The sequence below is a fragment of the Onychostoma macrolepis genome, chromosome 04 (assembly GCF_012432095.1).
Source record: "Onychostoma macrolepis isolate SWU-2019 chromosome 04, ASM1243209v1, whole genome shotgun sequence".
In the NCBI taxonomy this organism is placed as follows: Eukaryota; Metazoa; Chordata; class Actinopteri; order Cypriniformes; family Cyprinidae; genus Onychostoma; species Onychostoma macrolepis.
This window is the reverse complement of record NC_081158.1, coordinates 6,794,136-6,938,314: the sequence shown is the minus strand read 5'-3', so window position 1 is coordinate 6,938,314 and position 144,179 is coordinate 6,794,136. Positions and strand designations below refer to the sequence as shown.

The 144,179-nt window shown below is 37.8% G+C and overlaps 4 protein-coding genes, 2 long non-coding RNA genes and 1 pseudogene across 8 annotated transcripts; 1 reads left to right on the top strand and 6 right to left on the bottom strand.

Annotated features, from left to right (window-relative positions):
* Nucleotides 1-1,000: 1,000 nt before the first annotated feature.
* On the bottom strand, nt 1,001-15,620 carry LOC131538592 (neoverrucotoxin subunit alpha-like). Its single transcript, XM_058772509.1, has 3 exons — nt 15,509-15,620; nt 14,514-14,613; nt 1,001-2,518 (listed from the first exon to the last, which is right to left on the bottom strand). Exons 2-3 carry the CDS (start codon nt 14,611-14,613, stop codon nt 1,008-1,010), a joined length of 1,611 nt encoding a protein of 536 aa, XP_058628492.1. The 5' UTR covers nt 15,509-15,620; the 3' UTR covers nt 1,001-1,007.
* An 8,455-nt stretch (nt 15,621-24,075) lies between these two features.
* On the top strand, nt 24,076-25,848 carry LOC131538460 (uncharacterized; annotated as a pseudogene).
* An 8,850-nt stretch (nt 25,849-34,698) lies between these two features.
* Nucleotides 34,699-39,518, bottom strand: LOC131538629 (uncharacterized). Its single transcript, XR_009270619.1, has 3 exons — nt 38,592-39,518; nt 38,286-38,382; nt 34,699-38,095 (listed from the first exon to the last, which is right to left on the bottom strand). It is a non-coding gene; the product is annotated as an uncharacterized LOC131538629 (long non-coding RNA).
* A 14,297-nt stretch (nt 39,519-53,815) lies between these two features.
* Nucleotides 53,816-79,071, bottom strand: LOC131538609 (membrane-spanning 4-domains subfamily A member 4A-like). 3 transcript variants are annotated; one of them, XM_058772545.1, is made up of 8 exons: nt 69,532-69,694; nt 66,349-66,548; nt 65,774-65,884; nt 65,602-65,676; nt 64,734-64,883; nt 55,087-55,203; nt 54,648-54,716; nt 53,816-54,541 (listed from the first exon to the last, which is right to left on the bottom strand). In XM_058772545.1, the coding sequence occupies exons 2-8, from the start codon at nt 66,532-66,534 to the stop codon at nt 54,464-54,466; spliced, it is 786 nt and encodes a 261-aa protein (XP_058628528.1). In that variant the 5' UTR covers nt 66,535-66,548; nt 69,532-69,694; the 3' UTR covers nt 53,816-54,463. The 3 variants fall into 3 exon arrangements, 2 of the variants coding, with proteins under 2 accessions (XP_058628528.1, XP_058628526.1); XM_058772543.1 differs by lacking the exon at nt 69,532-69,694 and adding an exon at nt 78,978-79,071 and having other exon boundaries at nt 53,818-54,541; XR_009270603.1 differs by lacking the exons at nt 53,816-54,541; nt 54,648-54,716; nt 55,087-55,203; nt 69,532-69,694 and adding exons at nt 59,974-61,052; nt 61,280-64,405; nt 78,978-79,071.
* A 1,719-nt stretch (nt 79,072-80,790) lies between these two features.
* Nucleotides 80,791-93,853, bottom strand: LOC131538610 (membrane-spanning 4-domains subfamily A member 4A-like). The gene is made up of 8 exons (XM_058772546.1): nt 93,680-93,853; nt 91,608-91,818; nt 89,927-90,037; nt 89,761-89,829; nt 85,357-85,494; nt 84,644-84,760; nt 81,358-81,435; nt 80,791-81,217 (listed from the first exon to the last, which is right to left on the bottom strand). The coding sequence occupies exons 2-8, from the start codon at nt 91,791-91,793 to the stop codon at nt 81,134-81,136; spliced, it is 783 nt and encodes a 260-aa protein (XP_058628529.1). The 5' UTR covers nt 91,794-91,818; nt 93,680-93,853; the 3' UTR covers nt 80,791-81,133.
* Nucleotides 93,854-101,390: 7,537 nt separating this feature from the next.
* LOC131538459 (membrane-spanning 4-domains subfamily A member 4A-like) lies at nt 101,391-133,302 on the bottom strand. The gene is made up of 9 exons (XM_058772336.1): nt 133,215-133,302; nt 115,787-115,997; nt 115,196-115,306; nt 115,025-115,093; nt 114,056-114,195; nt 112,481-112,490; nt 112,218-112,334; nt 106,077-106,157; nt 101,391-103,848 (listed from the first exon to the last, which is right to left on the bottom strand). Exons 2-9 carry the CDS (start codon nt 115,970-115,972, stop codon nt 103,768-103,770), a joined length of 795 nt encoding a protein of 264 aa, XP_058628319.1. The 5' UTR covers nt 115,973-115,997; nt 133,215-133,302; the 3' UTR covers nt 101,391-103,767.
* Nucleotides 133,303-140,972: 7,670 nt separating this feature from the next.
* On the bottom strand, nt 140,973-142,939 carry LOC131538631 (uncharacterized). The gene is made up of 3 exons (XR_009270620.1): nt 142,908-142,939; nt 141,494-141,584; nt 140,973-141,404 (listed from the first exon to the last, which is right to left on the bottom strand). It is a non-coding gene; the product is annotated as an uncharacterized LOC131538631 (long non-coding RNA).
* Between the last annotated feature and the right edge of the window lie 1,240 nt (nt 142,940-144,179).

The following is a 144,179-nucleotide window of genomic DNA, read 5'->3' as shown; positions in this document are numbered from 1 at the left end:
TGTGTTTGATTCTTTCTCTTTCTCTCTCATCCACTCCGTTAGATCCTGTGGGTTAAATGGAGACTCGTCATGAGCTTGTAGAAGACTGGTCAAAGCACAAGTGTCTTCTTCACAGGCTTGAACTAACGGGATCAGCGACTGAATTTTTCCATTTAAATTTTGTCTGTAGATTTGGCAGAATCGCTTCATGTCTTTAATTTTCTTCCGAAATGCACTAAACATGGTTGTTCTGGTGTCTTTCAAAAGTTCACTGCATTTGTTTTCAGTAAAGCGCAGATTTTCGATGACAGAATTCGATGCCGTGATGAGCTTCTCAGTGACCCTCAAATGGATCACATCACTGTCTACGGAGTAGTTGAGTTTCCCCACCGCGGCGCACTTGATCTCATACTCTGTTTCTTCTTCCAGATCAGTCAGAGTAACTGTGTGTTGATCCTTCAGCACAGGTTCAGATGTCCAGACTGTGTCCTGCTTCACTTTATACAGTAATCTGAGCTCCACTGTAGCAGGACATGATGGAGGAACCACCTTCAGAACCACCTTCTGACCTTTGACCTCCTCAGTGATTGGACAGGCTGGTTTGGATGGAGGAGTAAAGCAAACAGCTTCATCACATCCACTTTCATACAGGAGAATGCAGGAACCTGGATGATTGTTGTGGTCTTTTGAGGAAACAATAAATTTAGTGGACTGAGTGTCATGTGACTTCATCAGCTCTTTAAATATGATTACATTTTCTCTCATTTTTTCCCTGATGTTTCCAGAGAGCCACATCAATACTCGAGGAGTCGATCCTGGATTCTTCCCTGTTGTTTGAGCCTTTAAGTAATTTTCTTGTTCAGAAATCAGCTCGTCTCGCCAATCAAGGGAACTAAATGTGTAGCAAATCACATTCTCCACATTAATATCTGACAAAACTGTATCTAAGCTCATTTGCACTTCAGCTCCAGAGTCCAGTAATTGTTGAAGAAACTCCCCAACTGTGTTTGATTCTTTCTCTTTCTCTCTCATCCACTCGTCCATGATGGAGGAACCACCGTCAGAACCACCTTCTGACCTTTGACCTCCTCAGTGATTGGACAGGCTGGTTTGGATGGAGGAGTAAAGCAAACAGCTTCATCACATTCACTTCCGTACACGAGAATAGAGGAACCAGGATGGTTCTTCATTTCCTTTGAAGACACAATGAACTTGGCTGTTTTACAGTCTTTTAAATCAATCAAGTTCTTAAATACCTTCAAGTTTCTCTTCATGCTCTTTTTGATCTCAGAAGTTAGCCAAGACTTTTGCTTTGAATCAGGGATCTTCTGATCACTTTCTTCTATTGTCGAAGGACTCAGATAGTAAGCTTGTTGAGAAAGAAGCACATCTAAGCAGTCCAATGATGTGAACGTGTAACACACCAGGTTTCCAACTTCCAGGCCCATCCAGATGGCATCTATGTTGTCTTGTATCTGTGCACCATAAGCCTTCAGACGTCCAAGGACTGATTTAATGATCTCAGACTCTCTTTCTCTCTCTTTCAGCCATTCTGCAAGATCACTTCCTCTGAATGGAGATTTATCATTTTCTTGTAGAAGTTCATTCAGTGCAGTTACCTTCATCATGTCTCCACGAATGTTTGGCAGCAGAGAGCCGAGTTCCTTAATGAGTCTCAACTTGTATGTCTCACAGTTGTTCTTCATTTGCAGAATTTTATCATGAAATGCAGCAAATGTCTGAGCGGGAGAGTCTTCCAGAAAGTCACTGCATTTCATCTCAGCTGTGTTTAAACTCTCAACCACTAATTCAATCCTCATGATTAGATCCATGCTGATGTCTTTATGAAGTTTTGAAGCTCTTGAGTGAAGTTTGTCCAGAGGATAAAGCCAGACTCTCAGAGGAACCGCCAGATCTTTATTTTCTCCCAGCAGCTTTGGAAGATCAGCGAAAACCTTCATCGCATCTTCAAAAGAGGTCGGGTTAGATTGTAGCTGGAAGTCACCATAGAATTTACATGTGAACTTGTTGAATGCTTTTTTCTGATTGTCATTCATGTTCAGATTGACATTTCCATCTACTGAAATGGCACCCTTTAGTTTCTCAAGGGCCACTTTTAATTCTCCGTCTACTGTGGTTTTGTCCTCATCTACTGAAATTTTTCTGTCAAAAATGAAACAGGCATCTGCTCCATACAGTATTCCTATCACTACATGTGTGGCTATATCATTTTCATCATCAGGAATATTTTGTATGCTGGGCAGTTGGTTAATGATCAATTCCTCAAACCTGCTGCTTGAATGATAGAGTAGAGTCAGTCTCTCCTGTTTGAACGATGTCTTGGTGTCATTGAGATACTTTGCTGCTCCACTAACACTGATAAGTCCACTTAAAAGACTCAGTTTCAATTCACCACCAACATTTAGTAAATTAGATTTGTCCTTAATGGAGTCTGAAGCTGTGATATCAAAACTTGTGTTAATTTGGTTACGAGAGGAAAAATTCTTCTCCAGGTCTTCATTATTCCAAAGTCTAATCCCTGAAAATGGAAGAAAAAAAATGCATCTGCAGTGAATTTATTAGAATCACATTTTATATCTAAAAATTATTTAATGTCTTATTAATTTTGATTTTTTTTTTCAGAAGCAGGTCAGACACATTTGTGATCTGATCACCAAAAGCACACACAGAGGTAATCAAAAATGCATGTGACCACGTTCTGGCATGAAACTCTAGATGTCGCCGGCTGATAAATCCTTAAAGGGATAGTTCACCCCAAAATGTAAAATCAGTCATTAATTACTCACCCTCATGTCGTTACAAATCCCTAAGACATAGGCGTAAATCATGGGCGGACAGGACCCCCCATTATAATATAATATAAGCTCAAAAAAGTGTTTTAAGTTCAGAAATGTTTTGAGTCCCCCCTCCTTAGCCTCACAGTGGTTTGGTCCACTGCCTGCTTTTCCCCTTTATACCGATATACACACAAGTCTGGTGGGAGAGAGAAAAGTTCTTCAGTAGTTGTGTGTATGTAACTTAGGCTGTCAAGGCTATTTTATTCACTTTAAACATCGGATGAAGTGATTCTTTCTCTTTAATACAGATCATTAAAAAATTAGTCTTGACAAAAAATGATGATATCCAGTGTATTTTTCTATGAGCGATTATAAGGTTACCAAGTTTAGCTTGTTTAATACCGTAGCTTGTCACCCACTACAACTAACACGACGATAAGCCTGTGTGTCAACTGATATTGGACTAATATTGACCTAACGATGTGTTGGGTTTTGCTCAATATGATGTTAAGTGACAGATCAGTGGGCTTGCTGTGGTTGAATATCTAAATAAGAGACGTCCTGAGATCGCCCTGGCTCATCGGCTCTCCGTCTCCACCTCGGGCTCCTCCGCCACTTGCTCTGCCGCTGTTGGTCGGGCCCCTGGAGTCGTCAGCCCTTCCTCCACCATGGCTCCTCCCTCTTTCGGCTCCACCGTAGGTCGACATTTTGGTTGTGGCCTGGGTCCCACCTGGCACCGCCTGCTCTAAGCCCCTCCTGTCTCTGTCTGGTCCACCCTGGCTCCACCTGTCTCTTTCCTGGTTCCTCCGTCCTTCGTCACCTCCCTGGAGTCTGTCTGCCGGCCCCCTCCCGGCTGTCTGTCGTCCTCCTGAGCCTCCTCCCAAGTTCCCACCCTTCCCTCCCTATGTTGTGTCTACGGCGTGAGGACGCGCCATCCGGGAGGGGAGTGACATGTCACGGCTATGGATTGTTTGTGTTTTGTTTTTGCTCCCCGTGACCCAGTTTCTCCCATGTGTGATTGAGTTCATTGATTCCAGGTGTGTCTTGTCATTACCCCCCTCGTTTAGGTGTATATTTATAGTGTTGTCTTCCCTTGATCACCTGTCCGGTGTTGAAGGTCTTTCTGTTCCTTAATGTCTATGGTGTGCTTTGTGTGTGTAACCCTGTGTTTGGATTATTAAAGTCTGTTTTTTTGTGAATTCTCCTACGTCTCTGTGTTCCTTCGTTCCTGCACAGTAGCTGAATTGTGACAATGTCTTTCATAGTGCAAAATCATTTTCAATTTTGCCCTTGTTCTCTTTTCTACAATAACCTCAAGAGAATCAGGAATAAAACCAATAATTGAACTGGCCTTTCTGATCAATTTATTAATCAGCCACAGTGATACTACCTCCCCAACAGAGCACTGCATAAAACAGGACACTAGCCAAAATTCCCTGGTAGAATACATGAAGAAGCTTTCTGCTTCTTCCAATTGAGCTTAGTTTCCTCAAAAAGAATAATCTTGACTGTGCCTTCTTAAAAACAACCTCACTGTTCCTTTTCCAGTTTAATTTGCTGTCCAAATGGACACCGAGATATTTATAAGACTGGACTAATTTCTATATTCTGATCATTAATTGTCACCAGTAGTACTGCTTTTTTATTTCTTCTAAAATCAGTGATCAACTCCTTAGTCTTCTCCACATTTAATTTTAGGAAATTTTCCTCACAGCAGGTAAAAAAAGCTCAACTTCTATTCTATAGTCCAAATCATTATTTTTATTAATTAAACCCACAAGGGCAGTGTCATCAGAAAACTTTTGTAAACATCAAGATGTCCGAGTGTGTCTATAGTTAGAAGTATACAGTGCAAATAAAAAAGGTGATTAAACTGTACCCTGCAGAGCTCCTGTTTAGCTACTATCATATCAAACATTTTATCACCATGTCTAACGAACTGGGGTCGATCTAGAAAATAACCCAAAATCCACCTAATAGTTGTACTCTGTAAATTAAAAAGCATCAATTTGTCAGCCAAAACATGTGGTTGAACTGTATTAAAAGCACTAGAAAAATCAAAAAACATAATCCTAACAGAACTAACAATTGTTCCCAAATGACTATAAATATTATGCAACATAAAGAGCAAGGCATCATCTACTCCCACACCCGTTCTGTACGCAAATTGTAAAGAATCTTGAAAAACTGACACTTGTGTATTCAAATGGATACACAGAAGGATAATCCTTTCAAAACATTTCATTATATGTGATGTCAAAGCTATGGGTCTCAAATTGTTAAAGCCACGACCAACACTGCCATGTTTTGGTATTGGAACAAGACATGATGTCTTCCACATTACAGGTATTTTTGATAAAGACAAAGACAGAGAAAAAAATCTAATGAAAAACTGAATCACAATTGATCAGCACAAAGTTTCAGGGTTCGTGGGTGGATACCATCAGGGCCTGCTTATGGGATCAGATTTGCGTCTAAAGTATTGCAGTCACGGATAAAAAAAAAATAACAAGCGTGAAAACAAAATTTAAAAACGCAAGTAAAAATATATTGCACAAGATTTAAAAATGAAAGCAAATTTTTCAGAATAGCAAGCAATGGTCACGGATTGAAAAATAATAAGCGTCAATCAAAAAATGAATAACGCATTTTTAAAAATAATAATAAGCATGATTCAAAACTTTAAACACATTTAAAATCATATTGCACAAAATTGAAATATTAATGCAAAAGTATCTGACTTGCACACACAATCATGTTTTCCTTGGTTGTATTTCTCTGTTTTTTCTGCTCTCAGACATTTTCTGCCCATATTTTTATTTTTTTGTATGCTTATGGTGTTTTCCCGTTCGCTCTTGTTTCCACGTTCTGCGCTTTTCTAAATGTTGCGGTTAGATTTTTATGTAAATCAGGGTGGGTTTAAGCGTCATCATCAGTCCACTAGTTCTTGATTGACAGCTCCTCCTCAGCCAATCAGTCGAAGAGGGGCGCTGACGTCACTCCAATGCGCCTCATTAGCTGCCAATGCTCAGAGTTCACTTGTACAGGTGAAAATGGATAACTGTCAGCTGGGAAACATCGTTCCTTACAGGACAGTGTTACATGTGTCTGCCTGTCACTGCTGTACGCCTGCCTGGCGATCCGTTAACGTTAAATGAGCCATCCTAGTGACCCGTCGTGATTATTCACCTGTATTTATTCGCCTATGGCCACATCACGAAAGGAAGCAGCCACAATATGCTCCAGCCTTGCAAAGTCACCGTTATGTGTCTTGCTCGGCCATACCTGACTGATAATAAGTCTTATGGTTATTACTGTTAGGAGAGGATAATATGAGTAAGAGTAATACATCCCAGTCACAGTTGTTTAGTTTGCTGTATATCGCTCGTAATTGTTAACAGTCTGTAGACAATACATCATTTTTTGTCATCGTTTTTTTTTTTTTTTTGTAAACAGCTTTGCAGATTTTTCTTTCATGTACAGTATGTAATTGATAAGGCAGATGGTTTTGTAAGATTTATCACATTTTGTGTTACTCAGATCATAAAATGACAGTTAAGCAATATCTCATGAGGAAGAGGCATGGAAAACAAATAATGATTGCTAACGGTTGCCTACAGTACAGTACATAAAATTCCACTTACCACATAAACAGAGTAAGGAGAGATGACTGAGGACGATGGCGAATGGTTTGTAGAGCACCACTGAGCACCACTGACAAACATCTAATCTTGTAAAATGCGTGGTAAGTAGCCTACTGCTGCTCCATAGTATTAACAGAGTATGTGCGATCGCGATTCTTGAAAGTGAAACTAAAAAGCGATTGTGCATTCAAAGTGTCAGGCATAATAGCAGCTCCCTGATCGCAATTTATATACAGTATAATTACCCAATGATATAACTGCGGGAGAAAGTAGGCTATTGAAATAATTTTTTTTCCTTTTTTTCGTATTTATTCCCTTTAGGGGTTCCCACACCTTATTTTCTTTCCGAACTTGGGATGCGGGGGCGGGGGGAATCACGATTCAGGTGTTCTAACAAATAATGATACCTATGGAAGCAAAATCTGACAGGGTAGCACAAATCGTCAGAACACCGACTCAACATCATAATGTCTATCAGCCATCGTTAATGGATGATGGCATCGTCTATCGGCCCAACTCTACTTTATATATTTAAAACATTAATATGATAGTGTTATGCAGTTATGTAGCTGCTTGTATATGTTGCATATTGTGTTTATGTATATCAAATCCACCTGGCCTCTGTAACTGTCTCCACTGTTGCAATTTCACTGATCAGTAGTCAAATCTAGCCTACTCAATGCAAAAAAAATTATTTATTCATAATTAATTTACCAATTTACTCATTTAACGTTAACGGATCGCCAGGCAGGCGTACAGCAGTGACAGGCAGACACATGTAACACTGTCCTGTAAGGAAAGATGTTTCCCAGCTGACAGTTATCCATTTTCACCTGTACAAGTGAACTCTGAGCATCAGCAGCTAATGAGGCGCATTGGAGTGACGTCACCGCCCCTCTTCGACTGATTGGCTGAGGAGGAGCTGTCAATCAAGAACTAGTGGACTGATGATGATGCTTAAACCCGCCCTGATTTACATGAAACTCTAACCACAACATTTAGAAAAGCGCAGAACGTGGAAACAAGAGCGAACGGGAAAACAGCATAAGCATACAAAAAATAAAAATATGGGCAGAAAATGTCTGAGAGCAGAAAAAACAGAAATACAACCAAGGAAAACATGATTGTGTGTGCAAGTCAGATACTTTTGCATTGAATCACTGTCAAAAGCATGCCAAACCAACAGGTGGCGATTATAATCTCAACCGTAAAGCCATGTTGGCCAATCAGAAGCCTGAAAAAGTTTCCAGTAGGCGGAGATTTAGAAAATCTTCACCCTGGCAGGAGTTTTCAAAAATGTTTGGTTTCAGTGACCTGGTGCTGCGTTTACATGTGGATGAACGGCCAAACGCATAGAAAAAGCTGCGGTTTTGAAAATACCTGCGTTCATGTAGACAGGGCCTAAGTCAAATAATTATTATTGGTGTTTTTGTTTTTTTTAATCTCTGAATAAAAGCCATAGCTTGTGTTGAAGTCATTGTTATTTGGTGCTGAAGAAATGTAAAATCTGGGTACCCTGTATCTTACATGTTAATAGACTTTTAAACTTATTTAATCTGACATATGATGGTTGATGTGCTCAAATAATTTTTATTAATTAAACAATAAATAAAAACTTTTTTTTTTAAAAACGGTTTTTATAATACTGATTATAGGTGTCCATACAGATCCATTTTCCATGGTGCTTATATTAGGCCTATACTGGGTCACGGGTGTGCTGGATGATTAATGACGTACAGCGGAGTAACGATATTGGAGAAAGAAGTTATGGAAATGTTAAAGCGTTAGAATAACATTATACAAACCAAAAACTAACATTCTATTTTCATTAAGAAAACTTTCCTGGCTAACCAAAAACAAACCTGGAACCAAAGTTTGTTAGCTGGGATGTTAGAAGTGCCAGTAAGCACAAAAAAGTGAGGGCTACTACATCTCAAAATGTAGAAGTGCATACCAGCCCACTTGAAAGCACTGCAGTGTAGCTTTGTACTAATCAAACACACATTTATTCATTATATTTAATGAATAATCCAGCAAACACTTTCACTCAACAAACAAACTGTGAGGGTCTATGGACCCTTCCCCCAAAAGAGCACCCTAAAGGGCTCAGTTACCAGGGCAACCATCGGATAAGACTGTTTTATTGCTCAAAAGTATGTGAGATGTGACGTGCAGTAAGAACGGACCCTTCTGAAACCCACGCATTGCCCATAAAAACAGAACTTTCCTTCTTGTCACTCATAGACAAACCTTTCTACGAATAGTGTTGTATAGTGTCTCTTGCATTGTATTTTGTTTTATGCATGCTTTATGAGTGAAGTACTAGTTAATGTAACCCCACCTATATCGTGTCTCCTACCAAATTAATGCTCATTTGATGACGCACACTTTGGTGTACACCACCTCCTCATAGAATGCCATGTGTGTTTGTAATTTAATCAAAGTATAGACTGCCAGAGCCATTCGAACCATGCTCTCAGACAAAGGGTCATAAAACCCCCCAATATTTCCAACCTCCCGCTTGGAAATTCAGCCTTTCTCATTGGTCAAGCCCATCCTGAAAGGTGTGACTCTTCCCTGACTTTAAAGGGCTCACGCGCAGGTCCGCCTCTCTCTTCTGCTATGTCTTCTGATTGCTGCCCGTGTGGTTGGACTCACGGAGCACCTGAGCCGGTGTGGGCGCACCCGGCCGGCCCCAACATATAGAGCCGCATGCGATCCCCCCCAAGCCTGGGGAGATGGCTCTTGACCACAAAGAGTCAGACTAATACCACAGGAGTTCATCTTCACTCAACCCTGGAATTCGCCATCATGGAAATGCCCTCACTCAGACATCTCTCTGCTCCTGGCAGTCTCTGCATCTTCATCTCTGGATTGCGGTTTGCAGTTCCACTGAGGACTCTCTCAACCCCAACAGAGTCAAGAACAATCTCAGACTTTCAAGAGATTGCAACTTTGACCATCGAATGGAACCATCCAGACCTTCTTCAGAGGCTTCACGAGACTCTTCTTCCGCAGCCAAGTCAAATGCAAGTATCGTTCCTTTCACCACACAGAGGTTTGTTGTAAGCTATCGTATACTGTGCTTTGAATTAGAGACTGATGGTTCTTTCAGATGGTCAACTCGGCCTCATTCCCCCTGTTTCTGTCCGGTTTCATTCATCGTCTCACTTATCCTTCCTATGTACCATGTATGTGTGATTTGTGTGTGTGTGTTGGTTTAGACTAGCTATGTGTTTGTGATTTAGTTAATAAAACTTTGTGCACAATACATATGAGTATTTGTTTCTGATTCCTTGCTTGCAACAAAGTCAATTTAACGATTTTGATCTTGTTACATGCTCTGAGTAGTACTGTACCTTAAAAGGGTATTTCCCTTACCCTGGAAATTAAGATTTCTTTGAATTCATAAATAATCAATACTGAGCATTCACTAGACGACCTGGTCATTTAATTGTATTGTAAATTCTGCTTTATCAAGTTAATTCTATTAACTTAACTAACGAGTTATGATTAATTAGTAATTTTCCCACTTTGAGCTAATTTGCTACAGCAGTTAAGTGTATAGTGTGAAAAAATATTATAAAATATTAATAATTTTTTTTACAGGGTTGCCATTTGGCACGCATTTGGCGTGAGACACAAGCTTTTAGGCTCTGTCTCGTGCTCTCACTCTGCCCATGTAAATCTCATGCCAAATTGGCAACCCTGCTTGTGATATGAAACAAAGTCTCGGCTTTCAAGTTTTGTACGTCTTAATACTAAATTCTAACAATAAATGCCGGTTTGGCACACTTAATGTGACGTAAATCGTAAAATGTAGCGCTTCAGTTAAAGCCAGAGCCATTGAGTTGCGGCAAGCTTTGATCTCACCGGTGTCGTCGCACAGTCATGTGGTTCATGGAGCTCCCCAAACAAACCAGCGTTGACAATACATTTGAATGAGTTTAAGTAGGATAGACGACAGCTTAATTATACAGGTATTTGCAGCAATTTTTGGTAAACATTACAGCATATTATGCATTGATTATTACATCAGTGACATTTACAGTACCATTTTATTCTGGAGATTGATGGAGAGGCAACATTAATATGGTTTTCTTAACCCTCAGGTATTGCTTACTTATAATGTGACCATACAGCTTAACTATTTTTCATTTAAATAAGTGTTGTATGTTTTAGTTCAATAATATTTATTTAATATTTTGAGGAGATCTTTTGGTACTAAATACTATTTGTGCAATAATTATGGTCCATTAATGTCTTATAAATATTAGAAAAAAATATTTTATTACAATTAGTGTAGTATTTAAAGTTAAAATAGAGAAAAGGGTTTTAAATTCCAATGCAAAGAGGCAAATTAGAGTCATTTTGTCGTCAGAAAAATAAATCATTTTCATTTGTAATGCCATGGTTTACCCACTAGGTACCTGTATGGCTCTTTACTAAATATATCTAGAATATTGCAGGTCATACTTTTCATTTGAATAAATATTTAGACATGATTAAACACTAGATTTTTAAATGAGAAATTTAAAAAGTTAATAACTTAGGCATACATCCTTTTTTAGTAATACTCGCATAATTACACACAATGAATGCAAGCAAATGCTAAATTTAAACCAAGTTTAAAATGGTGCATTCACTGCATTCAACAAAATATTTTTATCCCCTTATTTTTTACAGTATATACACATGAATTGACATTGAATCGAGATCTCGCGAAAAATCTCACTCCAACCTGAACTTAAAAGTTGGCAACCCCATTTTTAAATGTCTGAAATAAATGTTTTTAAAATATCTTAAAATCCCTATACTGAAAAAATGGTAAAAATGATATTAGAGTCCAAAAGAGCTCCTCGACCTCTTCACCGTTTGTATCACTCCACTTGCCGAAGTTGCTGTATTTCTCACAGCGAGTGTCATGGCGGACGCCCAAATCCACTATAATTTAAAAATAATACTGCTTTGTGTCACAGAATGCAGTTTTAAGAGTTTTTTTAGGCGAGAATGTGCTTGCTTGGACTTCAAATATGCGGTTTGTTAATAAAGATAACGTCTATTTGAGACGTGAGCTCCAGTGGCCGTTCAGCGCTCATTACACCTGCCGAGAGCGCCTCACCGCGGTCAGATCTTCTGGAATTTACCGCTGGCTCTGATGTCTCTATAGCGGTTAAACAGGAGATTATTTGTTTATTTGTTCCAGAGCAAATAGTTTTAGCAAAATCTTATGTTTATGTAAATTCAATGCTGAATATCGCGCTGCCTTTGTACGGTTGACTGAATTGCCTAGCAACTTTTATGCTTGCTGTTGTTGTTTATTAAATATGATTATTCAATAAATAATGTTTTATATAAATAATAATAGTGTTTAGTACTGATACATGAGGTCTGTTCTTCATACGTTGCTAACTCAGTTAGCCGGATTTGACTGTTGCCGATTTCACTTGATCTTGGATCATTTGGTTCTTCGAAGCTCATCCTGGATTTGCTGTCATAGCAACAGGTCCGTAAGCTTAAACCTGCTCGGGAGCATCTTATTTAATGTAAACAGGATTAGATCGCATCTTTTTAAGCAGAATTGATACTTAAAATCTGTCCCGCTACTTTATTACAAGAGTACACTACTGGTCCAGGGACAATAATTTAAAATAATAATAATTCAAAAATTGTAGTCTATGATACTACTATGTTGTGTAGTCTATAATACTATAGACACAGCCAGTTGTACTCATTGAAAGATTTTAGTGATGATATTAGTGATGAAATAATTACTTCATAATTGTGTTGGAGTCTTACACACATGCTATACAGATAATCTGAGCTGTGCATTAATTTGAGTGATAACAGATATTATGGGAGTGGCTTGATGGAGTGCAGGAGATGCAGATAACTTGATCTCCAAGAAACTTTAATTAATGCTGTCACTTAAGAAATCTGCTTCAAAGATAAAATTAAATGGATTGCTAATTACAACATTGAAATAAAAATGTAAAGCCTGTACAAATACTAGAAATCATGAATATAAATAATTGGGAATCATGTTATAAATAATTGGGAATCATGTAAAAAAAAAAAAAAAAATTAAAACAGTGCACATTTCATTTATCTATTATAACATTTATGTAGCTTTGTTCACTTGGCTGTTTCCTTATAAAGGTCCAGAAATTTGTCAACTCTTTCGTCAGGTGTCTTTTTTAATGATATGATGTCATCACGTTGCTGTCTTGCCACCAGCCAATCACTGCATTGCTGATCATGGTTTCGAGTATCGATACATCTGCCCTTTTCGGGGAACACGAGAACGCGCAGTAATCTTAGACAACTTAATTCAGATATTTTAATCTAATACGCAAATTTGTTTGAAGAACCAAATTAACAAGAGATCAGTTATCAGGATTAGAAGATCTGGCATCTTTCGAATCATCGCAGATCTATTAAGCTAGGTACAAAGAACAGGCCCATGGTGCGTGTGTTCGTGATGGTGATTCTAGTTACATTGTTCCGCCATTAGATGGCGACAAGATACTGTTTTTATAAGTCAGCGCTGCAGTAAAGACTTTTACATTTAAAAATAAACGCTTTTGTAAACGGACGTTATTTTTACTTTAACAATGCAGCTAACAAATGCACTGAGCAGCGCTGTCATCAGAAATCACTCTTAACGGATGAAAGGATATTAACGGTAAGACAAAGATAACGCTTTCCACAGTGGACATTCAAACTTATGTTTTATTGTGTGTAGGAGACTGTGATGCTGTATCAGATGCAGGTAATCACACTCGCTCAGTCCATCTCTCTCATAATTCTTCACTCTACATAATACAAGCTTTTACTACAGTAATACAATAAGTTTTAAATGAAGCAACTCAAAGTTCCTTCGTTACTACTAGTTCTAAAGTGACAATTTCGAATTAGTAACAGACTGGGCTCAGCTGTTAAACTGTCAAACTTTAGATTTGAAACTGTGGCGGAAGGAAGTAGTTCTTCACAAAAGAGGGCTTTTAAAGATACTTCGTTGTTCTTTCTAATTTACACACTCGTGCCACCATATATATAGATGGTTTCAACGGCAACAACATAAACAAATGTTACTGCGCATGCGCGCTTTTGTGGCCCTAACTTAACTTCCGGTAGACATCCAAATAGAATCAATAACAACAGCTAAGTCCCTCTAGAGTAGATTATTTTTTGATAACAAGCAAAATATGTTTGCTGCGTAAATCAGACGGACTGAGATGCAGTGATAACTACTTGGACGGACTTATTAAAAATGCAAATTCATTCTCTGCCAGCAGAAGGCGCTTTAAAGCGGGAGAACTAGAGGTTTCCCCGGTAATGGCTGTTGGGCTGTACAGTACACAAAGCAGCGCTGAGCTTGCAAACGCTGCTTTATCAGGCATTACATGCAAGATGAAATGGAAATGACATCGAACAATTTCTAAAGACAGTCTTCCTTCAGAAATACAGTGAAATAAAAACACCTGCGCCTCGTTTTGCTTTTTTTTTAAACGTGTATTACGTGCTCATGCTTATTCAAAGAAACCTTTTGAAAAATCGGTCAGTTTTGATATCATGACGGGTCGCCACAAATAAATAAATGGGAAACACATCCCACAGCACAACAACCTGAGCCCAACTTCATTACTCATCACTTTAACTTTAACTGCTTTTAGCCGGCGCCACTAATCAGACCAATAAACAAACACAAACCGGAAGTTAACTTCGGTCAAAGCGCGTGCACCTGATGCAACCATATACTGTATATATATATTAGTGCTGTCAAGCGATTTATCGCGATTAATTAATCGCATCCAAAATAAAAGTTTTTGTTTACATAATATATGTGTGTGTACTGTGAATATATATATATATATATATATATATACATACACACACACATACAGTATATATTTTGAAAATACATGAAATTACATGTATGTATTTATATTAAATATAAATATATTTAATATATAAACATAGCATATTTTTATGAAATATATACGTGTGTGTGTATATATATATATATATATATATATATATATATATATATATATATATATTTTATTTTTTCAACACTGTATTTTGGTACCTGGTATTAAAGCATCTTTTCTGCAGTCATACAGCATGCCCAACTCAAAGGATCTCCCAAGAGCTGCTGTTTTTATCAGATTCAATCCCACCGAATCCATCTTAAAGATAATCAAATGGAAAAAAAGGGTCAGTGAGATTACAGTTAAGCGGCTGAATGCAGCACTGACATCATTTAATACACAAAAAATAACATTTAATACAATTAAATAACAATTAAAAAGTCTGTAAAGTTTGGAAGCTGGGTTGCTTGTTTCCAAATAATAATAATAATAAAATTGTGAGTTTATACCTCACAATTTTGTAATTTTTTCACAATTCTGACTTTTCCCCCCTAAGAACTGTCAAATACAACTCAAAATTTTGATTGAAAAACTCGCTATTGTGAAGAAAAAAGTCAGAATTGTGAGATAGAAAGTCACAGTTGCCTTTTTTAATGACGCAATGTCGTGAACTAACATGAATGGACAATAAACAGGTCTATTTTTATTAACTAACAGATAATGTTAACCAGTATTAAAAAAAATTAGACGATGTTACCGATATGTGTGCATTTATGGAAATGTATAGAGAAAAAAATGAATGTTATTATTGTTATCATTATTATTATTATTATTAATCTGAATAATGTATTTGTGCTTTAAACTCCAAGTTTAAAAACAAAATTAAGTATTTAAAGTAAGTATTTGCTATTCTGAAGCTTTTATTAAGCTTGTACCCTGTTTATTCAACATCATCATGTTTAATTATTAGCATTTTTTTTTTTTTTTATAGAGTCTTGGCATCTTTACAGGTTTAATCTGACCTCAGACCTGCAGACCAGGTAAAACATTAAAATATTATTTAAAATGATCAGTAAAACAATTTCCAGTGTGATACATTTGTATATATTTTATTCTTTATTTTTATTCTTATGTATATTCTTGTATTTCTTAAGTATTTTATAAAGAATATTCTTATAAATTCTTATAATGCATTTAAATGTTTTTCTCTCACCTCTTCTTCAAAGCTCTTCCTTCAGTTTATTTTAGATCAGTGAATAAAAGAAAGATGTTGTTTAAATGTTTCTCTGTTCAAACCTTGAAATGAGTTTGTTGTGACTTTCTTTCTCTGCGACTGGCTTTTATTTGCTGGTCAAATCTCACACAATTTTTTTTTTTTTTTTTTTTTTTTTTTATACCAAAAGTGGTATTGGAAAGTACCCACATACTCATAGCTGATGTTATGACACCTTTATGTGACACTTCAATGGTTTCATTTCTCAGCATTGTTTACTGGAAATCATGTCCTTTTTGGTTCACCCTCTTAACCTCTTGTTTACAATACAGTATTGGCATCATACAGAAACAAACAGCAAACAAATAACACATACACAACACATTTGTTATGTTTAGGCTTTATTTTATAACCGCTAAAACTAACTTCAAATTAAAACATCGTCGAATTTTCTGACGAACTACAGCTTTCTCTAAGCTTAAGTCAGTTTAATATCATTTAAGTTGAAATGAACTTGATTATACATCAAAATTTAAGATTTCTTTTTCTCAGATTGTTTACTCTAATTGTCTTTAAATTCAGATAAAAAGGATGAAATGCAAATTTTATGTCCAATCATTTTTTTACTCAAAAATTGTTAGCAAATTTCACAGACAGTTACAAAGAAACACCGAATATATATATATATATATATATATATATATATATATATATATATATATATATATATATTATAATATTTATTTATTTATTCATTTTTCTTTAATAATGTTTTATTTAGCCTACAACACTGTAAAAAAAATACTTTCGTAAATAACAGGACAGCATATTACACAGAAATATTCGTAAAATTAATGGATAATGTCCTGTTAACTCAAAAAAAAAAAAAAAAAAAAAAATAGCAACGCTGTGTAAAATTCAAAATACTGGTAAAACACCTGTAAAATAAATAAATACAGAAAAAAAATCTGTCAAATTATACATATTGTGCCCTATTTTTATAGATTTGAAAAATCATTTTTACAGTGTTGTTTGAATTCGTTTGTTTAAACACTTTTAAATGATCCTGGTATGATTTCCTTATGTGCTGAGATTTCTTTTGTCTTTCAAAAGTTGGTCATATTGAAATTTCACTCTCTGTCAGCAAAATTAAACCCCTGTAGAAACTTGTAACATCTATACAGAACGAGGAGTGACATTAAAGTAATAGACGGGAAAATGCTGTATTCAACAATATATTTTCTATTTAATTCTTGTGTAAAATCATTTTCAATGCAACTTTTAAATAACTTGAATCCATTTACCAATTCAATGTTCTTGATGCGCGACCAATAAACACTTCATGAGATGATTTGAAAAAATATTTTTTTTGATAAATAGATGGATAGACCTAGATACTTACCGAAGACATATTCATTTATTCATTTACAAGTATGCTTAATAGTAGAGCTTTTTGTTTTTTACAGTGTGTAAAACACGGTTTTTAAAGGTGTGTCTTATGAATAAAGTTTCGCTTCTTCATCTGCTGCTAGTGTTTTTTTGCATTCAGAGGGAAATTCTCAAGGGCATAGTAGAATTTAGGGATGCTATAAGGACATGTCAATATCAAACCTAGAAGCCCCTCCCTTTTTTCAAAATCCAATAGCGTTTCACTTAAATCACATCTTGGGTCAGAGCCCAAGATTTCATTTGCATCAATAGAAAGCATATTTACACTGTCTGAATCGTTCCCTATCCTCTATAAAGTGCACTATGTGTACCATACAGAAAACTGTAAATGTGTGAACAAATGACGGATTTCAGCCACAGCTTCAGCATCTGTTTATAGTGTAGGAGGGGGCGGGACTTCAGATTCTAGAGAGCATTTGATTGGACAGAAGATTTGATGAGATGCTGAAGTGCGCGGTGATGTCAGAATTTTTTATTAAACTTTATGAGTTTTTGGACAAAGTTACAAAGAAGAAGAAAACAAAGCAGAACAAAAGACAAGATCATATAATAACATAATAATAACAATGATGATGATTTAAAAAAAAAAAAAAGAAAAAAAAAGGGTAAATACAGATGTTACTCATCCAGAATAATACTTCTACCGCCGCCGTTCCCGCGGCGGTAACATTTAAAAAGTGTATTTGCTGCCTTTTACCGCTAAGTGGCGCTTTAACCACAGACTTTGAACGCGTTGGAGCACATTCCCTCGCGTTTTGCATAGCACTCTGCCGAAATTGGTTGCAGTTGGTCTATAATCTAAGATAAACTAGTTAAAATAATTCATATTCACAGAAGCAAAGTTAGTACTTTGTTATTCAGAACGAACTCAAGCAGCATAGTAAATGTCAGTGTCACATTACTTCTCACAAATACAAATGTTTAAAATCTACATTTAATTCGTACAATAAACGTTACAGTTTCTACATGTCACGGACCTACTTTGTTATCTGTCCTTATTTAACAGGAACTAGCTACATTAGACAACTCCTGCACATGACATGCCCGAATTAGGAAATCGTAGAATTTTTTTATTTTTATTAATTCCTTCCTTAATTTTAGTGAAAATGTGAGCACATTGTATTATTTAATTCCCATTATTAAACAAGAAACGAATAAATAAAACCTGGCCAGGATTTAGCCAAAACAATTAAACAAAATAGCCTATACCGGACAAATTAATAAAACGCCTGTAATTTTAAACTCACAAGTTCTTTCATTATTCAACAAATACATTATATAACGAAATAGTATTTGTAATATAAAAACTAATAAAATTGTATTTATTTTTATTCGTCAGGATACAATTCATTTTTAACAACGAATTTTCGTTTTAACAAAACATTTACAACACAATAGGAAAAAGTGTCGCAGAGAGAGAAAAAGTAAGTTGTACAAAAAGCCTGTTAGCTATTTTTATTCGTCTTGTCAAAATACTATAAATTCGTTTGACATTTTTCTGTTAATACAGTAGGAAAAAGTGTCGCAGAGAAAAATAAATAAATAGGACATCTGTCATTTAAAATTATAGGTTAAGCAAAATATAAACAAAACCGAGTCCGTCCTTCAAGGACAGCGCATCATCCACGCTTTGCTCCATCCTTATTCTGCTGTCACTGATCGACCTTCCTGTTCTGTCTGAGGGCCGTACATCACCATCGGTAGCCTGCTCTGAGCATCACTGCGCACAGACCCGCAAACAAAACACATGTTACCGAGTCGACCGCTACCGGCGTTGTTCCAGCGCGCAAGAAATCTGGTCCGCAGTTACTGCGTTAATGCAGATAAGATCTACTTTGCAGCCCCTACTTCGGAGCTCAACTCTCCCAAACCCCAACCTTCAACTGGAATTACACAAATGAAAATTCAGTCACACTGCTGGAGGCTATTTTTTATTTTTTTGCTTAACATAATATAGACATGTTCTATCTAAAATAAAAATAATTATAATGTGTAACATTAAGCAGTGTGTTTTCAGCTGCAGAATACACACACATTTCTGATAAAGATCTTATTTCAAGTTTTTCCGTGCCAGTGATCCTGCTGACCACAACTGGACGAATTAACTTTGGTTTTGTGTCCGCAAAGCAAGAGAATGGTTAGTCATTAATTTCACTTCATAATAATAAAGGCGTAATCCACCTCAAAAAATTAAGTTTATGTATATGTAACCATAACAATTACTGTGTATAACATTAAATCAATGTTTAATTTGTTAACCCGCACCTGGACGCCAGTGCACTGAACTCTCTCTGTTTGCACACGTCATTGTTTACGAACAGATTATATGAAACGAGACAAGTCAGTGAGCAGTAATGGCGTCGGCGCGACGCAGTGCGTGCCGCGTGGGGGATGGGAAATGCTGAATGAATTCTCGCGGGATCCACCCTGCTTGCAGCTTGAGGCAGGGCTGCATCTCGCGGTAGTTTGATGTCGTGGGGGATGGGATCTCGTGAGAAAGTTGTTCATGGGTTCACCCATGTGGGCCCCAGATATAATGCCTATTTTGAGCCCATGCCCACTCTGTAGCCCACGTGAAACCAAGATGAATCCAAGGTGTTCAGTGCTTGATAATTACAGACCGGTGTGTTGGAGCAGGTCTATAAAATGCCGCTTGCTACCCGACTCCCGAGACAAACTTTCTCTCTCTCTTCTCCTTTACACAGCTGCTGTTGCAGCCATTAAAAAAAGTTCAGTTTTGGTTTTTAATGGCAAAGTGATTATATTTCGTTTTGTTAATTTAGAAACATGATTGGAACATTTTATGTTTGTTAATTTTAAGTTGTATTTATTATCTTTTTAAATACCATGCGGCCAGCGCCAGACAGTGAGTTGAGCATATGTTTGATCAGTTTAGCCTTCTCAAATAAACAAGATATGGGACATAAAAAACGTTATGCATTTCACAATATACATTTAAAAATGTCAGATAAATGTGTGATAAATATAAAATTGTTTGTGCTAAAGGTGGAAGCTGAAGTGCGCTTTGAAGGACATGGAGGCGCTAGCGAGTTCACTTGCGTTTTGTTTTTCTTAAGAATGGAAAATTAAAATGCGCTGTAATTTTTCCTCATAAAGGTAAGAGTATACATCATTAAAAGCCGCAAATAGTTTTATTTGTGTGCACTCACAATATTAAAAAAAAAAAAAGTGTTGCTTTTTAAAATAAAGAAAACAAACAAGCTCTTGATCTTGAGCAGGAACACTTAATAAAAATTTAACCGAAACTCAGCAAATACTTGCCTCGCTGACATAATAAATATATTTATAGAATGCTATAAAATACTACTTTACAACGAAATAATTCAAATCGAAAATTATAAAGTCTTTCATTAGCCTATGTAATCCATGAAGATGCATTTCTCTCTAAAGGCGCGTCCAGTGAGGAGATCTGGGGAGTAATTGTGGAGCAAAGTGTGGATCTGTCCTTGAAGGACGATCAAGTCGGTTTTGTTTATATTTTGCTTAACCTATCATTTTAAATGACAGATGTCCTATTTATTTATTTTTCTCTGAGACACTTTTCCTACCGTGTTAACGGAAAAATGTCAAACGAATTTAGTATTTTGACAAGATTAATAAAAGGCTATTTTTGTACAAACTTTTTTTCTCTCTTTGCGACACTTTTTCCTATTGTGTTGTAAATATTAAACGAATGACAAGACAAATAAAATAACAAATACAATTTTGTGCAGGCTACACTTTTATTCGTTAGCCTATATCTCTCTTTCAGTAGCGGAAATTTAAATGTGAGATTCTGGAAACAAAATCTAAATTTAGTGAGAACGGTCGGGTCAGGAAGAAATTATTCTAATTAAGCGGACAGCGGGTGAACAAAGAGTGAATAGCGGGAGTGGGTGGGTGAAGGACAAAAAAACCCCAGCGTGTCAACCGTCCCTTTGCGCCATCTGGTGGTGATTTCACGAACGACTTTCACATCTGAGTAATTTGTATTTGCCGCTGCGGCATTACCGCGGCGGTAATAGGCATTCTGGTTGACTACCTACTGTAAGTGTGGCTTAGGAAAAATATGAAAATGCACTGTTTTAACTGAGTTTAACTGATAAAGGAAAACAAAAAGCTAGAACTAACATTCAGTCTATGTCCGACAATGAAACATGATCCCCGACATATTGCTTGAAAGGGCCCCAAGCTTTATTAAACTGGCTAGATGAGCCTCTTATAGAATATTAGATTTTCTCCAACTTAAAAAAAAAAGAGGACATCACAGATCCATTGTTTTTGAGCTGGAGACCTCTGATCCTGTTTTCCTGTAGCTCAAATAGTAGAGCATGGCGCTAGCAACGCCAAGATCATGGGTTCGATTCCCAGGGAAAGCAAGAGCTGATAAAATGTAAAAACTGTAACTTGAATGCAATGTAAGTCGCTTTGGATAAAAGCGTCTGCTAAATGCATAAATGTAAATGTAAATGATCCTTCCACTTCAGCAATATTAGTCGCTTGGCTGACAGCATGATAAAAGCTATACAATCAGATTGTATCTTTGTAAGATTATATGATACGGGAGTAATTCCAAAAATGGCTATCAATGGAAATCGATTTACCTAAAAAAGCAGACACAGTTTCAAAAACAGTGGACCAGAAGCTCCTAAGCTTTATACAGGACCAAAACATATGTGCATGAGAGGTTGGGGTAAACTTACAAAGATCACAAGCAGGATCTATATGTTGAAAGTGGACAAAGTGGACACTGCACAAAGTTAAAACTATCCAAGCAATGTACAATTTTGCACTGCAGAAGGCCATCTCTTGCACAGACCGAGGACTTGTGTATTCTATATAAGACTGATTCCCAGTCCTCATCAGGGATAACCATTTCTAAGGCGTCTTCCCACAAAGCTTTTATTTGGGAGAGGGATGTATAGAGTGGGGTCAAAATTTTACAGTAAATTGTCGATATAATGCCTTTTCATCTTGGCGGGTCCTTCAATAAATGATGTTTTATTAACAAAGTTCGGGAGGAGCACGTCAGATACTTAGCCTAATTAGACACAAGTGGTACGCCATCAGGCTAATCAAAACAAGGGTATAAATACAGCCGACCTACCTCCTTTCATTGACGGCTAATCAGCATCTGGTTCACTCGTCTGTTGTGTTCACAATGTCTCACAGTGGATATTCCTCGTCAGGAGATGACTCCATCTCTCCCCCGGCCGCATCGCCACAGCCAACTGGCTCCAGGACCACTACTTCCCTGCCAAGCAATGCAATCGAGCCCCAGGCTCCTTCTCGCGGGCGGCCTTCAACTCGTTCAGCCACTCGCCTTCCAAAACGCCCAGGCACACACTCGCCTTCTCCGGCGAGAACCCCAGCCGATTCCCCGGCGTCTTCCTATCGGTCTACTAGGCCAGCATTTCCACCTATAGAAAAATGGACAGTGGCAAGTCTGAGGCAGGCACTGACCAACTCCGACATCCAGGCCCCACGCAAGTTCACCAAAGCGGAATTATATGATTTATACAAGAACCTCAAACCAAGTAATCTCTCTCCTAAAACCACCCCAACCCAAAAGGCTGTTAAACATCGCAGTAAACTTATGGTCACGCCTCGCCGGACTCCTCCACCTTCTTCCAGCTCCAAGATTAGCTCCCGAAGAACATCAAACAACGGCACTAGGCCATCAGCAAGCCAAGGCCGTGCCCCGGATTCTGTTGATGCAAGGCCCGGCGAGGTTCCGGCGGCGGCTCAGCTTTCCGTCGCGGCTCTCTCCTCAGCGATACCGAGGCCCACCACTCAAGCGGGCGTCTGGCCGCCTCCGCCACCAGTCTCGGCCCCGATGCCCACCTCTCTCAGCGCAGAGCCCTCAGTCCAAGCAAGCGCTTGGCCGCACGGGCAGCCGCATCCTGCACTGCAGCCCGCCCCCTTCGGCCCGGGGTTTACAGCCCAAGCAAGCGCCGGGCCGCTATGGCCTCCCCACTCAGTCCCACAGCCCACTCCCTCTAGCTCTGGGTTTACAGCCCAGTCAAACGCTTGGCCGCACGAGCTGCCAAACACAGCTCCGCCTCCAGCCCCCTTCAATACTCTCCTCCAAGCAAAACCATCTTACTCACTCTTCACCGCTACACCCATGCCTGTCCCTGCAAACGCCATCGCTACGGAACCCCCGCAAGTAGCTCACAATATTCGAGCGCAGATTTTAGCAGGTGCAGACGTCGATCTCGCCTTACTCCTTTCCCTCCTGCCTACTTCCGATTCCAATCGACAGATAGATTACGTGACTTTTCAGTCACGTTAAAAAACCCCAATCCCCTCTCATCACGTATACTCTCATTTCCCGAATTTTCCATCGCTTTCAGTCGATTCACGGAGATCATATGCTCAGTCTTCCCTCACAGGCGACGCGAGCTCAACGACTACCTGGCCATCATCGCGTTGTCCTACGGAGGAGGGCATTTTTTTCACTTATCACAAACTGTTTTCTGCAAAATGCGCCGTCCGAGTCGCGCAGTGGAACCAATGCCCCTACTGGGGTGCTCTCGACCTAGATCTCCACAACAGGGTGTTCCTAGGATGCAGGAACATTTCGTGCGCCGTGTGCAGGTCGGTCGCCCACTCCACCTCGAATTGCCCACGGATCAATCCGTCAGCTACTCCATGCCCGGAACCCACCTCCGTGAAATCCACCAGCTACGTCCCAAGACCAGCAACGGCTTTATACCCAGACCAGGAACCAACAGCTTCTTATGCTGCGGACAACAGACAGCCATGCTTCGCTTTCAATAATAGGAAATGCATCAGACACCGATGTCGTTTCCTCCACATGTGTAGTTTCTGCGGCGGAGCTCACGCTCGTGTTGTATGCCCGGTATCTAAAGCTGTGAATAAAAAATCAAAAAATTATTCATCGACTCCCGTGAACATTTCTCGTCTAGCCATCGAACTCACCAGCCATCCAGATAGAGTTCTGTAAATATCTCCTGTCTGGCCTCAGTCACGGTTTCAATCCCGGCGTCGTATGCGCGCTTTCCCAAAATTTTATTTGCAACAATCTCCAATCCGCCCATGCCGAGCCTGACATCGTAGACAACCTTATCGGGAAAGAAGTCAAATCAGGCTTCATGATCGGTCCTTTCGTTAAACCCCCCTTCGAAATTTTTCGCATCAGCCCCATTGGCGTAGCGACAAGGAAATTTTCGGGTAAAAAACGATTAATCATCGACCTGTCATCTCCCCATAATTCCTCCATTCCAAGCATTAATAGCCTGATTCCCCTCAAAGAATTTTCGCTCAGGTACCATGACATAGACCAGGCAGTCGAATTGATTAAAATCGCTGGCCGAGGAGCCTGGCTCGCCAAATTAGACATCACTTCTGCATTCAAAGTGATGCCTATCCATCCGGATTCATGGCATTTATTCGGGATACGATGGTCGGAAAAATTCTATTTCGCCGTCCGCCTGACTTTCGGTTGCAAAAGTAGCCCAAAAATCTTCGACATGCTTTCAGAAGCCGTCTGCTGGATCCTGTCAAACAATTACGCCATTCCCCATCTCATCCATCTCCTAGACGATTTTTTTAATCATTTCGCCTCCAGACGCTATCCCAGCCGCCCACATCCTCACAGCCCAAAAGGTTTTTTCCGAGCTTGGGATTCCCATCGCCCAGGAAAAAACCTTGGGTCCAGCTACATCCATCGAATTTCTCGGCATTAACCTGGACTCAGTTAAATTCCAGGTCTCTCTGCCCAAGGAGAAAATCGACAGGATAATCCTCGTCTCCTCTACCCTCATCGACAGCTCTTGCTGTTCTGAACGCGAACTCCTGTCGCTGCTCGGGCATTTAAATTTCGCTATGCGCATCATTCCCCAAGGCCGTCCCTTCATCTCACATCTCCTCTTACTCGCTTCTTCAGTGCATGTGCTCGAGGACCTCATTTCCTTATCCCAAGAATGCCGCAACGAACTTAGGTTATGGATAATGTTCCTCAAACAATGGAACGGCCTTTCCCTCTTCTATAACAACCTCGTTTCGTCTCCCTTCGACATAAAACTTTTTACAGATGCGGCTCCCTCAATCGGTTTCGGAGGATTTTACCAAGGTCGCTGGTTCGCGTCTCCATGGCCTTCCCAGCTGCAAAGTTCGCTACCGTCCTCAGCTCTTTTCGAGCTTTACCCCCTCGTGATAGCAGCTTTCTTATGGGGAAACGAATGGGCCTCAAAATGCATCTTGGTGCACTGTGACAACGAAGCATTTGTTCAGTGCATCAATAAAGGCCGTTCCCATTCTCCCGCCCTCACGCCTTTCCTAAGACGATTAATATGGATCTCGGCATGCGACCAGTTTATAATAATCGCCAAACATGTCGCAGGTTCAGAAAATAAAATTGCTGACTCTCTCTCTCGCTTTCTGTTTCAGAAATTCAGGATGCTGGCTCCAGAGGTGGACCAATTCCCAACCCCAGTACCTCCATATTCAGAATTGATATTCCCGTAAATCACCCATTAAAACCTCTCCTCGAAGATTCACTCGACACCATCCTCCAGGCTGTCTCTCCCAGAACACTCCAATCATACGTGACAGCATGGAGATGCTTTAAGTCATTCCATCTCTCTTACAACATGCCATTCCCAGACCTTTCTCTACTCTCAATAACCTCATTTATCTCTTATCTCAACAGCATCAAAGGCCTCCAAGCCAGTACCATCAAAAATTACATAAGCGGCATCCAATTTTTTCATAAACTCATGTACGGTGCTCCCTCACCCGGAATTAGCAATTCTCAAACCTCCATGTTGATCAGAGGAATCAAACGATCCCGGCCGACTCGTCCCGATTCGAGACTACCCATTACCTTAGACATCCTCACCAAATGTATCCACTCCCTCCGCACAAATTACCAGCCCCTTAATACCGCCCGGACACTCGACGCCGTGTTCATTTTAGCCTTCTTCGGGTTTTTGAGATGCTCAGAGATAACCATCTCCTCTAAGTTTGATCTGGCCATCAACCCCACCATCTCAGACCTATCAATCCTTGATAGCGAAACCATTTCTTTTCTGATCAAACAAAGTAAAACAGACCAAGTTAAGAAAGGTCATTTCGTTTTACATCTTTAATCTCTCTTCTCCTATCCAACCTTACCAAGCCGTCCTCGAGTACCTCCGCTCCAGGATTTCCCAAGCCAAATCCCCTCTCGAACCTCTATTCCTAGACGAGGCCAGAAAACCCGCCAGTCGCTTCTGGTTCCAAAAACATCTTAAATCTGTCCTGTTATCAGCAGGCATTTCAGCAAAAAATTTCTCTAGCCATTCCTTTCGCATCGGGGCAGCAACATCAGCAGCCCAAAAAGGCCTCACCAAACAACAGATCCAAACCCTAGGAAGATGGTCTTCAGAAGCTTTCCAAAGCTATATCAGAACGAACCAGTTCCACATTAAATCAGCCCACCAGATTTTAATTGGGTAAAGGTTGTAAAAAAAAAAAAAAGGGTACGAGCCTCTCGGACATTTTTAAAAAACTTACCTTTTCAAGTCCACGCTTGGTGAGGCTCACCTTTCTGACACCGTGACTCTCCACAGCTTGTCAAACACTGGCAGAGCCTCCCAGCTAGACAACTTACCTTTTCCACCCTGCGGCCGGAGAGTCTCACCCAACCAGGCTGCGAGCTTCCATCTCGAGTCAAGATGACGGCGAGTGCCTCCCGGCCACCTAACTTTACCTTTCTGTCTTTACCTGTCCGACACAGTGAGCCCTGATCTCCCGCCGGACGCCGGTGAGCGCATTCACGGCCAGACAATCTTACCTTTTCAAGTCCCACGCTGGCGACGCTTACCCGTCCAACACAGTGGGTATTGTGCTCCCGTCGGGCGTCAGCAAGAGCCTCCCAGCTAGACAAACTCACCTTTCCATCCCGTGGCCGGCGAGACTTACCCATCCAAACCGTGAGTTTTCATCTCTGGTCGGATGCCGGCGAGAGCCTCCCGACCACACAACTTGACCTTTTCCGTCTTTACCTGTTCGACACAGTGAGTCTTGATCTCCTGCCGGCCGCCGGTGAGCGCATTCTCGGCCAGACAAACTTACCTTTTCAAATTCCTCGCTGGGCAAGGCTTACCCGTCTGACACAGTGAGTATTGAGCTCCTGGCGGACATCGGTGAGAGCCTCCCAGCCAGACAAACGTAACTTTTTTTCCATCCTGCGGCCGGTGAGACTTACCCATCCATGCTGCGAGTGTCCGTCTCCAGACGGATGTCGGCGAAGCCTCCCGACCACACAACTTTACCTTTCTGTCTTATTTGTCCGACTCGGTGAGCCCCGATCTTCTAACGGAAGCCGGCGAGAGCACTCCCGGCCAGACAACCTTACCTTTTCAAGTCCTACGCTCGGCAAGGCTTACCCGTCCAACGGAGTCTTGATCTCCCGTCGGACGTCGGCAAGAGCCTCCCAGCCAGACAATCTTACCTTTTCCGTCCGCTCGCGCCACAATATCAAACCCCGTCGAACGCCACATACTCGGTCGGTCAAGTAATCTTAGTTTTCAGTCCGCCACCGGCGAGGCTTAACCCTCTGGGGTCTGAGGTCATTTTGGGGCCCTTGAGATGTTTTGACATGCCCTGATATTTGTGCTTATTTCAGCTACTTAAAACATACTATTGACCAACATGTAATTTTTTTTGTATTCAGCACAAAATGTGCTACAATAATATGTGACCAAGATGGATGTACATGTTTGCATTTTTTAGAAAAAAAATATTATGCGTGGTTAGTAAGTTTTGGGGAAAAAAATTTAGCTGAAATAAGGCTTTAAAACCCATACTAAATAGTCCTGACCAAGACTTTTGAGTAATCAGTCTTGTAGCCTAGAATATTTACTTCAAAATTATGTGAAAATCATTCTGCTTACTCATTCACAGAAAACAATATATTGATTTAAAATTTTCAAGACATGTTTTGTGATCGAGGGTCTATATGCGAGGGAGTGGCAATGGCCATGAATATTAAGTGATTTTCACCTGAGAGACAAAGGGCCCTCCCCTATGGGCCCCTAATGGCCCATCAGTGTGACTGTGACTTTGAGGCAGGTCAGAGAGAATGTGAGGAGATTGAAAAAAAGTTTTTTTTTTAATTATTTGTATTTTATTTACAACACAGTATAATCAAAACATACATAATGAAGGTCAAAGACACATTATTGTGCACACTGATCTAACCACAGAGATGTGAACAGATTTTGAGTCATTCCTGCAACAGATTCTGTTCAACAAGTGAAACAAGGAAATCATACCTGATATTTACGTGTGTTATTTAAGTGTTTCTACTTCTTTCCATGGATTCAAGAAGAAAAAAACATAATCAGTAGAGAAGGAGCTTGTTTTGACATAGAATATCAGTGTAGTTGAACATCTGATGTTGGTGCAGCGCTCTCAGAGGAAAACAGTTTGAAGAGACATCAGGATACATCTGGTGCTGGTATCTGATTCAATAAAATACAAACAAAAAAACATTTGTGAGCATGTTAATATCAGGAACATCTGTATAAATATCATATATATCACTATCATAAAAAAGAGAAAGAAATCTTATATCTGAGAAACTAATTATTATTGTTTAGCACGTTATTAAAATCTATTTCTGAACAGAGTAGGCTATTAATAATAAACATGTACTAAACATACTTAGACTCGTAGCATTCATCATGTTACAGTGTACACTCATATTACTTTTATTGTTTTATATAGAGCATGAAAACATAGCGCTGTAAGAAATTTAAATACAATGAATTGCCTATCATATTCAAAATGTTTTACACGATTTCAAACATTGTAGTCAGGAATTATAGTTTGGGAAAAACCCAACTATGATTTTGTAGTCATACAGTCTAGTATGTATGATTTTATAGTAGCCTATGATATGATTCTGTAGCCACAGACTCAAGCATGCTTTGTACAATAAAAGGATGTACTTTGTACTATAAAAAAAAAAGATATTTTATATCTGAGAAACTAGTTATTATTGTTTAGCACGCTATTAAAATCTATTTGTGAACAGAGTATTAATAATAAACATGGTCTAAACATTCTTAGACACGTAGCATTCATCATGTTGTCGTTTGGGGGAAAACCCAGCTAACTGTTAGTAAATCTGTTCAGGTTTATGTCACAATAAAACGCTAACTAATGTAAAAAAGAAACATTACTTACTCATCTCCTCTGCTGGGTGAAATCGTGTTCTTCTTTCGAGGGAAATTCTGCCTTTACTCAGCGTGTCTTCCAGAAACGAACAGTAGCCGCGATGAAGGACCTCCTCTTTGTTTGTGTTGTTGGGCGTTTGCACGCGCGCACTTACCACGTGGCTATTTACATATGAACAGCGCGAGCCGCGTGGGGGCGGGGTCACATTAGCGATAATGAGTCAGACGGGAAAGATTGAACATCGTGTTGGTTTCATACGGATTACTTGATCACAGAATGTTTGTTGTCGTCTTGCTTCATTTCAAAGTAGACACTCCAAGCTTTCTATAGATATAACTCCCATGTCTCTGTGTTGAGTATTTGCTGAGTTACAGTTCATTTTAGTGACGCGTTTCTAAAAACAGTTCGCGGAGACGGAGAAGACAGAGAGCACACCCTGTTTGTTTTCTTTATTCTTCAGAAGCACAAAGTTTAGTTGTTATTATGAGTGTATACAAATAAAAGTAGACCCCTTACAGATTCGAATGGTGTATTGCTTTTATCTGTACGATCAAAAATGGCAGAGTAATTCAAGCTCATTTCGGCCTTATCAGGAAAATCTGCCTCAAAACGCGTATACGCGTTTGTCGACCTCAGAGGGTTAACCATCCGACTTAAGAGTATTGATCTCGTCCCGACCAACCTTTACCTTTCCATCTTTACCTGTTCGACATTGTGAGTCTTGATCTCCCGTCGAACGCCGGCGAGCGCATTCCCGGCCAGATAACCTTACCTTTTCAAGTCCCACGCTGGCGACGCTTACTCGTCCGACATCGTGGGTATTGTCGGCAAAAGCCTCCCAGCCAGACGACTTACCGTTTCATCCTACGGTCGGTGAGACTGACCCGTTTGACTCAGTGAGTATCGGCCTCCCGTAGAGCATCGGTGTCGGTCTTGGCCACCCACCTATTTTTCTGTTCGACGGGCGACAAGGCCTAGCCTTCAGTCGCCATAGGTCCCGTCCGCCTGCCGAACACCGTCCACCTGTCTCTCCTATCCTCACACCTTTTCCCCCCGCCTGGCGAGGCCTACCCGTCCGATCTCTCCTGAGTTTCAATCTCCATCGGATGCTGCGAGAGCCCTCCCAGTCTCCGGGTTTTCTCTTCTCCCTACCCGTCGGTGAGGCTATCCGTCTGACATCGTAGTCTTGATCTCATGTCAGACGTCGACGCTGGTCTCCCGGTGGGCTCCTGTACTTGCCGCCCGCAAGTGAGGCTCATCCATTCGATGCCGTGTGTCTTGATCTCCCGTCGGATGTCGCGAGAGCCTCCTTGTCGGACGTCCAAAACTCTTTTTATCTGCCAAGCCAAGAGGACCCACTCGTCCGGTGATGGAGGTGCTCCAGTCGGAGGCTTCATGGGTTCTCTTGGCAAGTCTCCGTCCTCTGTCCTCTGATCAGCAGGGGCTGACGGCCAGTAGGGCTCGTATGCCGACTCCGTGATCTATCCCACTGCAGGCAACTCGGGTCCTCCTGGCCAGGGCCTTAACGATGCTGCTCCTCTAACGGCGGACAGGGCTCACCCGTCCCAGCATGATGAGCACACCGTTGAGCTTCGGTTCGAGCCCTCCCTGACCGGTCGCCCCAAAACTCACACCAGCGGCCGGTGGGGCCTACCCATGCATGCCAAACCGCTCCCTCAGAGCTCGTAGGCTCCCCCGGCCTGCCACCCAGGCTACTCCTCGAACCAGCTACCGCCAGATCTCTATTGCGTATTTGGGGGGGATCTTAGTCTGGCGGCTGTCCAACACTCATTTCTTTTGGGGGATACTCTGGGTTCGGGCAATTCCCAAGCTCGGAGCCCTTCCCCAGGACAGCACGCCAACAACGTATTACCATACTCGCCAAATACGCATTACGTTACTCGTGCTAATATATGTAAGTGTGAACTCGTGAAATGATCATATGGAGAACATGGAGGCAGATCAGGAAACTGAGGAAACGATGTCATCAAAATTCTTGATCCATATTGGCGGAAGTGAGAGACTGTAATTTTTGAATGCTTAAATGCCAGTTTTGGAAACATTCAACCAAGTAAACAATCACTTTCAGGTCTTTCATCAAATTCTCCATAATCCATTTAAAAATGGAAGGAGCTGAATTGATGCCAGAAGCTAGATGATTATACACATACAGTGCATTCAGAAAGTATCCAAACCCCCTTCACTTTTCTCAGTTGTATTATGTTGCAGCCTAAAACTACAATCATTTAATTCATTTTCTACACCCCATGATGACGAAGTGAAAACAGAATTTTAGAAATGTCTGTAAATTTGTTAAAATGAAAAAACTGTAGTACCCCATTTACATTAAGTATTTAGACCCTTTACTCAATACTTTGTTCAGAATCAGAATCAGAAAGAGCTTCATTGCCAAGTGTGTTTACACACAAAAGGAATTTGTCTTGGTGTTAGGAGCTTCCAGTACAGAAGTACAAACATAGTGCAGACAACATAAAATTAAGGTAATAAAAACACTAATAATGAAGAGAATAGACAATAAATTATAAATAACAACAGTAATAAAAATATACAGAAAAGAAAAATGTCCATAGATAGAACTGTGAATGTGCATATGTCCTATGTACGGATGAAGGTTTGATGAGTTATTTACAGATGTAGAGTACTGGGGTGTGTTATGTGTTGTTCAGGTGGCATATGGCCTGGGGGAAAAAAACTGTTCTTGTGTCTGGCTGTTCTGGTGCTCAGTGATCTGTAGTGCCGGTCAGAGGGCAACAGTTCAAAGAGAGAGTGAGCTGGGTGTGAGGGGTCCAGAGTGACTTTCTTAGCCCTTTTCCTCACTCTGGAGATATAAAGATCTTAGAGGTTGGGTAGAGGGGCACCGATAATCCTCTCAGCGGTCCTGACTGTCAGTTGTAGTCTTCTGATGTCTGTTTTGGTAGCTGAGCCAAACCAAACAGTTATAGATGAACATAGGACAGACTCCCACTTCAGGTCCTGGGAAATGGTGGTGCTCAGGAACCTGAATGACTCCACTGCTGTCCATGATGGTGAGTGGGGGGAGTGCAGGGGGGTTCCTCCTGAAGTCTACTATCATCTCCACTGTTTTGAGCGTGTTGAGCTCCAAGTTGTTGTGACTGCACCAGTCAGCCAGCTGCTCAACCTCCTGTATGTAAGCAGACTCGTCACCGTCCTTGATGAGGCCAATGACTGTAGTGTCATCCGCAAACTTTAGGAGCTTGACAGAGGGGTCTTTAGATGTGCAGTCATTTGTGTAGAGGAAGAAGTGCAGTGGGGAGAGAACACATTCCTGAGGGGCACCAGTGCTGATGGTGAGAGTCCTGGATGTGAGTTTGCCCAGCATCACTAGCTGCTGCCTGTCTGTCAGGAGGCTGGTGATCCACTGACAGATGGAGGTGGGCACAGAGAGCTGTGTGAGTTTGTCTGACAGAAGGTCAGGCCTGTTGAAGGCCGAGCTGAAGTCCACAAATAAGATCCTTTCGTAATTCCCAGGTTTGTCAAGGTGTTGCAGGATGTAATGCATTGGCATTTTCATGTAATCATTTTGAGCAGACTGAGTAGAAGTAAGGATAGGTGAAGGGATTTAAGAAGAAACAAATGTATAGAAGGGAAAGAAGTTTCCTGCAACTCCACTCTGTGAGGTGTCTCAAAGATGCCCGTGTATGTTTGTATTGTCTGTTTCTTAGGAGATTAAAGTATCTGAGGTTCTTTCATCCTTATACATCCATACATCCATACATACATACACACACACACACACACACACACACACACACACACACACACACACATATATATATATATATATATATACATATATTTATATTATTGCTGTCAAAGTTAATAACGTGTTAACGCAAATGAATTTTAACGGCACTAATTTTATTAACGCAGCGCGCATTTTCTGTTTAGCCCATGGCCTAGCCCATAACAAACTTAGCAACTTTGCAGACCCCTTTAGCAACCCCCCCCCCAGTATGTGGGAACAGAGAGGCAAACAAATCTAATAATAAATGTACATTTTGCATGTTCAGAAAAAGTGAGCTGCCCTGTCATGCAAAAATGTAAACAGGTTTGTGGAAGTAAATTGCTCAGTGCAAAGAAAGAGAAGTAATGGGAACCTGGTATTTCTTTTTTCATGTGTCTAATAGACATGAACAAGTTCTTTGAAAGTTCTATGACCTTTGAAACATGTCGACTATGGTTTCAATAATAATAAACATATATTGCATAAAGCATCCATATTTGCCCATGGCCATGTTTGTTAGAGTATTAAAAACTTGAAAAGTATTAATTTAAGGTACATTTACAACAAATAAAAATGTGCGATTAAGTTGTGATTAATCACGAGTTAACTCATGACATTCATGCGATTAATCGTGATTAAATATTTTAATCGATTGACAGCCCTGATATATATATATATACTGTATATAAATATTTAAATACATTGTACATACTGTATATATAATGTGTGTGTTTGTGTGTGTATTTATTGGGTGTACTGCTGAGGTCTAATTGGGTTTTTGAACTATTGTAATATGGTAAAATATATAATCTCTCTAACTTTGTCTGGAATCAGCTGTTACAAACTAAAGTTTTTTTGTTGATCATGTGCTGTTTAAGTATTTGATAGGCTTTTGAATATATGTTATGTTAATTTATTAACTAGGCTTTTGCTATGGACAATTTATTGTTTACATTTTACTGTCATTGTCACAGAAATCAAATTTTAATGTAATATTTGCATGTAGATAAAGAAAATTATTTAAAAAAAATTGTTTAATTAGCTCTGTAACCAATTTGATACTGTTAAGTGCTTTGACACAATCTGTATTGTTAAAATCGCTATATAAATAAAGGTGACTTGACTTGACTTGTAACGAAGCCAATGAGACGAGAGGCGAGCGGATCCAAGTGCAATGCTTTTATTAATAAACGTGGTCGAAATACAGGCAAGGGTCAAACAGTGGCAAACAGGTATATAATAGGCAAGGCAAAGAGTCATCCAAAACGGGCCTGGGTCGGTAGGCAGCGAACAGTATCCAAAGGGGCTAGACAAGAGAGGTAAATCCAAAACGACAGCAATAGTCCAGGCAGGGAAAAACACAATCCGAAACAGGCAAGGCAAGACTAGGATAACTAACAAAGGCTCTGTAGAGTAGCTAAAGCTAGGGTAGCGATAAGCACATACAATACTCGGCAGGGAGGAAGAGGAAGTCCAAGGTTTATGTAAGGCATGTAATCTGTGTGTACATAGGATCAGGTGTGCGTGTGATTAGTGCAAGCAGCTGTGTGTGTCGTCAGTGCAATGGATGATGGGAAATGCAGTCCAGTGTGATGTATGGTGTGAGAGCCAATGTAGTGAGCGAGTGACCTCTGGTGGTGAGTGAACGGAAGTTTGTAGACCGGATTCATGACAAGCATCCTATCTTAAAACAAAGTTTTAGCTGTCCAGTGCTGTTAACATGGTAGCCGAACAGGGCTACCTCACAAGGGGCCCAGAGTGGGTTTTGTGTGGGCCCACAGTGGGTTGCCCACAGAAAACCATCATGGGGGCCCACATGGGTTTAGTGTGGGTTTGCTCTGCCTGCACTGTCCCACAGGAAACCCACAGTGGGGTCTGCACAGGCAGGTTTTCTGGATGTAATTTATTATGAACAGAATATTTCAATATAAAATATTTATATATTATAAATTGACTGAAGTAAAATAATAACATAAGATTTAAAAATGATATAGAAATGCCTTATTTAAAGTTGAATTTCATCTACAAGTTGCATTTAATGTCAGTCAGTTGGGGGCAGTGAAAACATTTGAACAGGATGAAGATGTCCAAGTTTTTCTTCTTTTGTTGAAATATCATTTTCATTGCTCTTCGGGAAGCAACAGAAGATACTTGCATGTTTCCCAGAAGACAAATTAAATACAATTTACCTTGATCTTCAAATTCCAAACATTTTAACCCCCCGCATCTTAATGCATCGTGTTTCCTTCTGGAGCATCAGTTTGAACTTTTTTTAATAGTTGTGTTTGAGACCCTCAATTGTCCTCAGTGTGAAAAGATGGATTTTAAAATCATACAGTCGCTGCTGGAAAGGGTTAATGCTGGAAAACTGAAGACTCCGCAGGACATGGAGGATTTTTCTGAAGAACAGTGCTCACTAACTGCTCACTAACTGAACTAACTGTTCAGAACAAACAAGGGACTCTTGAACAACCATCTTAATGCAAAACAAAAAAAAAACAGTCGTAGATCATCCAGGTAACCACACACAGTATTAAGAACCAAGGGTTCCCAAACTTTTGAAGGGGCTTAATTTTAATAATTTCAGCTATTTTTTGTCTTGTGGACTATATGTAAACATCTTTTATGTAAAATATCTTACTCAGGACAGTACTAAATAAAAAAAAAAATAACATGCATTTTGTATGTTTCTTATTTTGTTAAAATTATTCACATTTTCACAGATTGTGCAAGGGGTTCCCAAACTTTTGCATGCCACTGTAATCTGTAAATTGAGTGTGTTATTACTAAATAAACAATTTGCCAAATAAAAGAAAAAGAAAAATCAAACAAGGTGAAGTAGGCTACTTTTAATTTCTAAAGTATTTGAGTTATTACATAAAGTCCTTTTTGTCGATTTTCAGAATAACTACATATATTAATGACTATATCGTTACCGTGAAATAAAATGAGTCATACCGTGAAATTGAATTTTGGTTATACCGCCCACCCCTACACTGTAATGAATACAGCTATGTGAAAACATGTAAATACTGTTTGACTTCCTTTCTTTGTGTCAGAAACAGAAAGTAGCATAGTGAGCCAATCATGATTTTGTATGAGCTATGTTTTTTTTGTATTATCTTATTTTAGTGGACAGAATAGACCCTTTTTCTGTTAGTAAACATTGTGACGTTTTTCTGTGGGCGGAGTTTTGTTGGAGGCAGAAAGATTCCACTGACCGCTTTCACTAACGCTAGCTATGAAGTCTGTTTAGCTTGTTTTTTAATAATAACTGGAGAAATTCCTATTTAAATTGCATATGTAAGGTATAGCTGCACTGTCCAGGACTGTGATTGTTATTTGAAAAGGTTAACTTTAACGGATGAAATCAGATTGGGCGACCCGCACACGCTTTTACTCAAAGGATGGACAATCTGACAGGATGCTTAGTGAAAAACTACAATTTTAAAGTCAGTGAAATAAGGCCATAAAACACATACAGAACATTTGTTCCCAAAAGACTTTTGAGACTTTACTATCTCAAGACTTAAAAAAAAAAAAATGATGTGAAAATCATCTTAGTCACTCATTCACAGAAAACAGTATATTATATATTGTTTAGAAAGGGTATATTCGAGGAGGCGTGAATGAACATGAATAATGCTGTGAGTCACACCTGAGAAGACAAAGACCCACATAATGAGCTCCATAATGAGCCTTTCGGTCAGGTGTTTGACAGAGAGGGAATTGCTACAAGAAAGAATGGGAGAAAAAAATTAATTTATATATTTTTTTGTTTGTAGTTTATTTAGAATATATTTAACTATCATGTAAAATAACTTGAGTGCAGTTAAATGGTTTATTAGGAACAAAAAAAAAAAAAAAAAAACAAGAGTCATGGGTGCAATATCAAAAATATCCAAAACAGCAGCAGGAAACTTGAATAAACTTGAGACAGCAGAAACTGCCCGAGAAAACAAATGGACGTGAGTGCCACAATGATCTGACAAAGACAGAGCAAACATGGTGACAGTATATATCATGTTGAAATATATAAATGAACATTGCATACCTGCCATTTCCAAAGTGTTTGTTTATGTGCTCTGAAGAAAATAAACTTACCTGCTTCTAGTCAGTGAGTACACTGTAACTGTGTAACCTATATAAATCCACACATAGCAAACCTACTGGAAGAGTTATCTTACTTATAAATATACTTTACATATACTTGAATTTACACATAAAACACATAGTGGTACAGAAGATACATTCAGGGCAAAACTGTGCAAAAACAGACATTCAGGGTTAAAAAAAAAATAATAATAAAAAAGTGTAAGGTTTGTAAAAGCCCACTCTTACACCCTATGTACAACCTACTCGTATACATGGTACCCAGAGCCCAAAACTGTATGGTCCAAAAGAGATCATATGACAGTCCATGGCCTGTGGGAAAATTGTTCTTTCCAGTGTACACAGCAAAATCTACAGTATATCCATTTGATGGGTCCACAAGAGCAAATAACTTGAAGCCTGACCTGGTTGGCTTGGCTTTCATTTACGGAGTCATTCCTGTGTTTGCCTTGCATGCCACCATTCTTTCATCCACTGCCAAATTTTTTCTTGGATGATAGATAGCCTTACATGCATGCCGGATAGTGTCCATGAGGGGTCTGACCCTGAAAAGACAGTCGTGTTCAGCTGTGCCCCTCTTTCTGTCATTGTCCTGGTCTGCATCTGGGTGACTCATGTGCAGATTCCATGAAATGGTGTGGTATCTGTCTCTTGACATGATTGTGGCAGGAAAAGGAACAGAGAAAAGACTATCCTGCCGCCAGTAATCTCTGATGGACCTCAACTCCACCATGTCCATGTAGAAGAATAGCCCAATGTAGCAGTATAGCTCACTGATGCTGACGTCTGTCCATTTATATTTATGGCCCTTTGCACGTGCCTTGGCAGCCTGAGCATTGGTGTTTCGACACAGAGTTGACACAGCAGTTTCAGAAAAAAAACATTTTGAACAGACTCATGGGAGTGTGTGCATCACATGGTCTTAGCTGTGGTCCAGGTTCCTGTGCGGGCAGGAATCTCAGAGCCTGTGGAGCCATGTCAACATCAGCCTCTGTTTTCCATGAGTGGTCTGCTTATTTGCTTTGGCTCTCTTTGCAACAGGTTCTTTTGCACTGTTATTCTCACATCTGAAGAAAAAAAAAAGCAAGCATGCTGTTTACACAAAGAAACTGCATTATTAACATTGTGATATTCACTGATATTAGTACTAATTTATAGAAAAACAGAAAACATTTACCACATAGCCCCCATATTTTACCATACAGTAAAATAAATGAAATTAAAGTAAGATCTGTAAAATAGTGAATGCACACTTACTCTATAAGATTGTGAATGGAGTTGAAAACTGAACGAGACCTGCATCACCTTTCCTGTGTGAGATGCAGGTGAAAGCGAAAGTGGTGTATTCACAGTCCTAAAAGAATGTTATAAACAATCGTTAGCATTTAGTTTTCAAATTATTATAAAAAATATATTTTATTTTCAACCACAAATAATATTACCATAGGCATAACAAAAGTACAATTTCTATAAATCCATACAGGAAGATTTACTTTTTGTGTTATCCCAACGTTTCTTAACAAAATTTAACTAACATCTGTAAAATACTGAATGTGCACTTACTCGGTATGATTTTTCCAGCGAACTCAAAACTGAACGACACTCACGTGCCTTTCTTGTGCAAGATGCCGGTGATGCAGCCCTAAACGAAAATTGAAACCGTTGTTAGCAATTACCAGAACATGCATAGCTGATAATAAATTGCATCACTGAGAAGAAAGGACACGCGTATATGTCTGTCGATGGGTCACTTATCAGTGATATTTACAGCTTACTTGATACATTTACACCTCCATTGCAAACGCCAATGACCGGGTACAACACATTCAAAACATTTTCACCAGAGCAGATATTCGCGATCAGATGCTTAGTTGGTGAACAATTTCACTATTTGGGAAAATATATAGTCTAAACATTACAAAATGTAAAAAAATAAATAAAACCATAGTAAATTTTTGTAAGAGACATCGTAGTTGTAACGGACAAGACAGAGGAGTGCGGATCCATTTGCAGGTTTTATCGAACACAGGTAAACAACAACAGAGTCAATACTTAGGGCTAGGCAGAGGCAGAAACGATATCCAGGCTGAGGTCGGGGCAGGCAGAAAATGGTCATAAACGAGATAAACAGTCCGAGGTCAGGGTAGCCACACGGAAACTAGACAAGGTAAACAGGGAAGAACACTTGGAATAGAAAGACTCAGCAAATCAAGATTTCGCACCAGAATAGACTGTGCGAGTGGTTTTTATTCAGGTCCGTAAATGTGGTGCAGGTGTGAATGTTGATGAGCTGCAGGTATGACTGAGAGATTAGAGAGTGTGATTAGCAAATGCAGTGCCAGCTGGGGAATATAATTCGGGCTGTAGTGCAATGTCCATGTGCTGCGAGAGCGACCTCGTGTGGCTGATGAGTGGAAGGTCCTGGGCCGGATCATGACAGTAGTATAATATTATATTTATATATAGGCCTATAGCATAGTTTATATACGCGCTTTGTACAACATTCAAAACCAATTTTACTCTGAATAGCTGATTTTAGTTTGACAATAGCCTGTTTGGAAATATCCAACTTTTTTTAAATATGAAGATTTTATATATATCCTGGGTCCAGACGCTCTTCAAAATGCAAACGTTCGTCATCTGAGTCACACTCTTCCTCTGAGGAGAAGGTAAAAGGTGTGTTCAACTTGGAGCAGCTCTTACAGCGAGAGTGATAATAGAGCAGATGGATCCTTATGCTTTTGAATCGCTCTCGCGGTACTTTGATGTCATACATTGATCATTCTGTGCAGCGCCGCTTCAAGTCGAACACACCTATCCTCTTCCTCGCTGTCCAGAACCATCCAAAGTGCTTCTTCACCCGTGAAGCATGCCATCATCCAAACGCGCAGAAAAAGAAAGTAAATTCTATGATGAAGCTTGACGTTTATGCCATTTCTCGGGGGCGTGTACATGATTACCTGGCTCAGTTCATTTCCATATCAACTGCGTGCTCAGAGCGAGGCGGGATCACATTAACTATAATGAGGTGATACAGGAGAAACCGAACCACTCCTTACTTTCATACGGAATACATAAAAAGATTACTTGTTTTCGCTATGATTGGTTCATTTAAAAGTAGACATTTCAAACTTACTATACATATATTTATTATGCCAGTGAGGAAAGTATTCACTGTTGTGCCTGAACACTCTGGGCACAGTGAGAGGATTATTCTGCCTCTGTGATCACTGGCCATAAGCTAAAGATTCGGTCATCTTGGCGGTACTGACAAATGTACCGATCTTGTGTAAGTTCCAGGTCTGGTCGATAGAGCAGACTGTGGGCTTGAAGCTGGCTGTGGAAGTGTGGCTGTCAGACTGTCAGGTATGTGATCATCTTCGAATAAGTCTGGGCAGTCCATTTCATGATCGTTTCCTTTCCCAGTCTATTGCGTCGAATATGTCTATGTGAGGTTTTCACGATGAATGACCTCGCACCTGTTGTCGGATCACTTTCCCTGTTGTAGCATTTGGACCAATCAGACACACAATTTTGCTTTTGATTTAACAAATCAATTAGTTATTAGATTAACAAATAGTCACAGACCCCTCACCCAACACACATACTGGGTGCCAGTATGTCTGCCAATGACTTCAGGCCCCCGGTTCCATGGCAAACGATCTGATAACACTAGTTTTATTGCTCAAAGGAATGCGGGCAGAGAAACACTCACTTCATTTCCCCTTAGGAAAATGGACTCTTCTCTAATTAATTAATAGGAAAACCTTTCTTTGAACGAACACACATATCATTCAGGTCACTGTGTATATTATTACTGTTCTTGTATATGTTTTTGTGTATTGTATACCGTTTTATGCATGCTTATGATAGATCACTTGTTAATATCATTTTAACTCATACCATGTTTGGTCTCTATCAATTCATCTTCGGATGATCTAATTGAGAGTGAATATTACATGTTGATATCCATGCAACATATTAGTGTCCAAAGAATCTTAAATAGTTTGTATATCGACTTCCAATCCAACCCCTTTGCAAATGACCATGCTCTCAGACAAAGGGTCATAAATAATTCCCTCAAGTATTTCCAAACTCCCACTTGGAAATTCAGCCTTTCTCATTGGTCAAGCCCATCCTGAGAGGCGTGACTCTTCTGAGACCTTAAAGGGCTCATGCACAGTTCCGCCTTTTTCTCTTCTGCAAAAAGCTCTTCTGCTAAATCTCCGGATTGCTGCCCGTGTGGAGAGCCTGAGCCAGTACCGGCATGCCCGGTAGGCTCCAACATATCTCAGTCGGCGATACTGAGAACATGAGGATGTGAGCTAGAACGCTTCTAGACCATTACGTTTTTGTGCCAGGCCTTCCAGCCTTGACTTTCCATTCAACCAAAGGTCCTTGGACCTCAGATGATCTCTTTCTTAGCTCTTTTTCACTTTCTACCTGGGAAGGAACTCCCAATCACCACCGAGCCAGAATAACATCTGTTGGAATTCATCACTCTTCAACCCGGAAGAACGTGATCGTGAGTCCAAAACCTTGAAACCATCAAGACTTTTCATCCGAGACTGCATTCCGGACACTCGCCAATGACGAAGGAAGTGCAAGTATGGTACATCTAACTAAAATAAACAGAGGTTTAGTATAAGTTATAGACCCCGTTATAAATGGCGCTGATGGTTTTACTCAGGTGGTTAACTGACTCTTTCTATAACTGCATTCTCTGTTTCTCTAATGGCTTCATTCATCCACTTTAGCTCCCCTTTTGTATATATGCGTGAGTGTATGTTTGTTTGTTTGTTTGTTTGTTTAGATTAGTTATGTGTTAGTGTTTAGTTAATAAAAGTTGTGTGCACAAATTACATGAGTTTCTGGTTCTGCCTTGCAAATTAATGTCCCTTTACGATTTTCGATCCTTACTACATGCTCTAATGCATTAACCCTCTGGGGTCGACAAACGCGTATACGAGTTTTGAGGCAGATTTTCCTGATAAGGCCGAAATGAGCTTGAATTACTCTGTCATTTTTGATCGTACAGATAAAAGCAATACACCATTCGAATCTGTAAGGGGTCTACTTTTATTTGTATACACTCATAATAACAACTAAACTTTGTGCTTCTGAAGAATAAAGAAAACAAACAGGGTGCGTTCTCTGTCTTCTCCGTCTCTGCGAACTGCTTTTTGAAACCCGTCACTAAAATGAACTGTAACTCAGCAAATACTTCACACAGAGACATGAGAAATATATAGAAAGCTTGACATGTCTACTGTTAAATGAAGTAAGTCTTACCGAAAACAAATATTCTGTGATAAAGTAATCCGTATGAAACCAAGGACATGTCCAGTTTTTCCGTCTGGTCTCATAATCTCTAATTAGGTCACGTCCACGCGCTGCTCGCGCTATTGTTATTACAAATCTCCACGCGAGCCACGCGGCAGGTAAACGCCCACACCACCGTAAACAAAGCAGCAACGCGTTCATCTCGGATACTTTTCAGTTTTGGAAGAACACGCTGCGAGGAATAAGCCTTGTATTTACCTCAGAAACACACTGAGAGGAAAAAGCCTTGTATTTCCCCCCAGAAGACGCGCTGAGAGGAAAAAGCTTTGTTTACCTCACAAACAGAACGCGAGCGCAGCTGGAGCCGGCGGAGGAGGAGATATTTTATACAGAGTAAGTAATGTTTCTTATTGACATTCGATAATGTGTTGTTGTGACAAAGTTTGGGAAAAGTTCACCTAGTAAATGCCTTCAACTTTAACTCCAGAATAAAATGTGTGAAATCGCATGCAACATTTTGAAATATGATAGACAACCTTTCATTGCATTAAATGTTGCACGACGTGAGGATAGTTATATGTTATATAAAAGTAATGTCTAAGAAAGTTTAGACCAATCTTTACAGTGAAGTAGCCTACTCTGTTTGCAAATACCTGCTCAAACATGTTTATAATAAGCTTAACAATAATGATTTAGTTTATCAGTTAGAAAATGTTGTTTTTGTATTGTATGATAATTCAAATAAAATCACGTGAGCAATATTGGTGATTGCTAATGTTATATAGTTGCTCCTGATCAACATGCTCACTTATTTATTCATTTCAGTGGGGGTGCTTTATTGATTTTGAATAGTAACAATATGTAGGCCTATATATTGTAATAAATATAATGTGATGTACTTTGGATCAAATAAATGCAGGCTTGGAGAGCTGAAGACACTTCTTATAAAAAAAACATTACAAATCTTACTGTTTAAATAATTTGACTGGTAGTGTATGTATTGTCACCATGTTTGCTTTGTCTTTGTCCGTTCATTGTGTTGCTCACGCCTGTTTTGTGTTTTCTCATGCAGTTTCTGCTGTCTCCCGTTTTCCTGGGTTCCAGTTTCCTGCCACTGTTTTGGATATTTTGGATATTGCACCCACGATGTCTTGACTCTTCTGTTGTTTATTTGTTTGTTTGTTCCTAATAATCTGTTTAACTGCACTCACAAGTGAATCTCAAGTTATTTTATGTGATAGTTATATGTATACACATTTCTTTTTTCCTCACATTCTTTCTTGTAACTCTTCTCTCTCAGTCACACACCTGACTGAATGGCTCATTATGGAGCTCATTATGCGGGCCTTTGTCTTCTCAGGTGTGAGTCACGCCCTCTCGCATAGAGCCTTTCCACTCAAAAAGTGACTTAGAAAATTTAAATCAATATATTGTTTTCTTTGAATGAGTGAGTTAGATTATTTTCAGATCATTTTGAAGCAAATATTCTAGGCTACAAGATCCAGTTCTCAAAAGTCTTGTGAACAAATGTTCTGTATGTGTTTTATGGCCTTATTTCAGTTACTTTAAAATTTTAGTTTTTTTCAAACCACGAATAAACGTTGTTTTCTCAAAAACACAATCACGTACATGCTGCTCACATATTATTGTAGCCCAGTTTGTGCTGAATACAGTGTTTTTAGACTTTAGCCATTAAAATGTTTATAAGCAACTGAAAAAAGCACAAATGTCAGGACATGTCAAAACTTCTCCGGGGCCCCAAAACACCCTCAGACCCCAGAGGGTTAAATCGTACGATAAGGAACTAACCTGATATTAGCGAAGGAATCCTAATTTCTGTTGTTAGTAGGGCATAAACCTTCTGACAAAAAAATCTCAGATTAGCAGCCCGTATAGATGGTACCAGAATAAATTAATCAGATTTTGGGTGAAGAAATCCCCATGTCAGCTTTAAATGTGTAAACCTTCTCTGACGAAGACGTCTCAGATTAGCAGCACAAATTAATCTGTGTGGCGAAGAAATCCCACTGGCAGTGATATTAAAGGGGTGGTTTACTGCTTTTTTTTCTTTGCTTGATTGTGTTTATGGGGTACAATATAACATGTCTTCGTGTTTCGTTTGTTAAAAAACGCCTTATTTTTCATATATTTCACCTTTATTGTAAGCTGCTTTCTCCTCTGTCATTTGAACGACCGGTTGACTTCCTGATTCTATGAAACCACTCCCTCAGAAACAGATAATGGGCTCAGATTGGTTAGTTGTGATCGGTGTGTTGTGATTGGCTAAACTGCGTACTGCACATTGTCCGGAAACGTCACACCCATCACCTTTACGGGCGACAGCTGCATGCGCTGCGGTCAAATGTAAATAATGGTGTCAATATTGCCGTATCAGTTTGAGCCAGAATCAGACCCAGAAAGCGGTAATGAAGAGAGTCAAGCAGAACTTCCGCAAGCATGGCTCTTACAAAACGTTTCTGAATGAAGTTTGCTGTTGTGATTACATATCAATTTTTGAAGTTCGTACACGTTTGTCTTATACACACAAAATAGCATCGAACTAACTGGCAACTATTACCAAACAGCGTTGGCTTGTGTTTACGTTCTTGATCAAATCGAAAAATTATGTCATAAAGTATACATGGAAAATACATTTACAAAATTAGTACATAATTACAAATTCGGGTCCAAAATGTTTGTCATAGACACACGAAATAGCATTTAACTAACTGGCTACTGAAGCCAGCGTTGGCATTTGTTTACGTCCTTGATAAAACTAAAACATTACGTCTGAAATTATACATGCAAATACATTTAAAATGATGAAATCTTACTTACAGGTTGTGGCCCAACAACTGCTGCCTCTGTTTTTAAAGTTGGAACCGCTCCATGTTTTAGTAATAGTTTCTGTGTGAATCCGGCATTGAACACGTGTAGATTCTGGAAGCTGTCTTCCGTAAAATGCGCAGCACAGAGAGCTAAATTAGGATTGTAATTGTCAGCAACATAATCAAACATAAATTTTAACCATTGTTGACCAGTGTTGGGCACGTTACTTTAAAAAAGTAATTAGTTATAGTTACTAGTTACTTCTCACAAATAGTAACTGAGTTAGTAATTGAGTTACATCATTATAAAAGTAACTAATTACCAGGGAAAGTAACTATTGCGTTACTTAAAAAAAAAAAAAAAAAAAAAAAGTTCAAATATGTCAAATAACTTGGATGCCCCCAATATTAAATGAATGAAATGGACACTAAATAGAATAAATTATTATTATAAAACATTGTACACTAATCTATTTTAATATTTCTGTGGGACAATGTGAGAGACACCGATCAAATTCAATATATTTTTGTAAATATTATCAACCATTTATATATATATATAAAATGTTTGTAAAATGGCACATTTTTTTTTTAAATATCTGACACTTAGCAATCTGATATTATGATAATTTAGCATTATGTGATTACTGTGATTTAGTAATTATTTATCATGTTGACTGAACTTAGGACTGGTGATGGTGCTTAAGATATTGTTTGTCATTTAGTGTTTCGATTAAAAAAAGGGGGGGGAACCCCCTAAAAATAATACTGATAAGATAACAAAACTACTAAGAATTCTACTACTAATAACAATATAAAACGCACTAAGGATTAATGAGCTGCTGGGTTCATGAATATTAATCACGTTGTCAGCGTTCGCTCGAATTGATTTGCTGAAATCAAAACAGGGCGGATAATAGGTGAGCGCCAGCCAATGAGATTGTCACTTGCGCAGAAGTCCCGCCCACTACAAGAGAACCCGGCAGTTCTTAAAAGCTGAAGAATTCCAAAGGAACTCCGTTATTTTGACAGAAAAATACAACAAAGAATATCGTTTACATGTAGCGCGTCAATTCTCCATGTTATGAAAGACTCTCTTGCTCTGTATCTTTTTTGCTCTGTCTATGTGAGAGAAAGCGACGGCGAGGCATGCGCCTTCACACTAGAGTTTACGGTACATCAAATACAGCTACACTGTCCATTCAGATAAACTGAAAAATAAAATGATGATAATATAATAAATTATAGTAACGCCGCATTTTATTGTCAGTAACGGTAACGGCATTGTAACGGGGGAAACAGTAATTTGTTTGATTACTCGTTACTGAAAAAATAACGCCGTTAGTAACGCCGTTTATTTATAACGCCGTTATTCCCATCACTGTTGTTGACGAACTACAGCATCCGTAGGAAGCCCGAACACAGAAGACCTGACAGCTGGGTGAAAATAACACCGTTTCGACGGCATGGCTACAACTCTCCACTATAACTCTTCCTCTTCGACAAAGCCGCAGAACATGGCCTTGCCCCCTCTTTTGCATGTTCCGGAGGGAGGGGTTGATGGGTTTTTTACGTATGCAACCCGGGAAGTATCTCGTTGTAGTCCCATAGGAGTCGTTTTTGTAGGCATTAAACTTCCTGATTTTTAAAAGACGATATCTCCGCTTACGTTGAACTTTCAGCGCAGCAACTTTGCAGATACTGTTCATGCACCAACAGCAACATTACACACTATTTAAAATGAAAAAAGTGAAAATCGCAGTAAACCACCCCTTTAAGCACTATTCAGGAGAAACAGCAGTAGTTCTCAAAGCTGTCCTGCGGACCCCTCACCACTGCACATTTTGTATGATTCCCTCATCAGACACACCCATCTCAAAAACACAATCATGTACATAAAAGCTGCTAACATATTATTGTAGCCCAGTTTGTGCTGATTACAGTGATTAGACTTTAGCCATTTACAGTATTGTTCAAAATAATAGCAGTACAATGTGACTAACCAGAATAATCAAGGTTTTTAGTATATTTTTTATTGCTACGTAGCAAACAAGTTACCAGTAGGTGCAGTAGATTCTCAGAAAACAAACAAGACCCAGCATTCATGATATGGACCCTCTTAAGGCTGTGCAATTGGGCAATTAGTTGAATTAGTTGAAAGGGGTGTGTTCAAAAAAATAGCAGTGTCTGCCTTTGACTGTACAAACTCAAAATTATTTTGTACAAACGTTTTTGTTTCTAGGATTTAGCAATCCTGTGAATCACTAAACTAATATTTAGTTGTATGACCACAATTTTTTAAAACTGCTTCACATCTGTGTGGCATGGAGTCAACCAACTTGTGGCACCTCTCAGCTGTTATTCCACTCCATGATTCTTTAACAACATTCCACAATTCATTCACATTTCTTAGTTTTGCTTCAGAAACAGCATTTTTGATATCACCCCACAAGTTCTCGATTGGATTAAGGTCCGGAGATTGGGCTGGCCACTCCATAACATTAATTTTGTTGGTTTGGAACCAAGACTTTGCTCGTTTACTAGTGTGTTTGGGGTCATTGTCTTGTTGAAACAACCATTTCAAGGGCATGTCCTCTTCAGCATAGGGCAACATGACCTCTTCAAGTATTTTAACATATGCAAACTGATCCATGATCCCTGGTATGCGATAAATAGGCCCAACACCATAGTAGGAGAAACATGCCCATATCATGATGCTTGCACCACCATGCTTCACTGTGTACTGTGGCTTGAATTCAGAGTTTGGGGGTCGTCTCACAAACTGCCTGTGGCCCTTGGACCCAAAAAGAACAATTTTACTCTCATCAGTCCACAAAATGTTCCTCCATTTCTCTTTAGGCCAGTTGATGTGTTCTTTGGCAAACTGTAACCTCTTCTGCACATGCCTTTTTTTTTTAACAGAGGGACTTTGCGGGGGATTCTTGAAAATAGATTAGCTTCACACAGACGTCTTCTAACTGTCACAGTACTTACAGGTAACTCCAGACTGTCTTTGATCATCCTGGAGGTGATCATTGGCTGAGCCTTTGCCATTCTGGTTATTCTTCGATCCATTTTGATGGTTGTCTTCCGTTTTCTTCCACGTTTCTCTGGTTTTGCTCTCTATTTTAAGGCATTGGATACGTTTTTGCACCTCTTTATAGGTTTTCCCCTCTCCAATCAACTTTTTAATCAAAGTACGCTGTTCTTCTGAACAATGTCTTGAACGACCCATTTTCCTCAGGCTTTCAAATGCATGTTTAGCAAGTGCTGGCTTCATCCTTAAATAGGGGCCACCTGATTCACACCTGTTTCTTCACAAAATTGATGACCTCAGTGATTGAATGCCACACTGCTATTTTTTTGAACACACCCCTTTCAACTAATTCAACTAATTTCCCAATTGCACAGCCTTAAGAGGGTCCATATCATGAATGCTGGGTCTTGTTTGTTTTCTGAAAATCTACTGCACCTACTGGTAACTTGTTTGCCACGTAGCAATAAAAAATATACTAAAAACCTTGATTATTCTGGTTAGTCACATTGTACTGCTATTATTTTGAACAATACTGTATATGTTTATAAGCAACTGAAAAAAGCACAAATGTCAGGGGATATCAAAACTTCTCCAGACCCCCAAAACACCCTCAGACCCCAGAGGATTAATACTTACAGTCTCCACTAATGAGCTGAATCATACAAAATGTGCACTGGTGTGGGGTCCCAGGACAGGTTTGAGAACCACTGTCATAGAGGTATATAGATATACAATGGGTCTGATCAGAAGGTAAAAGTTATTTCCACATTTAAGTGGTTGAATCAGAGGTATCCATTCCTTAACATATCTTAAGTCAAATGAATTAAAATGTTAGATCAGTTTGTATTTTTCCTTTGAAATGTTGCTATAGATACAATTCTTAATGTGCTCCCTAGACATTATACTTGGAGAGCATATTACTGTATTGTTTTCTCTTCAGTTTTCTTTAGTTGATCTTAAAAAGGTCTTTTAAAAGTCTTAAATTTACTCTCGTGAAACCTGCAGTATATTTTGATTTTGAAGCTTGTGATATATAAATGCACATATCAACCCAACACAATCACTTTATTTAGCATTCATGTAAACACTATTTGTCAGTCAGAGAACAACAGAGACTCAAACATCTGACGGCGAGACAGAGTAGAAGATTCAAGATGGAAATGTTTCGTTTGCAGCAGAATAAAGACAGTTTGTGTCTCACCTTTCTCTTGATGAGGGGGAAACTGTGAACAGGAGCTGCTGCCTGATGCATGCTGGAAGCTGAACATGAGGTTTGTGGTTTGTGTGCAACTGAAGTTTTGCAACTTTTTTGCAGTAACAAGGGTGTTCCTGTGGCTCAGTGGTAGAGCATTGCATTAGCAACGCAAAAGGTCGTGGGTTCAATTCCCAGGGAACACACATACTGATAAAAAAAATAAAAATGTATAGCCTGAATGCACTGTAAGTCGCTTTTAGTCTGCTAAAAAAAATGCATAAACTTGAAAGGATTTTGCTTGATGATGAGAAAAACACAAAGACGGTCTAATGTTTACCTACAACCACAAACTGTGACTCTTCAGTATGAGCATCAGTCATCTGAACATGATTCTCTTGACTAACTGCTTACCCTAGTGAATAAATAGTATACTTAAGTACAAATTATTGGTACGTACTTTAGTATGACAAAATGTGTTTGTGACACGCTATAAATTGGTATACAAATTAAATTGGAATAATTTTGTACTAAATGCATTTCTGTCAGGACCACTATCGTCGAAAGATAGATAAAAAGTTTTGGTTTGGCGGTATGGTTCTGTTCTGTGCAAAAACTCCCTGCCCATCCATGCAGCCTGTCATGAATGAGCAGGGAGAGCAACAATAATAACCCCCCTAGGGTAAACAGAACAGAACAAAGCAGATATCATTATATGTACTTAATGATATTTAAGTGTATTTAAGTCTGATTCAGCAAGGAATATCAGAAAGATAAGTCCTGACTGCGAAAGGAGGAATTGGGGATGGAGGAGGATGATTTGCTCCTGAACAAGTGGAAAAAGCTGCTGATTGATACGGAAGAGAGCTTATATAGGAATGCCGCGATAGGTGTTGTATTCCTATAGGTAGATACGATCAGCTGAGAATCAGCTGATGCAAGCTCGACTCACGTGACCTGCCAGAACTAACGCTAGCGCCTCATTTTAGTTGTCCAAAAGCAGTGCTGAAGTTCAACTAAAGTTAAATACTTAAAGTACACTTTAAATATACTCTTGGTATTTACATTTTAAAATGCAGAATTCACTCACCATAAACTTCAAATGTATTTCGGTGACATTAAAATTGCAATTCAATTACTCTGTAAGAGTGTTCAAAATACAGCAGGTCATACTATCCATTACTTTTAGTGATTTTAAAACATATTGCAATGGTATTCCAAGTAAACTTAAAGTGTGCTAATGGCATCATTATGTGATTTTAATACAATAATCTTTATAAATACTGGCACATCTAAGGAAATTTTCTTTTACTGATATTTTGCAAACATGCACTATGTGAAGCTAGGATTACTACGGGTTCTTTCTTCAAATTATATGGATTTAAAGACGACAATCCGCTGAGAAAATTCTCAATATAGGTGCAGTAAGTTGTGCTTCAAAATAAACACGAAGTGGCCTGTATAGAACACAAAGTGCATTGAACTTGAAGCTGTTGAAGAAATAAAGTGAAAATGAAAGTCATAACGTGTTGCCAAGTATGGTAATGCATACTCGGAATGTGTGCTCTGCATTTCACCCATCTTCTATACTCTGAAAGTTTTCTTCTGAGAAATGTGCCAAATCTGCAACACGGATTCCCAAAAGTGTGGTACTCGCAAGCCCGATTGTTGGTGAATTCCATTTCCAATTAAGAACCTAGCCAGTGTACTTTCTTATATTTGATCCTTCCCCAATTGCATTTGTAAAAGTTTGAACAAAGTTAGAAAATACAACTTCCTACAGATTTCCATTACCTTTTGATTCAGGTTTGACTAGAGTTGCTCCCAGCCACTAGAATTTAGAAATAACTTTAATTGCATCTTCTGATCACACTGCAAAAATGCTGTTCTTCTTCAGAATATTTTTTTTCTTCTCAATTTAAATTATCTCATTGTAAATTAGCTCTTTCCCTGTATCAATAAAATTGAAGTAGGCAAAACCGTTCTTATTTATTTCCCCATAAATTTGTAACTTTGTTAAATGAATTAGCCTAGCTATCTGAAAAAAAAAACAATGAAATACCAGATTACAAATCTGAAAAAAATATTTATTTTTACACTAATATAATGACTTTAAAAGAAAGCAATAAAATATGAAACAAATCAACAATGTAAATGTATAGAGAATAGAAAATAACACAGATAAAGAAACTCTTTTGCCCAAAGGATATGCAAATTAATTGTTTGCAGCAAAATAAAATATTTCCACAACCTTCTGAGTCTCAGAATTTTTCTTTGTCTGTTACTAAGCTTCTTAAACCTTGCACTCCTAACTTTTGACCACAAATCAAGATGAAAAGTCAAAACATTACTAAAGTTAAACACTTCAGAAGCTAGTACAACAATACCGAAACCACAACAAGTATTCTTTCAAGACCGATTACACACTATAAAGAAAGAAAAACCTGTGATTCACAACTTATAATATCTCTTTCAGTCCCGTATGCAAATGTAATATGAATCAGTAACACAGTCACAGACTTAAGCGTACTTTAACGTTGGGGCCCAGTTCGTTGGTGCACATTCACAGTTGAGTTCAGAATGATCGCTCGCAATCAACAAGTCTCAAAAACAAACTCACCCACGTCCATCCACTGCGGTCCAGCCAGCCGCGGGTTGAAAACACACCATAATATGCATTATATAATATTAAAATAAGAATAACTGTATTTTTAAATACATTGAATTATTGAACATTTACACAAATTACAAGTTTTTTTTTTTTTTATAGCTTGTAAAATACTACACATTCTCAACAATTATGCTTTAAGCAGTGTATTAATAGTTAGTGTGCTACATTCTAAGAAAATTCTGTAAAAACAGGGCACAATCTATTATGTTAATATGAAAGAATTTTCCGTATTGGTTTTTTACCTGCATTTTAAATTACACATTGTGTTTTCAGGTTACAGTTTTTCATGTCTCTTCTCTCTATCCAGCTCATACTGAATGTGCTTACCACATGTGTTCCTTCTCACTTGCTATGGAATTTGTGACATTATGGCCGAAGCAATTTAACCACGGCCAGGCCAGTTTGCCCACTGTTGCCACAATATTAGCACCATTATCAGTGGTTATGCGGGATATTTTTTTTCAATGCTCAGAATTCTCTGATAAAATGCACTTAAGAGTTTCTGTAAGTTTATCACCAATATGATTTTCCAGGCAATTCATACTGCTTGTCAAAACTTTTGAAGCATTTCTGAATGAATGATGCATTTATATAGCACTTTATTGTGTATTGCTGTACACCCAAAGCGCTTTACAATCATGTGGGGGGGGTTTCTCCTCAACCACCACCAGTTGTTAATTGTACTAAATTACCAATTGTAATTCTTATCAATTACATTTACATTTAGTCATTTAGCAGATGCTTTTATCCAAAGCGACTTACAAATGAGGACAATGGAAGCAATCAAAATCAACAAAAGGGCAATGATATGCAAATCACATTTCATATAATCAAAAATACTCAATAATCAAACTCTTTTGTGTTATGTCACTGTAAAAAGTGATAAGTTGACTTAACTTTAAAAAATTGAGGAAACCCGTTGCCTTAAAATTATTAAATAAATAATAATTAAAAAAAATAAGTTAATAAATTACTATTATTTACATGGGAATCTATTAAACAAAAAACTTATTTTGGATGTGATTAATCGTGAGTATTTGTTTGACAGCATTAAAAAAAAGTTATAAAATTATAAAATAAATATAATAAATTATATTCTAAATAAAGAATTTATAGTAAAAATCTGTGAATTCTAATGCACAATAAATGATGCGCAATCAAAATAGAAAATAAAGCAAACTGTAAGTAAATAATAAAACAAATTAAAGTTTTATATATATATATATATATATATATATATATATATATATATATAAAACAAACTTTGTTATATATATATATATATATATATATGAAATATACTATTTTATATGTGACCCTGGACCACAAAACCAGTCTTAAGTAGCACGGGTATATTTGTAGCAATATCCAACAATACATTATATGGGTCAAAATGTCAAAATTATTGATTTTTTTTTTAATGTCAAAAATCATTAGGAAATTAAGTAAAGATCATGTTCCATGAAGATACCATAAATATATATATAAAAAAAAATTTAGTAATATGCATTGCTAAGAACTTCATTTGGACAACTTTAAAGGTGATTTTCTCAATATTTTGATTTTTTTGCACCCTCAGATTCCAGATTTTCAAAGTAGTTGTATCTCAGCCAAATATTGTCCGATCCTAACAAACCATACATTAATAAGGTATTGTAACAAAATATACATCCACTAAACACAGGACCTGGGTTTTTTCTCTTTTTTTTTTGAGGAAATAAGCCAGGGCTTATTTCAGAGCCAGGGTGTGTAAACATTTTGAATTTGATGAACAAGGTAAATGTTACTTATTTTGTCTTCTGGGAAACGTGTGAGTATTAGCTTAATAAAATGAGAGATAATGGATGTTGGGAAAACAAATGTGTCGTGTGAAAGCATCACACACAATGGCAGGACAACAACTCTTACACACAAAAAACATCGTCTTATATATTAATAATAATATATAAAGTTATTTAATGTATATTGAAAGTACACTGAATAATATATATATATACAGTATTGAGTTAACGACTTAATCGTATCTACTCAGTAACATTCTTCACCATATATAGATATACATGTGATTAAAATGATACTGTGTATTTGTATACAAACACACACACACACACACACACACACACACACACAAAGTTGCCATGATTTTAACAAGACATGCAATTTCAAGACTTTCAGACAATTATTTTTCAGTACACAGTTCCCTTTTATGTCACAAATATTTTCATATATGAAATGTGTAACTATGCAAACAATAAAGTGAGTGTATAATAACTCTTGAAAGAGAAATTGAGTGTTTTAATAAAGCTATTATATGTAAAACTGCAGTCCAGCATATATTGCAGTATGTTGAAAAATATAAGCACTTCCCACAAAATTAGAAAATACATTCCATATATTTTTGTTTCATAAGGTAATTCGATGCACTTATTGTTTGAATTCACTGTATTGTGGAGGAGCGTCTGCAGGCTGGTGATGAATGGAAGAGCTGCTGAACACAGGTGTCTGCAAGACAAAAAAACACGCTATATACAGTATATTAAAAACAAAATTCTTTTGACTACCATTTTAAACCAAAGTCCAATTACACTGGGGATCAAGTTTCTCTTACCTCTGAGCTGTTAAGATCCTGGAAATGACTGAAATCAGAGGGCTGTGGAAGTAAAAGAGCAAACTGCACCTTTGGAAAAAATACAATGTTTAATGCCTTCTTACTGTGAGATGCCATATAGGCAATAACACTAGCAGACAGTTTCAGTTTTACAGGTTTATTAACCTCACTATATTTTTAATAGAATAGGAGAAAGCAAAAGACAGAAATGCTTCTGAAATATCCCGATGTGGAATCTTGGCAAAATGAATGTTTGAAAAAGTAAACTGGTATTTCCTACTGACACACTACAGCAAAAAATAGAAATAACTGACTTAACCAGTTTTATAGGTGCTGAAAATACTAGTGTTCAAATCATTTTGGCCACCACTGCATCTGGGGGGTTCAGTTGACACACACACAAAAAAGTTTGGAAACCCTGATTTGGCTCTTTACTCACCTGAGGAGGACAAAAGCAGGCGCCGGCTTTACAGGCAAATGCTGACAAACAGATGGAGATGATAAACTCAAGCACGGCAAATACCAACAACACACCTCTGATTCCCCTTAAGAGATTCTGAGAGAAAAAATATCATTAACATGAATAATTATAACAAAATGAATGATAATTACTGCTCACGCTGGTACGTAGGGTTGCCACCTTCAGCGAAGCAAAATAAGGGACACCCATTCACGAACCCACAGATAGAATAGAAAATAATAGAGCAAGCTAGTGTTTGTTTAGTTTTTTTGCTTTTTGTTAGTTGTATAATAAATAAAAAGAAAACAAAAGGAATAGAGAAGCTAGTGTTATTATTTTCTTTAAAGAGTAGAATTAGAATAGAGTGCTAGAGTTAGAGGGTCAAATTATTTTTTTTCCAACTTATTTGAAATAATATTGCTATAGTTCTCAAAACTGGAGAAATTGTGTGATCTCTGAGAATTTCCTTGACATTGAACTCCAAATTGCTACGGTAAAATGTCTTTATTTAAAGGGTGCACATAGCATGGGAGGTCCCTTAAAAGAATTGGTTGTTAATTTTGTACTTGTTAGATTGCATAAATGTACAGTTTTATAACTCTCTAACTGAAATAATTGCATGCTCCGTAAAACTGATACAGTAAGATTCTTTCCTTTGATGGATGTACAAAACATGGAAAATTACTTATAAGAATTAACTTTTTCTGTACTTGGAATATTACACCTCTCCATAAGCCTCTGAAGTGAAATAATGCTACATTTCTCTAAAATTCCTCAGTAAAATAGTGTCATATAAGAGCTGGCTGTTCATGACTTCTGCTCACCCAAAATGAGGTCTTTATAGCCCTCTAAAGTGTAATATTATATATTTCTAAAATGCTGCAGCAAGCTGTTTTCATACGAGGTGTGCATAAAGTATGGGACGTCCCGTATAAGAACTGATCGTACATTTCTTCTTATTATTAGAAACTGGGTCTTTTCAGGACTTTGAAATGAAACAATGGCACATTACTCCAAAAAATATGAGGTATGTATATAGCAAGGGACGTACTATATATGAACTGACCGTTGGTTTTTTCTACTTATTAGAAATTGGGTCTTTAAAGCCCTCTAAAGTGTAATAATGCGTCATCTCTCAAAAATGCAGCAGTAAAAAGGTTTCATATGAGGTTTGCATTTAGTATAGGATGTCCCAAATACAAACTGACCATTGGTTTTTTCTACTTTTTAGAAATGGGGTCTTTATAGGCCTCTGAAGCAGAATAATGTCCCACATCTCAAAAATCCTGCAGTAAAACGGTTTCAAATAAGGTGTGCATATAGTACGGGACGTCCCATAAACAAACTGATTATTTGTTTTCTCTACTTATTAGAAACAGTGGGTCTCATTTACTAATAATTGCATATGTTTTTCGTATTTATACGCACATTTGAACTTCTCACTAATTCACAACACGTGCGTACGCACACGAGCTTGTTCTTAAACTCGTTCTTCTGTGAGTGAATTTGGAGTCTTCTAAATGAGCGCCGCGTGCACGAGGTTAGTAATTAGCATAATACACGCCCAAACCATCTCCATATAAGGGCTTTCCGCAAAGCGGCACTCATCCAGAGAAAGACAATTATGGCACCGAAACAAAAGACAAAGAAAAAGAACTTTAATGATAATGAACGTGAGGTTTTGCTGTCGGAGGTGGAAGCCAGAAAAAATGTGCTATTTAAAAGTGTATCCACTGGCGTAACGGGCACGGGTAAAAAAGAAGCATGGGATGCGGTAACACAATTCGTCAATGTGGTTTCACCAGAAATTCGGACGGTTGCCGAAGTTAAAAAAAAGTGGTTTGACATGAAGTTCGAGGCCAAAAGAAGAATTTCAGTTCAACAGAGGAAAAAAGACATGGATTGAGGGCAGGGGCCACCTGATCTGTCTGCCTTCAATGAAAGAATGGCTGCAATTAGGGGAGAAGCCGAATATTCACCAGAAGAGACGGACAGCAGCTCGTAAGTGTTGCGATACTTAGTCATAGATCTGTTGTTTAAATTATTTACTTGCTGTTGGGAAGGAATACTTTCGTTTCCCTTCTATTTCTATTCTGCATTTTCGTTGAGGTTTCGTTGTTTGATTGCACTTTCTGTTAATTATAATAATTTGCACCTCGGCTAAGAAGGAACCTGGATCATTTTCAGTGCTCCTTGCAAGCGAAGTGTTAGTTTCGTCTTGAGTTATTTGCACAAGGCTATTGGCTGGGCCAATCAGAAGCCGGCCACAGCTGTTTTCACGGTAGTGTGTTAGGCTGTATTTATCAGAGGTCCGGCGCTGACGCGGAAGCATCAGCGGAAGCGTTCAGCCTCCTCGTGTGAAGACCGACGAGGGTAAAGACCATCGACTTTTCCTCGCGAATTTAACCGAGCAACGACACCGGCGACACACTTAAGTATCTTTTCTTTTTCCCCTTCCCTTACACACTCTCCATTTCCATCCTCTTTCCTGCCACCTCTATCATGTGTTTCCAAACTATTCCGGTTCTCTCTCAACCACGCTCTAACGTCCCACGCAGACGGCAACGTAATCCTGCTAACCTGCGCCTTATCTCTACCTCCTTCACTACACCTCTTTCCTTCTCTGTGGGTCTCTGGAATTGTCAGTCAGCTGTCAACAAAGCTGACTTCATTTCTGCTTTTCTTTAAAATCCACGCTCAGCATCTTGGGCTTGACTGAGACCTGGATTCGTCCAGAAGACTCAGCAACCCCAGCTGCTCTCTCTACTAATCTCTCTTTCTCTCACACCCCCGGCAAGTTGGCCGGGTGGAGGCACTGGTCTGCTCATTTCTAACAATTGGAAATACTCAACCCGCTCTTCCCTATGCAATTACAACTCATTTGAATCTCATGCCATTACTGTATCAGCTCGATAAAACTCCAGATCGTGGTCATTTACCGTCCCCTAGCCAAATTCTAGCCACCTTCCTAGAGGAGCTGGACGGGCTGCTGTCCTCTTCGTGGAGGATGGCACTCCACTCCTAGTCTTTGGTGATTTCAACATTCACCTAGACAAGCCTTATGCTACAGACTTCCATGCACTCCTAGCTTCGTTTGATCTCAAACGCCTTACCACTACTAGCACGCACAAATCAGGCAACCAACTTGACTTAATTTACACACGCAATTGTACTGCAGATAACATTCTGGTACAACCGCTACATACTTGGACCATTTCTTCATTACATTTACATTACACTTTGCTTCTCCTGTGCCACCAACCCCCCTACCAGTTACTTTTAGACGAAACCTGCGCTCCCTTTCTCCTTCCCATCTCTCCTCTGTAGTATCCTCCTCTCTTCCTTCACCCACCCATTTCTCATCTCTGGATGTAAACGCAGCTACTGAGACTTTATGCTCTACCTTAACCTCTTGTCTAGACGACATTTGTCCTCTCTCCTCTAGGCCCGCACGGGCTGCTCCTTCCAACCCCTGGTTATCCGAGGTTCTTCGTGAACATCGGACTACACTCAGAGCGGCAGAGAGAAAATGGCGCAAATCAAACGATCTGTCGGACCTCAGTAGGTACCAGTCTATGCTCACATCCTTCTCTGCTAAAGTCCACACTGCCAAATCCTCACATTTCCGCAACAAGATCGACAGCGCTCCAGACATGCGTAATCTCTTCAGAACATTTAATTCCCTCCTCTGTCCCCCTCCACCTCCTCCCTCCACCTCTATTACAGCTGATGACTTTGCCACTTTCTTTACAGACAAAACTAGATCAATCAGTGGTCAGTTTTCACCTCCACGCACACAGGACCCTCACCCTACCACATCCACTGCTAAAACTCCCATCTTTTCTTTCTGTCCACTCACTGAAGCTGAAGTATCCAAGCTTCTCCTCTCCAACCATCCTACAACATGTCCTCTTGACCCAATCCCTCACACCTTCTCCAAGCAATCTCACCCACACTCTTACCTGCACTCACACACATCATCAACACATCCCTACTCACAGGTAACTTCCCCATTGCGTTCAAGCAGGCTCGGGTAACCCCACTGCTCAAAAAACCTACATTAAACACTTCTCTTATAGAAAACTACAGACCTGTCTCTCTCCTTCCGTTCATAGCGAAAACACTTGAACGAGTTGTCTTCAACCAAGTCTCACTGTTTCTTTCACAGAACGACAAACTGGATGCTAAACAGTCAGGTTTCAGGAGGGGCCATTCAACTGAGACTGCGCTTCTCTCGGTCACTGAAGCCCTGCGAATTGCAAAAGCCCATTCAAATCATCAGTCCTCATTCTGCTGGACCTATCTGCCGCTTTTGACACTGTCAATCATCAGATACTCCTGTCCACCCTCTCATCACTGGGCATCTCTGGCATTCCACTTCGCTGGTTTGAATCCTATCTCACTGGTAGGTCTTTCAGGGTGGCCTGGGAGGTGAGGTATCCAAAGCACATACACTGGTCACTGGGGTTCCTCAGGGATCAGTTCTTGAACCCTCCTCTTCTCCACATACACTACATCACTGGGTCCCATCATACAGGCACATGGATTCTCATACCATTGCTACGCTGATGACACACAGCTCTACCTCTCTTTTCAACCAGATGATCCAACGGTAGCTGCAAGGATCTCAGGTTGCCTGGCGGACATCTCGGCATGGATGAAAGAACATCACCTGCAGCTCAACCTGGCAAAGACTGAGCTTCTTGTCCTCCCTGCCACTCCGACTCTACAGCATGACTTCACGATCCAGTTAGGTTCATCAACAATAACCCCATCAACTTCGGTCAGAAATCTTGGTGTAATCTTTGATGATCAGCTGACCTTCAAAGACCACATTACAAAAACTGCTCGATCTTGCAGGTTTGCACTATATAACATCAGAAAGATCAGGCCCTTTCTGACAGAGCATGCTGCACAACTTCTTGTCCAGGCCCTTGTCATTTCTAGGCTGGACTATTGCAATGCTCTTCTGGCTGGACTTCCGTCTAATACAGTCAAACCTCTACAAATGATTCAGAATGCAGCGGCACGACTGGTCTTCAACGAGCCCAAAAGAGCCCATGTTACACCTCTCTTTATCTCCCTGCACTGGCTACCAATCACGGCTCGCATCAAGTTCAAGACACTGATGCTTGCATATAGAACAACCACTGGCTCAGCACCCGTTTACTTGCACTCTCTATTAACAAACTACATCCCCTCCAGAAATCTGAGATCTGCTAGTGAGCGACGCCTCGTGATACCATCACAGAGAGGCGCAAAATCACTCTCTAGATCATTCTCATTCACCATTCCTGGCTGGTGGAACGATCTTCCCACCTCTATCCGGAATGCTGGATCCCTGTCAATCTTCAAGCAACAACTGAAAACTCATCTCTTTCGACAGCACTTGACTTCATCCTAAACTTAAAAAAAAAAAAAAATTATCTTTACTTATTCCTTCCTTTGGTAGTTTGTATTTATTTGAACAATGCCTGAGACTTGGTGTTGCAAGTACTTCGTATGTCTGATTGCCTCTTCAAGATTAATCGCTCTATGTATTCCCCAATTGTAAGTCGCTTTGGATAAAAGCGTCTGCTAAATGACTAAATGTAAATGTAAATGTAAATGTAATTATAGGACAGTCAAGCTTGAGCAGCATTATAGAACGGAGTGAGGGTGAGAGTGACCTAATACAGGAGCAATTACAACACGGTAATTTGCTTAAATCTAAATCTTTGTTTTAAGGAATGTATTCAAGTAATCATCATAACTCAAAACTTCCAGCTTTTGCAGAACATCCACAGACAGCAGATGGAAATGAAGAAGCTGAAGTCCAGTCATCTACTTCCCAATCCACTCGTTATACTCCTTCACAGAGGCGCACCGGCGCACGAGTCCTGACCGACGAGGTGCTCGCTAGTCAAGATGCCCTCATACTTGCCGTTAAGGATGTGGCAGCTGGCCTACGGGAAATAAACGAGTCACTGAATAAATTGATAGCATTGCTTGGCAGTCACAGAAGTGCATAAATATTGTGGCAAAATTCAGTTTTCTGATGTGTTTTAATATTCTGTAAAACTTTTTTGCAATTGTTAAAAGCACTTTTACAAATTCCATTTGCTCAATTATAGAATGTGCACTGCAGCAAACTACAAAAGTTATTTAAAAAAAATAGAATGAGATTATATACCATTATAAACGTTGTATCAACTGAAGGCGTGCTTGAAGCGCTGCTTGGGCTGGCGCGTGCATCTCGTCACCCACAGGTTCCGGCTGTGTGTGTGGTCCATAAGGAGCAGGTACACCCCGTGCCATTGCGATGTTGTGCAGTACACAACATGCTAAAACAAACTGACAGATTTTCTCTGGCCTGTATAACAGCATTCCACCAGCTGCATCCAAGCACATCCAACGGGATTTGAGTAACCCGATTGTGCGTTCTACTGCTGAGCGCGCACGGGCATGTTTCAGGTTGTATTGCACTTCCTGAGGGGTCGTTGGGTTGGCTAGAGGTGTCATGAGCCATGTTTTGAGACCATAACCCCTGTCACCTACAACAAGCATCATGATAATGAACCTTTATTTAAATGATCTAAAAAATATTCTTGGCACACTTCTACTTACCAAGAAGCCATCCCTCTTCACCACCCCCAGCTTGCAAGCGCTGTCCTAAATAACTGTTTTGTAAAATAAAGGAATCGTGAGTTCCTCCGGGCCAGCGTGCAACAACATTTAGTATGTTACAGCTGGCATCGCAGACTATTTGAACATTGATGGAGTGGTAATTTTTTCTGTTCACATAGTTTATTGCATTTGCGGATGGTGATTTGATACACACATGGATACAGTCTGTTGCACCGATGGTATTAGGTATGCCACTGATCTCATAGAACCCCCTCTTAACTACCATCTGGTGTGCCATGGCATAAGGAAATTTTACATAAGTTGGCATAAGACCTACAATAGCTTTTACCACCTTGTGAATAGCGCGGCTTATAGAGGGTTGGGAAATTCCGGCTCGGTCCCTTTGAAATGTTCCCGTAGCAAGTAATCCGATAGTACACAGAACTTGGAGAGTAGGTGGTATAGGGTGAGCGCGGTTGGTGATATGGCTTAGGTGTGGTTCCAGTGAGTTGCATAAATCAATAAGGACTTCTCTGGGCAACCTAAAGCGACTGAACAGCCATTCGTCACTCTCAGCAAACACATCTGTGCGCTCTCTAAAGATGCGCTCTCTCCTTAGAGCATGCGCCGCAATGTCTTCAAGCAATACCAAGTGTGCCATGCCTCCAAACACAAGGTGAGACACAATAATCACCATTTATATAAGGATAGATCAGGTGGTTGTTTGGACCTCTAATTATATCTATTTATATAATTGGACCTCTAATTATACTTTATTATCAATTTTAATGTCTAATTACTTTTCACCCACCCTGTAAATAACATATCTAATTATATGTAGGGTTCTTTATACATGCTTATAAGGCCCCGGGCGTACATGATTATTGCGTACGTGTGGTATAAATTGTTCTTGAATTTTTTCATATATTTAGAATAAATTTTAGTACAAAATTTTTGATGAATCATGATTTATTCGTGAAAACGTCCGTACGCACATTTCATGCAAAAATGTGTCCGTACGCATGTTTAGTGAATGAAACCCAGTATCTTTATAGCCCTGTAAAATGTAATAATGTGTCACATCTCAAAAATGGTGCAGTAAAACAGTGTCATATTAGGTGTGCATATAGTATGGGACGTCCCGTATAAGAACTGACCGTTGTTTTTTTTCTACTTATTAGAAATGGGGTCTTTATAGCCCTCTAAAGTATAATCATGTCCTATATCTAATTTTCTAGGAATCCTGCTATGATTTGAAATGTAGAAAACTATAGTAACACACAACAGTTCAAGACACCAATAAATAAATTAAAATAATAAAATTAATAAAAAAAATTAAAAAAAAAGGCATTTTGTTATATTATCTCTCAAATCTGAGCGTCTAAATGAAAAGTGCTCTGAAAGCGCATTCTCTCTGTTGTTCCTGCAATTACTGTAATCATAGTCAAGCCAGCCGCAATTGAAATTAGTTTGTGTGCATATTACTGTGTTTTTCTGAACCGCAGCTGTCTTGACCGCAGTTTGTATTGATTGGATACGGGACGCATCAATTTACCTTTAAATATGGGAAGATTCTGTATTTTAAGGGACGGGTGGCAACCCTACTGGTACACTGAATGCTCAGCAGTCCAGAATCTACCATCTGGGGCAGTCGTGGCTTAATGGATAGAGAGTCAGACTTGTAACCCAACTGTCGCGGGTTTGAGTCTCAGGTCCGGCAGGAATTGTTGGTGGGGGGAGTGAATAACCCGTAATGACGAACACAATCTACCAAGAGCAGTGCAAATTAGCATCAGGGGCCCGTTCTTTGTACGTCATTGACTCAGTTAGCTGGATTTGACGGTTGACGATTTGGCATGATCTTGGATTGGTTCGTTCTTCGAAGCTCATCCTGGAGTTGCTGTCATAGTCACTGGCTGTTTCCTTATAAAAGTCTAGAATTTTTAATTATGTCGTCATTATGTTGCTGCGTTGACGTCAGCCAATCGCTGCATTGCTGATCGTGGTTTCAAGTATTGATACATCTGCCCTTTTAAACCAACCCATGAACGCACGTTTATCTCAGATAACTCAATCCAGCCATACTAATCCTCAACAACAGGTGTGTTCGAAGAATCGAATTAGCCAGATCCTTCCGACCCAGGCCAGGCTACGTTCCCAAGGTTTTGTCCACATCATTTCGCTCTCAGGTGGTCACTCTTCACTCTTTCCATCCTCCTCCATTTGCTTCAGGCGAGGATGAGAGACTTCACATGCTCTGCCCTGTCCAAGCTTTGAAGTTCTATGTGGACTGTTCTAGCCGTTGGAGAAAATCTCCCCAGCTGTTAGTATGCTTTGGTGCTGGCTGCTGTGGGCTCACCGCATCGAAGCACAGAATTTCTCATTGGGTCAGGGAAGCTATTTCGCTTGCTTACGAGGTGCATGGTCTTTCTTCACCTTTCAGGATTCGGGCACTTTCCACCAGGAGTGTGGCTTCCTCTCAGGCTCTTTTTAGAGGAGTCCCCCTGGAGGATATTTGTGTAGCGGCAGGATGGTCCTCTCCGCACACTTTTATCAGGTTCTATGTTTTCAATATTTTATATCTTGACTTCCCGGGTCTTGTCCGCTTGAACCAGCCATAGATACTATCTGGTTCTTCATCGGGACAGATATGACAGCACTTTAGCTTGGTAGCTACGCAGCGTCTCGTTCCCTATTCAGAGAACATGGGTTACGCAAGTAACCAGAGACAATTTTTAATGCCAAATGAGGGTTTGTGCTGGCACAAGCTGTTAGTAAATCTGGCCCTTATAAGTCAAACTGGACTGAGTTTACAAATAATGTGCCATGTCAACGTCTTCTTGCATTGTAAATGATCTATAAACTACGTCTGAAATGCCAGATAAAAACAGTGAACAGATGAGCGCAGATTAAGGCTTGTGTACTGACACAGTGATCTTATAGCGATTGCTATATAAATGTTTCATTTCCACTTTAACACAATTTGACATTAAATGTGAATATAAAAGTTGATGGCATACCTCATGGTTTCTCGTGAAATGATAACACAAGATCATGTCATCTTCATAGCAGTAATTGCGTGGCCATATAAAAAAATCCAGTGAAAGTAAAATAATGGCAATGCCTGCAGTTATAATACAGAAAATGTTCATTCCAAGTGAAGCTTTCACCTATAGGCAGAAAAAAAACATAAAACAGATTAATAAGCAAGAACTTTAAGACATTGTGTTAATGTGTTTATGTGCATAGAAAAGTATATGGAGTGATAAAAATGCACTTTTGACACAATTTGAAGATATTAGTTGCTGAAATTTGATTTGGCTGGTAGCAGCCATGTTTTTGTATGTATCAGAGTCATATTATGTTATGACATCCACCAAAGATTCATATTAATTTTCAACTTTACAGATCCTACAGTTTTGAGGAGTTGCCGTGCCTCCTACAGACTCAACTTGATTGCCATTTGGTGTGAGTTGTTAAAATGCCCTGTGTTTCTCTAGTCTATACATATATAGTTTAAGTGTTACGTTCAGGACATAAAGATCAATTTGTGAAAAAAGGGGTATCAACAGTTTAATTCACTGATCATCGCAATGCTTTAATTAAAATTAGTTTGATAACTTTTTGCCAGCAGCATCCCTGCACACGTTTGGGACCTTCCTAACATGTTTAGGCTCATTAAGTGTGGGTGTTGCATTCAGGACATAAATATCAAATTATGAATTATGGTCACTGATGCCCATATACTTTTAGAGCAGAAAAAAATACAAGAAGAATAAATCAGTTTAAACCAGTCCAGAAAATCAGTACAAACACAACAGAACACTATTTCTGTACTTCCAGCACGGTGCTTGGACCCCTAAAAGTAAAGTGTTGTGTAGTACATACCAAACACAAACTGGAGGGTGAATTCCTTTTAATTTCTGCAGCAATGCATAGTGATGATAAGCCTGTGATGATGTACTGAGAAGAGAGAGAAAGGCATAAATTAATGCTTATGTTGGAATATGTAGCTTGTATTATAAAAGACAGAACACTTCATCGTATAATAGTTTCTTACGATGAGAGATCCCCAGTAATGAAAACCACTATAGACAAAGAAGGATTCTCCATAAACTGAAGACACAATGCCAGACAGGACAGTCAGCACACCGATCATCATCTGGACCTTCTGTGAGGGACAAGAAGAATGCAGAAAGTGTGAGTACGACGAGAGACTCTTTCATAAAGGGGGAACAACATAAAATATACATTTCTGGCAGCTGTAGTAATGGATTTATGATGGACAAGAAAAATATTCCACAAGTGTGAAGTTATTATTGTATGAATGTCATTGTGTTTGCAGATGTGCAAGAATGGATTACTTTTTTGATAGTTTGCAACTCCTAAAACATTCTTCTGTGACTGATTCACGGTAAATTTGACTGCTTTACTCTGTAAATGATAAACCTGAGCTTATACTGGTGTCTTTCCTGCACTGTCACCAAGACAATAAATCACATTCTTTGATAAATAAATTTAAAATGAGTAGTACACACATTCACAAAGCATACACAATTTTTAAGTACGTTTCTTACCTCACACTTTCATTCACAAATAAAAACCAATAATTTGTGTTTATGAGACATTTCTCACCCCGAGGGCTTTCGGTTGTCCTTTCAGAAATGCCTGAAGTCCTTGAAGAGGTGAAGCTCCCGCCACCTGTTGTACATAAACAGGCACAGGAGCATTGGTCACCATCGTATCAGGAGCTGTTTGTGTTGCTGGCTGAAACTGGATGATGAGCGTTGAAGAGTTCACAGGAATGACAGTGTGAGACATTCTGGCCAACTGACCTGTACAAAACCATAGTAAATTATAAGATTATGAAGCAGATCGTGTTTAAATTTATCTACATCATTTAGAGCTTTTTTTTTTTACACTTTTAAAAATCTATAATTGATTATAACAGATATTATACAATGATTAACAGCATATATATTTGCATTTGAATGCTTAGACATTAAACTGGTTGATAATGTTACTGATTAAAATGATTTGTATATCATCTAATGCACTTTTTTTGCATTTACAAATGTTGGTAATTTGAAGCACTCATGATTCATGCTGACATATGATTCATTAAATCATAACCACAGTCTGTAAATGTGACTGTGATTTCAACTAAAAATCTTTTTTAGGCCTTCTGTTCTACTGGGGAAAAAAGTCACATCTTGGATGGTCTGAGGGTGAGTAAATTAACAGCAAATTTTCATTTTTTTTTTAAAGGCGCTGAGCTTAGACATTTTTCCGGCCGGGGACAGTATTGCGCACTTACTTCCTGTCATGTGCACGTGCTCTCAAACTTTTTAGGAAAGGCCCAAACAGTTTGAGACTATAGACAGTCCCTCCAGGATTTTATGATTATGTGATTGTAGAATTTAACGCAAAATCACACAAACACCAAAATATTCAGAGGAGCATGCAATTTTTCAAAATGTCCGTAGATTTGGCACAGATTTTGAGCCTTGACATCCTGACGACATTGTTATTATCAACCGGTTCCATTTATCAAAGAGGCTCGCGCACTCCGTAAACAACCTCAAAATAGATGAGGAGCAAGACTGAACGAGTGAAGGAGATGCTGAATAAAAATGTAAATTCACTCTCTGACAGTAGATGGCGCTTATGGAACAGCAGTAATACAGCGGTTTACCCCGTAAGCACAATAGGTTACACTATTTTCAGTTTCTGTCACAAAGAAAGTATGTTTACATGTTTTCACATAGCTGTATTCACTATGGTGTTTATTAAATAATACCAAATGTTTAAAGACTTTTTAGATGTGTCATTTGCACTTTAATCTGTTTTGAAAAAGTTTACTTTATACATCTCCAGTTTACGGCTTCGCTGCTGTTCGGACGCTCTTGCTTACTGCTCTGCGCTTTGCTCCCTGCTTATGTACTTTTCTCAGATTTTTCTAAGATTTTAACTTCAGCAGATCAGCACAGTGCTCAAACAACACATTTTTTTGTAATGTAGACTTCCCATAAAATATTCGTACAAAAATATTTTTGTACAAAAAAATATTTGCCTATGGAATATTTCACCTGCATAAATTAATAACCCGCACATGTGATCTTCCTTTGCGCCAACGACAGTGTTGCCAGATTGGGCGGTTTCCGTCCAAATGGGCGGTTCTGAATTTGATTGTGCGGGTAAAAATTGGCTTGGGCGGGTTTGATACCAGTTTGGCGGTTTTGAAAAAACCAAAGTGTGCACGTACTCCATTCAATTAATCATCATGACGTTACTAAACATGCCCACTCGTGCTTGTGTTGACGCATCGCCAACGACTCACGACAGTGTTGCCAACTTAGCAATTTTGTTGCCAAATTTAGCAACTTTTTTTTCCAAAAGCACCTAGCAACAAATTTAGCAATTTTTAAAATTAATTTGGCAACTGTTAGCAACTTTTGATAAGTGGCTCAGACAATAAATGGCAGACATTTACCGTCCAAATAACCCCAAGGTGCCTAGCAGTACACACATCACGCGAAATGAGTTAGCTGCTATTTGCAATTGTTCAATTTAATAATAATAACAATAATTGAATAATTGTTCATTTATGATACACTTTGTTAGTAGCTTGTAGCTGCGATTGTTGGTCAGTTAGTACACTGTAAGAAATATGGAAAAGATACTAGTAATTTTCCAGGACATTATCCATTACCACCCTGTAACCCAAAAACACAATGTGTGATTTAAAATGCAGGTAAAAAACCAATAGAGAAAGTAATTTCATATTAACATAGTAGATTGTACCCTATTTTTACAGACTTCTCTCAGAGTGTAGAATACTAACTACTAATACAATGCTTAATGCATAATTGTTGAGAATGTGTGTTTACTAGCTATTAAAAAAAACCTAAATTGTAATCATTCAAAATATGTTCAAAGTGTTAAATAATTCAATGTATTTAAAAATAGTTATTTATATTTTAATATTATATTATGCATATAATTTTACAAACAAATCTAAATGAACATGTATAAAGTATATTTTTTGCTGAGATTTGATGCTGTGACAATTTTGCGTCGTCATCGCGCAATGACATCACAACGTCATTTAGCAACTTTAGCAACAAATCGACCTTCCTTTAGCAACCTTCTCTGAAAATTAGTTGGCAACACTGACTCACGAGCCCGCACTTAGCCAATCACAAGTGATAGCAGCTGCAGCCAGCACTCAGCGGGCAATATAAGGAATCAAGAAAGACGCCGAAGTGGGCAAAATATAAAAAAAGTTACAGAAAGGAGTGGGAGAGTGATTTGGACCTGAAGTCATGGATAACGCCATCAAAATCGGATGATAGCAAAGCTCACTGCAAATTCTGTGACACGGAATTAAGGGCCCACTTAAAGGATTTGAAGGACCACGCCGAAACTAAGAAGCACAAGATGCGGTGCCTGCCCACAGTTAAGCCGTTTACAGTGAGTAAAGCTAAGTTAAGTACTATTTGTGACGACCAGAAGCGACGTGAACTCCGCATAGCAACATACGTTGCTTGCCACACATCAGTTAATGCTATGGATGAATTATCAGACATCATGAAGGATGAGACTGGACCGTTCCAGATGCACAGAACCAAATGTTCGGCTGTCATTAAGTCAGTTTGAAGCACTTTATAGTATTTTAGAGATGAACTTCGACAGGACATTGGTAACTCACCTTACTCCCTTTACTTGGACGAAACAACCGACATTTCTGTAAACAAGTTACTTTGCATATGCATAAAATATCATTCAAAGAAACACAATCGGTTTGTGAGCACTTACTTGGGACTGGTCGACCTTTTGGACGTTGATGCTAATGGGATGCCATCATCGGCTTTCTGCAAGCCAATGCGCTGGACATAACAAATATGGTTGGAGTAGCAATGGATTGGAGCAAGCGTCATGATGGGGAGACAACATTCAGTGTATACGATGCTCAAGCAGAAACAGCCTAATTTACAGTCAATCAGATGTGTATGCCATTCTCTGGACATTGTAGCTCAAAAGGCAATGCAGCAGCTCCCTAGCAATATTGAATACATGATCAGGGAGACTTATAACTGGTTTGAGCATTCATCTAAGCGCCAGAATGACTACCGAACTCTTTACGAGACCGTTAACAATGGAGGTTGTCCTTTGAAAATGCTTTCTCCAAGTTCCACCCGCTGGTTAGTGACAGCAGATTGCATTGACAGAATTCTCGATCAAGAAGATGCACTTGCTTTACATTTCAGTGTGGCGGTAAGCTCTGAACACTGCTACGCAGTGAAATGTACAAGGACAAGACCAACAGCCTTTACCTGCATTTTCTCTGTCCTTTACTGCTGGAAATAAAGGCTGTCAACAAATGTTTTCAGTTAGAGACCGGTGATAGCCTTGCAGTTTACCGGGACCTCAACCGACTGTACATGTCAACACTGAGACGAATAATTAAGCCGAGCGTTTTCCGAATGAATAATGAACAACAACTCAGAGACTTGGATCTAAAATCCTCTAGTCTATACCTCTCACCTAAAGATGCTGACCTGGGGACCACATTCAGTCAGAAGTTGGAGGCAAGCACCCTGTCACCGGAGAAAAAGCAGGTGGTCTTAACACGCTGTATAGACCTCTTAAAAGAACTCCTGACCCAGTATCAAATGCGTTTGCCTGCATCCATGGAGCTGCTGTGGAAGCTGGAACTCATATGCCCTGCTTCTGTTGCCTAAGGAGTTGCCTAAGGAGTTCTTTTCAGACTCACCAGATTTACTTGAGACTCAGTGGAGAAATGTTGCCTCAGCAGGGCTCTCACCTCACTTAACCATAGATGCGTTTTGGTTGGAGGTAGAATCTTTTCAAGATGCTGGAAAATCACTGCTTTCAGGATTTAGCACTTGGTGCAATTAAAATCCTTACTCTCCCCATATCCAACGCTCCTGTTGAAAGAGCATTTTCGCAAGTCTCACTGCTTAAAGATGACACCAGAAATAGAATGGGATTGCCACTCCTTTCAAGTGTAATGGATGTGCGCTCAGGGCTCGCACTGAATGGATGGACATCGGCTACATCCGTCCTCCCCAGCAGCTGTTGGGGAAGTTTGACTCATCCATGTACTAGAAAGCTTAGCCAGACTGTACATAGTTCGGAAAAGTTGCATTCAGATGTTCAGCTGTGTACATCAGCATCAACCGACAGCATGTTCCTGTTCTGCATTTAAAGGTAGGCCTAAGATCTCGCGCGCTCTCGCTAAATCTTGTCTGTCTCTCTTTATTTCACTCCTGATAAACGTGCGTGAGTGAGAGCTAGTAATAATAATAATTATTATTATTCAAATAGATAATATAATTTAAATACACATTGTTAAATTTGTTATGAACAAATTGCGTATCTTATGTTGGGTATTTAAATCTACTCTGTAAAAGTGCATTGTGTGGGTGGGGCGATGTGAACGGGTTATGTTGGGTCATTTTGCTATTGTGGTTACAGTAAGATAAATTATGGACCAAACTTAATTTAAAAAATAGTGGTTTAACTTTATTTTTAAAGAAAAAAACGATTTAGTAACAGGAATGAAACTGGTAACAGGAAAAAGGTTTGTTGACAAATTTGAGGTATTAATGCCTGCACCGATAGAGTGAAGAATGTTGAACAGCAACTAGTGAGCTGACCTCGATGCTAAAAAAGACAAAATCATGTTTCTATTTAAATCTATTGGTCTGCAGAGTTTTTTGTTAGGGTTATGTTTAGGGGTAGAGGACAGGTTATAAGATAAGATATAAATAACTAAAAAATAATAAATATTACATTAAAATTAATATTCAAAATAATAAACTTAATATCTTTTCAGTTTTTCTGTGGATATTGTTTTCTTATAGCGCAGCTCACATTTAAACACCATTCTGTACATGAGTCTAATACATAATTGTCACAGGACAGAAATAATACATTTTCTGTCATGCTTGCAGGAACAACCATAGGTTTTCTCTGGGCAAAGCATTGTCTCAGTTTGAATAGAAGGCCAAAACGTTGAGAAAAAGACGCATTTTCAAATTTATCTAGATTAACATGGATGTAGCCTAATATTTACATTAATAAATCTGATTACACCACTCACTCCTGTTACTTTTACTCATATACTCATATATCCTATACTTATATATAGTAACTGAGTAACAGGACTGAAAGTAACAGGAGTGAGATTTTAGGATAAAATTAGCAAATACATCAAATCTAGCCACATGGAGTACATGATCAAATTATGAGAATACTCAGCAAATTATAGTGATTCACAAAGATTTGTATTTTTAAAATAAACAAGTAATATCTAAGAAATAATTTAGGTAACAGGACAGTATATTTATAATGATGCTCCCATCCACCGTTACAATATCATCAAATATACAGAAAAGAAAATAAGACCACATGCTTTCGATCATTTCATTGCCTTCAGAAGATCCAGATGTTGCAATATTATGTTGAAAATGTGTCTTGTGGAATTTTCCCAGTTTTTTGGAGGGGGGGATGTGTTAAGGTAACAGGACTGAGTGAAAACCAGGGGACACGACTAAAATGTGTATTTTATCCAAAATATTATACATTTATTTTGAAATAAATGTATTTAAAGCACAGATGGGATATGGAGGTACACAAAAATGCAAAACAAAAAATATTTCTGAAGGATTTTAAACACTATATTTAATGTTAAAATGTAGCATTAGACACTGGGGATGTACAAATGCTATATTTTCAGTGTTTTAGGTAGTTTTTAATAATGTTTTTAATTATATATTTTAAATTTGCAGTTATATTAATGTGCAGGACACTTTGCTTAATAATAAAATGTATTTTGTAGTTAATTTTTATGCATGTTTGTACCTATAATTTCCTGGGAACAGAAATGGTGCCCATTCGGTGGAATGGCCCTATTGGGACTTCACAATTAATGTTAATCAAAATGCGGCTTATGATTCAGTCTTTTTTTTTTGTATGTCTGGACGACCAAGTTCTCATGGTGTGTGCTTAAACGTCTTTTAAAAACCAGCATTTTATTCAGCATTTAAGTATATTCATTAAATATATTCAGAATTTAAACATAAATGTGTTATGAAAACAAAATGTTGTTTTAGTGTTTTCATTTTCATGTCTGATTCAAATCGGATAATCACAAGTGATTCATTTAACATCTTTATAGAATCGGCTGACTCGTGTGTTTTTGGGACCCTGGATCACACAAAACCAGTCATAAGGGTAAATTTTTTTTAATTTACAGATTTATACATATGATAGCGGAATAAATAATCTTTCCATTGATGTATGGTTTTGTTAGGATCGGACAATATTTGGCCGAGATACAACTATTTGAAAATCTGGAATCTGAGGGTGCAAAAAAATCTAAATATTGAGAAAATCTCCTTTAAAGTGGTCCAAATGAAGTTCTTAGAAATGCATATTGCTAATCAAAAATTAAGTTTTTATATATTTACGGTAAGAAATTTACAAAATATCTTCATGGAACATGATATTTTACTTAATATCCTAATGATTTTTGTCATAAAAGAAAAATTGACATTTTTGACCCATACAATGTATTTTTGGCTATTGCTACAAATATACCTGTGCTACTTATGACTGCTTTTGTGCTCCAGGGTCACATATTGGTTTTATTCACCGTGATGAATCGTTTAAAGTCTGACTTGAATTCAACTTTGAACACTCCACCTTGAGATTGCCAACATTAAATCTAACATTTTTTGATTCACTGAATTTGTTCTTGTAAAGTGTTTAACCAAGTGTGCACACTCTTAAATATTGACTACATATTTTGGCAGCAGAGTATGGTGTGTCTGATCATTTTACCAGCTGCAACAGTATGGCACCATAAATGTTTACCATTTCTAGCTCAAATCACAACATTTTACAAAATAATATCTAAAAGTATTTGTTCATAAACTCATTTTGGTTTATAAAATGTGGAAAGTCAGCATTTTGTCTTTCATAATGCCAATTAAAAGTGTATAAGTGCTAAACTAGAATTCTGCATTATTATATCCCAAAATGAAATTAACTATTTTCAAAAAAAAAAAAAAAAAAAAATCACCTTTTTCAAAATAGAAACTCACCCTGTACCATATAATAACCCAGCTAATGTTAGATGCTTCAATGTATAATGCCTTGTCTGTATTTATAGGAGCTGGTGTTTACGAAGAGCACTCTGGAATGGATGAACTGAGACCTGGAGAAGAGAGTCTTGCATCTGTCCCCAGTCCCAAGCAATCAGATGTTGTTGACCACAGCTGTACATCTAAAAACGTCCCCATGGGAATCTGGCTTACCAGACTGAAATCTTGCTCACACTAATGAAACTGAAATTAAACCTGTTGATAGAAGATCTAGCCATTCGATTCCGTATATCAGTGAGTCAAGTGAGCAGGATAATTTCTTTTTGGATTGACACCATGGCTGTAGTCTTGAAAGATCTGATACCATGGCTCCCCAAAGAAACAATCAGGGCCACAACACCAGAGTCATTTAAGCACCATTATCCCAATGTTACCTGTATCTTAGACTGCAGTGAAAGTGAAGTGCAAAGACCAAGGAACCTAGACTCAAGGTCTGAATCGTACAGCCACTACTATGCTTGCAACACTATCAAGTATTTAGTGGCTATTGCACCATGTGGTCTAGTAATGTTTATATCTGCAGCATATGGGGGACGCTGTAGTGACAAATTTATCACGTGTGATTCTGGCATTCTTGAATATCTCCATCCAGGAGATGAAGTGATGGTGGACAGGGTTTTTTTGATTAGAGACTTGATTGGTTAATAATACACATCGTGATTTGATTGGAATTATTGAATAACTCAAAACTCAAAAATAATTAAATCTCTTTTCATAGTCAAATCCCAAATATTCAAGTATAAATATACAGTATATATATATATATATATATATTAGGGCTGGGTATCGATTCAGATGTCCCGATTCGATTTGATTTCGATTCGCAAGCTTTCGATTCGATTATCGATTTTTGATTACATTCAGTGAATATAGTTTTAAGACAAAAGCTATTGATATTTCTAAAAAAAAAAAAAGAACAGTAAACGCAGTTTACAAATGGTGAATTAATAAAATGAAATTAAGACCCACAGGTCTGTATTTGAAACTTATTCTTTTTTTGTATAGGGTCCTTTCTTAACCTCTTCACTGTCACCGTCCCCTCTGTGGGATGCCTACGTTTACTTCACTATTTTAATATTAAATCCTAATCTAATCATGACAAACTATATATCGTTGGAAAGGTCTAAGACTCCTAAATAGGTATTTTACCACTTTTTCTGTTAAAAAATTATGTAGGAAAAGTAATAGATTAATTTAAGACAAGAGAGCACCTGAAAAAAATCTATATCATAACAGGAGTTCTGACCTTTGTCACATAAAGTCTTCTTAGTTGCCTTTTTCTCTATCACGAATTAGAAATCATAAGAAATTATTTATCAGTAGAAAACTTAAAATCTCAAAATTCATCCTTTGAAACCCATTTTAAAATCAGACATTGCATTACCATGGAAATGGTACATTAAAATCATGTTACAAAACATTTTCATTCATGAATTATAAAAATTTAAGTTTGGATAGTGTACTATAATGTCTCTGTTCAAAACTGTGAGTGACAGTTAAGGGGTTTAAACAATAATAGGGCCCTATAAAATGTTCTTAATTTTTCTGGTAATCAGATGAAGGCATAAAACATTAACTTAATTTATCCTAATCAAATGAAAATTAAACCCTTTTATTTTTTGGCAAACAAAGTGCTGCACAACAGAGGTTTACTGTTAAAATTAAAAAGAAAACAAATGGGATTATTCCTTTAAAAATTAAAGATTTATTAATGTTCATTAGTAGTAGTAGCATCGAGTCTTAAGACTGCTCGTAACGTTAAAGTAAACTTTTATTTTGACAAGTTGCCGTCAGGAACTTGCAGCTGCTGTGTATCATGTGATATGATGGTAGTTTTCTCAAATTAAACTGTAAAATGCTAATGAAATGACTCTGAGCAGCAGTGTGTTAATATCATCATATAGTGAGACAGCAGAAGATGAAAACGCCGCAAGCGTCGTCCGCGCTTTAGTATGTGTGTAGTAAACAAAACAGTGCGTCGCGCCATCCGCCATTCATTCATTCATTGCGGAAATCATGGCGCCTTATGTGTGTTATCAAATGCTTCCACAGATTTATAGTATTACTATAGCATTTCACCCGAGCATTACCAATCAGGCGTATGGCTTTGTTCTTGGTTCTCATCAACATTATTTCCGTCATGATAAGCACTGAATGAATGACAGGCTTTCTGTTTTAACATCGCGCATCGGTAAATAAGGCTGACATCTAGTGGAGAAGACTAATGATAAGAATCACATTAATCAGATCTTGTTTTAAATGTATGCTGAAATAAATACCGGAAAAGATCGATTCGCGGCTTTTGAGAATCGATATTGAATCGACGTTATTAAAAAAAACAATTGATTGAAAAATCTATTTTTTTTGACCAGCCCTAATATTTTTTTTTTATTTTTTATTCACAACAGTTTACAGCTGCCCACAGAAAAAAACAGCACCCCCTGTTCCCGCGCCCCTGGGTAATTTTGCATTCCATGAAAAAGGTCTATAAGCTTTATATCTTCCTCCCCAATTATTTTCGAGTCTAGAACGGGTCCAGTGGATATTTCCATTGGAGGACGCAAGTTCTATGTGTGTGTCATCAATCTATTATCAGTGCCTTAGACATTTTTTGCACTAATTCTGTGTGCTGCACAAATCACCTCCCATGTTGATTACACTGTTACTGCAGGTTGTGCAACATACAATGAACAATGTCTACATCAGGGTGAATTTAAGCAAACTGCAAAACAAACAGCCTACAGTGGAAAAGTGCACCTTTAGAATAAAAAAAAAAATCCTATAGGATTAAAATCCCATTAAAATCCTATAGGAATGATCCTACAGGATATTTATGTCTTAAGACTATTCCTATCGGAATCCTATAGGAATGGTTCCAAAATACGATAGAAATTCCAATTAGAATCCTATACAATTTTCCTATTGGAATCCTATAGGATTTTTTGACAAGCTAGCTGCCTCTTTAAAACCTGATGCACATGACGCAGATCTGACACATATCTTCTCCAAACTCTTTACGGTCATTTAAGACTTTATAACTCATGTAAGACTACATTTACGAGGTAACTTGCCAAAACCGTATATTTAGACATAATTGTGTCATATTTTTGTCTGCTGAAGCACTGGTGCGCTGTATAAAGCGGCTCGATGTATGTGTACGGCTGAACGAGCAAACTTTCACACTTCACTGCACCGTTTAGGCGGCGTAAGCCCAGGTATGTGTCGCCACATTCTCGGGTTATAGTAGTACCACTTTAGTGAAGGAGACGGAATACTACGTAATGAATATCTGCAGCCTCTCAGGACACACAACAGAGCGCTTTCTTTTCATTGAAAGTGATTTGCATATTAGTCTGCTTTATTCTAAGCGTGAGTAAGATGTTTTAAAAAAAAATATTAATGTAAAACGGTAGGCTTTTTCTGTGGTGATTAGCGTTTGTTTACACTGTGTGCTCCAGAGCGTGTCCTAAAACATGGCGGAATGCAACGCGGCGTGACGTAGATTCCCATTCTCTATATTTAAGATTAAATGTTTACAAACCTATTTTTACATCCTACATTTAACAGTAACCTTTGGTTGTGGTATACTAGTTTGTCTATTTTTCTTAACAAATATACTCCCCACCTCTTGTAATGTTGTTTCAGATAACTTATATGAAATTGAAACATACTAAGATCCTGTGTGTGTGTGTGCTCTGTTACAGCTTTACAGCTCATTCAAGTGCTCCAGTCTGGTTTTTGATTCTACATCATCCTTCGATATTCTACTTCATCTCTAAAAGTAAGATTACATAGTTTTAAACTTGATTTAACCAACTAGTTTGTCAAATACTGACAACGATCCACACTTCAGCTTTTAACGTGTAATAACTGTGCAATGTCAAAAGATTCATATCAATATTTACAATATTTAAACCAGCCGTCCACTACTGGATAAACAGCAGCACTGCTGGACAGACTACAACTTCTCCTCCGACCGAATGACAGCGTGACGTATCCTGATCTTCATCCTCATCACAGTCCACAATCTCACTAGTGATGCCGCCTGAAATCATAATCACACCGTCTGTGTTCATTTAACCAGAGGAGAGCCGAGCTGACTGCTCGAGGTGTTTTTTCTTCGTTTCAGTCACCTGGGTTGCTGATTTTAATACTGATTTCATTGTATTGCATAATGACAAAACATGAACTGAACTGAGTTGGATTATGATATTACTGTTTTCTCCAGAGCTGCTTTATTGCCGAATCGACTTTGTTTCATAATGTATTAATTTTGCAACATTTTTACTAATATTGAAATTTGATTAAATCAACATCAAGCTGACACAAAGTGAATAATGAAACTTTTGTATGCTGTAAAATTCCTTGTAGCTGAATTGAGCTAATTCATTCATAAAGATTAACTTTACAAAGTTATCGAACTAAGTTTTTCATTTAATAAAACAATGTTTTTGTACAATTTGTGGTTGCATTTTATTTTTTAACTATCTTCATGTAATACCTACTTTTTATAGAGCGTTTCATTGTTATTGACCAAGAGAAAATTTAGATTTTTTTCAAGTTTTCAACGATTTTCAGGTTTATTAATATTAATAAAGGGAAGCATATGGAATATTTAAGAGCAATCTAGTCTACATAATGTTTGTCAGATCTATTTTAGGTATTTCCATAGCTAGTTTTGGCCAGATTACCCATTTTAAATAAGGTATAAACCCACTTAATGAACGGACCCGGGCCGGATGAACCGCTTTATTAGCGGACACGGATCCTTATCTGTTCCGGATCCGCTGCGCTGCGCAAGTGGACGCCGTTCCGGACCCGTTTTGCGGATCCGCTCCGGAGTCATTTTGCTATCTGGGTAGCATTGCAGAAAGGTGAAAATATAACACTTGACTTCGATGTGAATCGATTCGAATTCTTGGAAATGTATAATACATTACATGATATTCATAAACGGTCCCTGACTCCTCGAGTAAAACACCTCACAATAAATAGTTAGCAAACACACAAACACATGCAATATCGTGACATTGACAGCATCATATTAAGAGAAGGACATACTGGACTCACCGATAAATAAGACAGAAGTTGTAAGCTTTGGTTTACAGCGTTCAGAAATGGGGTCTTATCCAGTGGCGCAGAGACGTGGGACAGGACAGGAGAGTGTGTGTGTGTGTGTGGGGGACCTTGGCAAAAAGTGCTGGGAGTGGGACATGAAATACATGTATTTAAAATACAAAATATTTTTTTTAATTATATTTTTCTAAACAAAACACTATCATGCATTTTCTTTTTTTTTAACCATGATTTACAGAAGACACCTAAAATGTCATTCAGTGTAACCATATTTATACACCAAAAAAATCTTGTAAGGCATATTTAAAACATGAATCATTTAATGCCATATTAAAAACTCTAATTAAGGATCACAATACAGCCCTCAAACACCAATAAACTATAATTTTTAAATCTATATACTTTGCTAATGTCCTTCACACCACTAGGTTTTTATTTCCCACATATTTAGACATTTTATTTCACCAAAGTTGAAATATGAACGTAGACACTTTACTTGGATTTAACATGTATTTTTATGGATATAAAATGACTTTTGTAAACTTAATTTGATGCGGAAACCAAAATGGTGAGGTCTTATGTTTTTTGAGATCTTGGGATTTGACACGGACACATTGCTAGTCGTTAGTGGTCAATTTAGAGACTCACGATAACATCATTGACTAGGAGCTGCTGAAATATAAGTTTTCTCTTTGTAACTCTACCATCCACAGATAACAAATCTAATGCCCAATGCAGCAATATTAGCACCATTATCAGTGGCTATGCAGGACATTTGTCTCTCATCTTCTGCTCAATCTGATAAAATGCACTAACCATGTTTCCAAACACTCTGTGAAGTAATGTACTGCAAGTCTCATGTACAGTGTCATATTTGCACTGGACCACATGTCTGTCGTGGTTGAATAAAAAGTCTAATTCTTTCAAATCCTTGAGAATGTCATCCGTCACTTCGCTGTATAAATTTGGCATTGCTGTTTTGGAAATGTGTTTTTCCAGACAATTCATACTGTTTGTCAAAGTTTTGGAGCATTTTTGTTCCACAGTTTTAAAACGCTTGATACTGTCACAATTATATTTTGTTACTCATTCGAAAGCCTGCACTATCGTCACCTGTACACTTTTAGTTTTCACACACAGTGTTATGATTCAAGGGTATGTAAACTTTTGTGTGGGGCAGTTTCTGTAAACATCTGTTATGTGAAATAATTTATTCAAAACATATCATGCAGTTTTTATGATCCCTGTTATTTTGTTACAATTATGCATATTCTGCAAGTGGTATAAAATGTGTGAGCAGAACTGAAGCTTGGGATGCTTTGACAATTCAAAGTAATTAGTTTGGTAATCTAAAATAATTTTCAGATGTAATAGTTATTTGATTACCACCCATTTAAAAAGTAACTGTGATAAAATACTCGTACTGTATGTGACAAAACATGGCAATTATTATCTGATCAAGTGGTTTCTTTCTTAGCGGTCATGTTCTCTTTTTCTAATAGAAAAAAACCCAAACAATTAGAGATAATGGACGTTGGGAAAACAAATAAGACAATATGTTTTCTTTGCTTAAGAGTTGTAGTCCTGCCGTTGTGTGTGATATTAACAATCAATATATTAAATTGTTTAATGTATAATGAAAATACACTGAATAACATATTGTGTTAATTACTTAATATATCGTAATGTATGTATTCAATAACATTCTTCACAATATATAGATATACATGTGATAAAATGATACTTTGTGTATGTGTATACAAACCCTCATGCACACACACACACACACAAACACACACAAAGTTGCCATGATTTTAATAAGACGTCTAAAAGTCCAAAACTTTTAATGTCTTTTCAGTACAGTTTTCTTTTATATTTCAATTATTTTCATATATGAAATGTTACTATGCAAACAATAAAGTGAGAGAAATGTGAGTGTTCAGCTATATGTAAACTTAAGCAATAACTCTTGAAACAGAAATTGAGTGTTTTAATAAAGCTATTACATGTAAAATTGCGGTGCAGTATATATTGCAGTATGTTTAAGAATATAAGATAACAATATATAGAAATATATTATTTAATATATTGCATTATATTTTCTAATACATTCCCATATATTTTTTGTTTCATAAGGTAACACAGCCCACTTATTCATATTGCTTGAATTCACTGTACTGTGGAGGAGCGTCTGCAGGATGGTGATGAATGGAGGAGCTGCTGACCACAGGTATCTGCAAAAACCAAACACATTATATATATATATATATATATATATATATATATATATATATATATATATATATATATAATTTTTTCTTTTACTACCATTTTACTCAAAGTCCAATTAAACTGGGGATCAAGCTTTTCTTACCTCTGAGCTGTTAAGATCATGGACATGACTGGGCCTGAAATCAGAGGGCTGTGGTGGTAAAACCTGGGCAAACTGCACCTTTGGTATAAACAAAATTAATAAACACACATGTAGTGTACATTCCTTCTTACTGTGAGATGCCATAAATGCAATAACACCGGCAGACAGTTTCAGTATTACAGTTTCAGTAATTTGTCAGCAAGTAGCTGAATACAAACACAGGAGGAAGAAGATAGAAGTTCCAAAAGTCTTTAATCCGACACACGGTTAGAACTAATCCTGATGAGTCTGGACAATCAAACACAAAGAACTGATCTTAAGTAGTGGAGATAATGAGACACACACCTAAACATAATGATGAAATCAAATCAGTAAACACGACAACAAACTAACTGGGACAAGAACACAAACAGCCCAAACTGTGAAGGAGTGTGACGAAGGCGCGACCTCGCGCTGTGAAGACAAGGAGGTGAGGATGAGGTGGCGCAGTGATTGTGAAAGGGGCTAGTAAAGGAATGGCACACACAAGCAGATTTTGTTTTCATCCATCCACCTCCTGAGCCTCCTCCTGCGTCTTTCTGCTTGTGTGTGCCATTCCTTTGCGATACCGAGGATCCAGGCAGCCACGGCGGAGCGGTAGCGATGATCGCCGAAGATGTAGGTAGACATCAGGGGCTGGTTGCACCAGCTGGACGTACACCCGGTTGTAAGACTAGGCTGGACGTAAAATACACTTAAGTCGTAATTAATACACGTTGCTCCATCTAGGAGTAGTGCTACGTCTCAGACTAAATCTTAAGCCTAGTCAGAGGTAGGGGTAAAGTGAAAAGTCATGATTTGCTCGGACATTATTCATTATTCATTTTTAGGATTCATGTCTGTTAGTTAATTATTACTGCAGACATGAACTGTAATGTTTATGGTCTTTTCAGGCAGGATAAGTGATATCAGTCGCAAAGCTCGGTGTAGGCTATACCACACTGCTGACGGTAATTGACCTATTATTTATTTCTATTTATATATTTCTGTACAGCATGTAATTATGCAGTAAAATATTACATATGATCTGGGATTATTAAAAAAAAACTGTACCATTCAACATCTTGCTTGGAAGGATGGTATAAATGCTTGGGAATATTTCACGTCTTTAATTCCATTCATCATTTGTAGCGTGCCTGCCATCCAATAAATCGCAGTAAGTTTTGTGCTTTGTTACTTTTAATCAGAAATCAGCTTTCAAATTCTGTACATTTTATTATAAAAAACAAACTATAAATGTGGGTTTTCAGCCACAGAAAGACGTCAGTAAAGACATTCATTGTACATAACCTTGATAGTCAGCTATAAAAAAAATAACGGTAACACTTTATTTTAGGGTCTCTTAACTAGTTGCTTATTAGCATGCATATTACTAGAATATTAGCCATTTATTAGTAGTAATTAAGCACATATTAATGCCTTATTCTACATGACCTTATTCTACATCCCTAATCCTACCCAATACCTAAATTTAACAACTACCGCACTAACTATTAATAAGCAGCAAATTAGGTGTTTGTTGAGGGAAAAGTTGTAGTTAATAGTGAATAAGTGTTGAAGTGTTACCAAGCTAACTAGTGAGAAGCATTGTATTACACTCATTATATTTTACTTAACCTGTCGCCTTCGTTTTTAATGTTTGTTTGAATAAATCTGTCATGGGAATGTGCAGGGAGACTTCGGATATAAAAACGTGGACTTGTTAGGAAATGTTTACTCAATAAAATCATGGCACGGTGGCTTCACTTGTTATGATGTCTTGAGCAGTTCAGTTTTATATTAGTAGTTGTAGCCATTACAGGCTGAACATCGTCTCCGCTATCACTGCGGGAGAATGTGTCAGCATGGACATAGTCTCGCATAGCCAGACCTTCAGACTGACGGCTGAAGGTCTGGAATCTATGGTAGCTTTCATTGGCCAAGGCCCGCCCATAAGGCCATTTGACCGATATGTGAAACAACCAATCACAGTTTGTTTCATTCAGCGTCATGTTTTGGGGCATGGAAATGTCGCCACAATGACAGACCGGTAAAACTCTCGGATGTATTTTAAAGATTCTATGCCGCGAACTTTAAATATTTCACATACTTTCGAAAATCCAGTGTTTATTTGATCCTAATAAGCGTTTGTCGTCACAGTTGTAAAAACAACGGCTTTCTTCTTTCGTGAGGGGGTTTGGCGTCACAGCATTTTTGTTTCCAGGCGGAACGTTTCCCTGATAGCACACGTACATCGCGGAGACGTCTATTTGACGTCTGCATTTACATCAGCAAGATGTATTTTTTAGAGTGTTTGTAAATAAATAATAGTAAATAAAAAGCATCAAAGAACTTTAAGCTGCATCTTCATGTCTTTGGTCTGACGTCTGTGGGGAACTGGTCCCCCACTGGCAACCCCAACTAGTTTTATTTAAATCAGTTTTCTTTATACATATTTAATATTGTTACAGTCGTGTTTACAGAGATGAACTGACGGCGCAGAAGCTCTTTCATCAGATTTGAATTCTCCACTGTAATACAACCTCATGCATAACACTGCGCAGTGATTAGATCGTATGACTTCATTCTCATGAATAATACTGAGAAAAGCTTGGAAAACTGATGATGTAGACATGTACTCTCCAGCCACGGCAGCCAATCACCACTGCAAATTAACGCATATATGTCACTTTTCGTGACGTTGGTTCAAATTTGGTTATATGTTGGAAATTCAAACTGCAGATCTGTGCACACTCTAACGGCTAAATTGCCCACAACACATTTCGTGTTGGATGAGGATTTGATTGGAACTACAAACACACATAAAACGTGTTAAAAACTACAAACATGGCAGAAATGTGGGACCGATAGAGTAGATAATCATCACGGATGAAAAAATATTTAATGTTATCGGAGTTATATACCATCTGCAACAACATTACAAACTATTTTATTTTATTTTATTTTGAATTTGTGTTAATGGGTTAAATCTATGCATGTAAAACAATGTGATGTTAATTAAAGTTTTATGCAGTATGTTTTTAGGGCAACTCAGTTCACAGTAAACGCTGCTTCCCACGAACTCTGCAAGTGCTGCGGGTTTAATGTTTGGGAACACAATGTGTGTTGAGTTCACATCATTTACATTTACATAATTTTAAACATTTCTGTGGACAGGAGATTAAAATTCAATAATTTTACAAGTTAAGAAATCAAGGGTTCATCTGAGAACTCCTGATGGGAAGTCCTGATTTGGCTCATTACTCACCTGAGAAACACAACAGCAGGCGCCGGCTTTACAGGCAAATGCTGACAGACAGATGGAGATGATAAACTCAAGCACGGCAAATACCAACAACACACCTCTGGTTCCACTGAAGAGAGTCTGAGAGAAAAATCAACATTAACACAAATAATCCATGATAATTACTGCTCACACTGGTACACTGAATGCTCAGCAGTCCAGAATCTACAATCCGTGAAGCTCATATAGTAACATTTCTAGGCCCAGATTTACTAAAGAAGGCAACTTATCATGACAGCGCAAACCTTACTAAATCATGTTGCATGATTCATTTAAATAATTTTGTGCCTGAAAGGGTAACTCTTACAAATGCATGCATGCAGTATTGTTAGCCGCAAAAATAACTGTCCTTTTCTAATGTTTCACTGTGTGTCTTTGGTAAATGCTGACAGATGTTTTTAAACGCCAAATAAGGGTTTGCACTGTCACAAGCTGTTAGTAAATCTGGCCCTGATAGGTCAAACTGGACTGAGTTTGCAATGAACTTATAATATCAATGACTTCTTGCATTGTAAATGATCTATAAACTACTTCTGAAATGCCAGATAAAAACAGTGAACAGATGAGTGCAGATTAAGGCTTGTCTACTGAACACACAGTGATCTTATAGTGATTGCTAAATAAATGTTTCATTTCCATTTTGACATTAAATGTGAATATAAAAGTTGATGACGTACAGCATACTGTCTCGTGGAATAACAGCCACCGTCGTAGCAGTAACTGTGTGGACCTATAACCAAATCCAGTGAAAGTAAAATAATGGCAATGCCTGCGGTTATAGTACTGAAAATGCTCATTCCGAGTGAAGCATTCACCTGTAGGCAGAAAAAAACACACACAAAAAAACACAAAACAGATTAAGAAATTAGCAAGAACTTTAAAACATTGTATTAACATGTTAATGTACATAGAAAAGTATATGGAGTGTGATTTAAAAATGCACTTTTGACACAATTTAACGTTATTAGTTGCTGAGATTTGATTGGCTGGTAGAGGCCATGTTTTATTTTTTTATGTATCTGAGTCATATTATAAAGATTCATATTCATTTTCAACTTTACCAATCCTAAAGTTACAGTGTTGAGGAGTTGCAGCGCCTCCTATAGGCTCAACTTTAATGAAAATTGGTGTGAATTCTCAAAATATGCTGTGTATATACCAGGGGCCGGATTCACGAACATCTTAAGAAATAAGTTAAGAAATGTCTTAAGATAAATTCCACGAAAGTTCGTAAGAAAGTGCAAGTTCTCAAATATGTTCTAAAGAACATCTTAATTTTTTTCTTAAGAAGAAAATGACAGTCTTTATCTGAGTGAATACATGGCTGAAGACGCACTAATACACTCACACTTTAAGGATTGTTTTTTTATGTTTCCTGCAGATTACCCTAATAATCATAAGTAGTACGCACACTATTTTCGTCGCGACCTTGACGGCTTCTCTTTTTAATGTGCCGTGTTTTTGAGCAGTTACTTTTAACCTCTTAACTGTCACCGTCCACCCTGTGGGACGCCTACGTTTACTTCACTATTTTACAATTAAATCCTAATCTAATCATGACAAACTATATATCGTTGGAAAGGTCTAAGACTCCTAAATAGGTATTTTACCACTTTTTTTGTAAAAAAAATTATGTAGGAAAAGTAATAGATTAATTTATGACAAGAGTGCACCTGAAAAATCTACATCATAACAGGAGTTCTGACCTTTGTCACAGAAAGTCTTTTTTGCCTTTTTCTCTATCATGTTTTAGAAATCATAAGAAATTATATATCAGTTGAAAAGTTAAAATCTCAAAATTCATCCTTTGTAACCCATTTTAAAATCAGACATTGCATTACCATGGAAATGGTACATCAAAATCACGTTGGAAAATGTTTTCATTCATGAATTATAAAAAAATACGTTTGGATAGTGCACTATCATGTCTGTGTTCAAAACTGTGAGTGACAGTTAAGGGGTTAAAGGAAAACGCCACCGTTCTTCAATAGCTACCAAACACTTCCATGTTTTCCGGTTACATGAATAGTTACACGAGTAAGTATGGTGACACAAAATAAAACGTGGCGATTTTCTAAGCAGATAAAAATAATGACTATAATGTATGGCGGAAGAGCACTTCGACCTCGGTGCAGTAATATCATCACTCCTGAAAACTTCTAAATTCATCCCTGTTTGGATCCTAACGAATTAATGGTGCTAAACTAAACGCTAGCATAGTGGCGCCGCGCTACAGCGATTAAGTGCACGCACTGAGAGGGAAGAAAATATTGGAATACTGAAAAACAGTGGCGTTTTCCTTTAAAGAGCCTGTCTCAAGCTGCAGCGATCGGTTTCATTAATTTTTGTGCTGTGTTTTTGCGCCCTTATCCAAATGAACGCTTCTGGTATGTGTTCATATGCGCTGAATACTGCCAAAGATTGTCATATTTATAGGCTAAAATTAAAAGCGTTCAATCAAAGCTCCCTATCTGACTCGTTTTTGAGTTGCTACTGAGTTTTGAAGTCATCAAAATATAGGGTCACACATAGGCTAATCATGACCGATCATTGTTTACATTATCAGTCATTGCTGTCACTTCAAGAAACTCATGGACATTCATATTAATAGTCCTACTATGTATTGTATGTAGCTAGTGTTGTTGTAATGCTTAAATATAACAATTAATTTGAAATAACCCTATACATTTATTAAATAATTCTTAATACGTATTTGGGATTTAAGACAAGTCTGAGGCTGTCCTAACTTAAAGAAGTTATTTACAATGATTTTTAAGAAGATCCTTTTCAAGAATTTGAATTCTTCTTAAGTTTTGTCTTTTTAAAAAATAAGAATATTCTTAAGAAGAATGATTGGGAATACAAAATATTCTTAAATTTTTAAAGTTAGAAAATAACAAGAAAATATTTTATTCACAATAGAACATAGAGAACATAAATGCTTAATCTGAGAAATTTTACACTTTTACTTTAAATGAGCTCATTTCCAGCAGCCATGTCACCCTGTAGCCCAAGACTGGTTGCCCACTGAAGCTAAGCAGGGCTAAGCCAGGTCAGTACCTGGATGGGAGATCTCCTGAGAAAACTAGTTTGTTGCTGGAAGAGGTGTTAGTGAGGCCAGCAGGGGGTGCACACCCTGTAATCTGTGTGGGTCCTAACGCCCCAGTATAGTGACGGGGACACTATACTGTTTAAAAAAAAACACCGTCCTTCAAAAAAAGAGTAGGGATATAACCAAATTTGCCCATACACTGATTGGCTTCATCACTCGGTCTCTCTCCACCAATAAGCTGGCGTGTGGTGGGCGTTCTGGTGCAATATGGTTGCCGTTGCATCATCCAGGTGGATGCTGCACATTGGTGGTGGTTAAGGAGATCGCCCTCCCCCCTTTCATGTAAAGTGCTTTGAGTACCCAGAAAATTCTATATAAATGTAACTACTTAATTATTTCAAATTTGATGCCTGCTACAGGTCTCAAAAAAGTTGGGACAGGGGCAACAAAGGGCTGAAAAAGCAAGAAAGTTTGAAAAGATTCAGTTGGGAGAACATCTAGCAACTAATTAAGTTAATTGACATCAGGTCTGTACCATGATTAGCTATAAAAAGGATGTCTTAGAGAGGCAGTCTCTCAGAAGTAAAGATGGGCAGAGGCTCTCCAACCTGAAAGAGTGCATAAAAAGATTGTGGAATACTTTAAAAACAACGTTCCTCAACGTCAAATTGCAAAGGCTTTGCAAATCTCATCATCTACAGTGCAGAAACATCATCAAAAGATTTAGAGAAACTGGAGAAATCTCTGTGTAAGGGACAAGGCCGAAGACCTTTGTTGGATGCCCGTGGTCTTCAGGACCTCAGACAACACTGCATCACTCATCGGCATGATTCTGTCATTGACATTACTAAATGGGCCCAGGAATACTTCCAGAAACCACTGTCGGTAAACACAATCCGCCATGCCACCTGCAGATGCCAACTAAAGCTCTATCATGCAAAAAGCCATATGTGAACATGGCACATATTGTGCACATAAGCACCGTTGTGTCCTATGGACTAGGGCTCATTTAAAATGGACTGTTTCAAAGATGAGTCCAAATTTGACATTTTTGTTGGAAATCATGGACGCCATGTCCTCCAGGCTAAAGAGGAGGGAGACCTTCCAGCGTGTTATTAGCGTTCAGTTCAAAAGCCAGCATCTCTGATGGTATGGGGGTGCATAAGTGCATATGGTATGGGCAGCTTGCATGTTTTGGATGGCACTATGACTGCTGAAAGGTATATAAAGGTTTTAGAGCAACATTTGCTCCCCTCCAGACGACGTGTATTTCAGGGAAGGCCTTGTGTATTTCAGCAGGACAATGCAAAACCACATATTGCAGCTATCACAACAGCATGGCTTCGTAGTAGAAGACTCCGGGTGCTGAATTGGTCTGCCTGCAGTCCAGATCTTTCACCTATAGAGAATATTTGGCTCATCATTAAACTAAAAATACGACCACAAACTCTTCAGCAGCTGGAAACCTATATCAGGCAAAAATGGGCTTAAATTCCAACCTCCAAAACTCCAGAAACTCATAACCTCGATGCCCAGACGTCTTCAAACTGTTTTGAAATGAAGAGGAGATGCTACACCATGGTAAACATGCCCCTGTCCCAACTATTTTGAGACCTGTAGCAGGCAGGCTAGATTGTGCATGATGGAATTGAAATGATTGGCATGTGAAATTCTTTTAGTTTTCATTTTATTCAAATTTCAAAATGTCCCAACATTTCCGGAATTTCGGGTTGTAGAAGTTACTCAAAAATGCAGATCATATTATTATTGCGCCGCCTAGTGTTGAGTGTCTGTGTGGCTGAATAGACGTATGTTTGGGACCTTCCTAACATGTTTAGGCTCATTAAGTGTGGGTGTTGCATTCAGGACGTAAAGATCAAATTATGAATTATGTTCACTGATGCACATATACTTTTAGAGCAGAAAAAATACAAGAAGAAGAAATCAGTACAAACACAACAGAACACTATTTCTGTACATCCAGCACGGTGCTTGGACCCCTAAAAGTAAAGTGTTGTGTAGTACATACCAAACACAAACTGGAGGGTGAATTCATTTTATTTTCTGCAGCAATGCAGAGTGCGCCTGCGGTAATGTACTGAGAAGAGAGAGAAAGGCAAAAATTAAAGCTTGGATTGGAGTACATAGCATGTTTAATAAAAGACAGAACACTTGATCGTATAATAGTTTCTTACGATGAGAGATCCCCAGTAAGGAATACCACTATAGACAAAGATGGGTTCTGCATAAACTGAACACACAATGCCTAACAGGAGAGTCCACACACCGATCATTATCTGGACCGTCTGTGAGGGACAAAAATAACACAGAAAGTGTGAGTACGACGAGAGAGTCTTTCATAAAGGGGAACAATATAAAATATACAATATACATTTATGATAGCTGTAGTTATGGACTTATGATGGACAAAGTAATATTCTGCAAGTGTGGAATTATCATTGTATGAATGTCACTGTGTTTGCATAGGCCTGGGTGATAAAACGGAATCGGTATTTATCGACGGTACATGTTCATAAATAACGATAGAAAAAATGTTCGATACAGCACACGATATAGGTGCGTGTTATGAATGACAAGCAGACAGCACACATGAACACATGCTGAGTGCAGTGCCTGCCTGTGATGAGGAGATTGTGAATTAAAAAAATGAATATTAGTCGAATTTAAAATAAAAAAAATTTGCATTTGAATGCAAAAACAGTGCAATCGAATGTTAGGTGTGCGTCGGAGAGGGAGCCTCATCAGAGGCGCATGAGGTGCAGTGATGATGATGTAAGTGTCGTTGTCGCACTTTATTTTGTTAATCTGTCCAGTTGAACCCACAAGACGCGCCGCTGCGGTGTTATTCATTCAAAATATTAGAGAAATATAGAAGCTCAATGCAGTGAAGTTATTGGTTAGGTTAAAACTGAAAACAAGCCATTCATAAAGAATGTATTTAGAATTAGGCACATTTTTAGGACAGACAACTATAACTGTTGCACTCGCGTCTCACACAAGAGATGAATAGAAAGCCATGTAAAGTTAAAAGAGTTTAAGCTTCAAGAAAACACGTTGTGAATTTGTGGAGGTTTATTCCATTTCACTGCGTCTCATGTTTTTAAATGCAATCTGTGTGATCGGCGCTTCGGCTATTTGAATTAAGCTATGTATAAACACATGATGCTGTTTTTGTTCATAACCGTTTATGCAATTTACAAAATTATATTTGATTTATATATGTTAATTTAGACGTAGTGCACGTTTTATATAGACTGTTATTTTAATTGAATTGAGTAAACAATTTATTACGCTGTATTATTTTGCTTATTGCGCCCTCCTGTGGCTATTTAATCTGCATATAAAACATAAGAAAGGAGATATGTGTTTAAATTTTATTTTGTGTTCGACTGTTAAAACAAAAAATTATTTGTTGTTTGTCTTCAATTGGGTAAATTAAAAATACAGTGGTTGAATTAAAAAAAAAAAAATTCTATTGCTCTTTTTTAATTATTTGAATAATTATCGATACGAAACATTATATCGTCGATACATTTTTTAGCTATATCGGCCAGCCCTATGTTTGCAGATGTGCAAGACTGGATACTTCACATTTTTTGATAATTTGCAACTCCTAAAACGTTGTAAAGTTAAATATTTTATTCTGTAAATGATAAACCTGATCTTATACTGGTGTCTTCCTGCTCTGTCACCAAGACAATAGGGCACATTTTTCAATAAAAATCATGTATGCTTTGTTAATGTGTGCACCGCTCCTCGTTTAGAATCTATTCATGTATTTATTTGCTTACTTCACAGTGATATACACAAATAAAAAAAATTTATATATATTTGTGTTTATGAGACATTTCTCACCCCGAGGGCCTTTGGTTGTCCTTTCAGAAATGCCTGAAGTCCTTGAAGAGGTGAACCTCCTGCTACCTGTTGTACATAAACAGGCACAGGAGCATTTGTCGCTGTCGTAACATGAGCTGTTTGTGTTGCTGGTTGAAACTGGACGACGAGCGTTGAAGAGTTCATGGGTATGACAGTGTGAGACATTCTGGTTTCTGAATCTCAAACCGACCTATAAAAAAAAAATTCACAGCTCATGTTTAATATTTAATGAAACAGCTCATGTTTAATTTGATCTACATCATAGCAGATGCTCTTTCCAAAGACACTTATAAAATACATTCGTGAATACCATTTGACTTATATATACACACACACACAGAGCTGCTTAAAAGGTAGTGAACCCATCAGAATGTTCTATATTTCTGCATAAATATGACCCAAAAGGCTCTAGGAACTAGCCAGCAGGGTGGTTCCTAGAGAACCAATTTCCCCCTCGGGCTGTTTTCCTGGCTGCATTCGCTGCATTTACGAACATCAACAACCGGTGAATGGAGGATGCCGTGATCAGAGCTGTTTTTGTTGTGTGTCGTGGGTTTCGTGATAAGAGCGATGAAATGTAAATGCACAATTTACGTGATTGAAAGACCAAAAAGTTGAGCTAAGAGACAAAGTTTTCTGTGACAACTTGCAGTGTTACATGTAATCGAAGCTGAGAAAAAGAACACAACACTACAAACAACTGGTAAATGTGGTTATCGCTGTTTTCTATGTTCGTGGAGTAAATATGTTTACATGGCTTTTTAAAAATGCCAGGTAGCCAGTGTTTCGTATGCGTTTGGCCAATCAGCGTACACTTACGTCCTGGCCAAGATGCAGCAAAACAGGCCCGAGCCATGATACCACCATCACCATAATTCACAGATGGGATAAGGCTCTTGTGCTGGAATGCAAAAAACTATAAAATATATAAAATATTTTTAATACTGCTTTAATGTTATTAATTTGAATATTGCATGTGGAATTATTGCGATATAAAAGTATCTTTAAAAAACTTCAATGTTAGGTGAGATTAATCGTGATTAATTTCAGAAAAAAATGAGAGATTAATTAGTTATGTATAAATATATATATATCAATCAGTGGTGGGACGTCAAGGGCAGCAAAGCCTTCTCTGCTGGCCTAAACACTATCAGAACCACTGACTTAGTTTTAATATAGTTTTCCATGAATGTGTATTAAATTATTTCCAATAGCCTATTCTCTTAATTGCATAGCTTTTCTCTTGGTTGCGCTGCTTCCAGTATAATAGAAATTCAGCTTTTCCAAATTAAGATTTGTATTACATTGTTTTGATATTTTAAAGTAATTATAACAGATTTGCACAATATAACCATCTAATACTTCATGTCATTAGTTATGTAATTAAACTGGTTGTTAATATTACTAATTAAATTGATTTATATATCATCTAATGCACTTTTTACATTTACAAATGCTGTAAAAATGTTGGTCATTTGAAGCACTCATGATTCATGCTGAAATATGATTCATTAACTCATAACCGCAGTCTGTAAATGTGAACGTGATTTCAACTAGAAACCTTTTTTAGTACCTGTTCTACTGAAAAAAACAAAAAACACTGAGTAAATCAACAGCAAATGTTCATTTTTGGGCTGAACTATCCCTTAAAGGACACTGAGCTTTGACATTTCTTCAGTCTTGCGCAATTACTTCCCGTCATGGGCTCTCAAACTGTTTGGGAAAGTCCCATATAGACAGTCCCTCCAGGATTTCACAATTGTGCAAATGCATAATTTAACGCAAAATCACGCAAACTCCACAATATTCAGAGGAGCTTGCAACTTCTTGAAATGGCAGCAGACTAACGTTTCTCTCGCGCTTCATCCACTGTATCTCGACTTCGATGCGAATCATAATGGATTCGAATTCGCAGAAATGTATAATAAACACATTTTAGCTATATTGACTCCTCGAGTAAACACCTCACAATAAACTCGAGTTCTGTACAAACACATCTAATATCGTGACATTTCAAAGCATCATAAGTTATGAGAAGGACACGGACTCACCGATAAATAAGACAGAAATCGTAATCTTTGGTTCAGAGACTTCAGAAACAGGGTCTTATCCAGCGGCGTAGAGAAGTGGGTGGGACAGGAGTGTGTGTGTGAGAGAGAGAGAGATAGTGTGTGTGTGTGTGTGAGAGAGAGAGAGAGAGAGAGAGAGATAGTGTGTGTGTGAGAGAGAAAGAGAGAGTGTGTGTGTGTGTGTGTGTGTGTGAGAGAGAGAGAGAGAGAGAGAGAGAGATGTGTGTGTGAGAGAGAGAGAGAGAGAGATGGTGTGCGTGTGAGAGAGAGATAGTGTGTGTGTGAGAGAGAGAGAGAGAGAGAGAGAGAGATGGTGTGTGTGTGTGTGTGTGTGTGTGAGAGAGAGAGAGAGATAGTGTGTGAGAGTGTGAGAGAGAGAGAGAGTGAGAGCGAGAGAGTGATTTAACCGGAATTAATAGATCTCCGTAACATCATTAAGAGATAGATCGAAGCGCTCGTGAGTTAAGACACTATGTCCCACCCGTTAATTACGACATGATCTTATCACAGGACAAACTCGACACTTTCAGTTTCGATTTCCATGAGTGCACGCTCAAATAACAAACACCATCCCGACTGTGATTGGTCCATCCTGACGCTAGACGGCTGTGATTGGTCCATCCTGACGCTAGACGGCTGTGATTGGCTCGTCCTTCTGAAATCTCCTTGTATTTTGTAGAGTTTAATGAGCAATATCATAATATCTCACGGTTCTCAATCAATCAGATTTGAGAACCAGAACAAACTTTTGTATAAAATGTGTTTTACTTCCGTGTTTCCCGGAAGTAAGTGACTGGATTGCGGTCAAACACGGCGGATATAGAGTTGTGCTCTCAGGAGGATCTCTCATGTTTACTGCTGCTGTTCATGAACTAAACAATCATACTCCATGATATGTCTTTCTTAGTTTACTTCTAGCTTTGTTCTATTCTTTATCATTTCCACACGCTAAAATTCGTCTTGATATAGAATGATTAAGTTTATGAATTTTAAATCTTTTTACTTTGCTAATATCCTTCAAACCACTAGGATTTTTGAAAGGAAGTGAGTCCTTTAAACTCTTCAACTTCTGACATACTGTAGTGAGGAGGAGTGTTTCTGTTGGATACTGATACTGTCAAACGATATTGTTGGAATCTCGGAGCAATTTTAAAAAAAAAAAACCTATTTTTTTTATTTTTTACAGCTGATGAATGGTGAAAGCATTGACAGCCGATCAGAATCCATTCATACCACCACGTCTTTAATATTCGAGCACACTGTTTTTTATGAGTGAACGGACACCAGCGGCGCCACTGGCGACTGTCCGCGGATCCTAGCTGCGACTCTGGGCGCTGTGTTCATAATCCTGCTGTGCCACATGCATAGTTTTCCAATAAATTACATTATTTATATTTGTCCCAAATTATTGTTAATGTACATAATGACTTCATCGTAGTCTGGAAGATGTGCATTTTTAGCAAAACGTTAGGTCCTCTGTAATTATTTCCTAGCTAGGTGGCAACATTCAAATATGGAGAAAATGGGTGTTGTTTATTTAACGCATTCAATTGTGAAAAGTTTAATTACGAATTGCTTAAATAAAATTTTAAATGGACTTTTTAATCAAAATAATATTTTAAAGTTTTTCCTTTCCAAAAAAAGGAAAAAATTGTTTTTACAATAGTTTGGGCCCTGATAAAGTGACGTGACTCACAAGCACATGGATTAAAAATATAAACCTAAACTAACATATTTTAAATGTCTAAATTAGAAAGCCTACATGATGACACGCATTACCTGCAAATGATGAATATCAAACATTGTTTATAGAAAATTGCACTGCCTAATCTTGGACACAGAAGTGGAATATCCTTTTGTTATTGAAATGTTTAATGAAAAGGTGTTAACCGTTCATCAACACAGATGGGATATCAAGAGAAACACCCCTAAGTGAGCCTATAACAAACAGAGATTGCGATTGATTGCAACATATCAAACCATTTTACAGTTTTTGCAGCAGTCGCATACACATTGTGAGTATCAGTCCTAACCTATCTGATATGCGATTTCCTGACCAACCCTCTAACAGGAACGTTAAGAAAAGGTCAGACAAAATAGAAATTGATTTTGACGATTTTTTAGTTCAAGGGATACAACGAAACTGGAGTAGGGAGGTCAAGAAACAAGAGAAGAAGGAACGTCGCAGACGGGCTCAAGAGAGAGCGAGAGGACCAGAAGATCATCTTCAAGATGAAGGCAATTCTGATGTTGATGAGGAAGCAAGAATCAACAAATAAGAGAATAATTAAATTGTTAAGAGAGATGATTGAATTATGTGATTTTTCAGCTGAATTACAAAAGTTAACAAATGATTTAGAGACAGTGAAACTCCAGACTCCTGTTATACAAATTTAAGTGTTGAAAACTGTGTAAAAATGTATCCTATGTTGAGATCACAGACAATGATAACTTTCTAGGTCCAACTGCTATATGGTTGCTTTGCTTATTTTGTAACATAACGGTTAAAAGCAAGGGGATGCATTTTGCAATTCGATGCAAAGTGGAACTTCTAGCTAACGTGGGATAAAATGTTCTTAACACCTGCTAGAGGTGTTATATTGTGGTTTAGGCATATGTGCTTATGTATCACTTATGTTTTGGAAAGTGTTACAATTTTTCCTAAGTTTAAAATAGAAGCAGACACGCTTGCTATCTAGAGATGTTATAATTTTTTCTTTTTAACTTTTGACACTGACTTGTGCAGACTCTATGATAAAGATCATGCTTCCTGCCTGAAAGGGAGGAGGTAGTCACAAGCAGTGATAGAGATAGAATAGTTATGGGAGGTTTTAATGAGATTAATGTAAATGATATGCAAGGGCTATATAAATGCTTGTAAAACTATTTGTCGAGGCCGACATTTCGTGGTGAAGACTACTCGCTGTTATTTTTGTTATTTGCTTATGAGTTATTTGTTTTTTAATAAAACGAAACCAGTGTTTTGGTGATTCGTTAACTTTTTAAAACAAGTCTCAGAGTGATTAATTAATAATAACTAGTTATCTGAACCTGAACACAACCTCATCGAGCTCCAAGTGGTCCGGACTTGACTGAGCCAGGACGGTCACCGGGAGAGAGCGTCTAAAACTCTTAATAACATCTATCCAGACAAGAGGTAATTACGCATTCGTTGTTTGCAAGGTACTTATGGATGATAAAGATGTGAATTATGAGTTTTTGGACCTTTAAACCGGTATAGAAACACAACAACATGCATACATATTTTGCACTAGAGGCTCTTTTATAGTCTTATGCAAAAAGGACAAATATTTTTTACATATTACAAAGATAATCAACAACACATAAAATGACCAGAGAACACCACTAGCAGCTACTGCTCATGTCTTGCATAGCATACAATAGCTTTTTAGATATACACATTTTACACACACACGGCCAATAAAGTCCAAAACATACTGTACATGCAATATGAAATAACTTGCATATACACTGAACAAAATTATAAACGCAACACTTTTGTTTTTGCCCCCATTTTTCATGAGCTGAACTCAAAGATCTAAGACTTTTTCTATGTGCACAAAAGGCCTATTTCTCTCAAATATTGTTCACAAATCTGTCTAAATCTGTGTTAGTGAGCACTTCTCCTTTGCCGAGATACTCCATCGACCTCACAGGTGTGGCATATCAAGATGCTGATTAGACAGCATTATTATTGCACAGGTGTGCCTTAGGCTGGCCACAATAAAAGACCACTCTAAAATGTGCAGTTTTATCACACAACACAATGCCACAGATGTCGCAGGTTTTGAGGGAGCATGCAATTGACATGGACTGGACTGAAAGTTGGGCAATTTTGTAAAATAAAAATACCTGTGTACATCCAATAAACAGGACTTTAAGCTGTCATCAATTATGAAGTGCGCTGTGACTGCTAAATATACTTCCGTGTTGGTAGATGTCCACATGTCTGTGGTGACAGATATGTCATCAGCTTCCTATAAACGTTATTAAACATTAATAATGGTAATAAACCATGGTTAAAATTGTGTTCACTTCTTCATTGAAATGTGTTGAAATTGAAATACTGTGGCTAATACATTTAATTTAAATCAGCTTCTGTGCGTTTAAATTTAAATAAAAGCCATATGGGTCTGGAATTACATGACGATGAGTAAATTACAGAATATTCTACTTTGAGTGAATCTCAAAAATTCAAATGTTATTAAGTGATACACAGCTGTTGTGAAAGCTTTCCCTTGTGACAACTAGCACCCTATCTACCCCCCCCCCATATCAACAAATCAAATCAATGTGCAATGCATTGCAATGTACAGGTGCATCTCAATAAATTAGAATGTCGTGGAAAAGTTCATTTATTTCAGTAATTCAACTCAAATTGTGAAACTCGTGTATTAAATAAATTCAATGCACACAGACTGAAGTAGTTTAATTCTTTGATTCTTTTAATTGTGATGATTTTGGCTCACATTTAACAAAAACCCACCAATCTCAACAAATTAGAATACTTCATAAGACCAATAAAGAACATTTTTTTTTTGTGAATTGTTGGTTTCCACATGCAGGAAGTAGAACTGTTCAATTTTAAACAGCGTTTATAAAGTTCACATCGAACTTTTGTTTTTTCTTCAATTAATTGAAATATTTCCACACGGTCGAATTCGGAGATGCCATTTTTCTAAAACTAAACTAATGTGCCTCATCTACCGCATATGCAAATTATGGGAGTGTCCCACTCAGGCCTGACCTTATAAGTAACGTTATGCGATTGGTTCTTGAAATCTAATTCATTGATTGCGCCAATCAGTTGACTGGATTGAGCCGCTCACCACATTATGTTTGAGAAAAAAAAAACAGACTCGACACTGGGAGTCGATTCCTGTCCTGGAGTCAATTCTGACACTTGTGCTGTTTCTCAATTTCAAGAACGCAGAGAACGGACTTGTGTGAAACGATAAATGTCTTGCAAGGCTTCCTTGGAAGAACGAAGTCGGAAGGACGTGAGAACACAGAACGCATCCTTGTGAGAATTGAGATGTAGTGCGTTCTTGCTTCACTGAACGCATAGTCTCAGCATAAGCAGCGGCCAATGAACAATAAATATAACATAACATTACAAACAAATGTCATAACTTAAAACATTTCATACTATTATAGATATAATTTTCATATAATTGTATATCGTTTTATTTTACAGCGTTATATGTTTAACTATGACTATGTTAAGATTCATTTTAATATGCCAATAAAAATACTGCAGACTTTCTCCGGGTCTTACCACTTTATTAAAATTAAGCAAAACAAAACAATAAATGTTTACTTTCCAGAGCCGTCAATATTTGTGAGAGCGAGTTTAAAGCTTACAACTTAAAAACTACATGACTTCTCACAAGCGAGGTAACGACAACGGCGCTGTTCGTGAACAAAAGGAACTAAGTTTCACTATAACTAGAGACATTGCTGCCGAACACTATTGAGAGATGCACAGAGGTAATTCTCTCTCTCTCTCTCTCTCTTTCTAATAACTTACTTATTAACTGTATTAACTGCATTAATCTGTTATCAATGGCTCAAGCCTCCGTTACTAGGTTTAAAATTACGTTTTGGAATTAGCAACGGAGGCCTGGATGAGATGCGGAAGAAATAATCCTACTCACATTAGCGATTTAAGTAGAAATACCGGACGAATACCTTGGGATATATCATCTGATCGATGTCTTGAGGTGTGGCAACCGTAGTATAAGCGCAATAATTGACTTCGGTCAGTTGAATTATTAGAAAAATAATGCACACCCGAGGTAATGATGCGGTCACGACGCGTGTCGTCAATTATTCCTTACTTATAGCTATCGTTCTTGGTGTGAACAGGCTTTAAGAGTTCCACCCAAGCGACTGGGTCTGCATTTACTGGATTAGCTTTTTTTGGCTTTTTACAGTGCCTAGCGACTCCCTCTGTTCATGGGCATCTATAATTAATCAATAACACATTAATCAATAAAAAAATGCATTTAAATATTAATATTTATTAAGTCTAACACATAGTTGTCAATGTTAAACATTCCTCATTTATCTGTAATATTAATTAGATGCTGAAATGTTTATTTACCGTATTGAATCGAATATAAGACAATGTTTTTTTCTCGGAAATACATCTGAAAAAATGTGGTCGTCTTATATTCGGGGTCTAGACTTTGACATGTCAATAATACACCCACAACAATAGCTGGCGCCAAAAACGCATAAAACGAGTGTGTCGTGAAATATGTAATATGTGTTGTAAAGCTCGTGAGTGAAAACAAAAGAAAAAGAAAAGCTTACAGGGTTACGAGTTGTGACTGTCATGTTAGCCTGATGGGACCAAACTTCCTCTATAAGTGATTTTAAAACATAAGACAGTACCCAGATTTGAAGACTACAATAAGATTTCACTTCTACTGTTAATAAATTGTTGGTAGGCTACTATGAGATGGATAGCCTAAATGTTATATAATTCAGATGGGCTACCTGTTATTTCAATGGTAGGCTACATCAAAAAGTGTATATTTTTCAATGTCATTGTTGGTACATTTTACCAGTATTTACCATACTTTCAAAACAAAAATTAAAATAGGAAAAATATGCAATTTGAAAATAATTTAAGAAAAAATGTGTTTTACAGCGAGAGAGAAAAAAAGAAAAAGAAAACAAGATTTGGTTTTCAAAAAGCCTTTTTCCAAAAGCTACATCTGGAAGGGGGGTCGTCTTATAATCAGGGTCGTCTTATATTCGGGACAATACGGTATACAGTGATACTGTCATTCAGTGTAATGGATGATACTGTGGTGTGACAGAGAATTTGCATTACACTGAATGACAAAACTTTTACTTCAGCTTATATTGCAGGCAAACAAATGGCCACCTGTATCAAACACTGAGCTTGACCAGTAAAGATTATCACAATTTTTTACAGCATCTCCTTATATAAAATAATATTTTTGGCATTTCACTAAATGACATGTGTTTTTGTAACTTATGTTACCACACCATGAAAAGCTGTGGTAAAACTGCATTTTCGGGACAAAATTTTAAATACTTGAAAAAAGAAAACATTAAAACAGTCCTTTTAATATAACACGTGATGTCTGGTCTTTGATGCATATATCATTGTGACACTGGCATTTAACAGTAATTATGAACATGCACAGTTGATACTGAAGTAAACGTTTATTTGAATACAGTATTACATCCTACTTGCTCAAAATGGCAATCACATTGACTTTTGGTGTATGTATCTTTTAAATGATAGATTTCTTCTCATCCAGAGTCCAAACTGATGACTGTTTGAATATAAGACTAATGATGCTTTAATCCATTGCTATAGCAATCCAATGATATATATGTTATGCATGTTTGCATGCTGTACATTTACCACTTTATATCCGATTATGTCTTTTGAACTTTAGTTTATAATAATATTTCAATAATTCATATAAAGGGAATGGGACATTTTTGTTTGCAAATATTGTATGTACTGGTGCTATTATTAACAGCAGTCTCAGATAAGACTTTAAAGTATAGTATTATGTTGACAGACCAGGTTTTAAAATGTTTCGAGTAGACATGTGCCAGTATTCAGTAATGTGATATCAGGATAATTAATGTGCACAATATTATTTCCTTAGGCACTTCAAAATACCACAAATAATTCTTTATTACAAATTATTCCAAAATATGCAGAAGATGCTGGAAAACCTGAGAATGCGCAGGAGCTGGAGGATTTTTCTGAAGAACAGCAAGCAGTTTAACTGCTCAGGACTAACAAGAACCTCATGAACAACTACCACAATATATAAAACCAGTCATGAATCATCCAGGAAACAACACACAGTATTATGACGCACAGTAGTACCCTTGCTGTCTATGGAGGGTCAGAGAGCTCTCAGATTCCTTAAAAAATATCTGAATTTGTGTTCCGAAGAGGAACGAAGGTCTTCCGGGTTTGGAACGACATGAGGGTGAGTAATTAATGACAGAATTTTCATTTTTGGGTGAACTAACCTTTTAATGTATATTAGAGCATTCTCTGACGGGGCACGTAGTTGCACGAGCGTGCAATCTATCACACCCACAACCCCAGGGAACCCAAAGTTAGCCCAAAACTCCTCTTTAACCCGATTTTGGCTAAAAGGCATCATTGGGAATTTAAAGAATTTGTATGCATGTCTGACTAGGCTTGATGTCACTGCATGTATGTCTGAACTTACGGTTGGGATATGCCTCCAGTTGAACTCGGGGGATGTTGGAATGACCCACTTGTAAAAAAAAAAAAAAATGTAGTGCAGCAGTTACTTTAACAGCAATGGGGAGTGGATATGGGCAGTATGCATTTGTCTATAGGTCATCTGCCAGGAGATGACAGAGGTTTGTTACTGGCTGGCAGGACAGGCATAGTCCACCTGAGACGGGGACAGATATGTGGACCTTGGCTGGTGGACCCTCTGCCTCCGTCTCCCAATTATTTGGCCCATCATATACACTAACATTAAACTGAGGAGTTCAATGAGTGATGTTTTGCTCAAATTACATGTTCAATACTCAGTCTTTCAGTTTATCCACGTTGGATCCAGGCTTTGATATGGATTACTGGTTGTTGATAGACACCCTCAACCTGACGAGTCAGTTTAAATACATTCATTACTGCAAATAGGTAGGCTCTGATCTGATCTGATACATGCAACGACTATGTAGGCATTTTGATATTTATGTACACAATAATAATCTTTTACATTTTAATTCTTACATTTTTCATATTTGGCATGTTTGTGTGCTGCTGTGCGTCCCTGTCTGTGTAATAAGCAGAGTGTAATCGCGCTGTGGACCCGCCCAGAGGCGCATATTACTAACGCGCTCTTTAAATAACAAAAATAAAAAATATTGCACCATTGACCAATTGAAACCCGGTCAAAAGTCTATTTCAGTTGCCTCAAAATAGCAATGCGCCAACAATGCACCTGAACTCACCTCATTTTCAGACCAGCACACCCATGGGCGCAAATGCATTAGCTATTTAAAAAACGTGGTGCATATGATGACTGCGTCGGGCTGAAACTAGCAAAAAACACCTGGGTCGTGCCGCATTACATCAGGTGTATGATAGAGCCCATGGTCTTATAAATTAACAAATATGTTAAATATATTAACACAATAAATGATTCAGTATATTTTCAATATACATGAATCAATTTAATATACTACAATATAGTAATCAATGCTTTTCATATATTGAAAAAATGTGACTATATTTACTTACATGTAATATGTATTCAATATTATTTATAATATATAGATATACACAAAGTATCAAATTTGATCACATCTATATGTGTATACAAACACACACAGACTAAAATATATACACTATATATATATAGAGAGAGAGAGAGAGAGAGAGAGAATGTTTTTTTTGTTTTTTTTTAAATGAAGTGACATGTGGCCAAGTATGGTTACCCATACTCAGAATTTGTGCTCTGCTGTGTGTGCAATTTGGTTGGGATAATTGCAGTGAACACACACACATGGAGCAGTTGGGAGCAGTTTATCAGTGCCTTGCTCAAGGGCACCTCAGTCGTGGTATTGAAGGTGGAAGAGAGCGCTGTACATTCACTCCCTCCACCTACAATTCTTGCCGGACCTGAGACTCGAACTCACAACCTTTAGGTTACAAGTCCGACTCTCTAACCATTAGGCCACGACTTCCCCAGTGACATATTATAGTGACATATTCAGAAACATTTCTATCACTTTATAATATATGTGTTCAGCTATATATAAACCCAAGCATTAACTCTTCAAATAGAAATTGAGTGTTTCAATAAAGTTATTACATGTAAAAATGTAATGCAGGTCTGAAATGTATTTTTATATGCCTCAATATATAGCCATACATGGCCCATGAATATACTGAAGTATAGTTTACTATGAATGGAAATTTATTATTTAATATATTGCATTATATTTTCCAATATGTTCCCATATATTTTTTGTTTCATAAGGGAACACTGTCTACTTATTTATATTTGTTTGCATTCACTGTATTGTGGAGGAGTGCCTGCAGGCTGGTGATGAATGGAAGAGCTGCTGGGCACAGTTTTCTGCAAGACAAAAAACGCTATATGATCAGCTTTCTTGCTTGATTGCTTATCTATTGATAATATTATATAACAATTATTGCACTCATTATTGCTTTACACATTTCCAATATATGAACTCTCAACACTAAATGTGACCCTGCACCACAGAACCAGTCATAAGGGTAATTTTTTTTAAATTGAGATTTATACAATCACATGAAAGCTAAGAATAAGCTTTCCATTGATGTTGTCATGAATCCTGTCCGTGGTCCTCTGTCTGCTCGCCACCAGAGGTCGCCTTTGCATTATATTGACTCTCACAACACACAGACTGTTACACGTCACCCTGGACTACATTTCCCATGTTCCATTGCACTGATTGGACTCACCTGCAGCCAATCACACACACACACTATATAACACCCAGTCAGACCCTTCTCATATCGCCGAGTATTGTTAAGCGTTTATGACTGTGTTAGCGATATCTACTTTACGGAGCCAGTTCCCTGTCTTAGTTCTTAGTTGTAGTCAAAGTCTAGTCACGTCGTGTTACCTGATTTCCTGATTATCTGCCTGTCTTGGATTACTCTTCGTTTTGGATACAGTTTGTTTTTGGATACTCGTATTTTCTTCATGACCACGAAAAGAACTAAAAATAGTTTTGATCGTACAGATAAGAATAAGGTATCGCTTGAAACTGCAAAGGGTCTACTTTTATTTGTGTATAGTCATCATAACAACAAAACAATGTGCTTTTAAAAAATAAATAAACGGGGTGCGTTCTCTGCCGGCTCTGTCTCGGTCACCTCTCTTCACAGACACGTAAATAAAACAACATGAATCTCCGCGAATACTCGCCTCAAATACATGAGAAATATATGTATAGAAAGCTTGAAATGTCTACTTTTAAATGAAGTAAGTCACATCCAAAGCAAATATTCTCTGTTAAAGTAATCCGTATGAAACCAATGCGATGTCTGGTTTTCCCGTCTCAAATCATTATATCTAATGCGGTCATGTCCATGCACCGATCGCGCTTTTCAGATTCAAACATCCACGCGTTTCACATGTGAACGCCCACATCACCGCCGCATAAACAAGTTCATCCCAGCTACTTTCTTTTTCTGGAAGATCTGCTGAGATTTTTTTTATTTCCTTCAGAGCACATAAACAATATACACTATGGAAATGCCAGGTATGTGATGTTCATTTATATATTTCAACATGACATACACTACCAGTCAAAAGTTTCTGAACCGTAAGATTTATGTTTTTGTAAAGAATTCTCTTCTGCTCACCAAGCCTGCATTTATTTGATCCAAAATACATAAAGTTGTATTTGCTAAAGCAGCAATATTGTGAAATATTTTTACTATTCAAAAGCTTGGAGTCAGTGTATATATATATATATATATATATAGAGAGAGAGAGAGAGAGAGAGAGAGAAAAAAATTAAAACTTTTATTTAGCACACAAGTGATGATAAAAGACATTTATCATGTTACAAATGATGCTGTTCTTCAAAAAAAAAAAAAAACACTGAAAAATCTCAGCTCTTTTCAACATAATAATAATAACAACAACAACAACAACAACAACTGTTTTTTGAGCAGCAAATTAGAATAATAGAATGATTTCTGAAGGATCATGTGACTGGAGTAATGATGCTAAAAGTAATGATGCTAAACAATCAGCTTTGATTGTTCCTAATAAACTGTTTAACTGCACTCGCAAGTGAATCTCAAGTTATGAGTTGTGATAGCTAAATATATTCTTAATAAACTACAACAAAAAAATATATAAATTAATTTTGTCCTCACATTCTTTCTTGTGAAAAAATCTTCTGTATGTTTTTTATGGCCTTATTTCAGTGACTTCAAAATTTTAGTTTTTCACTAAAAACACAATCATGTACATAAATGCTGCTAACATATTATTGTAGCCCAGTTTGTGCTGATTACAGTGTTATTAGACTTTAGCCATTTATATGTTTATAAGCAACTAAAAAAAGCACAAATGTCAGGGCATGTCAAAACTTCTCCAGACCCCCAAAACACCCTCAGACCCCAGAAGGTTAAAGAAAAAATTTATCATTTTGACCCATTCAATGTATTGTTGGCTATTGCTACAAATATACCTGTGCTACTTATGACTGGTTTTGTGATCCAGGGTCACAAATTCAAATAATGCCTATTTTGAGTGCCATTTTCCTCAAAGTCTAATTAAACTGGTGCTCAAGCATCTCTTACCTCTGAGCTGTTAAGATCCTGTAAATGAATGGGCCTGAAATCAGAGGACTGTGGCGGTAAAACCTGAGCAAACTGCACCTTCTGAAAAAGTATACATGTCGTGTTTTATGCCTTCTTACTGTGAGATGCCATATATACAATAACACTGGCAGACAGTTTTAGTATTACAGGTTTATAAACCTCACCATAGCAGAAGATTAACATTTAGGAAAAATTATAAGCAGGGCTCTGAACAGGTTCAAGGAAGGAAAACAAAAACTGGAAACAATCTAAATTTCGGCAGGTATGTAACCAGCAAAAGAAACCAAATCAAATTTAATAGTTCCGAACAGAATCGAAATGGCCATTAACCGGTTAATAACGTTATTTTATCATTCCATTTAATATTTGAATTTATTGCCTCACCAATAAATGAACTTTTCCACAACATTCTAATTTATTGAGATGCATCTGTAGATTTTTTTGCTTACTTGACTTTGCAGCCTGTTCATTATATAAATAAAATACAATTAAATAAACATCTACAAAGTTGCACTGCTCAGTGTAAACAGTCCTTAGTACAATCTGAGCCGCTCAGCATGAGCACAGTCTCACTGTGCTGTTATTAGGGCTGTCGCGGTTAAGGAATTTCCATTGCTGTAATTTTGAGTGGCTCAATAGCGCGGTATGCATATATATATATATATATAATCTGTGTGTGTATGTGTTATGATGTAAGGAGGTCATATTCAGAAACCAATAAAACCGAAACTAAATCGCGTTGAAACAGGAAGTGAAGTAAACAGAAGAGAATGACAAAATAACGGTCCACATAACAAAACTTAAACCTGACAATAAGATCATTAGTATATCGTTAGCCTATATATATATATATATATATATACACAATAGTTAGTTCTGATCCTTGAATCTGACTGACAAGATAATTTTTCAGTTGATCTCTCTCTCATTCGCACGCAGTCTGTTTAGGCTTGTTAAGTGCAAATTTACTGAGCCTCTGTGCAAATCAGCATGGTACACATTGTTATCATTACTAATATTCAGTACACATGCACGAAGTGTAAAACAAGAAGGGCGAACTCACGAAAAGAAAACACTGAAATATCGCGGTTGCTGCAGTTGTTGCATTCCTCTGCGGTTATGCTCATCAATAGTATTGCGATATTGCGGTTATCGCGACAGCCCTAGCTGTCATAGCCTATGTGAAGGACGTTTTATGTCGATAATGTGGGTAAAGTGCAAAGCCTATACATAAATAATATTTTAGCATCCAGATACATCGCGAATATAGAAACATTAGGATTTGTGCCGAATGAGTGAGAGAGGTAAGCTTCAGTTTCACTTTAAATTAATTTGTTTTTGGCTTAACGTTTATATTGCCTATTGTTGTTGTTACGTTCATAAATGTCCTTGTGGGAGTGCCTGTGGTTTTCTTTCTCTCTCTTTCTCTCTCTCTCTCTCCTGCTTGCTCTTTCTCTGTTTCCTGTTGATCTTTTAGGCCGCCTTCCTTGACTGCTGATTGGCTCATGAAGCTGTCAGTCATCATTAAGCGACATGACGCCAACCTATCAGCTGAAAACTTCTTGCTGGCAGATATAAGGACGCTGAAAGAAGTGAATGGAGACCTCTTTTGCGCACTGCTTTTTGCTGTCATTGTACTCGTTTTGATTTTGCTTTGTTTATTATTGATTTATGCCAAGATCCTTTGTTTTTGTTTGACAGTAGATTCACCATTTTTGTTTGATTGTTACTTTGTAACTCGGATGGCATTGCTCTTTGAACTTTGAGCTGATGCTCTGTGACGTTTACTCTTTACTCAAGAGGAAGGTGGATAGGGAAGATGTCGTACGACTTCCATTGTGCAACATTTAGGTAACTCTGTGTATAGAAACCCTAGGTAAGAGGTGAACGCCATCCCTTGTATGTTTTGTTTGTTAGTTGAGAGTAGGGAAGTATATGGCGCTTGGCGCTGAAGATTTCTTTTTCCTTTAGTTAGGATAGAGGTTTAAATAAGGTAGTATTGGTTTTGTTTCTTTCTTTCTTTTGGCGTCACTAGCGTCCCCTTTCTCTTGGGTTGATTTGCGTAGTCTTTTGGTTTATTTTCTTTTTCCCTGAATTGTAAATTTGTACATATTGGTTGTCTCTTTAATGACTTATACTTTTGTAAATATACTTTGTAGTTATGGATTCTTTTCACTTTGTATAATAAATCACTTTCGTTGGCAGTTTATGTCCTTGCTTTGTCTCTTGCCGCATCCATCATTGTACAGACTTTCCACAATCTCAATGTTACTCCTTTTACCTCCTAGACCATCTTAAGGGGTCGTAACAGTTGTGTTGAGAAGGGAACCAAAATGGCCTAGTTGCGTTGATAACATTTGTAAACATTTTGCTTTACCGCTATTTTAGCCTACATTATTTCTGAATGTAATGATAAAATGCGACATACAGCCTACGTGACTTGTGTTTTTTCCTCTCAAAATGCAATTTTATACAAGTAGCGTTTAACCATGAAGCAAACATTTTTAAATATCTGGAACAAATACTTTAAATGTCTTTAAAGCATTGACAGTTTTTCCTATCATTTAATACATTTGACGATGATGCTGTATTGCCTATGACTAAGTACAAGATAGACAGATCAAGATTATCTTCATGTTTTTTTCTTTTTGAGTAAAAACACAGTACTTAATAATTATTATTATTATTATTATTATTATTATAGGCAAACAAAAATTAAAAAAATAACATTATTAACTTTTTCATTATATTTTTTCTACCAAAACCAGTTTCAGAATGGTAAAAATACAGACGAGTGTAGGAACAGAAACGTTAAAATACCAATTAAATTTTTTTTCCCGTTTTTAAGCCCTGATTTTAAGAGATGTATAAAATCTTTTTTTTTTAATTAATAAACAAACAAACAAACAAACATGTCCAGTATGACTTGAACCAACAGTGGACATGTTGTCTTCTAAAATGAGGAGAAGAGGAAAAGTCTATGACTAATACATACTTTGTTCTTGTGCTGCATCCCAATTCACATACTATTCGTCCTAAATAGTATTTGAAATTAGAATCAGTGTGTCCCAAATCATAGTATGTTGAAATGAGTGTGCAAAGGTACCCGGATGGTTTACTCTATCTGGTGGAAATTCAAAGTGCAGATCCGTGCACACTTTTGATTGATGGACAGGCAGGGAAAGGGGTTTGAGTGATTAATAATATCTAACAAGATTAAAAAATATATTTATTTAATATTATTCACATTACGACAGCGTTTTATTGCAATGTTAAAAAATTTAAAAATCTAATATTACGAGATTAAAGTCGTAATATTTCGAGAATAAAGTCAAAATATTTGGAGAATGGTGGACGAGTCTTAACTCTTATTAAAGGGGTGGTTTACTGTTTTTTTTCAAGGCTTGATTGTGTTTATGGGGTGCAGTCTAACATGTGTTCATGCTGTGAAAATGTATAATTGGAACAGTTTGTTGGAGCTGATCTGACGATCTGAATGAGAGAGAGAGAGAGATGCAGAGCAGTGCGACGCGAGGAACAGGATTAAGTACCGCTGATTTAGAACATTAATTTTGAAACTTGTGAATCCATTAGAATCGTTAGAAGACAGAATCGCGATTCATATATGAATAGATTTTTACGTGCACCGCTAGTTTTCTCTTCCTCTTCTCTAAAGCAGCACAGCATGGCCCCGCCCCTTCCTTACATGTTCCCGAGGGCGGGGTTTATCTGGGTCCGTGACGTGTAAGACCCGGGAAGTAGTTCGTTGTTGTCCCTAACCAGCGTTTTGTAGGCATTAAACTTCCAGAATTTTAAAAGACGATATCTCTGTTTGCATTGAACTTTCAGCGCTGCAACTTTGCAGATGTTGTTTATGCTCAAACAGCAACATTACACACTAACTAATGTTAAAAAAGTGAAATTGCAATCAACCACCCCTTTAAGCATATCTCTTTGGGTTTGAGACTTTAATCTTTGCAATTTTACAGATCTTACACTCCAAAGACAAAGGAAAACATGAAATCGTATCATATGACCCCTTTAATCATTAGTAAATAGTCAATTCATCCTTTTTAAAGCATTGTTCCAACATTAATAGGCGTTAGAAAGCAGTTTATAAATACAACTATAAATGTTTTGTTCTTGAGCATATCTATATTGTTTAATAATTGCATTTTCATACTTTATTAATTATCAATTTATCATTTCTAAATTATTACGTTATTTACAAACCAGTTATTTGGGAGTTGTCAGTGGTTCATAAGATCATTTAGAAAGTGTAAGTAAATGATTAATAAACTATTTAAATGTACATTTATGAATCTTATTATTTAGACACATGATAATAGTTGCTCAGTGTGTTAATAAATGCTTTATTAACACATATTCCTGCTGTAATTCATGATTAAGTCAGGTAGTTATAAAACATTTAGTAGTTGCCAGCCATCTATTTTTGTGAACTCATCTAAAGTGAGGACTATTCATACCTCGTAAAGCATTTACAAAGGAGATTTAAAGGCTCATTTATCTTCCTAACAGAAAAAATAAACAAACAACACAGAGGGATACAGAACACAGAAATATTTTTTTCAAGGTGCAAAAAAATGAAACTGTACACTTGTTAAAAAATTATAAGTAAACCTTTTCATAGGAAAAAAATAATAATTCAAGTGTAGGTTCATTTTTTTTGTATCTTGAAATAAATATTTCTGAGTTCTGTATCCCTATGTGTTGTGTTTGTTTATTTTTTCTGTTAGGAAGATAAATGAGCCTTTAAATCTCCTTTGTAATAGATATGCTTATAAATCAAGAACAAGGCATTTATAGCTGTATCTATAAACTGCTTACTAATGACTATTATTGTTGGGACAATGCTTTATAAATGATGAACTGACTATTTACTAATGCTTACCTAATGATTCATAGCATGCAGTTATTATAATGTGTTTTTCACGCTCTTTAATGTGACGTGACAGATCACTGTATTCGCTTCAGTTTAAGCAGCATGTGAATCAGTCATCTTTCCGATTACAGTGAGACATTCGTTTCATCAAATTTGGCTACTGTTTTTTTTTTTTTTCTCCTTGCCTTCCGATGTTCCTTCACTTTTCTATCTTGCTAAACTTGAAATAAAGAGGAAAAACATTTATAATTTGTATTTTTGTGACAGAATTTGAAAGCTGAGCTGTGTTAGGCTATTAAAAGCAACAAAGCACAAAATTATTGTGATTACTGGGTGCCTGGTGCGCTACAAATAATTAATGGGAAACGTTAAATATTATGTCCAATCATTTACTGTATTATACCATGAATGAAACAGCTTGTGAATAGTCACTTAACGTTATATTTACCTCAAAAAAAAACAATATAACTTATGTTAACGAGTTGGAGCCCACTTCAACCTTTAGAACGTTTTATTGTAGTTTTTAATTAAATACATGCGAGTAATGACATGTTGGACATTTTTGCGGAGTAGGTGGTGGAATTTTCACAAAGAAAACGGTATAATTTAATGAATTGATTCACTTGAATACAGAGATCTGTCATGCCACACTAAAGAGCTTGAAAAACACATTATTGTAAGACACATCGTTTGTGTTTTGCTATAAAACATATTTTGAAAGCTGAGACTGTGCTTTTGGTACTCTTAATATAAAACAAAAAGCTTATTGCTATTGGGGGCTGGTGCACTACACATAACGAATGGATACCTTCTTTGGGCCAACCGCGTGGACCTTACAAAGTTTTTAAGGCAACTCAGTTCACAGTAAATGCTGCTTCCCACATACTCCATCTCTGCAAGTGCTGCGGGTTTAATGTTTGGGGGCGCAATTTGAGCCAAGTTCACTTTATTTACATTCATGTAATTTCAAACATTTCTGTGGACTGGAGTTCAAAACTCAAGAATTTTACATGATAAGAACTCGAGGGTTTGAAGATTTGAGATGAAAGAATTTAAGAAATAAATATTTGTATTGTAACATAGTGTTTGTTGGTTCTTGTAAAGCATGAACCCAAGGGTCAACAGCCTTAAAAGTAACTATTTCCATTTTATATACATTTCTGGGGGGTTCAGCTGAGAACTCCTGATGGGAAGTCCTGATTTGGCTTATTACTCACCTGAGGAGGACAACAGCAGGCGTTGGCTTTACAGGCAAATGCTGACAGACAGATGGAGATGATAAACTCAAGCACGGCAAATAACAACAACACACCTTTGATTCCCATTACGAGACTCTGAGAGAAAAAAGAATCAACATTAACACAAATAATTATTACAAAACCAATCATAAATATAGCTGCCAGCAGCGATTACTGGGGTTCAAGCACTTTAAGGCATTTAAGCAGACATGAAATAAGACATTACATATTGTTTAGCAAACCTGTAACCACCTAAACAATGATTATAAAAGGCATTTTTGGCAAATTCAGGTAATTTACCATAGAAATTAAATGATTTTTAATGTTTATGATCTTCATAAAACTTTGCATGCTTGTTTAGAATCATCTGTCTCATGTTTAGAATCATCATTTTCGTGAAGTTTTGAGTTTCGTTCCAATTATTCGCTCCGTTAACTTTGTCTAACTGGTGCTCAAATTTCGTGTTAGACACTTGTTGTGCTTTGGACCAAGACTGTGTTTACCAACTTTCATGTTGATAGGACAAATGGTTGTGTAGTTATACCTGTTTTTATGTTTTTTCCCTCTTATAGCGCCACCAAGTGGCCAAGCTCTACAATTTTTTCATGTGACCTCAGATGCAACGCTTCCATAAGTGTTCTGAGTTTGGTGAAGATAACTCATTCCCTTCAAGAGTTATAGTCGTTGTAGTAAAAGCGGCACTGCCCCTTTCGAAACGTTTTGGCATCCCTTTGCGAAAGTGAGTAAAAAGTTCAATTTTTTTTTTTTTTGGATAATTATTATTCACCGTCCAGAGAATCTTTCTGCACTGGTTTGGTTCCAATTGGGCAAAAAAACCTAGGACTAGTTCAGAAAAGTAGGTTTTTAAAAAAATCAAAAATACCCAAAAAGTTTGCAGGGTGTCGATCAAATCTGAGGCATGTGTTTTGTCCAGAGTGAGCCAAGGATTCCAACGACATAAGACACTTGAGCCTGCGACAGACAATTTAGGAGATAGGAGCGATTTTGTATATTTGACCGCTGTAGCGCCCCCGTCAGGCCGATTGGGGCGAGCCTTGGTGACGTTGAAGGAGGCATGAGTGCTACCATCCCTCCAAGTTTCTATGACTTACAGTCTGCCTGATCATTTTTTTTTTTTTTTTGTGGAGATTACTAACCCTTGGCCATTCTCACAATTATAATAGTGTTTCACCACTACTTACTAATTACTACACACACCAGTACACTGATGCTCAGCAGTCCAGAATCTACCATCCTTGAGGATCATATGGTAATGTAACATATTTAGGGTGTTTCATTTCCATAATGACCAATGCAATTTATTAAGAGTAGAAGTAGCATCTGGTTTAAAATGCTTTAAATTATGGTAAACATCAGTAAATGATACTGCGTGATTCTCTTAAATAATTTTGTGCCTGAAAGGGAAACTCTTACAAATGCATATGCAGTAATGTTAGCCGCAAAAATAACTGTCTTTTACATTGCTAATGTTTCACTGCATGCCCTGACAGTAGTTTTTTAACACCAAAAGAGTTTGTGCTCCCCAAAGGGTTTGTGCTGGTGCAAGGCGTTAGTCCAGTTTGACCCACAAGGGCCAGATTTACTGAGTTTAAATTAACATATAATGTCAATGTCTTCTTGTATTGTAAATGATCTATAAACTACTTCTGAAAGGCCGGGTAAAAGAGTAAACAAATGAGTACAGATAAGGCTTGTGTACTCGCCACACAGTGATCTTACTGTAATTACTAAATAAACGTTTTATTGCTATTTTGACAATTTCACATTAAATGTGAAAATAAAAGTTGATGACCAACCTGATGATCCGGTCCGAAGAAACGACAGCCATATTGATCGCAGTAAACGCGTGAAATAGATCCAAATCCAGTGAAAGTAAAATAATGACAATCCCTGCAGTTATAATACTGAAAATGTTCATTCCGAGTGAAGCTTTCACCTATAAGCAGAAAAAAAACATAAAACAGAACAAATTACCAAGTACTTTAAAACATTGTGTTAACAAGTTAATGCATATAGAAAAGTATATGAAGTGTGATAAAAATACACTTTCGACACAATTTGACATTATTAGTTGCTGAAATTTGATTGGCTGGTAGAGGCCATGTTTTTGTTTTATGTATCCGAGTCATGACATCCACAAGAAAATTCATATTCATTTTTAACTTCGCCGATCCAACAGCTACAGTGTTGAGTTGTATTGCTTTCTACAGGAGCAACGTTGTCATAATTTTGTGTGAATTCTCAAATTATTATATTGTTTCATTACATTTGGGTGTTGTGTTCAGGACATGAAGATCAATTTGTGAAAAAAGGGGTGCCAACTGTTGAATTCACTGATCATCACAATGCTTTAATTAAAATTAGTTTGATAACTTTTTGCCAGCAGCATCCCTGACTGAAGTGTGCAAAATTTTGTGAAGATTCACTAAAAATGGCAGATATTTTTATAGATGGAAATGAAATCAAATATGCACATTTAAGGATTCATGGGAAAAACTTACTCAAAAATGCAAATCATATTATAATTGTGCCACCTAGTGTTGTGTGTCTGTGCGTCTGAATAGATACGCACGTTTGGGACCTTCCTATCAAGTTTAGGGTCTCTATGAATTATGGTCACTGATGTACTTTGATGTACCATATACTTCAGAAAAATAGACAAGAAGAAACCAGTATAAACCAGTCCAGAAAATCAGTAAAAACTATGTTTGTACATCCAGCACGGTGCTTGGACCCCTAAAAGTAAAGTGTTGTGTAGTACATACCAAACACAAACCGGAGGGTGAATTCATTTTATTTTCTGCAGCAATGCAGAGTGAGCCTGTGATGATGTACTGAGAAGAGAGAGAAAGGACAAAATTAAAGCTTGGATTGGAATACATAGACAGAACACTTTTATGAAAGACAGAACACTTAATCGTATAATAGTTTCTTACGATGAGAGATCCCCAGTAAGGAATACCACTAAAGACAAAGAGGAGTCCTGCATAAGCTGCAGACACAATGCCTAACAGGAGAGTCCACACACCGATCATTATCTGGACCGTCTGTGAGGGACAAAAAGAATTCAGAAAGTGTGAGTACGACGAGAGAGTCTTTCATAAAGGGGAACAATATAAAATATACAATGTATGGCAGCTGTGGTTATACACTTGTGATTGTACTAGAAAAATATCTAAAAAAATATTCCGCAAGTGTGGAATTATCATTGTATGAATGTCATTGTGTTTGCAGATGTGCAATAATGGATTACTTCATATTTTTTAATAGTTTGCAATTCCTACAACATTCTTCTCTGTGACTGATCCACTGCAAAGTTTACGGTTTATTCTGTAAATGATAAACCTGATCTCATACTGATGTGTTTCCTGCTCTGTCACCAAGACAATAAATCACATTCTTCAATAAAAATTGTGTATGCTTTGTTAAATGTGTGCACCGCTCCTCATTTAGAATTTATTCCTGCATTTATTTGCTTACCTCACAGTGATATACACACAGGAAAGGGTTTATAAGACATTTCTCACCCCGAGGGCTTTCGGTTGTCCTTTCAGAAATGCCTGAAGTCCTTGAAGAGGTGAAGCTCCCACCACCTGTTGTACATAAACAGGCACAGGAGCATTGGTCACCGTCGTACCACGAGCTGTTTGTGTTGCTGGCTGCAGCTGGATGACGAGCGTTGAAGAGTTCATGGGTATGACAGTGTGAGACATTCTGGTGTGTGAATCTCCAACTGACCTGTACAAAACCACAGTGAATCAAAACATGTAAACAATATGATTATGAAACAGCTCATGTTTAAACTGATCTACATCATTTACATTTAAGGCATTTAACAGATGCTCTACCCAAAGACAAAACACAAACTGAAATATTTCAAGAGTTTTTTTGTTTTGTTTGTTTTTTTAATTCTGATGGTTACGACTTACAGCTTAGGAAAATTAAAAATTCAGTATCTCAAAAAATCAAATAAAAAAAAGATTTACAAAACAGAAATGTTCAAGATCTCCGAAGTATGTTTAATTATGCACTTAATACTTGGTTGGAATCGGAATTACTGCTTCATTGCGGCATGGCATGGAGGCGATCATCCTGTGGCACTGCTGAGGCGTTACTGAAGCCCAGGTTGGTTTGATAGCGGCCTCAGCTCGTCTGTATTGTTTGGTCAGATGTTACTTATCTTCCTCTTGAAAATACCCCATAGATTCCATATGGGGTTCAGGTCAGGTGAGTTGGCTGGTCAATAAAGTACAGTAATATCATGGTCAGCAAAGCACTTGGAAGTGGTTTTGTCACTGTGGGCAGGTGCTAAAGTCCTGCTGGAAAAGGAAATCAGCTTCTCCATAAAGCTTGTCAGCAGATGGAAGCATGAAATACTCTGAAATCTCCTGGTAGATGGCTGCATTGACTTTGGACTTGATAAAACACAATGAACCAACACCAGCAGACGTCACGGCACCCCAAATCATCTCTGAATTCAGAAACTTCACACTGGACTTCAAGCAGCTTGGATTCTGTGCCTCTCCAGACTTTAGACCTTGATTTCTAAATGAAATGCAAAATTTACTTTAATCTGAAAAGAGGACTTTGGACCACTGAGCAACAGTCCAGTTCTTTTTCTCCACAGCCCAGGTAAGATGCTTCTGACGTTGTCTCTGGTTCAGAAGTGGCTTTGTAGCCCTTTTCCTGAAGACGTCTGAGCGTGGTGACTCTTGATGCACTGACTCCAGCTTCAGTTCACTCCTTGTGAAGCTCTCCCAAGTGTTTGAATCGGCTTTGCTTGAAAGTATTGCGCACCTTTTCTTACCATACTTTTTCCCTACAGTCAACTTTCTATGAATATATTTCGATCCAGCCCTTTCAGTGATGACCTTCTGTGGCTTATCCTTTTGGCTTCCTGTGATAGATGGTGTGAAGCCGCAACACCGGTTACGTCACTTGTCCACCACGGCACCGCCCCACTGTCGTTTTGATTTTTTTATAGTAATAAAAATCAGAACAGACACAATTAAAAACTGAACACGGCTGCTCAATGCAGTGTGCTGATCGACAGTCACATGATCACAGATCAGATTTCATTTATCACATGAGGAGCGAGTCAGGCTGACTGACAAGAAGAGACAGACAAGACGACGGCGGATGATTTAGTTTCGAAATGAAAGGCAAAAGCACCTGTTTGGCAATATTTTGGATTTGGAAAAGCCTGTTTATCTAAGTGTCACAAATGCTGTCGACCAGGGAGACACGGAGATGAGGAGTACAGGAACGAAGACTTTTATTAACATACGATAACTATAAACACTTTCTATAAACACTCCCTGCAACAAAGACTTAATAAGATAATATATGTTTACTTGAATATTGCACTACAAAATAATGTTTAATGTTTACTTCTAGCTCTTTTGCACTATGCGCTGCTTCCCACAAAATCTCTCTTCTGAACAATTTAATGTACAAAATATACATTTCCTGCACAATTTCATGTACAAATATCTCTTTTTAGCACTATTTCATGTACAGTATTTATGTAAAGTTCTTGTACAGTCAACTAGGTATAGTATTTATAGTATATGTATAGTCAGATGGTTAAACTGTTGTATAGCCCTATTGTTTTTTTCTTTTTTTTCCTATATTTGCATTGCTGTATGTGTATCTTATGTTTAACTAGTATGTAGCACCATGGTCCTGCGAGACACGACATTTCGTTCCACTATATGTCCACACATGTAGCAGAATGACAATAAAGCTCAACTTGAACTTGAACATACAACTCATGACATTCACGACTAACATATAATAGACAATCAACACCGAACGCTGACTGGAGGGAACACAGGACTTAAGAACACTGGGGAAAACGAGATAATTAATAACACAGGACTGGAAACAAATTAACTAATGATGACAAACTAGGACAGGAACTCCAAATAAGGACACAAGAGGAGGGGAAAACACAGGACACGGAGACACAGTCTGACACTAAGGTGATTTTGGAAGTTATTTATTTATTTTTATTTTTATATTTGTTTCTTATTTAATTGGTTCCACAATGTTTGGTGATTTTTACTTTATTTAAACTGTGTAATTTATTTATTTTATTTGACATCAAGGTGTATGCCGTGCATCCAAGCTTTCTTATTAGTTTTGCTAATAAACGTTCTGCATTTCTTATTTATTTGGTTCCAGTGTTTGCCGATTTAAAATTTTGTATAGACCTACCTAAAACTTTGTGTTATTTGTCATTTTATATTCGGCATAGGCTATAGAATGGTGTATTTTGATTCGTTTTGTTATATATAGGCTAAGTTGAGTTTTAAGTTGTATTTTGTTGTTACTTGACGCCGAATTTTCGCTATTTTTAACGTTAAAGTAAAATGTGCACCCCGCCTTTAAAAACTATTTGAAAGCGAAGGAAAGCGAGGACCACTATTATCGGTGTTGTTAATGTCAATTAACCGGTGGGGAAATATATGACAAAGTATACGACGACAAGATATAACCTCTTCAGTAGCGAGACATTTTAATGAAATGGGACACGATATCAAGCAATTGGAATGTATAGGAATAGAAGAGGTTTTTGGGTCACGTCGATGAGGTAATATAAATAAAGAACTATTGAAACGGGAAGCATTTTGGATTCATAAACTTAAATCACTGACGCCAAATGGCATGAAGGAAGAACTAGAACTTTCTGTTTTTCTTTAATGTACTATAATTGGTCGAATTCCTCTTTAAGATGTTATATAATAAACCTTGAGTATTTACAGTGAAAAAAAAACATAATTGCTTGTGACGATGCATTTCTGATGTTTCTAATTATAGAATTTTCCACTGTTATACCATTTAAAGTCAATTGATGGAGTTGTTGATTGTTTATTTAAACTGTAGGCTTGTATAATAGTGATGAATGAATGATCCTAGATGGTTTTTGCCTTGGTCGCAGATGTGTGGTGTGATGTACTAATGAATATGATGTTTTGTGTTGTGAAAATTGTCTAGTAGTTAAAAAGGAAATGTTTTAATTATTGTGGTGATTCAACATTGACTAATGACTGATGACGTCGACATAATTGGTGATTTGAAAAGTGGGTGGAGGGATGCAATTGCTTTACACACTGAGGAAGTAGCTGAAACGTTTGTCTTTTCCCCAATGGTGATGATTGTTAAATAAAGCGGAAAAAGATGACTGTTCTCGTGAGTGCAGATCATAATTTCTTATACAATATATGACAAAAAAATAAAAATATTACATATGGGTCAATGAGGTGACGCCTAAATTTTCTGTCCAATTGCATTTTTTTTCAGTTAAAAACTTGTTTAAATGCATAAAAATATGCCATATATAAGAAGCACTTCTCCCACATATGTACCAACTTTAATATTTCAAAAAACATTAGTTATTTGTAGTTTTTCTGTTATTCAAAGTGTCAAAACATCATGTGGTGCGACCGTCCGGCCATAACTGTTGTTTTGGAAACTTTGAAATTACCTTGAATTTATTCCGGTTAATTTTCTGCACTATTTGGTATGTTTTCCAAAGTGTTTTGTAATCCTGTATAAACTTTCAAAGCATTTGTATTTATATTTCCATCATAGTATTAGGGCTGCACGATATATCGCATGCGATATTTAATGCGCATCTTGTCAGTAAAGCTGGTTCTGTAATCAGCGGTAATTTCCATCATGTGCGTGATTTCACATGGAGCTGCATTTACCACACAGAGCCGTTGTTCACTGACAAGCTGCGCAAAACCACGCTGATAATGAACGTGGATTTGCACAGCTTGTCAGTGAACAACGGCCAAGCAAAGTCAAATAAACGCTCACCATAGGCAGCATGTTAATTCTGACCCTGCAGTCAAGCACAAACTCCAGATGTAATTTTCTGCTGTAAGAGAGGTGTTTGATTTCATCTCAGAACCTGAGCCAGCAACTCTAACTTGACCCTTAGCAAATACCCGCCCTTAGTTACTGTTGCTACATCAGACAAATCATCCGACAATCCATGGCACTTTTATGCCACACATCATGTTCTCATGCAGTGAAAAATACATCACCGAGCAAAGAAGACACTGACAACACGCCGACACACAAGAAACAGCAGGTTACTTTCGGTATTAAAGTCAGAGTCCAAATTTTGTCATTTTTTTAAGAAATTCAAACAAATACTGTTTTGTGGCTCTTTAATGTGTCGTGACAGATCGCTGTAGCACCTCAGTTCAAGCAGCATGTGAACTGACCATCTCTTACTAGTTATAGCACAAAATAAACATGAATGAACATCAGAAGGTATCTTGTTTCAACTGTGAAAAGATGTCAGTAAACTATTTTTCAAGTTCAAGTCCACCTGTCACGAATCTGGTCCCTGCACTTCCGTTCATTCACCACCAGAGGTCACTCACTCACCACATTGACTCTCACAGCACACATCACACTGGACTCAATTTCCCATCATCCATTACTGATCACAGCTGTCACCAATCACTCATTGCACTAATCACACGCACACACTGATCACATACCTTATTTAAACCCTGGACTTTCCTTCCGTCACTGCCGAGTATTGTATGCATTATCGCTGCCCTACAGAGCCCTGTTAGTTTTCCTTGCCTCGCCTCGCCTTGCCTTGCCTCGCCTTTGTCGGATTGTGTTTTCCCCTGCCTGGACTATCGCTGACGTTTTGGATTACCTCTCCTGTCTCGCCCCTTTGGATACTGTTTGCCGATCGTCGACCTACGCTTGTCTTTGTTTACTCTTTGTCTCGCCCATGTTATACCTGTTTGCCACTGTTCGACCCTGCCTGTTATGACCACGTCTCTGCTGAATAAAAGCCTGGATATGGATCCGCACGTCTCATGTCTCGTCAGCCCCGTAACACCACCGATGTTAATCTACTCTCCTGTCTGGTTTGTTTGTCGGACAAAAATGGCAGATTTGGCAGCATTATGATTGCTCAGATTGCCTGTTAATCAAACTCCCGGCGAAGGGTCAATTGAGCAGCCAAAGTTGGGCAAAGTTTAGAAATAACTGGGTCTAAAAAAAAATGACTGCAGTTAATGCCATATGCTGAACTTTTCACATGTTTCTTTAAATAATTTTTTTAATGATGTAAGCTCTTTGTGTCATTTGGAGCGACCACTCATCATGTGGTGCAAACAATAATAGCAATAACTGTATTAAATTAAAAATAAATTATCTAATTTCTGTGGTTTAAATATGAATCACTGCTATAGTATGCTTAAGTGAATGTTATTTTAAAAATATTTTTCTCAGTTTTATGCAATTTACAGAAAAAATAAGTCTGCTAACTACAATTAAGAAGGCAACTCTGAAGTGTTTAGAAAAAGTATTTGCATTTCTTTTGAGTTTTTGTACATAATGATCTCATATTTTTGTTCTACAATTTCAATTACTGAGAACATCAAAAAAAAAAAATTAAGCATGTTAAGGAAATTAATTAATTTGGTAACACTTTACAATAAGGTTCATTAGTTAACATTAGTTAACAGCATTAGTTAACATGAACTAAAAATGAACAATACTTCTACAACATTTATTAATCTTAGTTAATGTTAATTTCAGCATTTACTAATGCATTATTAAAATCACAAGTTGTGTTTGTTAACATTAGTTAATGCACTGTTAACTAACATGAACAACTCTATTTTCATTAACTAACACTAACAAAGATTAATAAATAGTGTAATAAATGCATTGTTCATTGTTTGTTCATGTTAGTTAAAACATTAAGTAATGTTAACAAATGACACCTTATTGTAAAGTGTTACCATTAATTTTAATATAAATCATGGCCACATCGCACCACATGGCATTTTTTAAGGCTACGGCTGATTCATCTAGATGAAAAACACTGTAGGACATTATCGAACGGACACAAAATAATTACAAAACAGCACATTCCTTAGAAGGAGTCTTCTACCAGCCATCTGCAGTCGTAGAACTAGTTAATGATCAACCTCACGCGATTGTTTGGACCAGTTCCTGTCAGGCTTCCTCTCTGTGTCTACTGAAAAGGGATGATAATGACTAACTCAATCAGGAAAAACAAAGATCTCTTGTATCAAAGGACTGAAAGGGTCCTTTTGCAACCCGAGAAGCCTTGTGATCGCGATGTATGGATCATGAACTGCTGTATATTGATAGTCATTTAAAAAATAATAATAATAAAAACAAGGAATTAAAAATAAAAACAAGGAAATTATATAAAAATTGATTTCAAATGAATTTTAAACAGAAAATTATTATACATAAAATACAGTGCAATTAGTTCAGACGTAGCACAGTGCTCATTCAATAAATGCACAGCTAAACAGATTAGTTTTGATTCTGGATTTAAATGTGGCTAATGTTTCAGCACATCTGATCTCTTCTGGAAGCTGGTTCCAACTGCGGGGCGGCATAATAGCTAAAAGCGAACTCTCCTTGTTTTGTGTGAACCTTTGGTATTTCTAACTGACTCGATCCTAATGATCTGCTAGGTTTATATTCAATGAGCATATCTGCAATGTATTTAGGTCCTAGGCCATTGAGTGATTTATAAACGAGTAAAAGTACTTTAAAATCAATCCTAAATTTAACTGGAAGCCAGTGTAAGGACCTGAGGACTGGTGTGATATGCTCAGATTTTCTGGTTCTAGTCAGAATCCTGGCAGCAGCGTTCTGGATGAGCTGCAGCTGTCTAATGGTCTTCTTTGGAAGGCCGGTGAGGAGACCATTACAATAATCCACCCTGCTGGTGATAAAGGCATGAACAAGTTTCTCCAAGTCTTGACTGGAAACAAAACATCTAATTCGTGCAATGTTTTTGAGATGATAGTATGCTGATTTAGTTACTGCTTTGACATGACTACTAAAACTAAGGTCTGTCTCCAGAATCACCCCAAGATTTTTTACTTGATTTTTAGTTGTTTGACCCCTAGAGTCGAGGTATGCATTCACCTTGAGAACTTCATCTTTGTTTCCAAAAAACTGACTTCAGTTTTCTCCTTGTTTAACTGAAGAATGTTCTGGCACATCCAACTGTTAATTTCATCAATGCATTTGCAGAGGGAGTCAATGGGGCTGTAGTCATTTGGAGATAAGGCTAGGTAAATCTGGGTATCATCAGCATAGCTGTGATAGGCAATTTGGTTCTCTCATTATTTGACTTAGTGGGAGCATATACAGGCAAAACAAGAGGGGTGCAAGAATTGAGCCTTGTGGGACTCCGCATGTCATGGACGTCCACTTAGACTTAGGGTGAATCCCATTTCTCTGTCTTACCCCTTCCCCTTAGTTTTGCGCGTTCACGTGAGAGTAAGGGCTATCCCAATTCTCGTTTTGATCGAGGGGTAGGGCTAAGGGGAAGGGGTAGATACCCCTTAAAACCAAGCATTTTCGCGAGCTTACTTGAAACCAAGGGGTACCCAGAACACACTGCGCAACTGGCAACAATGGCGGCCAGATCATCAAGTATTCAAGTATTTTCGGCTTAAATAATTTATTTAAAAATTACGACAGTCTTGTTTTGTGCTCTAGACAGTCCTATACATATATATTTGCAACCATGTTCTTAATTGAAACGTTTTAAAAAAATCGCTAGTTTGCGACGCTAACGTTACATTGCTGATTTGCACAACAGTCCCGCAGACTAGCTTTGAATGGACTCCATGCATTTCTACAGTTTTAACAAGTTTGTAAAACGATCCATAGTTTGTGATCAACACTTGTCGGCTCTGGTGACGTAGCAGCCAGCTAGCAACGGTGTATGATGACGTAACCGTAACCAAGCGGTGTCTCATTTCATTTTCACCCCTAGCGCTTACCACTCTGTTTCGAGGGACAAGGGTTAGGGGTAAGACGAAGGGGTAGGGGAAGGGGAAGGGGTAAGACAGAGAAATGGGATTCACCCTTATGCTCTCCTATACTCACATGATAACCTCTCCCTTCTAAGTATGACCTGAACCATTTGAGTACCATCCCAGAAAGCCCGACCCAGTTTTCTAGTCTCTCTAGAAGTATGTTATGATCGACAGTTTCAAACGCAGCACTAAAATCTAGTAGTACCAGCACTGATATTTTGCCAGAATCAGAATTAAAGCGAATATCATTTATTATCTTAATGAGTGCTGTCTCTGTACTGTGATGCGCTCGGAAACCAGATTGAAAATTGTCCAGGTATCCATTTGAGATTAAGTATTTGTTCAGCTGATTAAAGACTACCTTTTCAATAATCTTACCTATGAAAGGAAGATTTGATATTGGTCTATAGTTACTCAACATGGTGTTATCAAGATTGCACTTTTTCAGAAGGGGCTTAACAACTGCAGTGTCCAAGGAAGTTTGGAAAAGTCCCAGAAAGAAGTGAAGCGTTCACCACTTCTAAGAGATCTGCTTCTAAACTGTTAAGCACACTTTTGAAAAAAGATGTGGAAAGTGTGTCAAGATAGCAGGTTGACGATTTAAGGTGCTGTACTATTTCTTCCAAAATTTTACTATCAATTGCTTCAAAAACAGACATAGTATCTTCTTTTTGAAATTGCGGTCGAATCTGTGTGACCTCTGCATAACTTGAGGATGTGCCAATCTCCTTTCTGATATTATTGATCTTCTCAGAAAAGAATGACGCAAACTCATTGCATTTGCTGTCGGAGAGCATTTCACTGGGAATCTGACTTGGGGGGGGTTTGTCAGTCTCTCAACAGTAGCAAAAATAGTGTGAGTGTTGTTTAAGTTTCTGTTTATAAGGTTTGAGAAGAAGGTCTGTCTAGCTGTGGGTAGTTCCACATTGAAAGCATGAAGGCTGTCTTTATAGATGCTATAGGGCAGTGGTTCCTAACCTGGGGGGCATGGGAGCAGATATACTTTGAGGTAGGGTTGGGTGATAAAACAATAACTACAATTATAGTGATGATTTTCCTCGATAAAACAAGTTCGATTAAACATTCAATGTAATGTTTATGCGGGAACAGCGCTACTCATTTGAACCGCGCCACACGGACCATATCCACTCTGTTCAAACAGCGGCGTAGCACAGAGAGCGCTGACTAAAGCAGATGCGTTTACTCTCCAATCACGCAACCACTAAACAGCGCTGTGAGATCCAGTGAGAAGCTGGATTTTCGAGTTTCGTCTTCCAACACATCCGCTCAGCTTTTCTGCATTGTCTTTTCATACTCTGAACTGCTGCTGATTTTCTCCAAGATGATTTTTGTCTGCCAGACTTCTTGCTGACCTTTACCGGAGCAATATCATCAATAGCATTCCCAACTTTTGCGTTAAATGAGTCCAGGAGAAGATCAACAGTGTCTGCAGAAATGTTTGGTGTTAAAGATATAGCCTTCATAAATAGCGCACTAGTGTTCTCGTTAATGCATCTCTTTCTGACAGAGACAGATCTAGATTCAGCGGTAACAGAGATCAATATATCAAAGAAAATACAGAAGTGATCAGATAGTGCTACATCCTTAATAATAATGGATGAAATCTTTAGACCTCTATTGATGAGTAAATCTAGAGTGTGTCCACGATTGTGTGTGGGTTCATGCACATGCTGAATCAGGTCAAAAGTTAAAACCGTTATACTTTCTTTTGTAGTTTTGATTCCTGCATTATCTATATGAATATTAAAATCCCCTGCAATAGTAAAACAGTCAAACTCTGAGGAAATCATTGATAACAGTTCTGTGAACTCTTCAACAAAGGCTGGAGAGTATTTTGGAGGTCTGTAAATAATGATAAACAGAATGCGTGGAGCACCTTTCAGCACAATACCTAGATATTCAAAGGACAAATACTGACCAAATGACACTTGCTTGCATTGATAAACATCTTTAAATAGAGCAACTACACCTCCACCTCTCCTAACAGTCCTGCAGACACTTGTAAAACTAAAGTTAGGAGGGGCTGTTTCATTGAGGACTGTTGGACTGTAGAAACATAAAATCCATGTTGTTTGTTGTTATTAAATCATTGATCAGAAATGATTTATTTTTTAGGGAGCGAATATTTAAAAATACTGACTTGATGGAATTACATTTTGTCTCTACAGCAATCTTAGATTGATGCATTACAGGCCGCAGATTAGATGGGTCAGCCGTACGGCTTGAGAGGAGGGAGAGCTGGGCCTGCAGTCTTTGGTGGTTGTGGGGCCCGCTGTTTTTTTGTTGATATCTGGGAGCTTGCAGCGAAAGAGTGGGAGAGTTTGGTCCCAGCATACACCAGTTCCTCCATTTTCTGTGAGAAGCTTAGAAGTGGAGATGCTGGAGAGAGGGATAATGTGTCTGGTGAGATGGGCTCTGGCTCTGGTGTTTCCGGTGGCTGTTATATGTTGTCCTGGCTTCCCTGGCTATTTTCCAGAAAGTCTTGGAGCTGTTGTAGTACGTCACAGTCTGTTTGTGATGAGCTCTGTGGGCAGGGCTCAGCCAAGATAGCATCTGTGAGGAGAGCTTGTCTTGGCTGCGTGGCGTTATCAATGTCCTTGTGGGATGTGTCAACCACATGATGACTCGGAAGCTGATAAGAAGTCCTGTGGTCACTCATACTCTGTCCAGGTGTGTGTGTGTGACATTCAGGTTGAGTGGATTGGCAGACACCACTGAAGGATGATGGAGGGAGAAATAGATATTGTCCTTTAGCACTCTTGCACCAAGTTTGTTTGGGTGGAGGCCATCCAGTTTAAACAGTTGTCTATGGCCCCAGAAAAGATTGAAGTTGTCGATGAAGTTGACTCCTTTAATACTGCAGGTTCTTTGTAGCGATGTATTCAGCCCAAGCAGCCATGAAAACATTAAGGAGTTTGTCCATTGTCCTCTTTTATGCTAAGAAATAAGTCACCTGGCAGTTCTCTCCTGAGTGGTTCCACTGCTGCCAGCATTAAGCCTGAGTATGATTCAGTGGGCTATATAACACTTTTAATTGTCAGGAAATTACTTGTCTTTAAAAGTTTTGGTTCAATATACTTACCTGTTGATCAAAAATAACCTTAAACCTATACAATTTTTTTTTTTTTTTGTTTAGTAACTTTCAGGAGGGTGTACTCATTTTTGCAACACATTTTATCACTTTGATAAGAAAATCTTATTTTGCTGAATAATTTTGACATTCTTCTTTGGTAATTGATCAAGCAGACTTGTTGCAACATTTTGCAATTTTGCTATTTTTCAGTTCATCTGATTCTGAATGCATGCACAGCACAACTGTATTTGACGCACTGTAAACTGACGTTTACAGTGTGAAGGCGCACAACTCACCGTCGTTTTGACACACGCAAAGACAGAGCGAGAGAGTCTAAACAAGCAGAAATGATGCACTACATGTAAACAATATTCTTTGTTGCATTTTCCTGTCAAAATAACGGAGTTCCTTTGGAATTCATCAGCTTTTAAGAACTGCCAGTTTCTCCGGTAGTGGGCGGAACTAATGGGCAAACTACAATCTCATTGGCTGGCGTTCACCTATTATCGTCCCTGTTTTGATGTCAGAAAATCAGTTCGAGCGAACGCAGACAATGTGATTAATATGCCACAGCCATATCACCCTGCAGCCCAAGACTGGTTGTCTATGGAAGCTAAGCAGGGCTGAGCCTGGTCAGTACCTGGATGGGAGACCTCCTGGGAAAACTAGGTTGCTGATGGAAGAGGTGTTAGTGAGACCAGCAAGGGGTGCTCACCCTGCAGTCTGTGTGGGTTCTAACGCCCCAGTATAGTGATGGGGAAACTATACTGTAAAAAGCACCGTCTTTCGCATGAGACGTTAAACCGAGGTCCTGACTCTCTGTGGTCATTAAAAATCCCATGACACTCATCGTAAAGAGTAGGGGTGTAACCCCGGTGTCCTGGCCAAATTCCCTCCACTGGCCCTTGTCAATCATGGCTTCCTAATAATCCCCATCCACTTGATTGGCTCTATCTCTCTCTCCTCTCCACCTGTAGCTGGTGTGTGGTGAGCGCACTGGCGCTGTTGTCCTGTGGCTGATGTCGCATCATCCAAGTGGATGCTGCACACTGGTGGTGGTTGAGGAGAGACCCCCCCCCCACATGAATGTAAAGCGCTTTGGGCATATTGCAATACACAAAGCGCTATATAAATGCCTCATTCATTCATTCATAATATCCATGAACCCAATAGGTCATTAATCCTTAGTGTGTTTTATATTGTTATTAGTAATAGAATTAGTAGTAGTATTGTTATCTTTTCAGTATTGTTGTTATATATATATATATATAAACACTAAATGACAAACAATATCTTCAGTTAAAATGACAATTTTTTTCTAAGTCAATCTACTGCAGTATTTCCTCTCTCAATCAGTAGAAAATGTGGTTAACACGTGGTCATGCATGGAAAAAAAAAATGCCGTCATTACTGTGAAACCAGTATAATTTTGAAAAATACTGTGATATAAATTTTTATATACATATACACACAGTGGACATAAAACGTCTACACACCCCTGTTAAAATGCCAGGTTTCTGTGGTGTAACACAATGAGACCAAGATAAATCATTTCAGAACTTTTTCCCACCTTTAATGTAAACTATAACCTGTATAATGGGTAGCCTATGGGGTAGGGTGGCAAGAAAAACTTCTAAGCCTGGCTAAATTGAGCAAAAACACATTTTAAATTTCCCAAAAAGCATGTGGGAAAATGTGTTTGATGAAACTTTTTGGTCATAATTCTAAAAGGTATGTTTGGTGATAAAACAACACTGCACATCACCAAAGGAACACCATACCCACATTGAAGCATGGTGCTGGCTGCATCACGCTTTGGGTTTTTCTTCAGCTGGAACTGGGGCCTTAGTCAAGGTGGAGGGAATTATGAACAGTTCCAAATACCAGTCAATATTGGTACAAAACCTTCAGGCTTCTGCTAGAAAGCTGGAGATGAAGAGGAACTTCATCATTCAGCACAACAACAACCCAAAGCATATCCAAATCAACAAAAGAATGGCTTCACCAGAAGAAGATTGACGTTTTGGAACGGCCCAGCCAGAGCCCAGACCTGAATCCGATTGAAAATCTGTGGGGTGATCTGAAGAGGGCTGTGCACAGGAGATACCCTCGCAATCTGACAGATTTGGAGCATTTTTGCAAAGAAGAGTGGGCAAATATTGCTAAGTCGAGATGTGCCATGCCGATAGACTCATACCCAAAAAGACTGAGTGGTGTAATAAAAATCAAAAGGTGCTTCAATAAAGTATTAGTTTAAGGGTGTGCAACCACTTATGCAACCACATTACTGTATTTAAGTTTTTTATTTTTACTTCCCCCTTCGCTAAAAGATTTCAGTTCGTTTTTAATTGAGTTGTACAGGTTATAGTTTATATTAAACGTGGAAAAAGTTCAGAAATTATTTATCTTGGCCTAATTTTTTTTTACATCACAGAAACCTGGCATTTTAACAGGGGTGTGTAGACTTTTTATATTCACTGTATGTTTTAGATAGATATAAGATTATGATAGATAGATATATATAAGATTATGTTTTGAATAAATGCTGTTTTTAACTTATCAAAGAATCCTGAAAAACGTAGCACAGGTTTCAAATAATATAAAGCAGCACAACTGTTTTCAACATTGATAATATAAGCATTTTAGAATGATTTCTGAAGGACAACGTAAATTAACCTTTTCCAAATTAGGCTTTGTATTGTATTATTAGGGCCCAAGCCAATAAGGCGCAGGGGCCTATTGATTCCTTCAGGATTATTTTTTTTATTTTATTTAATTTTTTTAACCTTCCGGGGGCTTTTTGGGGACCTTAATATTTTTTTTAACCTTCCGGGGGCTTTTTGGGGGCCTTAACATACTCAAAAACTGAAAATTAGCACACACATTGGAATCCGCGGCCATTAGGACGCCGCAGAGGCTGGAACCCCGGCGTGGCACAGGGGCTCTACGGCGCCCCCTGGAACACAGTCTGAAAACTTGATGTATAGCTCACACATACTTGCACGTATTCATATGAAACTCGGTACACATATAGATCTCATTGAGCTGAACAACTTTCACCCTACAGGAAGTCGGCTATTTAGAGCTGTTTGAAAAGCGCATGCTCTGAAATTTGATATACTCCTCTGAGGATTTCCAACCGACTGCCACCAAACTCAGTGAACATGATCTGAAGACATTGGGGATGTTAAATTGCGGAGGGATTTTTGATATCTCGAACGGTTTGCCCATGGCGAGGTGATGAATTATGGCGAAAAATGAGAGACAGGAAATGTCTAATAACATCCACATACATTGTCTGATTTTGATCAAACTTCAGGGATTTGTTCGTTGCATGATGCCGATTGAATAGATGTGACTATTATGAGTAAAAGTTATAGCGCCAGGAAATGTGTCATTTTCAAAATGCTTTGAATTCAGCATCTTATTTTTACCCAATTTGCTTCAAACTTCATCAGAATAATGACAAAACACGGCCAATGTAAAACTGTCAAGGGAATATTGATATGTAAAATACTGTTGCCATGGCAATGTATCAAACTTCAATATTCTTTTACGGTGATTTTGAGGCAGATAACATGCTTAGAATTCCATGAAACTCAATATACATATCCGTATTAATGATAGATAGACACTGGCAAAAGCTCATAAATGGGTGTGGAAGAGGTACTCTATAGCGCCACCTTTTGTCAAAAGTGGGGGGGGTTAGTTTTAGCTACAGACACCAAACTCGGTACATAAATTGTTCTTATTAAGTCGGACAACTTTCTAATTTACAGTCATTAGCTATGACCAACAGGAAGTCGGCTATTTTTATTTTAATGTTTGTTTTTTGAGAAAACAGGCTGTAAATAAATTCATACTCCTCCAAGCAGAAACAAGTAGTTCACACCAAACTTTGTCAATATGACGCCAATATACTAAAGATTTTAAATTGCGGACGGATTTAGGATATCTCGTACAGTGTGGCAATGGTGATTTATTAAAATAACCTTAATTTTCATGAGCTGCCTGTCTGTGTATCAGAATGAAAAATAATGCATAGAATCAGCTGAAATATTCTGTACTGTCAGTATTCTTTTATTTATATATATATATATATATATATATATATATATATATATATATATATAATTTTTTATTGATTTATTTTTTAATAGCTATAGAATATAAAAAGTATTGGTAACAATTTACATTAAGGTCTCTTTGGTTATTACATTAATTAACATGAACTAAAAAGAACAATATATTTTAAAATCATTTATTAATCTTATTTAATGTTAGTTAATACTAACATTAAAAATATAAATTTTATGTTAATTCACAGAACATAAACTAATGTTAAGATACAACTTTAAATTTTAATAATGTATTAATTGTTTTTAACTTAACATTAATAAATGTTATATAATTATTGTTCATGCTAACTCTATAGTTCAATAATATAGTTTTTAATACTAGTTAATTCAAAACTAACAAAGTAAGTATGAACAACATATGTTTTACTATATTTTTGTGTTAGTAAAAATTCTTTATGTTAGTTCATGGTACAGTAACTGATGTACATTAACAAGAAATTTTTATTAATAATGTAGTAGTCAATTTCGAACACATCATTAACCAAGATTCATAAATGCTATAAAATTATTGTTCATGCTAACTTATATAATGTTAAAAAATAATAACTTATTGAAAAGTGTTACAAAATATTTACATATTGTTCTTTATGTGTGAGTTTGTGTGTGAGAGAGAGAATAGAGAGAGACTAACATTAATAAAATCTATATAATTATTGTTCATATTAATTAATATAGTTAATGTTAATAACTGAAACCTCATTGAAAGTGTTACCAAAATGTTATATATTGTTGTGTGTGTGTGTCTCTCACAGTCTTGATAGTTTGGATGAACCCTTTCATTGCTGTATCCCTCAAAACCAGACTGCCAGAAGGTTACTGTAATGCATGTGCCCGCTGGGCACAGTTTTCCTGATGCCACCTGGGTGGCGTTTGCGCTGACGGCTTGGGCCCGCCATCGCTGCTTGCAGCTATATTTTTCATTGTTTTGATCATAAAATTAATTGAAATGCTTACAAACGTTATTCAACTTTTATGATCATGCACTTTTAAAAACCTACAAATGATTTTTATATATGTTATACAGTGATTAACAGCAATGTGCATTTGAATTCTTACAAATGTCATTAAACTAGTTTGTTCATGCACTGATTAATAAAAATGGTAGTTCTAGCTTACAAACCGGTGTTTATGATTAAGACAACACATTAAAATAATACAATAAACACCAGTGTGAAATATCGAGGAACAAAACGAGCTGTTTTGCAGTTAAAAACAGCAGAAGGACCACACTCAATCTAACGGGGGAAATGAGGTGAACAGTGCATTCTCTCCCACTTCATTTACTGTCTTCACTATGTAATGTAAATATTAAATCATAATTGTTTGTGAATAAACAATCTAATCTCACTTTTAACAAACTAAAGGTAAAAATATAACATTCATAATGGATTCAAATTCACAGAAATGTATATAATAAATAAATTTTATGATGTAAAATGCTGTTCATTAGTAAAACCTCACAATAAACTCGACATAAGTAGCAAACACACACACACGCACATATTTGTTTTTGTGAAAAGTGGGGACATCCCATAGGCGTAATGGTTTTTATACTGTACTTACTGTATGTGCTATTGCCCTACACCAACCCTACACCTAAACCTACCCCTTACAGGAGACTGTGCATTTCAACTTTCCCCAAAAAAACCTCACTCTGTATGATTTATAAGCGTTTTGAAAAGTGGGGACATGGGTCAATGTCCTGAGATGTCACCTTCACCTTGTAATACCTGTCATACCTTTGTCATTATACACATCTATGTCCTGACTTTTCACAAAAACGCACACACACACACACATCTAATATCGTGACATTTATGTGACAGCATCATATGAGAAGGACATAGGCTACTGGACTCACCGATAAATAAGACAGGAGTTGTAAGCTTTGGTTCACAGAGTTCAGAAAGTGGGTCTGATCACAAGACGAGCTCGAACAGTTATGTTTTCGATTTCCATGAGTGCGCGCTCAAATAACAAACACCATCCCGACTGTGATTGGTCCATCCTGACGCTAAACGGCTGTGATTGGCTCATTCTTCTGAAGTCTCCTTGTATTTTGTAGAGTTGAAATGTAATAAATTCTGCACGTTTCCAGGAAATAAGTGACTGGATTACGGTCAAACACGGCGGATATAGAGTTGTGCAGGAGTTTCCTGCTGCTGTACATGACCTACACAACAAAACTCTGTTCTCTTACACAAGACCAGAGGGTACTGGAAGAATGGCTATGTTTACTTATTGCATTGTTCTATATAAAATAACACACACACAGAGAGAGAGAGAGATGTATATGACACTGGCATTTCAAAGTAATTATTATAATTATATAATAATTATTTAATTAACTTGCACATTTAATATTGAAGTACATTGATTGATTTATTTACATTTATGTAAATTATTACATCCTACTTGCTCCAAATGGCAATCACATTGACTTTTGGTGTATGTATCTTTTAAATGATAGATTTCTTCTCATTCAGAGTCCAAACTGATGACTGTTTGAATATAAGACTAATGATGCTTTAATCCATTGCTATAGTAATCCAATGATATATATGTTATGCATGTTTGCATGCTGTACATTTGCATGCTGTACATTTGCCCATCCGATTATGTCTTTTGAACTTGAGTTTAGAATAATATTTAAGTAATTCATAAAAAGGGAATGGAAAAAAAAATATTTTTGATTTAGTAATCTTGCAAATATAGTATGTACTGGTGCTTTTCTTAACAGCAGTCTCAGATAAGACTTAGTTTGATGTTGACAGACCATGTTTGCTGTTCTTGACCTAAACTCAACTGAAAGGTCTAAGACATTTTCTATGTACACAAGGCCTATGTCTCTCAAATATTGTTCACAAATCTGTCTAAATCTGTGTTAGTGAGCATTTCTCCTTTGCCGAGATACTCCATCCATATCAAGATGCTGATTAGACAGCATGATTATTGCACAGGTGTGCCTTGGGCTGGCCACAATAAAAGGCCACTCTAAAATGTTCACTTTATGGGGGGTCCGGGGGGTCCGAAAGCCAGTCAGTATCTGGTGTGACCACCATTTGCCTCACGCAGTGCGACACATCTCCTTCACATAGAGTTGATCAGGTTGTTGATTGTTGGATATGCTGGATATTGGCAGGAACTGGAACACGCTGTCGTATACGCCGATCCAGAGCATCCAAACATGCTCAATGGGTGACATGTCCGGTGAGTATGCTGGCTATGCAAGAACTGGGATGTTTTCAGCTTTCAGGAATTGTGTACAGATCCATGCAACATGGGGCCGTGCATTATCATGCTGCAACATGAGGTGATGTTCGTGGATGAATGGCACAACAATGGGCCTCAGGATCTCGTCACGGTATCTCTGTGCATTCAAAATGCCATCAATAAAATGCACCTGTGGTCGTTGTCCATAACATACGCCTGCCCATACCATAACCCCACCGCCACCATGGGCCACTCGATCCACAACATTGACATCAGCAAACCGCTCACCCACACAACGCCATACACGCTGTCTGCCATCTGCCCTGTACAGTGTCTTTTTAGGTCACCCAGCATGACTCCACATGGGAAAGATAGCATGTATGCTTTAAAAAGTGTTTGAATGATGCCTGGACTGTAGTACAGGTTTTCTTCTGAAGTCTCTTCCTCTTCAGTGACTGCTTTGGTTGCCTCATCAAACGCTCTTCTAAACACAGTTGAGAAGCGAGACCTTCCCACAATTGTTCTAGACTGCTCATCCTTATCATCTGCAGTGTTCATCTGTACTCTGTTTTCAGGCATGTCTATGTCCAAGGCGAAGCACAGAATGAGTCCTTGAAGAGCCTTAACACTCTCCTTTACAGAAGCATCCTTGTATTAAGTACAATGCAAAGAACCTGAAAGATCCGAACTGCTTCATCTAGAGCAGTTTTACTCATTGCGCGGCTCGCCAAGCTTTAATTTGTGGCTCGCATGGCAGTAAATAATATGATGATATGATCAATACAGTTATTTCATAAAAACATTAAAAACAAGCAGGGCTATAACATAACCCATTAAAAACTCACACCGTGTCTACACCGGACGCGAGTGTCGCGGTGCGATGCGATGCGGAAAACGCGGACGGAATCGTGGAATCTAGTTATAAAAACAGAATTTACTATATAACGCGTCATTGAATTTGTCAAAGCTGGGATGAATAAATCACAAGTAGGTCATTACATTAAATCAAATCGCGATATGGACTAGTATCTGTAAATATTCCACTGCAAAAATACCATTTAAATATGAATCCTGCGTGTCTCGTTATGAATAAATGCAGACGCGCTGTTTCGTTTACTACACACACACTGGAGTGCGCAGTGTTTTCAGCATCTGCCGTCTCGCCAAATGAGGACATAAATACATTCAACAGTCACTGTCTGCTCTATTACAAATAATTTATATTTAAAAAATACCCAAAACAACGGAATTACAAGATGGAAATATAGACTAGAAAGATATTTAAACTTGCTCTGCCCTTACGTCCAGCTCTTAATGACGAATGTGCTCTTGGATGGTTAGATACATGATGGGCTAATGTAGAAGCAAATAACTTTAAACAAATACCTTTAAAAAAAATAACCCCCTTTGTATTGCATTGCATATTGTATGTTCAAGGATGACAGATGGATATGCAGACATGCTATTTATGACTGGATGTAACTTTTGATACTTTGCGGTAAAAGTGGCTCTCCTATTGAATTTGTCCTATAAGTGCGGCTCTCATGAAAAAAATAGTAAGGACCACTGATCTAGAGTCTGGCTATTTTTGTCTGTCACATGTCTGCAAATGGCCTGGGCCACAGCCTTAAGCACATGGGATGAACAAAGGTGTATCACAGTGAAGTTTTTGCTGTCTATCCCATCATCCTTGCTAGTGTTGTCAAAAGACCCGGTACTTCGGTACCAAGTCGGTACTACTTTTTTTTACTACACACACTGAAGCGCGCCTGACGCTTGCGGTGATTTCAGCATCTGCCATCTCAATGAGAACATAAATACATAAACAACATCTACAGAACTGCTCTGAGTCACTTCACGAGCATTTTACCGTTTCATTTGAGTAAAACCAGCATCATATCATATAGCTACACAAAGAAATTTAAAGGTATTCACGACAACCCGTCAAAATAAAAGTTTATCTTAAAGACATTGTGCCAGAAATATATTACTATTATTTAGTAGAATGTATGTGATACTATTACTACTGTTGAAAAAAAATAATATTTTAAAATAAATAATCACACAATATTTCTTCCATATTTTTATTTTAATAGTAAATCCCCTTTATTTACCAAAAAATAAAATGTGTTTAAATTTCATTAATTAAAAGACAAATTAAATTTGGGTGAAACTTTACTGTTTTTCATACTTTTATTACTTGCGGAAAAACTTGAAACACAATTTAAATAAGTATAAAGAATGGCATTGAGTTTTGTAAATTTTATTTTTGTTTGACTTCATTATTAAAAATAGTGTGAGTTTTAATTAGCATGTGGTACCGAAATTGGTACCGAGAACCGTGGATTTTCACTGGTATCGGTACCGAATACTGAAATTTTGGTACCGTGACAACACTAATCCTTGCCCTGGCAAACATGAAAACATCTGTCAAGGTGACAGAATGATAGAATGCTCTCTTTATTGAAAGCCAATAGAACAGCTTGTATAAGTGCCCAACTAAAATCTGTTTCCAAATACCTGATTGTCAGTGTAGTGAACTTTGAGAGGTTGTGCACAAACTGCATCAGCCAGAAAGAAACAGATGGCACAGTGTAGTCATTTGACAGCATTTCAGCAATGGGCAAAGGTGGTGTGCAATGGCCCTGACCTGCCAAAACAAGGGGATAGTACAACGCTCTCTTTTTCTGTTCTGGTATTTTAGACACCACACTACCAGTGGCAAATAGAGGGTTACTGGTGACTTTTTCCTCATATGTGTCCACTAAGATTGAAATTCCCTTTTCAGTGTACATGTGACAGCTGAAAGGATCCACCTGGAAGTTCTGAATGTAACCCGGCAAATGTCGGTAACTGGTGTCACATTCCTTCATAATCCATTTCTAACAAGACATTGTCATATAAGGGCTTTTCACACACCGCTTTTAACCCCGGGTAAAAACACGTTTCACACCTGTAATTTGAAAGCGGTGTTACTAAATTTATTTAAAAATGGCTATCCCTGCCTGTACAGCTGATCAGCTGTTCCTCAATCTTCGCTGATCTAAAGACATAAGCGGCGACGTTTTTAATAACTGGCAAGATGCGTGAAAAGCCATGTAAACAGGTTGCCTGCTGTTCGTCCAATCAGAGACAGTGACACCGCAAATAAGAACGTTAACCGGGGTTTAGGAATGTACCGTGTGAAACATCTGTTAATGAGTACCCAGGGTTAACAGTTAACCTCAGGCATAGTATGAGCAGTGTGAAACGTGATTACAGATAACCCAGGATTCCGCTTATCCGGGGTTTAGGATGACCCAGGGTTAACAATTTCAAGTGTGAAAAGCCCTGTAGTGATGCAGCCTTTTTTACCTCAGAGGAAATTACTTTTAAGATGTCTCTGTTAAGAGACCTCGTTAAATTTCCTGCCATAATTTCTTCCACAGGAGTCCTCCTGAGCTTACTGTAGTAAACTTGGCTCACTCCTTTATGGATGACTTTTGCTATTTTTCCCCTACGGATATTGGATGCCTGTAACAGGACTGACGAGACGTGAGGCGTGCGGATCCATGTGCGAGCTTTTATTGAGCAGAGACGTGGTCATAACAAGCAGGGTCCAACAGTGGCAAACAGGTATAACATGGGCGAGACAGAGAGTAAACTAAGACAAGCGTGGGTCGACGATAGGCAAACAATATCCAGAGGGCTTGGCAAGAGGGGTAATCCGATAACGAAAGCAATGGTCTAGGCAGGGGAAAACACAATCCAAAACAGGCAAGACTAGGGAAACTAACAGGGGCTCTGTAGGGCAGCGATAAATGCATACAATACTCGGCAGTGAGGCAGAGAAAGTCCAAGGCTTATAAAGAGTGTCCAATGGGTTTCAGCTGTGTAATCAGTGCAATGATCAGGTGAGCATGTGATTAGTGAGATGGCTGATGGGAAATGCAGTCCATTGTGATGTGTGGTGTGAAAGTCAATATGATGGAAAGGCGACCTCTTGTGGCAGTCGGACGGAAGGTCGCAAACCAGATTCGTGACAATGCCTGGCGTTTTTCGAGTGTGTTCTTTTAAATGGCAGATTTGTCCACGGCGATAAACCTTTCTCTGCATGTTTGTAGGTTTTCTCTTCATCAGAAAGATGTACTGAGCTCTGCACGTTGGAAATGTGCAAACTGCACGAATGTTTACAAAAGCACAATTCCTTTTTCTGCTGTGCATCAATCTGGCATGTTGGTACTTGAAGGCAAGTACACAGTTAGTGTTCACTTTGTTGAATGCCTCATATATGATATGAGTCCACGGTTTCCTTAATTGCACTGAACCTATTTTTGGTTTTATTGCTCTCCATTGCTTTTTTGTTGAGTGAAATCTTAAAGGTTTTTGGACCTTTCAAACCTTTCTAATCTTCTTTGGATTTATCTGTGGTTGACTGTCCTTTTCAACATTTTCTGTTGCTGTAACCAATGAGTCAAAAGCATCTTTGACTGTTAGTGACTCATGTTTGCTATCTGTCCTTTCCTTGGCAAAATCGGCCACCATTTCACTCAACTCCCTTACAAAAAATTACTGCAGTTTTTCAAAAAGTAATACTGCAGTTTGTTACATGTAGAAAAATGCAGTTTTTTGCATTATAGCCATTTTACTGCAATACATCTGATGTACTATTGAAATACAACTGCAGTAGAGCTGTAGTATTACTAACAAACAACTGCAATAGAACTGCAGTATTACTGCAATACAGCTGAAGTATTACTACAATTATACTGCAATAAAACTGCAGAAGTACTGCAATATATAATACAACTAAAGTACAATTCAGTACTACCAAAGTGCAATACTAATAAAATGCTGTACAGTAACACTGAAATACAACCAGAATATTCAGAATAACAAGTTTTATTTGCACACATCTGCAATATAATAAATTAAGGTACAAAACAACAGTGAATGTCTCAAACAGCAATGCAACAATAAATGATTTCACTTTTCTTTAGACTTAAAATAACAGGCTGAGAGTTACACTAAATGTATTTAGTGTTTATTTACAAATCACACAATCATGCACATTTCTTCCCACATTATTCAGGCAGGATTCATTTTATGAAGAGCTTATCCTCATTGTTCTGCTTGGTTCTTATGACTGCCTTCATCTCAGATGTGGAAACACTATTTTGGATGTAGTCTGGAAAAACAAACAAACAAAAACTCAGTAACACTTTTCACCACAGGCGTATTTACTATGCTTAAAATAAATCTTGAATTGTGACCAAGTGTTTGTGAACAGTGTTCATTTCTTATGGCATATTGGTCCGCATTAACAATGTCTTTGAACACTAAAAAAGAAGTTAAAAGTTTGGTTCACCCAAAAATGAAAATTCTGTCATCAATAACTCACCCTCATGTCGTTCCAAACCCGCAGGTCTTTCGTTCATCTTCAGAACACAAATGAAGATCTTTATAATGAAATCTCAGAGCTTTCTGTTCCTCCACTGATAGTCCATGCAGCTACACAATAACATGCATTTCTGGAAAAAAGCATAAACACAATCATGTTTAAATACTGTACAGAGTCCTCCAAAATTATTTGCCCTCTTTATCATTTTGGTTTTTCATTCAAAAAAATTCTAACCTTAAATTAAAAAATAATCATTTTATAATTTACAAATATATGTATATACTATTAGAATACATGTGTTCCACAGTTATTGTGCCCCCTTTATTTAATACTGTGTGTAACCTATAACCCTCTACACATAAGTGCTAATCCATGGCTAGGTGTGCATTACATGATTTTAATGCATGAGGTGGAGGCAAAGAACCACTCGACATGAAAGGGGTTGCCTCCACTGAAGTTTATTAAAATTGTGTAATACACACCTGTTACAGCTAGTTTAAAAAGTTAAGTTAAAGCTACCCTTAAAGAGATAGCTAACCCAAAAATGAAAATTCTGTCATTAATTAGTCACCCTTGTGTGGTTTCACACCCGTAAGACCTTCATTCCTCTTTGGAACACAAAGATACAGTATTTTTAAAGAAACAGATTTCTGACCCTGCATAGAGAGCAATGCAACTTACACATTCAAATGACTCCAGTTGTTTTAACTCAATTTTATGAAGAGTGTTTGCGTCCAAAAAAAAAAAAAAACTAATTTACCACTTATTTACAAAAATATTGATCTGTAATGTGCATTCATGAGAGCATCACAACGCATGAGTGTTGCGTTCATACGACAGAAGACTAAACTGAGGTTAAACCACTGGAGTCACATGGATTACTTTCACAATGTCTTTCCTATTGTTCTGGAACTTAAATGTGTAAGTTGCGTTGCTGCCTATAGAGAGGGGTCAGAAAGTTCTCAGACTTCATCAAAAATATCTTAATTTGTGTTTTAAAGAAGAAGAAAGGTATTTCGGGTTTGGAACGACATGAGATTGAGTTTGTTTGGTTGCAGGTCATTAGATCTAGCGTTCTGACTGTATGTGTGTGCTACAGTACAAGCAGCGCATTGATTTAAAATAGCGATTGAACTGATTGTAATTATCTGCATTCACTGTTTTAATGCACACCTTCCAGTCAATCAGAGAGAATCAAAGAGTCCACAAGCAAACTGTTGAGAGCTGATGTTAAGCATTGAGAATAATTGCTGTTATAACTAGATTTCTTTACCTTTCCACTGCCTCAGCTCTCTCTCTGTTTTCATACTGAAATGGCAGTAGTATTGTAGATCTTCTTTTAGCTCTTTGATTTAGTTTAACTCCTCGATCTCTTCATGTCTGAAGATCTCTTCCATGGCTGAGACGACAGAGGACTTATACACTTGATTTCTCCAGCACTCCCACAGGTCTTAGTTCCTGAAATACAATAGCAGTTATTATGTATTCTAAACTATAAAGATAATAGTTAATAAAAGATCAAATAAGTAAAGTAGATTACTGCTCACCATTATTTGAGTGCTTGTTTCACCACAGTTATCATCCTCTGTTGAATTATATTTTTGGTCGTCTTTTTTTAGTTGTTGCCAGTGCATTTTCCTGAAAATAGCAATCACACACAAAAAAAAATGTAGATTTCCACACATTAATGTCACACTAAACATAAATGCTGGTGTACAGTGCTGTGAAAAAATAAATCTAAATCTAAAATAAATGTATTCTCTTTTTGTGTATATCCAGCACTAAATATCGTCAGATATATTTTTAATTACTTTACAGTGATAAAAAGAAAAATAATGATGCAAACAGAATTCACTTCTGCTGTGAAGCAGCTCTAAACAGTAAAACGTGTCATTGTTCAGTTGAAATCAGTGTTGTGTATAAAAATCATCAAATATAAAATAATTTCAGTGCATCTAGATAGCAGTGGTGTCATCATCTAGCTCAGTTCAGTCCTCATCCAATAGTGTCAGTGGAGTCAGATCAATAATATTGCTGAATATTATTAGTCCTCAAATAACGCCAAAAGTCGACAGCGGCAAGGAACCCAAACTCTGTCAGGTGACTGAATGGAGAAAAAACCCTTGGGAGAAAGTATGTTTAGTTTATGGATCAGTTCTCCTCTGGCCAACACATGAACATGGTGTGATTGATTCAGGCTGCATCACAATTTAGTGTGAAATATACAGGACTGTAGGCCTACAAGTAGCTGGAGTTATTAATCTCATCTAAAATCAGGTTTACGTTTGTGGCTAACTAGAATGTGAGTGACCTTTAATGCATTTCCAGAAATAAAGTCTCACCAACATCTGTTGAGTGCCTTTTCACTTCCTCTCTTCTCCTCTTTCCTAATGCTTCCTCTCTTCTCCTCTTTCCTAATGCTTCCTCTGCTGCAAAGAGGGGTACACTGTACGCTGAACACTTTTCAATGATTTTTCCCTCATGTCAATTAGGGGTTGACGCTCTCCTAGAAACAAACAAACAAACACACAGTATATTCAGTACAATTTTGTTCATTCATTATTATAAATGATGCACAGATGCTATTGAGACCTGAACTGAGCTGGACAATGACATGACTCATTTCTACAGAACTGCTTATAACAAACAGCTGAGCCATAGCAGAATTAAATACATCTATACCCAGGGTTGTCACTGGTTGGATTGATATATATGCTAATATAATTATAATTTGTTTTATTATAGTAAAAGTGTAGTAAAAACAATATTAAACCAGTTGTTTGTCTTTCTATCACAAGCTCCTCGAGCACAGACCCGCGTGAGCTACAGATCAGCACTGAAGCGTGTTTCCTCTCATTTTCTTCTCATCTCAGCGGGTTGAATAAGATATCCGTCAAGTCTTTTTACATCTCTCTAAAACTATAACTAAAGATATATGAGGACATTAGACATTATACTCACCGCTAAACTGGATGAGTCGACTAGTCTCGCCTGATGAACTTCTTCCGGAAAGCGTTTCTTCTCTTTTGTAGCACTTGTGAAAGGTCTCGGAGTGTAATGTTGTTATGTCTTTGTGCTTTAATTGTGATAGTTCACTTATGAACGATGTTGTCAAACCAAAACGTGTTTTATACTTTTATATCCATCCTGCAGTAGACACTACTGAAAAGACGCTGATTTACTGTCTGTTACAAGTAACCAGGTGCTCGAGAGACTCCTTGTCAGGACAACGGCCTTTGGCGCGAAGGAAGATCACACGTGCGGGTTATTAATCAATCTATGCGGGTGAAGTATTCCATAGGCAAATATTTTTTGTGCAAATATTTTATAGGAAGTCTACATTACAAAAAAATAAAATACAAAATAAAAAACACTTGCCAAGTCTACTGTAACCACAGCACTTGCTACATGTTGCACAATACAGCATAACTGCAGTACAGGGCCTATACAAGAAGACTTTATTAGCAATGAAAAGAACCTCATTGCCATTAAAGTGAAATTACTGAACCTAATCATAGGAGCTTTATTTAAAAAATGCTCATAAAAAAAAAAAAATACAATTAAATAAATTTAATCAGACAGACTTGATCTGAAATCTCCACCTGCATTTCAGCGTATCACCGAACTGCATTTATATTGTATCTGTACTTCATTATACTGCAAATCTACAGTTTTACTGCTGTTTAAATGCAGTTATGTACTTCATTGTACTGCAGTTATACTACTTTGTACTGCAGTTTTACTGCAGCTGTACTTCAATGTACTGCAGTTATTTTTTGTAAGGGCTCTATTGAAGTACTATGCATGTCACTTTCTTGTGACTAGTTCTTCAGGAATTTCACTTACATTAACTGCACTCCCAACAGTTTCCTTCTCAACAGCACAAGATTGAGCAGCCTTGTTGATGTTTGTTTTGTCAGTGTCATTCTCCTGTAACAATGTTTTTTTAATATTGTCCCATGAGGTATCATCAACGTCATCTTCACTAACATGTAATTGACTGTTACTGTGTGTTGAGTCTTGTGTTGCACTTTCTGTAGGCCTTTCTCTTGTCATGTTGGTGTCACCATGGAGCTTTTCTTCAGTATCAGACCATCTTAACACTAGGGGTGGGAATCGCAGGGTACCTCACAATACGATATAATCACGATACATGGCTCACGATAACAATAATATCACAATACAGTGATTCTGCGATAAGCTATATATTTCTAGAAAGTCCTATAATGATAC

Excerpts from the sequence above, each read along its gene's own strand:
- LOC131538610 (XM_058772546.1), bottom strand. The coding sequence starts at position 91,793 with ATGTCTCACACTGTCATACCCATGAACTCTTCAACGCTCGTCGTCCAG. Across the intron at positions 89,830-89,926 it reads CTTACTGGGGATCTCTCATC|TACATTACCGCAGGCGCACT; the intron begins GTAAGAAACTAT and ends CTCTCTTCTCAG. Across the intron at positions 81,436-84,643 it reads CCTGCTGTTGTGTTTCTCAG|GTGCAGTTTGCCCAGGTTTT; the intron begins GTGAGTAATGAG and ends TTTATACCAAAG.
- LOC131538609 (XM_058772543.1), bottom strand. The coding sequence starts at position 66,534 with ATGTCTCACACTGTCATTCCTGTGAACTCTTCAACGCTCATCATCCAG. Across the intron at positions 65,885-66,348 it reads GACAACCGAAAGCCCTCGGG|AAGGTCCAGATGATGATCGG; the intron begins GTGAGAAATGTC and ends TGTCCCTCACAG. Across the intron at positions 64,884-65,601 it reads CACCCTCCAGTTTGTGTTTG|GTGAAAGCTTCACTTGGAAT; the intron begins GTATGTACTACA and ends TTCTGCCTATAG.
- LOC131538592 (XM_058772509.1), bottom strand. The coding sequence starts at position 14,613 with ATGGATTCGGTGGGATTGAATCTGATAAAAACAGCAGCTCTTGGGAGA. Across the intron at positions 2,519-14,513 it reads AAAAGATGCTTTAATACCAG|GGATTAGACTTTGGAATAAT; the intron begins GTACCAAAATAC and ends TTCCATTTTCAG.
- LOC131538459 (XM_058772336.1), bottom strand. The coding sequence starts at position 115,972 with ATGTCTCACACTGTCATACCCATGAACTCTTCAACGCTCGTCATCCAG. Across the intron at positions 115,307-115,786 it reads GACAACCGAAAGCCCTCGGG|ACGGTCCAGATAATGATCGG; the intron begins GTGAGAAATGTC and ends TGTCCCTCACAG. Across the intron at positions 106,158-112,217 it reads CCTGCTGTTGTCCTCCTCAG|AAGGTGCAGTTTGCTCAGGT; the intron begins GTGAGTAATAAG and ends ATACTTTTTCAG.